This window comes from Poecilia mexicana, unplaced genomic scaffold (assembly GCF_051168715.1).
Source record: "Poecilia mexicana isolate PSO_F unplaced genomic scaffold, ASM5116871v1 scaffold_17, whole genome shotgun sequence".
Taxonomy (NCBI): Eukaryota; Metazoa; Chordata; class Actinopteri; order Cyprinodontiformes; family Poeciliidae; genus Poecilia; species Poecilia mexicana.
Window position 1 is genome coordinate 1,003,786 of NW_028263386.1, and position 144,179 is coordinate 1,147,964.

The 144,179-nt window shown below is 45.5% G+C and overlaps 3 protein-coding genes and 1 pseudogene across 14 annotated transcripts in view; all 4 read right to left on the minus strand.

Moving 5' to 3' along the window:
- Window positions 1–18,072: 18,072 nt before the first annotated feature.
- LOC106921416 (disks large homolog 1) lies at window positions 18,073–79,206 on the minus strand. Of its 11 annotated transcripts, XM_088014994.1 has the most exons (26): window positions 78,406–79,206; window positions 74,980–75,111; window positions 69,354–69,517; window positions 66,327–66,398; window positions 45,460–45,624; window positions 42,187–42,336; window positions 35,288–35,383; window positions 34,839–34,892; window positions 33,388–33,438; window positions 32,970–33,094; window positions 31,448–31,754; window positions 31,213–31,357; window positions 30,076–30,205; window positions 29,341–29,497; window positions 29,165–29,267; window positions 28,977–29,091; window positions 28,724–28,900; window positions 28,445–28,511; window positions 26,259–26,358; window positions 24,170–24,211; window positions 22,367–22,417; window positions 21,436–21,537; window positions 21,177–21,349; window positions 20,999–21,108; window positions 20,834–20,925; window positions 18,073–20,144 (listed from the first exon to the last, which is right to left on the minus strand). In XM_088014994.1, exons 1-26 carry the CDS (start codon window positions 78,422–78,424, stop codon window positions 20,038–20,040), a joined length of 3,006 nt encoding a protein of 1,001 aa, XP_087871120.1. In that variant the 5' UTR covers window positions 78,425–79,206; the 3' UTR covers window positions 18,073–20,037. The 11 variants fall into 11 exon arrangements, with proteins under 11 accessions (XP_087871120.1, XP_014848593.2, XP_014848592.2 ...); XM_014993107.2 differs by lacking the exon at window positions 42,187–42,336 and having other exon boundaries at window positions 35,288–35,380; window positions 78,406–79,204; XM_014993106.2 differs by lacking the exon at window positions 42,187–42,336 and having other exon boundaries at window positions 26,259–26,355; window positions 78,406–79,204.
- A 7,382-nt stretch (window positions 79,207–86,588) lies between these two features.
- On the minus strand, window positions 86,589–93,796 carry LOC106921408 (uncharacterized; annotated as a pseudogene). Its single transcript, XR_015765794.1, has 3 exons — window positions 93,716–93,796; window positions 90,162–91,441; window positions 86,589–87,383 (listed from the first exon to the last, which is right to left on the minus strand). The product of XR_015765794.1 is annotated as an uncharacterized LOC106921408 (transcript).
- A 16,393-nt stretch (window positions 93,797–110,189) lies between these two features.
- LOC106921415 (uncharacterized) lies at window positions 110,190–113,488 on the minus strand. Its single transcript, XM_014993103.2, has 5 exons — window positions 113,325–113,488; window positions 111,357–111,422; window positions 111,207–111,291; window positions 111,035–111,120; window positions 110,190–110,957 (listed from the first exon to the last, which is right to left on the minus strand). Exons 1-5 carry the CDS (start codon window positions 113,367–113,369, stop codon window positions 110,919–110,921), a joined length of 321 nt encoding a protein of 106 aa, XP_014848589.1. The 5' UTR covers window positions 113,370–113,488; the 3' UTR covers window positions 110,190–110,918.
- A 28,323-nt stretch (window positions 113,489–141,811) lies between these two features.
- LOC106921412 (prohibitin-2-like) overlaps window positions 141,812–144,179 on the minus strand; it is an 11,695-nt gene continuing 9,327 nt past the window's right edge. Inside the window, exons 8-10 of the mRNA XM_014993100.2 lie at window positions 143,930–144,007; window positions 142,876–142,952; window positions 141,812–142,801 (exon numbers count right to left, since the gene is read on the minus strand). Of these exons, the coding sequence (XP_014848586.2) occupies window positions 142,780–142,801; window positions 142,876–142,952; window positions 143,930–144,007 (177 nt within the window). The 3' untranslated portion in view covers window positions 141,812–142,779. The remainder of the gene's footprint in view (window positions 142,802–142,875; window positions 142,953–143,929; window positions 144,008–144,179) is intronic.

The window sequence follows — 144,179 nt, forward strand, 5'->3', positions numbered from 1 at the left end:
TGCTGCTGCTATTCTTACTTCACTTTCTGCCTTTAAATGCTGCAGTTTGATTTTTTCCTGCTCAAGCTTTGCCTTTGTTTCCACTTCTTCTTGTTTTAACTTAGCCAGTGCTTCATTTTCCTTTAACTTCCATTCATTCTCCATTTGGTTGACTTTAGTTTGCTGTGCAAGTATTTCATGCGTAGCCTTTGCTTGTTCAATTTTAGCTGCAAATTCAGCTTCTGCTTCACGACTGCTTGAAGAATCTGTCTTTGAGTGTGCAACTGAACCGTCTGGGAACGATGTTTCAGTTTTTGTGTCTCCAAACACAGAGCCATAGTCATTTTTGTTTAGCACCAACCTTACTCTTTCCTTCTCAAGATGATCATTGAAGGGCTGATCAATATTTTCTTGTCATTTAGCAATAATCTCACAAATGTCTGTGGTAAGCACAGTACAGGCATCCATTCTTTTTACTATGTTTGGAGTCATGTTTTGGTTGCGGCGAATGGGTTCATAATGTTGTTGTACAGCCGCATGCTTGTCTTTTATGTCACGACTGGCACTGTTTAAATCTCCAGGTGAGCAGAAGGCCTTCAGTTTTGTTCTAATTTCTTTAGCCGACTCCTTCCAAGAATTATATGCTCTGTCAAATGCTCGTTCATGTTTCTTTGCATCCTGTTCATGCATTTCTTTGCCCTTTTCGGTTAGGTGTCTTTCACGATTGCTGGATCTCACCTCTTGCTGTTCTAAGTTGTTGGGTTCTTCAGCAGGGTTCAACATTTTGTTCCTTTACTGTGCGTGTTTACTCTTTGTAGAGATGTCTGGACTTAAATTTGAATAAGTGTTGCCTTAACTTTAAGACTATATGGGAAACAACACTCAGATCAGACATTTAAACCACATAGCTGTACAATTTAGCATCCACATGTATAACAAATGTGACTGTAAATACTGCTGATATACCACAAATTAATGAAGCTAATAGAGGAAATTCAACCTGGAAGACTCCATCCCCTCCGTTCGTCCATCGGCGTCATGCTCATCTCAGTCCTCAGCGCTGGACCTCACCTGGCGTGTCCAATCATCAATCAAGCTCAGCATAAAGGATCCACACCCAAGTCGTCGGCCGCTTCCCAGCTGCGTTCAACCCACCACCTCCCCTTCTCCACCCACATCCTTCAGCTCTCCAGGATGGCACCCTTTCCAGACCTCCACCACCAGTGTCGGGCCCCGGGGGAGAGCATCCCTAATCGGTTATCGGGATGTTCATCGAGTTCACATCAAATCTCTGCTCAGATCAGCTGCCGGGGCCCGAGCGCCAAAGAACTGTTATTCATTGCTGTCATTAAACCTTTTAATTGTTCCCTTTTCTTCGTCTGAGTCTTTCCAGATTGAATTTAGAGGATAAGCCACCCATACAACTTAAGAGATAGCATTTACTTAATGCAAACAAACTGTAGCTTTAAGGCAATAAAACAACGACTGCATTTAAGGCTTTGAACTCTTAATTACTGTGCAGGTAATTTGGTCTTTTCATCAGTAAAGTCCCTTTTGAGTAAAATACCTGAACCTTTATGAATAACCGAGACAGAGTCCAATATGAAGAGTCGTGAGGAAGTGGCAATGATTCTTGACAGGAGTTGAGTCTCTCTCGGCTGGCGCAGGCCTCGCTCGACTGACACGTGGGTTGCACTCTATGGGACCGTCTTTCACTCAGCGACGAGTTTTCACTGTAACAGTCCCTCAGACCCAAGAAAACACGGAGAGCTTCGACGGGTGCAGTAACTTCGTATTTACTTCTTTCCAAACCACGTTTTTGAAGTGCACTGAACGTACCGTGCTTCGAATACACCGTGAAAACTCGCTCCGCTGTCCAAGGGCTGCAAAGTTTATGGCGGTAAAGTCCGTGCGGTGCTGCCTTTAGCCTTTAGCCTTTAGCCTGTTCTTAAGAATGTGCGCTACAGTCCAGAGTCATTAAGATGAAGAATATCCTCCTCTTCCTCTTGTCCGTGGGATATTTCAGCCCAAAGCGCTGACTGACAGGAGGCTAGCAACACTTCCTCTCATTTTACAGTTTTAAATGAAGGCACTAACTCAACATGAACCAAACTGCAGCGCCCCTACTGGGTACTATGGGTAACAACTTAGAATCAGCATATAAAACATTGAACCGGCATTTACAGCTCTGAAAACATTTCCCTGTTTATGGTCCCCCAATAATGAGATGGGATTGTGGCCCTTGAACAGAACCTTCTTTGGGAGTCAAACCACAGGAAAAGATCCATACTTCCCATCTCTAAACGCAGCAAAGGACTCAGTGCAGAGAGATAAGATTAAACACTGAGGGAGAGGTGGAAGATAATCTGAGATTTATGTAATGAGTCAAAGGAACCGGAAGAGCAAATCAGAGCAGAGTGGAAACAGCTGAGGAAAAACAGCTGCGAGATGAGATGGAGAACAGCTGCACTGAGAAGAAGGTTGAGGGAAGAAGGAGAAGGAGGTAAAACAAGCAAACAAAGGAAACAGCCTGAAACTAACCTGAACAAAAATATTTAAAAAGAATCTAAGTCCAAATACACAGTAAATAACAAACCAAGAAGTAAACACAGGTAAATGAACTAAACAAAGATCTAAGAAAATGAACCAAGATCAAAACAAAGCATGAATCAAACTTAAAACACCTTCACATCAGTGAGCTTGTCTCAGATAATTGTAGAATAAAACGATTTGTGTCTGAAAGATGCATTCAGTGGTTAATCAGTATAACTGGATGCCATTACAGCATAAAGACAGAAAAATACTCAAAGTAAGTCAGAGAAAATGTTCCTGAAGCGTCTCGTCTGTTAGAGGATGGAAGTGATGGTTCTGTCAGTAAAGCTGCTTCTGGTCGGCGTGTCTTCAACCGGATCTTCCACCGTCAGATTCAGCCTCATTCATCTGCATTTGCAGATCAAGAGTCAAATTACACTCCAGAAAACAAGACACTGGTGAACAACACGCAACGTCAAGCTGAGAAACATGGCAGAAAGAAAAATGCTTCTAATAAAGCACAATGTTGAAGCTGAACTGAAAACTGTCAAATTGTATGTTTAACAACACGTTAAAACTTGAAAATAAAAACTAAGAGAAAGTGTCTTGTATCAGCAGATCGACCTGAGTTCATCCAAACTCCAGGATGACTCCTCATGCATGAACTGTTCCTAAAGACGTTTTCCTGTCACACTGGTCGAACTGAACGAAGGGCTGGCATGTGCTGCCCCGTCCAGGTGACCCCGCCTCTCACCTGTTGACCTCTGGAGAGGAACCACCATGATGAATAACCATGTTAGATGGATGGAGGGAGGCTGGCATGGTGTAAACATTTAAAGTGGAGGAATTATGTCTGACCAAACAATGCAACATTGTCTTATTGTCTGTGGAGAGGCTTTGAAAGTTTCAAGTAGAGAATAGCAACAAAGTCTTGTTTACTGCTGATTAGGTCTAAATATCCCAATGTCACTTGCAGGAATCACAGCAGCACACTGATGTGCTCCTCTAATCTTACTTTGTAGGGTCATTATTTTATTTTGTGTATATCATATTTGGTTTGTAGCAGGACCAAGATGTAGACAGACACCTGGAATTAGTTTGATGAGGTTTAGAAATAATAAAATCTCAGACAGGTGAACAGGTCTAGGAGCGTGATCAGAGGAACTGACAGTTTAACGGGCAGGGAAACAGATTCTGTCATGGAGGGATCAGCAAAGAATGGCGTTGATAGAGCTGATTAATAATCAATGTGATCATTGAGGCAGCTGGTTGATTCCAAACAGGGTGGAGCTGTGAGAGAAGCAAACCAGTAACTAAGTCTCTGTCCACCAAATATACGAATTTTATCTGCAAAGTTACAGGACAACCAGCCTAAAGATGCAGCAGAGATGGTTGGGATGGTTTAGACCAGGGGTCTCAAACTCCAGTCCTCAAGGGCCGGTGTCCTGCAACTTTTAGATGTGCCTCTGATGCGCCACACCTGAATAGAATAATTAGGTCATTAGCAAGGCTCTGGAGAACTGATCTACACAAGGAGGAGGTAATTAAGCCATTTCCTTCCAGTGTTTTGTACCTGTGCCACATCTAAAAACTGCAGGACAGCGGCCCTCGAGGACTGGAGTTTGAGACCCCTGGTTTAGACTAAAGCAGATTCATGGCTCAGAATGACCTAGTCAAAGCCCAGACCTAAATATTGCAAAATGTGAAAAATGATTACATATGTTCTCCAACAATTAGACGGTAAACATGTCTGTTTGATTCCATTTGGTGTGTTTAGTTGGGCTCTTGTGGCCTGAACTAGACCATAAAACAAGCAAAGTAAAACAATTCAGTTTAAGAAATTCACTTTCATCAGAAATGAGTTAGCTGATGGGACAAATATAAAAATACTAATATTTGAAGCTAAAAGAGTCATCATGTAGGCAGAGTGAATTTGAAACCAGTTCAAGAACTTCCAAATCTCTTCCCAGATTGCAATGAATGCCAAGATTGTTGAAGTGTTAAAAAATTCATAAGAAGTCGCCTCAATGGCTTCCCCAAAGCCTTGTGGAGGATTCTGCTAACATGGAACAAGCTGCTCTGTTTGGATAAAATCAGATCTGAATGTTTTGCCCTGTGATGGACTGGAAACACGACCAGGGTTCACCGGCCTCCCACCGGCTGGAGATCGGAGCCCCACAGGCAAAATGTAACATGTCTGCACTCTGAATACACCGTCACCATGGAAAGTCACCATGGGTGCAGGTATCTGTAGCAGTGGAGGGGAATCTGGTTGATGGGAATATTGCTGAAATTAAATAAAGAGCAATCCTGCATTTCCTTTCCTCAAAGAAAACTTGTTCCTAAATAAACTACAGAGTGACATGATATGACCTGATCTACGAAATCAGACTAAAGCTCCAGGCATAAACTGTTAGTGAAAATAAAAGCTGTTTCCTGTAAAATTGGCTCAACTACAAACGTCTCTCATGGTTTTATGGTTGCAATTTCGTGGGAAGATTAACTTGGACCCGCCCAGAACAGAACTGCTGGTTTACTGCTGAGGTTTCCCAGCTTGTTAAGGTCTCTTAGTGTCAGGACTGTTTCCAGGAAGCCACTGTAGTTATTAACATTGGTGGGTAGCAGATAATTGCAATAACTGAGCATTTCTGTGGGAGGTTTCTGGTATCCTTTTCCTTGATAACTGGGTAATGATCAGATTTACTGATCAATCTCAAGTCAAAAACTAGCTGCAGTTCTATTGCACTTAGTTTCCTCAGAAATTTAAAACCAAATTCTTCTTCTGTTGTTTTGAATCGTCCATCAGGCCCTTACTCTCAATGTTTAGCTCATTTCTTAAATTCATACCTGATTAATGTCAAATACTGTTAAGGTCATGATAGTGGGGGTTTTAAGATGCATGTGGACACTGAGCGCTAAACGTTACCTTTAATGCATTCTTAGATTAAATTATTTAAAAACATTCCTGTCTTCATTCTTCTCTGAAACATTTGTTCACATTAAGTAGATAAAAAAGAAATTACTAATAAAATATCTTACATATGTATAGTTGTATGCTCTGTAGAGATTTTCCTTAGCTTTGATTGTATATCTCACAATTTTGTAATGTATCATTGTTTATTAAACTCTGAAAACTGAGAGGCTTTAATATTCTGTCCTAGAAGGAGGTTAGATGGGCCCTTTGAGCACCTGCCCCTTAGTGGCCTCTGCACGGCCCTGCACAAAACTATCACTGCACCTGACCTGCAAGAGCACAACCACCTGTCTAACGCAAAACCAGCACAAACCCAAACCACAAAGGCAGCGGACTTTTTTTTTAACAACAGATGCTAAATAATAAAGACATGGAAGTGAAGCCGACCCTTTGATCCACGGAAAGAGGAGGATGCCGATCCCAGGTTCAGGGGTCAGACGTCCAGAGGAAGAGAAGGTGATGCAACATTGTTTGTTTAATTTCAACTGGATTAAACTGTTTAACCTGCAGGCTGAGTCGCTCAGTAGGAGCGGCAGATCTCAGCCATCTGGACCCGCCAGAACCACACGGTAAAAAGCTCAGCCGGATCCAAACGACCGCAGTTAGAACTACGAGTGGGATCAAACTCCACTCATTCAGTTTTAGCTTACAGAAAAGGCGCCAAGTCGGCAAATAAAAGTAAACTGACCAATAACATTATGACTGCTGGGCTGCTGTCCTCTGATAACATCCTGCATAATTCTGAACTTTAACCCCAGAAAAGACTTGTATGCTTACAGCAAATTATTTTAAACATTTTTATAATTCACTTTTTCTTTAAATTATGTAAAAATAAACAAATGTTATTATTTGAAGGTAAAAAGATTTAATTGAATATTTTCTTGGCAGTGCTCCCTAATGACAATGGCTATTTTTAGAACTTGCTCCGCGGGCCCCAGGTCCCTTGGAGCGACCGGGGGCCTCCAGGGGACCGTGTTGGTGACCCCTGCTTTATATGGAGCTAAAACAATTTTATAGGTCTTTCACATGGAGATTTGTTTTGGAATAGTTTTATTTTGGATTTTTCAGTAACAATACTACAATTATTATTAACTGATGAGACGAAATCAGCTAATGAACAAGAACAATATCAACTGAGTATTAATGCATATGTAACATAGTACCATAGTAACAGTAACATAGAACCACATAGCCACACATACCAAAAAATAACATTTAGTGACATAACAAAAAAAAAATATGGGAAGGGGAACCTTTAAGGACCATAACAATAGTCTTTACAGTCTTTGATGATTTGTTTAGGTGGACATAAACCTTCTTCATTTTAACAGAAAAATGTTTTTGCTATCTGTCATTGAAATGCCTGAGATTTGACGTGTCAGCCCCGCCTCCCCCTTAATTCAAATACTTAACAGTAAGATAAAATATCAAAGTAGTTAATTAAATATTCAGCTGTTTTGTTGTGAAAATGGCCCAGAGATTATGATGATGAGACTTTGAGGAAGATGGAGTCTCCTATCTGCATACTTTGGGGAAGTGTGTGTGTGTGTGTGTGTGTGTGTGTGTGTGACCTAAGATCAAATATTCTCATCACTTTTATAAATTAAATAATATTTATTTATCCTTCTCAGTGAATAATCAGACATTTTGATTCTTTACTGATTAATGTAGAATGTAATGATTTTAACAGTCAGTGAGTTTCTTCTTGAAGGTAAGAAGAGCATTGTGAGGATGTGGAGAGATTTCATGTAACCCCAACATGGGACAAGTGTAAGAAATAAGTATTTTGGGAAATAAGGTCAATATGATGGTTTTAGTATAACTTAAGGGTTTTATGATTTTTGTTGGTATGAAATAAATGTTCCAGGAACATCCAGTTTATTCTGTGCTGCTAAGATTTCAAGGCTTAATAGTGAAAGAGTGAAGTTTGCAGATGAAGAGGCAGGTTACTGTCATCAAAGGCTATATAATTACATCGATTCTACAATATATATCGATTTTCCATCCTCGGAATGTATTGATTTTTCATCCGTGAGTATCGATACGTTAGACCAGAGGGGTCCATAACCTTATAGCGTCTTTTTAACATATCTGGTTTGTTACGGCGTAGCAGCCAGACTCCGCCTCCCTCAGTCTAACTTTCAACTCAAGCTTAAAGTGCACATTATAAACTACACACCAGTTTTTAAATTGTGTTAATAGGCCAACTATAACCGGAGTTTGCTAAAATTAGTAAACCGTATTTTTCCGAATGTCAGAGAAATGTCAAAAGCGCCGCCATTCTCCGGCTTTTCCGATTATGTGAGAGGGAATGAGCTTCCAAACGTACAAAACAAAACGAAACTTTAGATTCCTGTTTTTGGAAATATAAAATCTTCAATAAATAACGATGGGCTGCATTTTGTTGCTGAGGAACGAAGTAAAGTAGCATAAGTAACCATGAAAGAGAAGCAGAGCGGAGCAGCTGCAAAAGCAGAGAGATCATGAAATTAATTCAAAGTTCGACTGCTGCCATCCACTTCGTAATTAGTTTTTAGCTTAATGGTTTCTGTTCTGCATATAAAGGATTACCTGAAGAATCAACGCGTAGCAGGCAGTGGCGCTCTGTTTGGAGCTGAAAGATGAAGATGTCACCAAAATCACTCTGTCCCTCTAAAATCTTTCAGAAAATCCTAAAACTGTACCGAATCGTATTGTTGCCGAATATCTCATATATCGTATCATGAGATTGTTGTATCACTAAACTCCTACTGTCATTTCAGTTCATATGCAGTGATGAGACATGAAGCTGATGGACTTTAAAGAGACAGTCATCTCTAGGCTGGTGTGTAGAACCAGATATGATTAGACTTTAAGAATCAACCTAACACAGGGGGGTCCAAAGTGGGTCCTGAAGGCAGCCTGCATGTTTTATTCTCTCCCTGCTGGTAGACACAACATTTTCAGCTTGTCAGTGTTGTTCTTAGGCCTCTAATGATCCATCATTGGATCCAGGTGCTTTAAACCAGGGAGAGACTGAAACATGCAGGATGCCGGGCCTCCAGGACCCACTTTGGACCCCCTGGTCTAAAACTTGTAATACAATGAATCATCTAAAACCAACAGGATAAAACTTTAGTACAAACCATGAGGCTGCCAGGCTGTTCTGTCTTATTATTTCTATGTCTAATCATTAGAAGCTGTAAACATGAAAAAGTTACAATGATGAAAAGTTAATCTAAGCTTTATGGGTTATAAAATGTTGTTGCACAACACCTCCCCCCCCCCCTTCTCTCTCTCTACTTCCTCTTCTGAGAGGAGGGAGATGTTGCTCCCAGCTCTCCGTCTAATGGGTGAATTGAGTTTCCTAAATCTGCCGAGATTTACCCTACCCAGAACTGAAGTAAACTCTGTTTAAGCTGGGTGCGAGAAAGACTAGCCTGGTTTCTAACGACCTCCATCCAGATGTCCCACCCTTTTTCACCCTGTGAATTAGCCAGATAAAGCAGCCCGGAATCAGCTAGTTTCACAGAGCACACCTGTTAACGGTCGCTCTTTCTCTTATTACAACTTGCACTTGTTATTGAACCAGGTTGGTTTTAGTGACTCGGGCGAGTCCCAAGGGTGTTGTTTTAGTTTTGGGCCAAAAGCAACCTATAAAACATTTTCCACTTTCTCCTCCCAGAATCAAACTTCATAGTTATTTTACAACCATCAAAGAACTTTAAGGTGACTCATTAACTGAATGTCCACAACATCTTTTAGATTTTCTTGATGCTAATTATTTTATTAGTAAGGCAGTTTTGCAAGGGTCAGTACAGCTTAAATCAGTAGCAGAAATAATCAAATAAGTAAAATCAATAATCTAGCCTATCTTTCCCTAATGCTGACACTGTGAACTAAAAAAGAAAAACTTTGAGAGAGACGGACGGAGTTTGGCATTTTGAACCCCAGAACTGGCCTGATGATGAAGAAGGTGTTGCAGCAGCAGGAGGCTCCCAGTACAGGAAGAGTACTGAGTCAGAGCGGCAGGTCTCGGGCCTCAGGGTGACTTCCTCATGCTCGTAGCGGTCCTCTCCTTCTTGTCTTGCAGCTCTGTAGCTCCTTTCTCTTCGTCTCACGATCTTTCTGGTCTCTCGAGATGTAGAAGGGCTGATCTCATGGAAGGAACACACCAGTTCTTCCTCTTTGCCTTTGTTCTTTATCTTTGTCTTTATCTTCATCTTTGCCTTGGTCTTTGTCTTTGGCTTTGTCTTTGGGGTCTCGAACCCAGCTGCTGAGAAAAGTGCGATTTGAAGCCACATGTTGCGGGGCTAACGGGTTGGTCCCCATGTGCAGAACAGTCTTCGGTTCTGTGGCTCCGGCTCTTCTTCAGCTGCAGAGTTCTTTGTCCATCTCGATCTTGGCTCGAAGCTGCCTGAAGGATCCAACCAAAGATTCCTCTTTTGCACTCACCTTATATAGGGTTTATCCACCCTTTTGGTGCATTTGCATTGGCTAGCTTTGTTGCTGTGCCTGTTTCATTGGCTGACTGCTTGGACCGATAATCTCATATCCATCACCATCTTTGGACATGACCTGATGTCTGTTCTAATGTCCCCGAGTTGCTCAACAGCCCTCTTGTGTCTAACCTTTTCTTAGGAAAGTTGAAGTTTAGCAATAAGGCGTTGGACACCTCCGCTCTCCCATCAGTTCCTCTTTCCACCTGACCTTTCACCTACCATCTACCTCCAACACATCAGTGACCTTTAGTTACAGTTACACATTTTACACCATTTCCAGTTCAATGTCAAAATCACATTTATAACCTTTTAGTTTCTCTGATTTAGCATTCACTTATAATATTATAATAACCATTACTTATTAGTTACTCTTATAATCATAATGTGAGTTATTACAGACATTTCTGAAAAGAAACCAATAATAATTCATTATTCTAATCATTTGACACCATGTTACAGTTACTTCTTTCTCCTTTAAATACTTCCATAAGTGTAAGAGTAAATATTCTTATAATCAAACCAACATCAACCACCGGTTAAACCAATATTAATTATCGGCTAAATCATAAGTTATCATTATTAATTTAAGTATTTTACTCTGGGTTTTATCCAATTACTCAAAACGTCTAGTTTTTATTCCTTAAACCTTTAGTGCTCAAAATGAGCAGTCTGAACTATTTTTAATCACTGCAGGCTGGAAACTTCCTCTTTTTCCAGGAAACCTGCTTTTCCTGTTTCATAACTTTCCTTCTGTCAGACTATGATTTTTTATGATTATATAGAAAAAAGTAGAATTAAAGCAAAGTTTGCAGGACACAATAACACACACACAACCAGATTAATTTTATTACCATCTGACTCTACTGTTGGGTCTTGATGTCACCTGTGTAATCAGTTTTAAAGATAACTTTATTTATTGTTATTATTAAACTAAAATCTCCAGCATGGGGAAGTGGGATGAGCTCGACTTTTCTCGACACCCCCTCCTCGAGGTCGGACCTTTCACATGCTGGGAACCCAACACCCTCCTGCAGGTCTGCGTCGTCATCCTCTGGAAAGAGAAGATGGTCCTCTGGGATGTGAAGATGCAGATCCTCAGTCGTCACCAAGGCCACAGCAGCTTGTGATGTGAAGATGCAGAGTCTCAAAACTCCACTGCTCTTTGACACCCCCTCCTTGGAGTTTTGATGCCTCCCAGGAAGTGATGAATGTCGAAGAGAACCCAGGTCGCTCTGATCCTCAGCTGGATGAACTGTCGATTCTTCAGGATGTGGAAATTCCTTAGGGACAGGTTGATGAGCTGACGGGCTGAGGCAGAAAGCCTCCAAAAAAAAAAAATCTGGAAGTTCAGCAGAACAAAGCAAAAAGCCTAAGCAGCATGACGCTTTATCCATCATCGTAATCCTTTTCCGTCGCTGGAGGTCATTAAGGGGTACTGGAGTTGTCGGAGGCATCAGAAGTTGTTCAGGTCCTGGGAGGAAACTGTTGACCCTTCCCCTTCCAGGTGTTCAATGCTTTGTTGCAGGATGATCTTTGTGGTTCTCTATGATGCCACTCCTTCCTCACGACTTCAGTCCCTTTTCCAGTTTAATCCATCCGTTTGTGACAGGAGTTCTGCTTTAGCATAATCCAATTTCTTCAGGGCCCTCCCAGTCAAAGCCTTGAAGTTGTTCTTTGAATGGCAATCATCCTGTAATAGTGGAAAATCTAACACGTGATGGCATGTTGCTTGATTCTTGCAATGTTCTGGTTCGCTTTAGCTAAGAACTGGCTTGAGCACTGACCTTGTGGACCCCTTTCTTCATTAGTAGTACTGTTTTGCAGTGCAGTACTTGCTTCACACAATCCTTTCCATTGAATTTCAGCTTGATCACCATTGTTGCAGGCCGATCTTGAGCTTTAATCCAAACTTTCTGCCCTGTTTTCAATGACACTGCAAACCGCAACTTCCCCTTTCCCTCTCTGGGCCAAAAGGAGAAGCGCCTCCGCCCTCCTGCTTTCCGTGACGTGAACGGAGTTTCTCTGCAGGGGAAGACCTACTCTTCTACAGCTGTCACTGTTACACCATGTCCATCAGCACCAAGAGGTACTCCTGACCTCTCTTTTCTGTTATCCATGGGGTCTGCTACATCCATGCAGACTAAAGCCCTGGGTAATGTGCTCTTTGATGAACACCCTTCCAACCGTTGCCCTCGGCGACCTGCGTTGTATTTTCCACACACTTCACAGTCCCTCAGCACGCGTTGGACTTGTTTCAGTGGGATCCAAAGTTCATGCTCTTCCAGCTCCTTACGGGTGGGTCGTACGCCTGCATGTCCTAGGGCCCCATGCACGCTCCGCACGACCTCGTCCCCGTACTCTTCTGGGACCTCCCTTCCTCTGGGAGAACTGTCCCACTTCTCGATTCCAACAAAGACAACCTTCCTTTGATTCACTCGAGTCCATGTCTCAAATCCCTCTCCATACAGAATCACTCTCACTGGGGCTGACTGGAACAGGGATCTAGACAGGGATCAATCTTCATCTTCTCTCCTGCTTGTCTTTGTGTTCGAGTCGCCTTTCCCCCAAAGCCTCTCTTTAGCCTTCAAGCAGGGATGGGTTTAGGCTATTGGCTACTGGCTTCTCATCCGGATATTCGAATCTATCCTCAGCAGAAGCTCTCCCTCACCTGCATGCCATACAGTTACTGCGAGGGTTGTGACTGACAGCCGGATCAGTCACCACTAACTCTATTCCTTAAGAGCTAGCCTCCAAGTGAGCTATTCAGATACTCGCCTCTCTGTTTTTACTGACTTGGTTAACGTAGGTCCTTCCTACTCAATTGAAATGGGCCCACCTCTTCTCAAGGGGCGGTGCCCCACCTCTTCTCAAGGGGCGTGGCCCCACGTTGGGCGCCACCTTGTTGTTGCACAACACCTCCCCCCCCCCCTTCTCTCTCTCTACTTCCTCTTCTGAGAGGAGGGAGATGTTGCTCCCAGCTCTCCGTCTAATGGGTGAATTGAGTTTCCTAAATCTGCCGAGATTTACCCTACCCAGAACTGAAGTAAACTCTGTTTAAGCTGGGTGCGAGAAAGACTAGCCTGGTTTCTAACGACCTCCATCCAGATGTCCCACCCTTTTTCACTCTGTGAATTAGCCAGATAAAGCAGCCCGGAATCAGCTAGTTTCACAGAGCACACCTGTTAACGGTCGCTCTTTCTCTTATTACAACTTGCACTTGTTATTGAACCAGGTTGGTTTTAGTGACTCGGGCGAGTCCCAAGGGTGTTGTTTTAGTTTTGGCTAAAAGCAACCTATAAAACATTTTCCACCTTCTCCTCCCAGAATCAAACTTCATAACTATTTTACAACCATCAAAGAACTTTAAGGTGACTCATTAACTGAATGTCCACAACATCTTTTAGATTTTCTTAATGCTAATTATTTTATTAGTAAGGCAGTTTTGCAAGGGTCAGTACAGCTTAAATCAGTAGCAGAAATAATCAAATAAGTAAAATCAATAATCTAGCCTATCTTTCCCTAATGCTGACACTGTGAACTAAAAAAGATAAACTTTGAGAGAGACGGACGGAGTTTGGCATTTTGAACCCCAGAACTGGCCTGATGATGAAGAAGGTGTTGCAGCAGCAGGAGGCTCCCAGTACAGGAAGAGTACTGAGTCAGAGCGGCAGGTCTCGGGCCTCAGGGTGACTTCCTCATGCTCGTAGCGGTCCTCTCTTTCTTGACTTGCAGCTCTGTAGCTCCTTTCTCTTCGTCTCACGATCTTTCTGGTCTCTCGAGATGTAGAAGGGCTGATCTCATGGAAGGAACACACCAGTTCTTCCTCTTTGCCTTTGTTCTTTATCTTTGTCTTTATCTTCATCTTTGCCTTGGTCTTTGTCTTTGGCTTTGTCTTTGGGGTCTCGAACCCAGCTGAGAAAAGTGCGATTTGAAGCCACATGTTGCGGGGCTAACGGGTTGGTCCCCATGTGCAGAACAGTCTTCGGTTCTGTGGCCCCGGCTCTTCTTCAGCTGCAGAGTTCTTTGTCCATCTCGATCTTGGCTCGAAGCTGCCTGAAGGATCCAACCAAAGATTCCTCTTTTGCACTCACCTTATATAGGGTTTATCCACCCTTTTGGTGCATTTGCATTGGCTAGCTTTGTTGCTGTGCCTGTTTCATTGGCTGACTGCTTGGACCGATAATCTCATATCCATCACCATCTTTGGACATGACCTGATGTCTGTTCTAATGTCCCCGAGTTGCTCAACAGCCCTCTTGTGTCTAACCTTTTCTTAGGAAAGTTGAAGTTTAGCAATAAGGCGTTGGACACCTCCGCTCTCCCATCAGTTCCTCTTTCCACCTGACCTTTCACCTACCATCTACCTCTAACACAACATCAGTGACCTTTAGTTACAGTTACACATTTTACACCATTTCCAGTTCAATGTCAAAATCACATTTATAACATTTTAGTTTCTCTGATTTAGCATTCACTTATAATATTATAATAACCATTACTTATTAGTTACTCTTATAATCATAATGTGAGTTATTACAGACATTTCTGAAAAGAAACCAATAATAATTCATCATTCTAATTATTTGACACCATGTTACAGTTACTTCTTTCTCCTTTAAATACTTCCATAAGTGTAAGAGTAAATATTCTTATAATCAAACCAACATCAACCACCGGTTAAACCAATATTAATTATCGGCTAAATCATAAGTTATCATTATTAATTTAAGTATTTTACTCTGGGTTTTATCCAATTACTCAAAACGTCTAGTTTTTATTCCTTAAACCTTTAGTGCTCAAAATGAGCAGTCTGAACTATTTTTAATCACTGCAGGCTGGAAACTTCCTCTTTTTCCAGGAAACCTGCTTTTCCTGTTTCATAACTTTCCTTCTGTCAGACTATGATTTTTTATGATTATATAGAAAAAAGTAGAATTAAAGCAAAGTTTGCAGGACACAATAACACACACACAACCAGATTAATTTTATTACCATCTGACTCTACTGTTGGGTCTTGATGTCACCTGTGTAATTAGTTTTAAAGATAACTTTATTTATTGTTATTATTAAACTAAAATCTCTAGCATGGGGAAGTGGGATGAGCTCGACTTTTCTCGACAAAAACTGACAAGTTAAAATTATAATGATTTTGTTAAGTCTTGAGAATTGAATGCTACAAATATTCATAGTGAATTAATATTGAACAATGATGCAGGAAGTGAAAAGAGACCCAAGAATCAATACATCATCACAGCAGGGTGGAGGATACCAGCAGGAAAACCTGGAACGCTGCAACCCAGTGGCTGGTGCAGAGAGCAGAAACATCTGTGGAGTTTGACCTGGAGACCCAGAGGTCAGAGTGGGAGCCAAAACCCAAGACTGGCTGAGCGAAGGACCTGTGGGACATAATGTCAACCAGGCGGACGCCGTGATCCTTGGTCAGCAACAGAGGAACGATGTGATGGACGTGACCTTCCAGATGATGGAAACACCAGGGAAAAGAGCAGGAGGCTCCAACACAAACATCTGACATCCAGAACAGAGCAGGAACATCTACAGGGCAGTGAAAACAGCCATCAGCTCTCAGGCCTCTGGTAGAGGAACCAGCTGGACAAGAGGAGCCACTGCAGCATTATCCAAGTTATCTAAGCTACGAAACCGTCTAATCCTTCAGTTTCACTAAAGATAAAAACTGTTTCCTGATCAATTGGTTGAACCACAAACTGTTCTCACAAAAATGAATAAAAGTTGGAAAAGTTTCAGCGTCAAAAGTATCAAACCATTACAGGAAGTGTTTCATTGTTGCATTGGTTATGCAAAGAATGTACCTAAAGTACACGACCCTCCATGTTGTTTCCTGCTAATAAGGATTTAAATACATATAAAACTATAATCCACAGAACAGATTTCCATTACACATGAGGTTTGAGCAAAACTTTTCTGACTTTCTACCAGGTTAATTAATATTTAATTATAAAGATAAACACCATCATTCTCCAGCTTAAATAATCTTTGAGAAAAAAAACGTGGAATTTTAAGACGTTATTTTTACGCTGCAGGTTTATGTTAATATTTCTACATCTTAGATGATTCAGATTCCAGAAAGACTGAAGGTCACTCTGACTCTGAATGTTTGTTTCAGTCCATCAGGTGTTTATGATCTAAATATAAAAAAGGTCAGAGTTTCATACATGCCACCAATTAATGAAGCAGATTTTATACAGACTCAGGGAACACATCCCAAACTAAAATGGCCGACGCCTCAGATCAGACTAGCTGACAGGTTGGCAGAATAATAATAAAATCCATTATATTTGTTTTTCCCCTGTTTTAATTTTTACTTTTTAAAAGGACAATTATAACATTTTAAAGAGGTCATGAGGCATATTTGCTTTTAACAGTGTTAGTTTAGTTTTTGCTGAATCCGTTCAAAGTTTGTGAAACCATATCCAGGGTTACAGCTCCCTCTAGTGGCCACAAACCACTTATCATTTAAAATGTTCTGATATACGTTTATGCTAATGGAGAACCTACAAAGTGTTTTTCTTAACAAAAGATAAACATTATTTTGATGAGATCTGAAGACAGTGGGAGGTGTAACTGCTGTCATGGTAAATGTATCTGGATGAGGGAACAAAACAAAGAGCTTTTTAAAGGAACAATGAGGAAACTTTGTTTTACCACCTGCCATATTTATTTACTTCCACCCAGTAACAAATGTAATATTTTTATTAACCCCTTCCAGTCATTGAACAGGATTTACTGAACTGGATGCATCTGATTGAACTGAATAAGTTTTTAGATCTGAACATTAATGGATCTGAAAGTTTCTGTTTGGGTTTGATAACAGCTGAAGGTTCTGCTGAATCTCTGGAGAATTAAAAGATCTGCAAAAATCAGAGCAACGATTATAAAAGCAGCTTAAAGCAAAAAATTCACTGACTGGTTTAGTTCAAAGATAAACATCAGATTTAGTCGCTACTCCTCAGGTTTGGTGTCAGAAACTGGATCAATCAGATTTCTGAAGATCAGGCTGCAGCTTCACAGCTTTTCTTCAGAAAGTTTTTCTTTAACTGAGACCGAAACACCAGACTGAAAACTTCGCCATCCAGTTTTTGATAGAAAGAGAAAAATGATAAATGGAAATGATTGAGCTCATTTTATCAGGTGATTAATTGATTTACTGATTACTGTGACAGGACTAATGAATCTAAGGTTTATATTTATCTGTTCAAAGCTCTGACAGTTATATAATGTCATGAAAAACAACCTAAAGACATTTTATATTTTAAATTTACTTATTCCTGTTACTTTAAGTTTCATAAGGGCACCTGGATAATAAACCTCATGGGGTTCATCCTGGAAGCAGATAAAGATATGCATTTATGTTTCACCATATTATTAATTTACTGCGTTAAGCCTGTGATGTGAATGAAGTCTGACCCGTCTTCATGGATCCAACAGAGTAGAAAGGTCAGAGGTCGATCCTCCCTGAAGTGCTGGTCAGTTCTTCATTAACAAATGGCTGCAGTGAAACACAGCTAACACAACCCAGGGTGTCCATCACGTTTTCTCCCGTTTGCTGCATTTAATGTTGACCTGAATAAAACTCCCATCGAGCCGCCATGAGCAGAACGAAGGAAACATGAGAGCTGCAGATACCCGTCATGAAAATTATACATCATTCTCCAATATGTGTTTACACACTTTACCATGCAGTCCGTCTGAAGTATTCTTCTGTTATTCTTTTTTTCCTTACAGGATATTATTTTTAAAGCAGAGTGTAAAAATAATTAAAAGCTAACGTAATACCATCCAGCATTTTGTACTAAAGCATATTAATAATTTATTAAGTTTTGTTTAAACAGCTGAGATAAGATAAATTAATGATGGTTTAAACTGAATGAAGCTTTAATCACTGACAGGTTTAACCAGATTATTTTGTTCTCCTGTGCAGCTGGAGAGTCTCTGGTTCTTTCTAGATTTCTCCATACAAGTGTATAAAATATATATTTTGTAATTATCTGTGACCTCTGACCTGTAGAACCACTGCAGATTGTTTCCAGACAGAACCGACATGAAAGACGAGTCCAGGTCCACTTCTGGTTTTCTTGTTAACTTTTTATTATGCTTAAAAAAGAAAATTAAAAGACAAAGGAGGTGGTGATCAAAGAAAAAGAAAAATATATATATTCATATTCAAATCTCTTTATACGTCTCTATTCATATGATTACCAAAGCAAAGAATCCCGTAGTAGTGCCGAAGTTCAATATAGACTTTCATTATAACAAAATAGGCAGTTTACCGAAGGTTAAATATCTGTCAAAATCTCTGATTCACCTGCGAGCGCCTGCAGGGGGCGCTGCAGCTCCAGGCGCAGCCACAACAACACGTGGTAAGACACTGACGCTGCTGACGGACGTCGCCATAGCAACTGCCGGGGTCACGCTTCGGCCACAGAGGGCGCCACTGAGCACGACTGGCTCTGGTGTCGCCATGGTAACGAGGAGAAAACCAGAGGAAGAGAAAAAACTAAGATTTAACTTAATGCAGTTTGGAGGATTTTATGTCAGAATGAGGTAAACTGGTTTTAAAAGTAAATATACTGATTTTACTGTAAACTTTGTAAATATTTATATTTTTAAGTTATCTGTAGCAGGTATGATTCAATTCTGATAATTTCTTGAAACATTTTTTAAAAACTCATGATGTGCAACTAAGCTTGTAAAAATAATGTTTTTTATATTTATGATTTTTTTATCCTAAGGCAAAAAAATGTTTTCTTCATTCCTGAGTTTTTGGTTTTAATTATATAATTTTATTTCTAACTGAAAATAAACATGAAAATAAAAACATTGTTTAAGGTTTTAAACATTTAAATTCAGAATCATGGAGAATTTCTCAGTAGAATGAAAACAAAATATTTTTATATGTGAATTTTTAAATTTCATCCAATTAATTTCATTCCTGTTTTATATTAAAAGTTTTATTATTAGTTTTAATTCAATCACTGAAATCTTTTGACATAAATTGTGCATATTTATGTTTTTATTTATTTATTTTTTGGTTACATGAAACATTTCCAAAACAGGTTTTGGCACAATTTTAACAAAACTAAAAGAAAAATATAATAATTTTTAATATTTTGTCATTAAAAAATAGGATAATTCTTTATTCTAAAAACAAAATCATTAAAATTTTGTTTCTAATTTTTTTTTACTAAAATGGGAAAATATTTAACATTTTCTTTTAATTTCTCACTTTCTAAAGCTGAATTTTATAGTATTATAAAATGTTCTATTATTAAAATAAACAGGCTTTCCTACAATTTTACTTTTTATGATAAAATGTGTTTGATTTTTGGCACCAAAGTTCATTTAGAACGTTTTTCTGTGTATTTAGTCTTAAATTTCCCAAATGAAGCCGTTAGTTTAAATCAATGTGAATTTGACTCAGCCTAATAAATCGCTAATCATTTCTGTTTATTTTAAAATCAGCTTGTTTTTCAGGATGGGTTTGTTTGGCGCCCTCTGGTGGCAGAGCGGTGACCCTGCAGCTTCCTGACAGACGTCCTGCAGCAGAGGAGCGAAAATGTTAAAAACTAAACATGAATCAATAACAAAAAAGAAAAGCTGTGACAGAAGCTGTGATGTCAGACGCTGAGGTGAAGGGGCTGATGGGAAATCAACGGGTTTAAACCGACATGCTGTTAAAGCTCAAACGTGCAAAGTTTTGCTTTTTGTGTCTCTGATTCCTCCGACCCGACAAACGGAGCCGGCTGGAAAAAACCCACAAAAAAAAACAAGAAAAAGGAAGAAAATCTGCTTCGTACGTTTCCGAACTCTTCTCCTCCGAAGTTCTCCGTCCTTAAACATTAAGGAGCTGTACCGTGCTGAGTGTGATGTCACTTCCTGTGAGCTTCCAAATCAGGTGGAACAACATGAAGCCGTCTGCTGATCACTGAGGGAAGGATGGATGGATGGTTGGATGGATGATGGAGGGTGAGGCTGCCTCTGCAGCTGGACTCTTCTTCCAGAATAACGTAAGTGATGAAGAGGAGCGGCGGCGCCTCATAGCTTCTCCTTGGACAGAACCCAGATGAACGGACCCGACTGATCCTCGATGATCTGCTTCACCTGATCGTAGATCTCCTCCAGCGTGTCGCCCTGGACGACGGCTGCAGGAGGACAGAGGAGGTGGGTTCAACACAGCAGAACCAATCAGAACCTTAAAGGGCCAGTATCATGTAAAATCAACTTCCATGCATGTTGGAGAAATCCTTCAATCTCCATGGCAACCATTCAGCTGTGAAAACGCCTGGGTGGACCTAGCCCCTCCTTCGAGGCTCAGCTCCTTCAGACTAGCCAGCAGCAATTAGCAAACAGCTGAGCTCGTTACAGGAGCTGCTGCTCAGAGCAACGCTGGTTGAAATGTTAAAGGGTTAATAGAGGAGCCATGTTGGGACGACTTCCTGGAGGCGGAGCTTCAGAATCAGCAGGAGTTTCTTACAGAAACAGAGGCCCAATTTCAAAGTGTGAAATTACAAAATCAAATTTCTTTTGAGTCATTTTTGATTTATGGATAATTTTTATAGCAACTGACGGAAACAGAGTAACTTGATTATGTTATGAAGTGGCTCCATGTGCCTGGAAAACACGACACTGTCCCTTTAAACAGAATCCTCCAATTAAAACCTGGGAATCGTTTCCTCCGTCTTCAGAAACTAAAAGTTCTGGTTTCATCTGGATTTATAATGTTACCAAGAACTGGACCAAAAGGACGGGTCAGAACCAACAAACAGGTTAAACAGACCTGGTTCTGACCCGGTTCCAACCTGATCTGACCCGATTCAGACCCGGTTCTGACCTGTGAAGTGCTCGGTGAACTCCTGCTCCAGCTTGGCGGCGCGGTCGAAGGTTTTCCTTCCCTGTTCGTCCGTCAGACGTTTGTTCATCTCCCTGCATGAAGAGCAGAACCGGGTCAGGGCTGGAGAGAACTCCGGATTGGATCGGATCAGACCGGGTCACTCACATGATGTTCTCCACAGATTTGGGTTTGATGAAGATGGCGATGGGGTGCAGCAGCGCCAGCTGCAGCCTCTTGATGGCGTTGCCGGACACGTCCAGGATGCAGTGCTTCCCCTGAACAGAACCAGAACTCAGGCTCCGCTCCGGGCCGAGCCGCGGCCCGAAGCGGGGCGGTTCCGTACCTTCTCGGCCACCTGGCGGACGGACTGCACGCTGGTTCCGTACAGGTGGTTGTTGTACTGGCCCGCCTCGATGAAGCGGTGCTCCTGGATGTCCTTCTCCATCTGCTCCCGCGACGCCACGAAGTGGTAGTCCCGCCCGTCCACCTCGTAGTCCCGTTTGGGCCGGGTCGTATCTGCACACAGGGACAGCCGTTACCCGGGTCCGATAGGGTCTGAACCGGTCCGGTCGGGTCAGAGGAGCGGCGCCGGCTGGACGTACGCGGGACGCAGGAGCCAAATTTATCTGGGAATTCAGAGATCAGGTCGTCGTTGATCCGGTCCTTCATCGGGCCGAGGATGATGACGGGTCGGGTGTAGTTCACTGCCAGAGAAGAAAACCCGTTTCTGAGCAGAATGGTTCTGGTTCTAATCAAAATATTTAGATTTTTAACAATTTATGCTTTTATTAAAAGATAAAACATTAAAAGATTTTCATCTAATTGTTTTATTTCTACCAGATGTTTTCACCAGTTTGTCCAGCAGGTGGCAGCATCACCGTCTGTACAGCTCTAATCTACACATATTTTATTTTTGCTTTAATCTGATTTATGACTCAAGTTCAATTAAGAACATCTTAAACTCGACACACATTTAATCCTGAAACTTAAAATAGAAAATTTTCAAAGATATTTTTAATCCTCAGTTTCTTAATTTGATGAAAATATTTGTACTTTCCCATTTAGCCAATGGATTATTTATTTATATTAAAATATAGATTCGTCCAACCTGTATTTAAAAAATACTATCATCATAAACCTATATTTAAATTTCATGAATTTATTTAAACATCAATGAAATAGATTTTCATTTCTCCGTTATGTAGTTTATCAAGTCCTACATTACACATATTGGTAAAATTTTTACTTGTTTTAATATTGAGTATCCAGTAATAATAATAATTTCATGTCTAAACTGAGTTGATGAATCCAAAATGTTTCAAGTTTGTTTTTTTAAATAATTTTCTGAATTCTTAAGTTATTCGGATCCAGATCAGAATTATTTCATTATTCCAGAGAATCTGGAGGTTCTGGAACCCAGGAGAACCGCTGAGGTTCTGATCGGTTCTGAGTTAAATCTGTGATTCTTTCAGCTGCTGAAGCTTCGATCTGAATCAGCAGCCTGCCGGATCGGGTCGGTTCTGGAGAACTCACCTTCCTGCTGAACGACGGGTTCATACGACAGAACGTACTCATCCTGCCCACCTGAGGAGAAACAGAGACGTTACACAGAGGAGGAGGAGTGGTGGTGAGGGACGGAAGGTCAGCAGGAGAAACAGGAAAACGGACAGACGGACCGGCGCCTCGATTTCAGGAAGAAACGCTGAAATCAGGGGGGTCCAAAGTGGGTCCTGGAGGCCCAAAGTGGGTCCTGGAGGCCCAAAGTGGGTCCTGGAGGCCCAAAGTGGGTCCTGGAGGCCCGGCAGCCTGCAGGTCGGTGATCCTCTGAGGCTCTAATGATCCATCACTGGATCCAGGTGCGTTAAACCAGGGAGAGACTGAAACATGCAGGATGCCGGGAACCAGGACCCAGTTTGGACCCACTGGGTTAAATCAACGACCAGAAACAAAAACATGTTTAAAACTTTACAAAGTCAGCAGAGCTCAGGTTAAAACGAGGAACCGGACCCAGAACAGGAACCGGACCCAGAACAGGAACCGGACCCGACTCCATCAGGTTAAAGGTTCTGGTTCAGATTCAGGTTCTGTCTGTGGCCTTCAGCTCAAGATATGATCCAGAATCATCACATCAGAACCACTGGGTCGGTTCTGGAGCTGCCTGAAGCTCTGACCTCAGTAGAACCAAACAGAACCAGAACCAGTTCAGACTGGGACTGGTTGGATTCATAAACCAGTTTAATTTATTCACCAGTGATAAACATGAAAACTGTTCAAATGAAACAATAAATAATCCAGATGTTTGTCAGAAACATGATGATCAATGAATGGATCAATAATCTCAATTTGAGGAGGAATTAAATATTTAAAGCTCCACAGACAGAAAACAGAAATTATAAATTTTAAAGGTCCAGAAACTATCTGGTCCAAAACCCCAGAACCAGAACAGAACCAGAACAGAACCAGCCTGAAGAAACTTTGATTAAACAGCAGAGATGAGCTGTGATGTCACGCTTTATCTGTCCAATCAGCAGTCAGAGTTTGTGAAACTAATTACTGGATTAGCCGTTATGAACCAATCAGGAGTTAGCATTTGTTAAGCTAATGGGTTAGCTGTTATAACCCAATCAGCAGTTAGCATTCGTTAAGCTAATGGGTTAGCCGTTATAAACCAATCAGCAGTTAGCATTCGTTAAGCTAATGGGTTAGCCGTTATGAACCAATCAGCAGTTAGCATTCGTTAAGCTAATGGGTTAGCCGTTATGAACCAATCAGGAGTTAGCATTCGTTAAGCTAATGGGTTAGCCGTTATAAACCAATCAGCAGTTAGCATTCGTTAAGCTAATGGGTTAGCCGTTATGAACCAATCAGCAGTTAGCATTCGTTAAGCTAATGGGTTAGCCGTTATGAACCAATCAGGAGTTAGCATTCGTTAAGCTAATGGGTTAGCCGTTATAAACCAATCAGCAGTTAGCATTCGTTAAGCTAATGGGTTAGCCGTTATAAAGCAATCAGCAGTTAGCATTCGTTAAGCAAATGGGTTAGCCGTTATAAACCAATCAGCAGTTAGCATTCGTTAAGCTAATGGGTTAGCCGTTATGAACCAATCAGCAGTTAGCATTCGTTAAGCTAATGGGTTAGCCGTTATGAACCAATCAGGAGTTAGCATTCGTTAAGCTAATGGGTTAGCCGTTATAAACCAATCAGCAGTTAGCATTCGTTAAGCTAATGGGTTAGCCGTTATAAACCAATCAGAAGTTAGCATTCGTTAAGCTAATGGGTTAGCCGTCAGACTTCAGATCGTTAGTGAACCGTCGGCAGAACGGCGGGAAAACTTACGGTAGCTACTTTCACTATCGCTGGCGTTAGACGTCACATGTTCTGAAATCACAGGAAACAGCCAATCAGAAGCCAGCGTTCCCACAATGCTTTGCTCCGAGCCGGCCTCGACAGCAGAGTTTTATGAGTCCACAGAAATATAATGACGCACAGATGGGTACAGAGTCTGCTGCCTCACATTTAAACACACAACCGACCAATCAGGAGCCTCCAAACTGAACCTTTCACAATAAAAGCCTTGATTAAAATTCAGGTAATTTTTCTAAAACACAAAACATCGGCCATCGATTCAGTTTAACACGTCCAGCAGCTCAGAGACCCGATGGCCCGGTCCATGAAGTCGGGGCAGAACCGGGTCAGACTGTAGGTCCAGATCACAGCAGGAACCAGGATGGTCCGGTTCTGTAACGTCCAGCTGGACAGAACCAGGACTCTGATCCAGCTCTCTGATTGGTCCATCACTCAGCGGTCCAACACACTCTGGTTCTGGTTCCACTCTGCTGGAAAGCAGCAGAACTGATCAGAACCCAGATGTAACTTCCGGGTCAGAATCTGGTGGAACCAGGAAGTTTCTGCTCCGTCTGGGAACCGTCAGAACATTTCTGTGGTTCTGGTTGGTTCTGGTTCCAGACTGTTATTCCCTCTGGTTCTGGATGCTGTGCAGCTAGAAGGATTTCTGCTCTGAGTGGTTACTGTAATGCGTAACTACAGTCGTTACTGTAGTTATGGTGTGTAACCATGGCAACAAGATGCTGTTTTTACACCTGGAGCAGCTGATTAGAATCTCAAAAGCTCAAATAATACCTGAACTTTGACCCCAAAGCCCAGAGGAGTGAAAAGCTTCATGGAGCAGAGAGGAGGAGGAGGTTCAGAGCATCGCTAAGAGTTTTACATTTATTCAGAGGAACATGGCTGAAGGATCTTATCCCCAACTCCAGCACCGAATCCTAGCAAAAGCAAAGGAGGCGGATTAGCAGAGCTGCTAACAGCTGGTGGAGTCATCCAGCCTGTTACTGTGGAACATCGTCTCTGCTGGCTGGATACTGAGCTGTTAGCATGTTAGCATGAGGCTGCCATCCAGTCTTCAGTCAGAGGACTCTTCAGAGTCACTGTGAGACTGACTGCTACAGGAGCTCCTTCCAGCCCGCAGCATCACCGTCCACAATGACTCTGAGGATTCTTAAACTATCTGAGTTACACCAACATTTAATGTCCCTTTGGGATAAATAAAGTATTTTTTAATTATTGAACTTTGAGAAGGTCCAGGATGTTGGACCGACTGCAGAGCAACGAAATGAAACGAAACGAAACGCTGATGAGAAACAAACGAACCAATGAAGGTCTGAGGAGGAGGATGAAGGTCTCAGCCTGCGTCTCCACCAGGATAAAAACGCTTTGAAAACATTTTACTTTTCAGAATCAGTTCTGAACTGCAGCTAAAAAACCCCTGAAATTTTACCAAAAAACTATAAAATATTACATTAATATCAACATTTTCTACTTTTTATTTATTAATAGTTAATTATTTAATTGTTTTGGGGTCTCAGCTATAATTCAGGAAAAAACCTAAATTCACAGAATTAATCCAGATTAATAAAGAAATGATGAATCCATAGTTTCTAGTTTGTTTTTTTAGCTGAAACCCGACAGTAGCCGGTCGTCCCTCAGTGGGACGGCAGGACGTCCCCATAGAGGGACAGTGGGACAGCAGGACGGCCGTCCTCCTGGTGGAGACGCTCGGCCCGCCGCCTGCAGCGTTTCTACTCACTGTGGCTTTTGTTGGTCGGGTCGTCGTTGTTGTCCTGCGGTCGGCAGAAACAGAAACAACCAGAGAAACACAGAGTTACTGAGATCCGGCGGCAGACGAGAGAGCAGAGGGAGCGCAGCGGGTCGGCAGGGCGGCCATGTTGGCTCCCCGCAGGAACAGGAAGGAGGGACTTCCTGTCTGGGGTTCTGGATCGGTTTTAGCCGTTAGCCCAATCTGAGAGGTTGTTGGGAGCCCAGGGCTGTTGCCATGACGACCGCTGTGCGTGCCGCCGCCAGCTGATCTCTCTTCCTGCCGCGGAGCAACGGGCCGGCGGGGACTTACGGTCGGCGTCGCTGGTCTCCTGCTCGCTCGGCTCTTTGCTCTTGTAGAAAGGAAACTTTCGGGTAAAGAGGTTCTTTTTACGCTTGTCATTGATGGACTGCTGAGGAAGAGGAAGGTGGAGGGCGTGAAAACAAAACGGGAGAGGAAGAGGGCTGGATGACGACATCTCTGCAGCTAACGGCACAGACAGCTCAGAGGTCAAAGGTCAGGTCAGGCCCTGGCCCACATCTGGGTCCCGGAGCCAGAGGTTCTGGTCCCGGCCCGGTCTGGTAACTGTGGTTCTGTTAGAGCTGGGATTTCCTCAGAATCAGTGAAGGCAGCACAGCGGTGAGGAAGAGGAGGGAGGGGGCATGCCGAAGACGAGCAGGAAGTTAAAGGCAGCAGGCAGGAAGCTGTGGACCCGTCCTGGCCCGGCCCAGCCCGGTTCTGGGTCCACAGCTTGGTTTGGACAAACGGCTCCCCTCCTCCGCCTGTTGCTGTCAGTCAGCTGCTGAGGCAGCATTTACTCCCCATCAGTGTCCAGACCCGTTAATTCACATCCAATCTGGATTTAATCCATTAAATTAATTCTTGTAGATTAAACTGAGGTGGAGGTTAATCTGAAACATCGACCAGGAGGATTCGCACTAACCAATCACATCTCAGCTAAAATGACGCTGAGCAACATAATCAATCATAGAATAAAACAAGTTAAATATGTTTGAATTAAAAACGAGATCATGGAAACAGAACTTTGGAAATATTTAGTTAGAAATTAAATCATGGTTTGGCCGCCAGAGGGCAGCACTGTAATTTAATGATCCTTACTTAATTTGGGATAATTTAATACAAAGCTGCTATTTCTACATGTAACTAAATGACAATAATTTATTATTTTGGTTACAGTTTAGTTTTTTATTCTCCAGAAGTTTGAATCTGAAGCTGACAGACGTTCGAGCTGCTGGAGCGACAGATGGGATCAGAGAGAGGAAGAGGAGGGAGGGACGAAGCAGGCAGTCAGACATCAATGTCAAGCGTTTCTTTGTGAGGGGGTCAGAGGTCATGCAGGTTCTGTGGGCGACGCATGTTAAAGTAGCACATGTTCTAAAGGGAGAGCTGCTGCTGAGTCTCAGGTGGGCAGGCTGCTAATGGGCGGGACGCTGCTAACGGCTAACGGGCCGGACGCTGCTAACGGCTAATGGACCAGACGCTGCTAATGGCTAATGGGCCAGACGCTGCTAACGGCTAATGGACCAGACGCTGCTAACGGCTAATGGGCCAGACGCTGCTGACGGGTAATGGGCCAGAGGCAGTTAATGGACAAGAAACTGCTAACGGACAGGAAGTTGCTAACCTCCTGTCCGTTGGTACGGATCAGAGGCCGGGCCAAAAGTTAACAAGCCTGAGACGATTAAAGGTTGCTAACTGTTAACGCTCCAGAAGTTAACGGACTATAAAATACAAAAAGTTATCTGGCCTGATGTTGCTAATTGTTAAACAAAAATCTGTTAACGGTTAACGGGCTAGCGGTGGCTAACAGTCTGTTAACGGTTAACGGGCTAGCGGTGGCTAACAGTCTGTTAACGGTTAACGGGCTAGCGGTGGCTAACTGTATGTTAACGGTTAACGGGCTAGCGGTGGCTAACAGTCTGTTAACGGTTAACGGGCTAGCGGTGGCTAACTGTCTGTTAACGGTTAACGGGCTAGCGGTGGCTAACTGTCTGTTAACGGTTAACGGGCTAGCGGTGGCTAACTGTCTGTTAACAGTTAACGGGCTAGTGGTGGCTAACTGTCTGTTAACAGTTAACGGGCTAGCGGTGGCTAACTGTCTGTTAACGGTTAACGGGCTAGCGGTGGCTAACTGTCTGTTAACGGTTAACGGGCTAGCGGTGGCTAACTGTCTGTTAACGGTTAACGGGCTAGCGGTGGCTAACTGTCTGTTAACGGTTAACGGGCTAGCGGTGGCTAACTGTCTGTTAACGGTTAACGGGCTAGCGGTGGCTAACAGCCAGAGGTTGCAGACATTAGTCATTAGTAGGTGGAGAGATCAGGTGGCAGCAGCTCAAACACTTTAAATCCACATGGCTGGAGGCAGAGAGTCAAAGGTCATGCAGCAGATAAAATGCTTCCATGTTTCAAACATTTGATCAGTTCTACCTTAAAACCAGAGACATTAGCATCTTCTGGTTTCTTTCAGAAGGACTCACCCCTCGGTCTCTCGACTTGGCGTTGAACTTCACCGTCTTTAATCTCGCTCGCTCCTTCTTCTCCACTCTGCAGAAACCACAGAAGAAGAAACAGAGTTGAGCAGAAAGCGTCCGGCTGCTGTCATCAACAGGAGGATCAAACCAAGCGGAGGATCGTTCTGGTCCCATCAGCAGGTCCCACTGGGTCTCCATGAGGAGTCTACATGTTCACCTGTCCTGTCTCTGAGCTATCACCTGGACAGTTTGCCCTCTGACCCCAGCAGCTCCGGTGGGACTGACCTCCTCTTGCTGGGGATCACTCCCACCTCCTCCTGCTCCCCCTGAGGCGTCAGGTGCCGGGCCTGCCACCACTCGTCGTCCGAGGCGTTCACCACATGCAGGATGTCCCCGAACTTGAAGTTGAGGCCCTGGCTGGGCAGACCCGAGTCCCGCGTCTTGTCGTACTCAAACAGAGCTCTGAGGCGAGACACAAACAGTGAATGAACCAGGTTGGTCTCTGCTGACCTCCAGGTGAATCGCCTCACCGTCTCACCTGACGTAGAGAGACCTCTTCTGACTGGTCCGCAGCGACCCGGAGCCCGAGCTGATGCTGCTGTTCATCATCTGCTCCCGCAGGTCGTGGATCTTGGCCTCGAACCGGCTGTACTCTGAGCAGAGAACACGGCGGGTCAGTGATGCCCAGGTGAGTCCTGGAGCCCATCCTCCCTCAGGTAGCCTCACCTTCTGGCCTGTAGTGGGCGACGATGGTCACCGTCTGGCCGGCGTTCTTCAGGGCGGCGGCGGCCTGCTCGTGCGTGGCGTTCCGGAGGTCCACGCCGTTTACCTGGAGGCGGGAACATCACCTGTTGGTCTGAACCAATCAGAGCGTGGGACGGATTAGTGGGCGGAGCTCCTACCGACACCAGGCGGTCTCCTTTCCTCAGCTCCCCGCTCAGGTCGGCCGGACCGCCGGCCAGGATGAAGGAGATGAAGATGCCCTCTCCGTCCTCGCCGCCCACGATGTTGAAGCCCAGACCCGTCGCCCCGCGGTGCAGAACCACCTTCCTCGGCTCCCTGCGGTCACACAGCCGCTCGTCATCCTCAGGTCACCTGACCTCAGGTTAGCAAAGCAGCCAATCCAGGAGCTCCAGCCATTTGTTTCTATTAGCTTCTGTGGTTGTGCTAAAACGATTCCCACTGTGTGTTGATGTATAATGACCTGCTAAAGTCTGCAGTTATTGGAGGGAGAGTCAGGTTTTGGTTACGGCCTGTGAACTTTGACCCCGATGGATACCAGGGCTCACAGTAAACAGCTGAAGCCTGCAGAACCTCAGCAGTTTGTTCCATTTATCAAAGGTGGAGAACTGTAACGTGGCTGATCGTTTCATTATTTTCCATTTATCTCATTCTGTTGCTGCTCAGGTTCTGATAAAAGTGAAAAGTTCGGTTGAAACTGAAACCTGAAGCGTTTTGTCCCAGCACCAGCCGGAGTTTAAACACCTGAACCTTCATCATTCATGCATGTTTTAATATGGAAACCAGCAGCAGTCAGATCTGGTTACAGAACTACACCTCACTGGTTCTGATCCGGAAAACACAAAGACTGGCTGCTGGAAGCAACAAGCGTCAGGAAACCTAAACGATGTCCTCACCGTGTGACGTCATCTTCTCCCAGAATGCCCTTTGGCGTCGGCGAGTATCGCCCCGACGACGCCGGCGGGGGGAGGGTCTGGCCCAGGAAGTTGGGGGGACTGATATGGTTCTCCATGTGCTGCGTGTAGGCTGGAACAGAACCGGAGAGAGGAGCAGGTGAATACTGGACCCACCTGGCCCCTCCCCCACCTGTTGGTTCCGGTTACCACCTGATGGAGACCGGAGCCATCGGGAGGAGGGGGGAGCCAATCAGCTCGCTTTGCCTCAAATAAACTCCTCTGAAATCACTGGAAGGTTTCCCAAAGATTTTCCAGATTAAACATTTAAAGGATCATCAGGAATTAACAAGAAAAAATCCAAACAGAGAAAATCTCAGTAAATCCAGCATCTCTCCACCTTTCATTAAAAACTCACCGAGACAAACTCAGTTTAAGAACTTAGTGAGTTTAAGTTTGACAGTTAACTTTCATATAACTGTCAAAGCTTAGCCCCGCCCCCAAATCTTAGAAACAAACTCATCAAAAGGGGCGGAGCCAAGACAGACTGATGGGCGTGGCCAAATGTGACGGGATGAGTGGAGGGCAGAGGTCAGGATGAGAGAAGCACCGATACCAGCTCAGCAGCTTTGTCTCTACATGTAGCAGCTTTTCAGTCACAAATTCAGCAACTTTTTTTGTTGTTTTTTAAAGAAATAGACCTGCAACAAATCTGAGGAAAAAAAAAAACAACTAATGACGAATAACTTTTTTCTGTTAGTGGAAACATTTATGGCGACATGTGAAACTGCTGCTGATTCCAGAGGGAAAGTTTGGTGATCTGCTGGATATGAATCATTTAAGGAACTTGTTTGTGTGACTCAGGATGACGGCAGCTGGCTGTTCAGCCCTCCATCAGCTGAGATGGTTTCCAGAACCAGAGGAAGGTTCTGGTTTCCAGAACCAGAGGACGGTTCTGGTTTCCAGAACCAGAGGAAGGTTCTGGCTTCCAGAACCAGAGGACGGTTCTGGTTTCCAGAACCAGAGGAAGGTTCTGGCTTCCAGAACCAGAGGACGGTTCTGGTTTCCAGAACCAGAGGACGGTTCTGGTTTCCAGAACCGGACGAAGGTTCTGGCGGCTGCAGCAGCAGCTGGACTCACAGTTGGTGAGGTCTGGCGGGGCGAAGCTGTCGTTCATGAAGACACTGTTGGGTTTTGCCACTTTCAAGTAGACAACATCAGGAGTGTTTTTCAAGGCAGTGACGGCGTGTTCATGGGTCACCTCCTCCAGACAGACGCTGTTCACCTGGAAGCACAGAGAGGAACGTCAGAGGGCGGCCATGATGGACACCAGAGCCCCCGGCGGCCATGTTGGCTCTGCGGTTCAGGGACTCACAGCCAGCAGCTTGTCTCCGATCTGCAGCCTGCCGTCCTTCTGCGCGGCGCCGCCTTCGATGATCTTGGTGACGTAGATGCTGTTGTCTCCGGGGATGTGCTGGTTCCCGACGCCGCCCGCGATGCTGAAGCCCAGACCTTTGGGTCCTTTCACCAGCTTGATCTCCATCACCTTCTCCGACAGCGGTTTCCTCCGCCGGATGTAGAGGCGCACCAGAGACCCCGCCTCCTTCAGCGCCTCCACGGCCCGGCTGTGGGTCACGTCCCGGACGTCCACCTCGTTCACCCGCAGGATGACGTCGTTCACCCTGAGGCGCAACACAAACACAGCAGGTATCAAAGGTAACCTGAGCTCATCATCATCTCTGGATCAGGACCGGCCTTCCCTGATGCTGAAGCAGAACCAAACAGTTTATTAACATCATTTATTGTCGTCTCCTAAAATCCTGTCCCACTTTATTCCCCCTTTCAAATATTTTAATGAATTTCTTCATTATTAATTAAAGACGTGTAACCTGGGAGAAACGTTAAACCTTCATCAGAACTCAGTTTGATTTGGATCACGTGTTTAACTGAGTCAATATTTAATAAATACACATCAGTGATGAACTGACAGCAGAGGAAAATAAAACATCCAAACTGATTCAGTAAAAACAAGATGGAGGCTTTAAGCTAACGGCTCCATGCTAACAGTTCATCTTTACTGAAATTTACAGTTTTACTCATGTCAGATTTTATGCTAACAGTAACACCAGAGTGTTATTTATGCTGACATGCTAACCGTTATCTATGATATTTTCCATGTTAGTGTAGCATCTTAACTGTCTAATCTAGAAATAATAAAATGATCTTAACACAACAATTTCACATAAAACTAAAGACTTATTATTATTATTATCAGCTGTTGGCTGTTAAAATAGTTTCTGTAGGCAGTAGCTAACCTTCCACCTCTACAGTTGGACTGATGTCATGCTAGCAGCTAGTTAGCGATAGCCTCAACCCCTTTGAGTCACAAAACGTTTTGAAGATTCAAGATGCCTCAGACTTTACCTGATAGAAAAGTCCCACAAAATAAAAAACAGTGCTACACAGAATATACAAGATTAAACCCAACATATGTACATATTTAATGAACTTAATGTGTGTTTAGAAGCATGAATTTGCTTCATGAGCCTTATTCAGGGTGCGGACACCCTGAATAAGGCTCCGTGTCGTCATGTTCTCCGTTTCCTTCATGTGTCTGGTGTCTTACCCACAATGCTCTTTGGTTAATGCTGGGATCTTAACCTCAGATAAACACTAGCTATTGTTGCCATTGTTCTACAGTAGCTGCAGTTAGCTTAGCCGCCAACATGGCACTGCAGTGCAGCGATGCTGTTCCCTGATTATCTGTTTACTTAAACTTTTAATCAGGAAGATATTAATCTGGTTGGACAGATCTGAGCGTTGCCATGGTTACAGGCATCTTTTTAAGCATCAAGGTTAAACCATAAAGAGAAGATCCTCATGAACTGCGCTGCTACCTGAGCCGTCCATCCTGAGCAGCTGCTCCTCCAGGGATGACTTTGGTGATGAAGATGCTGGGGTCTTCACCGATGTGGGGGTTATCGGTCCCTCCGGCGATGCTGAAGCCCAGCCCAGAGTTTCCCTGCATCAAAGCCACAAAACATGCTCAGCTTCCATGTTTTTATGATAATTAAAATATTTTATCATTTGAGTTTCTAACCTCGTTAAACAACAAAACGAGTCACACCGTCTCTATCTGGTTTGGGACGGACATACAGAAACCTGCTGCTTCCATGTTGTAGTTTTTACTAAACGTTTTAGGACTTTTCTGAGATTAAGCGAGTTTTAAACCTAAATTTCAGGCCGATGTGAGACTGAAGCCCTGCAGAGTTCCTGATGAAGCAGAGGTTTAAACCTGAAGCCGCCGGTCCTTACCCTCTCCAGCGTGATTTCCTCGTACTCATATTCAGCCTCTGTCCCGTTCACCTGCAGACACAAACAGCAGGAAGGTGATGGGGAGGAAACGGAGCAACAGCAGCAGATTCACATGGAGCTCAAAATGTCCGAATATTCCTGACATTATTTCAATCTGCAACACTGATTTATTTTTATTTTTTACAAAATCTGACACTAAAAGTCTACAAGTCTGAATATCTATAACTGTAGTTCACAGCAGGTGTGATCAACTGAGTCACTGACTGTGGATATTAGCATTAGTAGAGGTGTGCCGATCGATGGCCACCGATCATAATCGGCTGATTTCCGTGAAAAAGTGTATGATCGCAGATCACAGTCTGTTGTTGCCGATCACACAAACCGATCATCACCTGCTTCTCATTTCCAGCCTGCCTGTGCAGCTGGTCTCCTCTTTCCTTCACTGCCCAAACGCGCAGCAACAAATCCTAAGCGATGTGGAACTATAACCACTGAGTGAAAGGGGAAGTTTGCTGCGTGTTGCAGCGGAAAATTGAAGCAGGTCAAAATGCATCAACACAACGAAGCTAATACGACATAAAAACAATGAGATACTTGACGGAGTTTGGCTACATCGAGGCTCACTGCAGTAAAAAAGACATACGGAGGATCAGAGAGCAGGTAAAGCAGCGCACAGCTACAAACACTCACCCGGATTAGCATGACGGTCAGAAAGCTAAACAAATAACCTGGAAAATTATTTAAGTCTTCGAGCTGCGATGTCAGACGCTGGTTCTGCTCTCCTGTTGAACCGCTGCTACGCTACAGGTAGTAATATCTGACAGACGGAGCTTCGCGTCTGCTCCACCTGGTAGTGACTCTCACACCGAACCTGCTTAAAGCTGCAGCATCTAACTAAAAAATACATTTTACATACGTATTAAAACTTTCGCTGTCCTAACATGAGACAGATAATCTCTGAAAAAATAATCGATCTCCTCCCTGATCGGCACATCTCTAAGCATTAGCATGCTAAATGTAGCAGTAGCATACACTGTAAGCCAGAGTAAACTGTCAAACACGTTAAGAAAATCAGAAAAACAATTTTCTATTTTCAAAATAAGTAATAAACAGAGTTAGCATGCTAACACTGGTGCTGGCATGCATCTTGATAAACCAACACAGAACACAAGTTCAGTTCACTAAATTCACTGGTGATAAATTTTAGTTGGACACAAACTGAGCCAAAGGACAAAACGGGTCAATTATTCAAATCTGCGTCTCAATTTCAGTTTCAAACAATCAGAAAAACTTTTAGCATTGAAGTGATTTGGCTCACTGCTGCATTTGGAAGTCTGCAATAAATATGAAAACCAGTTGGTGATATTAGCATCAGTGAGCAAACATTAGCATTAGCAGGCTAATATTAACGAAGGCTGCGTTCCGGTTGGTTGGAGCTGATGGAGACTCACGTATGGCGGCGTGTCCAGGCTGTCGGTGTTGACCACCATGGGCGGAGGATTGGCCTGAGGAGAGAACAGACATCAGCATCCAGCAGAAACCCTGAGCTCCACCCCCAACGCCAGGCAGACGCGGCGCTGCAGAAGCACGAAGGCTGGAATTAACCAGACGCTGCGAGGCGAGCCGATGGCTCCTGCTTCAAACCTCTCCTGATTGGCCGAAACCAGACGAGTTGCTGCAGCGGCAGCCGACTCTAATCTGCTCCGTCCATCAGCTGGACGGCAGAAACGGAGCTGAACTCAACAAAACGGGGAGCCAAACAAACCAAGGGATCACTGTACAGATGATGGATGGATGGATGGGTGGATGGAGGGATGGATGGAGGCATGGATGGATGGATGGATGGATAGAGTGATGGAGCAGAGAGAGAAAGAAAAGTGAAGGAAATAAAAAATGAAACCTGTGATGCTGCGGGGATGGCGGAGGTCTCGGCTGGGATTGGAGCGATGGGGATCACAGGGATTATAGGAGAGCAGGGCGGGGCAGCCTCGGCCTGCTGAACAATAGCATGGTGAGGGTCAAAGGTCAGACAAACACAGATGAACAGCAGGAGGATGGAGCAGAACTGGACTGAAAACGGCTGGAAGTGTCAGAGAAATCGACCAATCAGAGGAGGGATTTCAGATGTGTCTGCTGCTCTGAGGATCACCGCCATGCTGCTGGCTTCCTGTGTGTGTGTGTGTGTGTGTGTGTGTGTGTGTGTGTGTGTGGGTGGGAGGGGGGTAAAACCCCAGTCCTGCAGGAACTGCCACAGCAGGGGGTGGATGTCCTTTAGTTACCACAGAAAACCAAATCTAGACGCTCACAAGGTCAAAGGTCAAAAGAAGACCAGAAACTGTAAGAACTGGACCAGAACCAGAATCTGAGCCGGTTTGGTTCTAGGACCTGATCAGTCGGGTCAGAACCAGTGAAACTGAACGACATCATGAATATGAGCTGAACATTAATATAAATATGGATCGTCCTCAGGCCACTGTGAAATAAGCTTCATTCACCTAATTCCACTTTTTCTGTTTTAATCTTATTAAACTAAACATTAAATGATGTGAATCAGAAGCCAAAGGTCCAAATTTACTGTTAATCAGGTTCAACACGAAGATTCAGAACATAAATTAGTTTAAAAGCTGTGGTGGCACAGGGGCAAAGCACAACCCACGTACTGAGCCTTGGTCCTCATGCCGATGGTCGCAGGTTCGATTCCCGGCCTGGTGACATTTGCTGCATGTCTTCCCCTCCTTCCTGTCAAACTCAAATAAAGGCCACCAGAGCCTAAAACAATCGTTTCTTCATAAACTCAGATTATGTGCAAAACAAAGAGTCTCATGTTTTCACATTTTATAAAAGATTTTTTTTAAAACCATCTTAAACCCAACTTTAAAATACTGACATAAAATCCTTGTAAACAGTAAAAGTTTCTTTAATGAATGTTTGTTTAGTTTTATTTCCATCCTTAACATGTTTCTGTTTTCAGCTTCATGAAAAATAAAGGGAAACCATAAACTCACCGCTCATCTGATTCAATTATTTCATTAAACGCATCAAGCTCCGCCTCCCAACCAGGTAACAGGTACGGGAAGCTGCAGCGGCCAAAACTCTACAGACCCGACTGCACAGCCAGAAATCACTGAATCATCACTGAAATTCTGCATTTTGTTTGTTAAATTACACAATAATTTAAGCTAAAATAAATGGATAAAATACTAAGAAAAAGAAACAATATTGCTTTAAAAAATGACAAAAATAGAGATTCATGAGTTGTGGGACTTTTTATGTTTTATATTTTTCTGTTGTTGCCATGGAAACCCACAGGAGGAGGAGAAGGTCCTCCTTCCTTCCAGCTCTAAACGGACAGACACCGATTTAGGAAACTGAAAAACTAAATCCTAATTTTCCCTCCAGGACGTTAAACTTCCTGCTGATCTTCCAGACGTCAGGACGCAGCGAGCCGCACGCCGCCTCCATCGTTACGCAACAGTAAAACCTGACGCAGCAGCTGATGGAAAACCAGCCGCCGCTAAATTTAGCCAGGAACATCGACGGCATTGATCCGCAGCCCTACTTCTGGAACGCCACAGAGCGACAGCGCTCCCACCGCAGCGCCACGGCCAGCAGAGTGAGCCCTCCTGAAACAGAGAGGATCTCTGTGCTGCAGGGACGACGGGGAAAGTTTGAGTAAAAACACTAAAAAAAAAAAAAAAAATAAAAACACTACAACCACTGAATGAAGCAGTTTGATGTGAGAATAACTAAAGTTGGGAAAGCAACCGGTGACTGTAGAGAGGAAAACATCTCACTGCTCTGAACCGTCCGACCCGACCGCAGCGCTAATCCAACAGAACCGGGTCAGTCCGGTCCAGACCTACTGGGACTGAGGCCCGGCTGCGGTACCTTGCTGAAGGCGAAGGGCGTCCAGCGGACCTCCCTGCGGCTGTCGGCCATCTTGGCCGTGCTCTTGGCCGGGTTCTTCTTCACGCTGTCGCGCAGGTTCAGGAAGCGGCTGCGGGCGCGGCAGGAAGCCGGGACGGTGCAGGAGGTGAAGGTGGACAGCGACGCTTGGACCGGCAGGCGGTTCTGGAGCAGCAGGCGGTTCTGGTTCTGCCTGTGCAGCTCGATAGCCTGCTGGCGCTGCAGCGGGTGCAGGTGAGCGAGGGACTCCTGGAGAGCCAGGTCCAGCGGGCGCCGCTCCGGCCTGCAGGGCAGCGGCTGCCGCAGGTGATGCGCCGTCATCCTCCGCAGCAGGTTCCTTCAGAACCGGGCCGGAGCGTCTGGTCCGGGCCGTCCAGAACCCGTCCTGCCCTCCCTCTGAGCCGACCTCGTCTCTCTGCAGCCGGTTAATCAGCAGCGGGTGTGGGAGGGGAGCATGAATAATCGATGCGACCCCCCAGGGTCAACAGCAGGATGACGCAGACAGGAAGCTGCAGCCGCTGAGAGCTGGGCCCGGTTCTGGTTCTGATCCACACGGGTCGAGTTCCAGGTTCAGAACCTTTCCAAGACAAAAAAAAAAAAAAAAAAAAAAAAAAAAACAAACTGCTGTCTGGTACCATCAGAACTTTCTGGACTGGAGGAAATCTGTCCTGGCATCAGAACCAGGTCATTGGGTCAAACTGAACCCGGTTCCTGAACGCTTCATCCACCGTGGTTCTGAAAGTCCACATAAACCGGGTCAAACTGAACCTTTGCGGTTCCTGAACGCCTGTCTGGTGAGGCTGCAGCGCCGCCTGCTGGTCGGCCCGCCTCACTGAGCCCAGAACCAGAACCCAGCTCAACAGGTCCGGCTGTGGGTGGTACCACAGCGGCCGGTTCTGGAAGCTCCAGATTCTGATGCATCTTGAGAAACACGGTCCGGTTCTAACCCAGAAGAACCGGCTCCGGAACTGTCCGAAGGTGAACCGGGCATCAGAACCTGAGTCAAAACCATGGTCCTGCAGATCCAGTAAGAACCAGAACCAGAGAACAGAACACGACCTGGTTCTGACACAGCGTCTGACCCAAACTCCAAACCGTAAGTTCTGATTTCTCAGAACTGGACCCGCAGATGATGGATCAGACTTCAGAACCGGCTGATGGTTCTGAGAGCATCGACCAGGCAGCAGCAGAACCTCTCTGCTCTGACCCGGTTCTGACCCAGCCGGGTTCTGTCGGGCTGCGTGTTCTGATGTTGACGTGTTTGAGGCGCCGCAGTATCCGGGACACCACGGGTTGCTAGGCAACGGCAGAAAGACACGTGCGAGAGGCCGGATCCCATCAGAACCCGGATCAGCTCTGGACCGACCAGAACCCGATAAGGCGCTCCCATGATCCGAGAGCAGCCAACGATCCGGAACGTTCTGCAGCGGACAGAACCGGATCGGATCCGGACTCAGACCCGGACCGGAGCGGGTTCCAGTTCCTGACCGGAGCGTGACGCAGCAGGGGGGGGGAACCTACCAGCAGGCGGCGGTGCAGCCTCTTCGTCCTCCTCAGGGTGCCCATGATGCGGCGGCCCACCTTCTTGGCGTACCACACCGAGTTCAGCATGCTGCGGCGGCGCGGCGCGGCGCGGCGCCTCCTGCTGCTGCGGGCTGCGGGGCGGCAGCTGCTGCTGCTGGCTGGAGAGCAGACGATGGGAGGGGGCCTTCGCTCCACCCGGCGCCCCCCTCCTTCCTCCTCGCCGACACAAACAGGGAGGCTGAGGAGGCGAGCGGACGCTAAAGCGGCGGCTTCAGGAGGCGCGGCGGAGCGGCAGAGGCGTCCTCCCCCCGGCGGCGGTCATGGCTCTGCAGCGGCAGCTCCGTCTGTCTGAGGCGCAACAACAGACTGCAGGGCTGACGGAGGACGTGCAGCGAGCGCGGCGCCTCTGATCCCTCTGCAGTCTGACAACATCACGCTCCTCTTCCTCCTCCTCCTCCTCCTCCTCAGCTCAGAGGGAGGCCCAATCAGCTGACCTTTGTCCCACTTCGCTCGTTTTCCCAAGGAATGAAAAAATGAAAACGGCTCGACGGGGAAATCTGGGTCCGGAGAATCGCTGAGTCATCAGATGTGCGACCCGTCACGACGGAACCGGACCGGCTCTGAATTTACACCAGCTGTTTCAGCTTCATGCTGTTCACAGGGGAGCTGCTGGTCTCAACAAGTTAAGACAGAAAACCCGCGGGATGGTTGGAGGATCAGCTGTGTAACCCGGTAGCATCAAACGGGTTAGCAACAGAAACGAGCCAGTATCAGCGCAGAAAAGCTGAGTTAGCCAGGCTGAAGTATTTTTATTTAACTTTTATTTTACCAGAATAAAAACGCCGTTGATATCAAAACCTACTTTAAGTAAGTCTTGGCCAGAAGCAGCAACAAATACAATAAATAAATAAAAGAAAATGTCAAGTTACAAAAAACATGTTAGCAGTAGCCTGAACCACCGAGTCACTGAACGCGATGAAGATGTCCGCTGCAGCTGGTTTACCACTCTGGGTCAGAACCAGGTATGGAGAATATACCATCATCACAGTTTAGATTAGAGCAGAGGTTCCCAAACTGTGGGGCGCGCCCCCAAGTGGGGGCGGCGTGCCATTGCAGGGGGGTCGCGGAAAGCCGTCTGGATGAAAAAAAAAAAACAACAAAAAAACATGAACGCTGTATGCGCTGGGTTTTTACCTTAGAATGGCCAACTCTCTGTTATTCCTGTCAGTTTGATACAGTAGAGGCTTCCACACTTCCCATATCTGTGTCCTCTGTCACTTTTATCAGCAGTTAAAACTGTTTAATCTGTTGTTAACATGTTGTAACCTGTTTTTCCGAGCCGCCTCTAAACGCAACATGAGCGCTACGACGCTCGCGCTGGGTTTCCACCTGTGAAGGAGACCTGCTGCTGCTGGGTGGAGCTACGTAGGTTTGAGTTAGAATCACGGCAGCAAACCAGCAAAACGCAAAGAACTTTTCACAGTTTTTCCCTCCAAACTAACCGACTGAGTTGAGTAAAGCTGCTGGATGCAGGTAATGTTAGCTAAAAGATGACTAGCTAATGTTAGCTAAAAGATGACTAGCTAATGTTAGCTAAAAGATGACTAGCTAATGTTAGCTAAAAGATGACTAGCTAATATCAATACAGCACATTAAGCTTAACAAGTAGCCTGTAGGCTACTGGTGGTGTCTGTGTTCAGCTATGATTCATTTTGCCCCCCCAAAAAGTTGACCCCCCCCCTGTAGGTCTGGAGCCGGGCTGAGTAGAACAGGGAGTCTCTGAGAATCCACCACCCCTTCGCTCACACACATCGCTCAGCCAGACAGCTATTTGTAATCCATAGGGGGGCAGAAATAGTTTGGGAACCGCTGGATTAGGAAGTAATAGTTGTTGGCTAATGCTATTTTTCAAAGTGGTAGGGGGGTCACAGTCCAGGAGGGCCACCAGGGGGAGCTATGAGGACCTCAGGATGCTGGAGAGAAGATGAAGAAAAAAAATGCCAAAAAAAAAGGGTGATTTTTTTCAATCAAATTTTTGACTATTTTTTAAAATTATGATATCTGATCTATCAATCAATATTATAAATAAGTTTTTTAAAAAGTCTTCTTACTCGGTTGCACATTCCTTGGATTGATGATGATCTGATAACTGAACAGTATTTTGATGTTATAATATTGAACAGTGTTTTATTAAATCTTAAGTTTTCTTCTGTACACCTCTTTCATAGAGGCATGTTTTCCCTTTTCAAAGTTTCTTGGAAAAACAGAGAGGAAACAAGCTGCTTTGTAAACAGGCGTGTTCCACTTCAGAATAAGAGCATGAATATAAACATCTAACTACTTGAAGAATTAAAGCAGTTAGCCCGGAAGTTCAACACAGATTTTAAACTTCATTCAACTGAAACAGCCAAATAAATCTGCACTTTAACAGGAGAAATGTATGTAAGGGAAGCTAAATGTTTTCAAAGTTAGCAAAATCGCTAAGATTAGCTCTGCTATTAGCACATTAGCAGAACAATTCCCAGCGCGGATGATAAGAAAAAGTTTGATAGTTAAAGATTCAGAATAAAGGTTCTGAGATAATCAGATTAAATTATTTCTACATGATTCCAAACTTTTCCAAACTACTTCCTGACATTCCAGCTCACATCATTTCCTGTCCAGTCTGAGGTCAACACCCCATCCAGAACCGTTGGTTCCGGTCCGGGTCAGAGCCATGCTCCAATGAAAGAGCTTTCAGGAAAACCGGATTTTAAATCAACCCAGTGAGAAAACGTGAAGGAAAACGATTCCGGATCCGACTGAAGGAACGTTCCAGGAACAGAACCGGGTCCAGTTGGACCCGGTTCTGTTTCTAAACCTGTTCTGCTTGGATTTCAGGTTAACAGGGCATCATATGGGGAGAGGGGGGTGTTACCTGTATAAGTGGGGGGGGGTTACCTGTATGGAGGGGTTACCTGTATAAGTGGGGGGTTACCTGTATGGGAGGGGTTACCTCTATGGGGGGGAGAAAGGGGTTACCTGTATGGAGGGGTTACCTGTATGGGGGGAGGGAGGGGTTACCCTTAGGGGGAGGGGTTACCTGTATGGGGGGATTACCTGTATAAGTGTGGGGTGGGGGGTTAGCCTTAGGGGGAGGGGTTACCTGTATGGGGGGGTTACCTGTATGGGGGGGGTTACCTGTATGGGGGGAGGGAGGGGTTACCCTTAGGGGGAGGGGTTACCTGTATGGGGGGGGGTTACCTGTATGGGGGGGTTACCTGTATGGGGGGGGTTACCTGTATGGGGGGGAGGGAGGGGTTGCTTATATGGGGGGTTACCTGTAGGGGGGTTTACCTGTATAGGGGGGTTACCTGTATGGGGGGTTACCTGAATGGGGGGGTAGGGGTTGGACGAGCAGGAGGGGAGGGGGCTGTCCTCTCCGTGGGGGTACAGGGTGGAGGGCGTGGGGGAGGGGAGCTCCGGGGGGAAGAGTCCTAACGATGAGGAGCCGTCCAGGAGGAACTCCAGAGACGCTACCTGGAGGACAACAGGGGGGGAGGGGCAACAGCTGAGATTGGACCGGTTCTGGACTTCCTCCAGAACCTGACAGATTCTGACACTTCCCACTTCTCTGCCTGCTGAGTTTCCTCATGCACAGACCCAAGTCCTCGGTTCTGGAGCAGCAGGGTCCACTAAGGAGAACATCCTGGTTCTGGACCGGGTTCTGGACCTGGGGGAGACAGTCTGGGAATGTTTCAGGAACCTCTGAGGTTCTGGGTCCTGAACACGGCCAGAACAGGAGGTCTGATTTGTCCCAAGGACATGATGAACCCAGCATGGAGGCTTCAGCTAGTGCAGGGGTCCACTGGGGGGCGCCAGAGGACCAGCTGGTGAGCAGAACCAGGATCAGAACCAGGACCTGGTTTGGGTCTGTGCACAGAAACCTCAGAAGAAGAAAGCGGGTCGCCATCGGGAGGAACAGGAAGTTCAGAAACAGAAACCACAGAAGAAGAGTGAGACAGATGGAGGGACAGAGAGCAGCTGACAGAGACTCTGACCGGACCGGACCGGACCACTGAGCAATGAAGTTCTGAAACGGGTCACATCATAAGAACAGCAGCATGCTGGCGGTTCTGGTCCAATCCAGAGGATGGACCGGTACCAGCCAGGTTGGTTTTTAATGATGTGACGATGCAGACGGGACTGGAGACACTGAGCAGACGAGACATGGATCAGAACCCAAGACAGCAAACAGAACCATCGGAACCGTCTCAGCTGGGTCTCATTCTGAGTCCGATCAAACAGAACAAACCCAGACGGATCAGAGCTTCAGAACCAGAAACACATCGGGGTCCAGCAGAACCAGCCATCAGAACCGGACCACCCTTCAGTGAAGAACCGGCTACTGAGAGAAGACAGAAGCTTCTCCAGGACATACTGTCCAACTCCCGTCCTCAGAGACAGACGTCCTGCATGTGTCCAACAGGGGGGGGACCTGACGGACCTCCAGCTGGTTCTGCTTCCTACCGACCCGACCACTGGGTCCAGGTGTTCTGATCCGGGAGCAGATCTAAAACATGCAGGACACCGCTGCTCTGGGGACACAGACTGATGTTTTAGCAATGCTAACCATGCTAACAAATAATGCTAACTATGCTAGTAGCTAATGCTAACTATGCTAGTAGCTAATGCTAACACTGACAAATATATGTTGCCTGCCATGCTAGTAGCTGCGAACCATGGCTAATATCTACTGCTAATCATGCTAATAGATAATGCTAACCATGCTAATATCTGATGATATCTAAAGTTTTCACCTTTAGTGGATTCTGATCATTTGCAGAAAAGATGCATCTGCAAAAACCTTCCGTCAACATGTGAAAAGGGTTCAATAGTTATTATTGTTGTTATTATCATTTCAGAATTGGATGAATTGGGTCGAATAGAGTTACAGTAAACTGTTCACTGGTTTCATCATGTCAGCAAAACTTAAAAAAGGAAAACAAAATCATTAAAAATACTATAAAAAGGGCCATGAGGATAATCAATAACAGCTACAAAGGTCATACAAATTCACTATTTTTAAAATAAAAATGATTATAATTTCCTGACCTGGTTAAGTTTTAAACATCACTAAACGAGCTCCTGCCTGAGAATATCCAGGAACGGTTTTTCAATAGAGGAAAAAAATCTAAATCTAAAATGTCTTCATCTCCTTTAAAACGTTTGGAGTGAAACTGTGGGATCTTTGATTACTGAGCCATTAGACAGTTATTTCAATCATCAACTCATGTGATGAATCCACTCAGCCGGGCGGCACCGAAGGTCCAACCGGACCAGATTAAACCAGAACATGGAGGTTCGCTTTCCTCTGAGTCACCACTGGGGGGCAGCACCGCACCGTCCTGACCCTGAACAGGAAGTGACCCTGAGTCCTGTCTAAACTCCCCAGACTGAAACATGAAGGAGCAGAACATTATGACCAGGTCAGATCCCAGCAGAACATCATGACGAGGTCAGAGGTCAGAGGTCAGAGCTGCAGTATTCCAGCTTCCCAGCAGGAAGAAACGACTCGACTCACCAGATCCTAAAGATGAACCGTTTTCTGATGCCTGCTCTGGTTCCTATAGGTATATTTCACTCCAGTGGGTGTTTCATTTACAGATATTAAACCAAAGTGACTCTGGGGTTGCCATGACAACCAAACATTACAGACATCCAGAGTAGGATGAATGAGCATCCAACCAGAACCCACCAGAACCGGTCCCAGCTGGTGGCCATGAGGTACTACTACTTCATCATCTTCCTCCAGCGCTAGCAGCTAGCTCGCTAACATCTGCTCCAGGTGAGAGCAGGACACATGCTACTGGCCAGATGCATTATGGGTAGGAAGGATCCATGAAGTCATTAATTTGAGTCTGTGATGATGATGATGATTATGATGATGATGAAGAGCAGCACGGACCATAATATTAAAATCATCCTGAGTTTATCCTGAGGTCATAACCCCCCAGTGGACATCAAGTGATACTGCAGCTCCTGCAGGACGCGACACGCTGAGGTAAAAACCATGACCTGGACTACACCTGGATGACCTGGACTACACCTGGATGACCTGGACTACACCTGGATGACCTGGATTACACCTGGATGACCTGGACTACACCTGGATGACCTGGATTACACCTGGATGACCTGGATTACACCTGGATGACCTGGATTACACCTGGATGACCTCAGAGCAGCTTCAGAGCCTGATGAATCACATGAAGGCAGCAGAGACAGAAACATCCTCCATCCTCCCTCTGATTGGCTGATGGCTAAGCCCTCAGCTGCAGCCAGGAGGTCAGAGGTCACAGGAGGCCATCCTGACTGGAGGAGCTCCAGCTGATGCGGGTTGGGGGCAACAGGAACATGAACAGGTAAACACATCCAGCATGATCAACAGATGGACAGAGACAGGAAGAGGAGAAACTCCAGATCTGAACCACCAGTCCTCAGGGTTAACTGGATCCGGATCCAGACCGGATCTGAATCCAGATCCAGTCTGAACTGCATCTCAGAGAGCTGCTGCCCTGTAGACCTGAGGATCAGATCCAGATCAGGATCCGGATCCGGATCAGCTGTAGCACGGAGGAAGTGTTAGGCTCCGCCCCCTACCTTCATAGGTGAGATGTGGGCGTGGGTGACGTATCCGTGGACGTTCTCGATCTGGTTCAGGTTCTTCTCGGCGACCTGGACCAGCTCTGGCCCCGCCCCCTCCTCTGTGAGGGGGGGGGAGCTCTGGTCCTGGGGGGACGAGTCCTCATCGTGGTGCCGGTACTTCTGGGGAGGACAGGAAGGAAAGCGGGTCAGCGAGCCCCGAGTTCTGACTGACAGGCTTCCGCAGAACCTGCAGCAACCAGAACCCGGCCAAGATCAAGATGAACTGAGCCCAAAATGCTCGGTTCTGACCCGTTTCAGGACCAAAAGATGGGATGAATGGAAGCATGAGGAGAAAATCCAGAACCATTTAACCTGATCGGTTCTGATCCGGATCGGTTCTCTACAGAACCGATCCATTTAAAGTTTGTAGAGTCATTCAATCAGGAGGCACCGGTCCGACCCGGAGAACGGTCAGGGGAATGTCTCAGATGTTCTAACTCTGGCTGGTTCTGACAGAACCCAACAGAACCAACAGAACCGGGAACACGGTGACGGGCTGAACCAGCATCCATCAGACTGGTTAAACTGGACCAGTTATTGATTTATGATCGATATCTTTACAGATCAATAATCCTCAGAGGGAGATGAAGCAGCTGGAGCATCAGGAACCTGAAACATTCAGTTTAAATGAGATTTAAGAGAAAAATAATTTAGATTTTTGCTCCTAAACGATTCTCTCCTAAAATAACCAAATGATCCAGAGAAGAAGAAGTTAAAAATGAGCTGATGCAGGTCAAAGGTCAGCCAACATCTCTGCAGACCCCACACATCCTGGACACATCCTGGTCAGACTTTAGCCTCCAGGTGGCGCCACAGAGACAGTCTATCTCAGATGAGCCAATAGCAGCCTGGTTATCCGGCTGCTCTGCTGTTACTCCGTTAGTTTCATATTTCACCTTTAATATGTGAAAAATATTGGATGCACTTATTAAAATATGGATATATCGCTTTACTTTTCTGAATATTCATTAATATGTATCAGTAACAGTGGCAGCCATCTTACCGCTGAAGCTAATTATGGTTTTCCTCGTCTCCACGAGGTTCAGCCAATCAGCTCCTGGACTGGTTGCCATGCAACCAACAGCCAATGGTGTGTCTAGCAGCAGACTTCCCAACATGCATTTCCTTAAAATATTTCAGGATATTTCACATCTGGTTTGCTTTAACGGGACAGTTTGTTTCCCAGTCGGTCCAGATTTGGACCAGACTGACCAGAACAGAACTACAGACAGCAGGATCATCTGGGTTTACTTCCTGGTTCTGGTTCCGCCCCGCCTCCATCGATTCTGTCATCAAACATCATTTCTGAGTGAAGATCTTTGTTTACAGATTATCGACCCAATATGAGAGCAAACCACCAAATAAAGAAATGAAAGTCTGGTTCTGGTCCGACAGACTTTCCTGCTGTCAACAAATCCTGAAGTTACAGAACAGAAACCCCGACAGTCAGCAGGTCAGTGAACGCCTCACAGAAACCCCGACAGTCAGCAGGTCAGTGAACGCCTCACAGAAACCCCGACAGTCAGCAGGTCAGTGAACGCCTCACAGAAACCCCGACAGTCAGCAGGTCAGTGAACGCCTCACAGAAACCCCGACGGTCAGCAGGTCAGTGAACGCCTCACAGAAACCCCGACGGTCAGCAGGTCAGTGAACGCCTCACAGAAACTCCGACGGTCAGCAGGTCAGTGAACGCCTCACAGAAACCCCGACGGTCAGCAGGTCAGTGAACGCCTCACAGAAACCCCGAAGGTCAGCAGGTCAGCGAACGCCTCACAGAAACCCCGAAGGTCAGCAGGTCAGAGAATGCCTCACAGAAACCCCGAAGGTCAGCAGGTCAGCGAACGCCTCACAGAAACCCCGAAGGTCAGCAGGTCAGCGAACGCCTCACAGAAACCCCGACAGTCAGCAGGTCAGCGAACGCCTCACAGAAACCCTGACAGTCAGCAGGTCAGCGAACGCCTCACAGAAACCCTGACAGTCAGCAGGTCAGCGAACGCCTCACAGAAACCCTGACAGTCAGCAGGTCAGCGAACGCCTCACAGAAACCCCGACAGTCAGTGAAAGCAGCGCAGGGAGAACCGGGTTCTCAGTGGAACCAGAGCAGAACTAATGGAGGAGTGGCAGATCCACGGCTCTCACACACCTCCTCTTCCTCCTCCTCCTCCTCCTCTTCCTCCTCTCTGAGCTGTGAGGAAGAGGAGGGGGAGGGGTCCCGGCCGTCTCGCTGCTATAAATAGGAGCAGCAGAGAAACAAGGAAGATGAAGCAGACCGGACCAGAACCAGCAGAACCTTCTGGTATCTGGGTTCAGTTCTGCTGCTCTGAGCCGGAGCAGAACCTCCATGTTGGTACCAACCAGAACCAGCAGAACTCCACATCCCAGACAAGGTTCTGGTTCTGCTCTCAGTGAAACAAAGCCCAGAACCTGGTTGACAAGCAGCCAATCAGAACCATGGTTCTGGACTTTGACTAGGCCACTGCAGAACTGCAGCTCTGGTTCTTCTCTTTTCTAGTCAGTCTGTTCTGGATCTGCTGTTGTGTTTGGACCCTGGTTCTGCTGATGACCCGGTGTGGACCCAGCTTCAGCTGGACTCATCCTGGATCTTTGGTCTACAGGTGGAACCCAAACATCCCGGCCCACAGCATGACCCCTCCACCACTGTGCTGGACAGTCAGGGAACTTCAGCTGAACTGGGTTCTGGTTCTGTCCGGCATGGTCCCATCGGTCCCAGAGTCTGGAGCTTCATCCAGCCTGGCGGCCATCTTGTTTGTAGAGAACAGGTTTTGTCCTTCAACCCTTCCAGGCAGCCATGCTGGCTCAGAATCCTGACCTTTGACCCCTGGCAGTAGGAGATGGAGCTCAGGTCTCTGCCCTGCAGCGTGGAGCGCCCGCCCCAGTCGATCCGGCCGATCAATCGGGTTAATTAAGAGGAAGAGGAGCGGAGCCTTCATCACCGATCTGCAGTCAGAACCAAGCTGAGAGCCATCGGGTCGGTTCTGCTGCAGAACAGAACCAGGTCCAACCAGGTGCTCTGGTTGAGAGAGGTTCACTGCCCCTCTGATAAACACAGGATTTACCATTTTATTCCTTGGTGACCTCTGACCTCTTGAAGAAGTTTTAAAGGCCACCTGTTTCCTTTCAACAGGTTAGCATAGATCTGTGGGCTACAGAATGTGTTCATTACATCTTTTGTACAAAATAATTCTCAGTTAATCAGATTTTTTCCTGCTCAGTTCTGATAGTTGATCTTTCAGAATGACGTTTTAGAGTCTCTGTCTCTTTAAATCCAAATGAGCTTCTGCTGCTGGCCACGCCTCCCAACTCAATGTTTACACTCACGTGAAAATGGCTGCAAACAGATGTGCAACGATGCAACTGTGCATCTTTGAAAAGCAGAATTGGAGCCTGCTACACAACCAACCAGAATGCAGCAAGTGGTTTCTGGATGGTAAGTCAACAACAGAGCTCCTGTCTTTTCCAGCAGCCATTGTACAGCACGTACAGCTCTGCTGTTGCTAGGTGACGGGCTGGGCTTCGCTGAAACGGCCGATGTTCTTCAGAACTTGTCAGGTTGCTTATTGTCTCAATCTGGAACAGAAACTAAAACCACTAAACACGCCGAGGGCTGCAGATCAGCTGTTACGGTATCGATTTGTTTAGATGACGATACGATATGTTGATATCACAATACAAATTTATTTAAGTTTAATTCATTAATCTGATCAATATGATGAAATATCAACTCACATTAAAACAAAAGGATGCAACTTTACTGATTTACAGGAATGAAATGAAAAGTAAAAAATTTCAAACTAAAGATATGATCTGGATATTTACATTTTGTATGAATGTAATCGGGTCGTTGATCATTTAATCCATGGATTTATTGATCCTCACCTACAGCTGACCTGAGGTCACCAGGTCATCCAATCTCCAACAGAACCAGAAGATCATCCTGATTATTTCATGGTTTTTGTTTTCTCCCTGAGAGTCAGATCGTTCACAAAGCATCATGGGTAATTGGCGTCAGGAAGCTCCTCCAGGACTCTGTTGTTGTTTCCTGTGGAGCACATGGACCTCACACATGCAGCGCCACGCCTGCCGCCTTTGGCCAATCACAACTCGGCCCTGCAACTCAGCCGGCCTCCGATTGGTCAGCTCACAGAGGGAGAAGCAACAGGCAGCTCCAGCAGCCAATCAGGAGACGGCAGGTTTAGTGGCTATAATACGAGGTTTTAATCCCTGAGCTGGGTCTGACAGGTGCAGGACAGGAAGCAGGTCGGGAATCTGCATGATGTTCCGGGTCGGAGGTTCCGCTGAGGCCCGGAACGCCATGGCACCGCCGCTCCGTTACATAACCACAGCAGAACCGGGTCAGAACATGCTGTTCTGAAGGAGGAGCGTCTCCAGAAAACCAGCATCAACCCCGGCAAAGGTCAAAGGTCACCGGCCCAGTTAAGGTCCAGTTCACTGACCTTAGAATGTGGATTTATTCCAGCTGTTCCCAAAACCAACCGACTGGATGGAGGACGTTCCCCTGCAGATCCGTCAGAACCGGGCCCTGGTCCAGAACCACCAGCAGAACCGGTCCGATTCTGGCTCTGGATGTCCTCCAAGCAGAGCGGACCACCACAAGGTCCGACTGACAGAACAGAACCCAACCGGACAGCAGCTGGATGCCCGGTCCAGATCCAGGAACAACAGAACCAGAACCTTTACTGGACCAGTGGAATGATCCCGGAGTCTGAGGAGTGCAAAATTCTCCAGAACCGGACCTGCTGGGCCCTCTGGACTGAGACCCGGCTTATAACTGTGATGCATCAACAGAACCAGGACAGAACCAAAACTGACTGTGGCCCGGACCCAAACCGCACCCAGAACCAAACGGGATTCTGGCCCAGAATCAGACTGGACCAGAACCAAATGGGATTCTGACCTGGAACCAAACAGGACGCGGATCCAGAACAAAGCAGGACTCTAACCTGGACCCAATGACCTGAAGGCAAACAGGACTCTGATCCAGAACCAACCATGACCCGGCCCGCGTCCTGACCCACCTTGCAGCCGAACATGAGGGAGATGGTGCTGCTGCTGCAGGCCACCTTGCAGTGGCAGAGCATCGGGGAGAAGCATTCCCCCCTGCCGGATCCGGGGGACTCGGCGCCGGGACACCGGGCCGCCAGCCGGCTCCTCCGGGAGCGCCGCCGGCTCCTCGCGCGCCGCCGCCCGCTGCCATTGCTGCTGCCGCTGGCCGAGCTGCCCCCGCCTCCTCTTCCTCCTGCCTCTCCTCCTCCTCCTCCTCCGCTGCTGCTGCTGCTGCTGCTGCTCCCTGCTCTCACCATCCGCCCTCATTCCTGGCGTCGCTGCATGGCGGCGGGGAGGAAACGACCCCCAGAGCTCTTCCTGCATCCAGGGAGGACCCCCCCAGGATGAGCGGCGTGTTCTCTGCTCTCAGGCTGCGGCTCGGCTCCCTCCGTCTCCGCTCCGTCCTCCTCTCTGAGCGATGAAGAGCGCTCCGGCGTCTGCGTGAAGCTCCGCTCTGTGGGGGCGTGAGCGGGGGGGGCGGGGGCGACAGAGGCTGGTCACATGACGCATCGGAAACGAGGCGCGAGGGGGGGGGGTGTCCTGAGGCAAGGTAGAGCGATGTAGGACAGAGGAAGAGGAGGAGAGGAAGAAACAACGATGAAGAGGAGGGATGAAGGCTGGAGGTGAGGAAGAGGAGGAACTCAGGAACTTTTGTCTCTTGGTGTTCGGTCCGGTCCACTGAAGAGACGGATTCTAGAGGTTCCAGAACCTCACCAACACCAACGGTTCTGATTTCCTGCCAAGTTCTGACCCGGCAACGCTACAGGAAGTGAGCCTCCGGTTCTGTTGGACTGATCAACTGGGCCGGGTTCTGAGCTCCTCCAGGTTCTGGATGAATTCAGTTCAAGGTGTTTTTCTGTTTCTCTGTCAGATCAGAACCGGTACAGGACCGGCCCAAACTGGACCGGCTATTACTGGACACCACATTCAGAACCACAGCAGAACTTTCTGAAGACGCAGGTTCTGTCTATCAGGGTCATTTGGACCCACAAGCTTTTTACTCCGTGCGCGGTCTGGTGGGTCGAACTGACCCCATGTGAGCTTTTAAAAGTTTCGGGAACTGACGGTCTGACGGGACGACCCTTCGCTGTCCGACTCCAAACCACAGGAAGGTTAAAACACAACGAGCTGCAAGCGTATTGGACAGGCTGGAAAATCACATGAACCAATCACACGTTCACACATCAACAGGCTGACCAATCAGCATTCAGGGGGCGGGGCTTCCGCTTCAGATTTAAAGAAGAAACATCTAGAAGTGGCAGATTCCCAGGGGAGGGGTTAAGTGTGGGAAGGGGCGGGGCTGAATGTGGAAGGGGCGGGGCTGAATGTGGCAAGGGGCGGGGCTACATGTGGCAAGGGGCGGAGCTACATGTCTCCAGTTACGAAAAGCATCAATTATTTCAACTAGAAAACAAACTGGGCCTCAAGAGGACAACAAGATCCAAACTGGGATCGAATTAAACCCAAACTGGGCCCTTCAGTGGGCTGCAAATGGAGTCGGTCTGAACTGGCACCTGGTGCCCAGAATTGGACCCCTAGAGGAGTTCTACTGGGCTATACTGGTTACCAACAGGAAGACAATTGGGGTCCAAAATGGGCTCCAAACAGACACTTAGTGGTCCATAAATGGACTTCTCAGTAGCACTTCAGCATCTAGGGGGCGATAAAGTGCTGCTTTATACACTTTCTACTCAGAGAAGAAGCTTTTATTTCAGCAGGAAATAAAAGTAGTTTCTGTTTCTTTGCTGTTCCACTCCTCACTTCAAACCAAACCTCATCATCTCTCTTCTTCTGCTCTTGATGTGTTGCTCTGTCTGGTCTGCTCTGTGTGGCGCCACCTTCTGACCGGAGGTGTTACTGTTCCTGCACACCCAGAGGCCGGCTCCATTGTTTACTATGCAGGTAGAGAGGAGGGGAAGAGCGGACCGGATCCCTGATGGACCGGATCTGGAGCGGACCGGATCCCTGATGGACCGGATCTGGAGCGGACCGGATCCCTGATGGACCGGATCCCTGATGGACTAGATCTGGAGCGGACCGGATCCCTGATGGACTGGATCTGGAGCGGACCGGATCCCTGATGGACTGGATCTGGAGCGGACCGGATCCCTGATGTAGCGGGTCTGGAGCGAACCGGATCCCTGATGGACTGGATCTTTGGCGGACCGGATCCCTGATGGACTGGATCTGGAGCGGACCGGATCCCTGATGGACTGGATCTGGAGCGGACCGGATCCCTGATGGACTGGATCTGGAGCGGACCGGATCCCTGATGGACTGGGTCTGGAGCGGACCGGATCCCTGATGTAGCGGGTCTGGAGCGAACCGGATCCCTGATGGACTGGATCTTTGGCGGACCGGATCCCTGATGGACTGGATCTGGAGCGGACCGGATCCCTGATGTAGCGGGTCTGGAGCGAACCGGATCCCTGATGGACTGGATCTTTGGCGGACCGGATCCCTGATGGACTGGATCTGGAGCGGACCGGATTCCTGATGGACTGGATCTGGAGCGGACTGGATCCCTGATGGACTGGATCTGGAGCGGACTGGATCCCTGATGGACTGGATCTGGAGCGGACTGGATCCCTGATGGACTGGATCTGGAGCGGACCGGATTCCTGATGGACTGGATCTGGAGCGGACTGGATCCCTGATGGACTGGATCTGGAGCGGACTGGATCCCTGATGGACTGGATCTGGAGCGGACTGGATCCCTGATGGACTGGATCTGGAGCGGACTGGATCCCTGATGGACTGGATCTGGAGCGAACCGGATCCCTGATGGAGCGGGTCTGGAGCGAACCGGACCCCGGATCCAGTCTGGAGACGGCAGGAAGCAGAGTTTCCTCCTCAGGCTGACAGCAGCAGCAGCCTGGCAGTGAATCGTTGGGTTTGTTGGACCGGGCCGTTTCTCTGCACGTCCGCCCACCGTCTGTCGCTGTCCTCCGCAGAGCGTTAGTCATCCAGAGAGGGGGAGGGTCGGAGCGGGTCGGCAGGAGACGGGACGAAATGTGAGAACGGAAAAACGGGCTCCGCGTTGCCTTTAGATATCCGTCACATTTTAATGTCTGACTGAAATCAGGCTGTAGAAGAACCGGCTGGACGGACCGATGAAGATGAGGAGGAGGAAGGTCTCAGATGCTACTGATGAATTATAGATTTAATCCAGAACTCTGCTGCAGCAAACAGAGATTGTTGTTTCCTGAACCAGAACCGCTTCTGGGTCAGATTCATTCAACAGAACCAGGAAAGTTACTTGGAGAATAATTCAGTTCTGACCAGTTAACTGCTCAGAAACGGAAACGGGTCAGGAAAACGGTTCTGGTTCCATGAAAAGCTTCAGGATGTTAATGTTAAAAAAATGAAAGCACAAAAGATTAAAGTTGTTCCAAAATCCATTTTAACAAATAAAACAAATCTGCTGGCCTCCATTTTGTGACGTTCGCTAACAGGAAGCTATTAAAGTGAAACAGAGGTTCAACGGCCCGATCCTCCTTGAAGAAAACATCTGGACAAAATTCCCTTCAAGTCCCAGCTGAACATGAACGCCACTGAGAGCAAAACGAAAACTGGAGCGCCGCAAACACAGAGAGCCGGAAACAGAGCTGAAGACCGGCGGGACCGACCGCCGTGGTGGTGCCATGTTGGATGCAGACACGTTGGATGAAGCCATGTTGGATGCAGCCATGTTGGATGCAGCCACGTTGGATGCAGCCACGCTGGATGCAGCCATGTTGGATGCAGTCATGTTGGATGCAGCCATGTTGGATGCAGCCACGCTGGATGCAGCCACGTTGGATGCAGCCACGCTGGATGCAGCCATGCTGGATGCAGTCATGTTGGATGCAGCCATGTTGGATGCAGCCATGTTGGATGCAGCCACGCTGGATGCAGCCACGTTGGATGCAGCCACGCTGGATGCAGCCATGCTGGATGCAGTCATGTTGGATGCAGCCATGTTGGATGCAGCCATGTTGGATGCAGCCATGTTGGATGCAGCCATGCTGGATGCAGACACGTTGGATGCAGCCATGTTGGATGCAGACACGTTGGATGCAGCCACGCTGGATGCAGCCATGTTGGATGCAGCCATGTTGGATGCAGACAGGTTGGATGCAGACAGGTTGGATGCAGCCATGTTGGATGCAGCCATGTTGGATGCAGCCACGTTGGATGCAGCCATGTTGGATGCAGCCACGTTGGATGCAGCCACGTTGGATGCAGCCATGTTGGATGCAGCCACGCTGGATGCAGCCATGTTGGATGCAGCCATGTTGGATGCAGCCATGCTGGATGCAGACACGTTGGATGCAGCCATGCTGGATGCAGACACGTTGGATGCAGCTATGTTGGATGCAGCCATGTTGGATGCAGCCATGTTGGATGCAGCCATGTTGGATGCAGCCATGTTGGATGCAGCCATGTTGGATGCAGACACGTTGGATGCAGACACGTTGGATGCAGCCATGCTGGATGCAGCCATGTTGGATGCAGCCATGTTGGATGCAGCCATGTTGGATGCAGCCATGCTGGATGCAGCCATGTTGGATGCAGCCATGTTGGATGCAGCCATGTTGGATGCAGCCATGCTGGATGCAGCCATGTTGGATGCAGCCATGTTGGATGCAGCCATGTTGGATGCAGCCATGCTGGATGCAGCCATGCTGGATGCAGCCATGTTGGATGCAGCCATGCTGCCTTCTCGCTCCGTCTCGTCATCTGGGACCATCTGCTTGTTTTTATCTGCAGGGTCATGAATCCTTTAAAGGAATCGCACGTTTTTTATAATTCTTCACTGAATATCTAAAACTGCTGGGTGGAAATTTGACCGTCGTCATTAATGGAGGAAGTTCTCTGCAGATAGGTGGCGCTCTCTCTTCATTACAACAAAGCAGAGGGATCCCATCTGAGCGTGGATTCATGTTTAAATGTGAAAAAGACATTTCAACATGTCCATCCGAAAATCATCAGGATCCTTCACTTACAGATTAAAACTGAAATTATGAATAATCTGAGTCAAATCAACAGTGAAAGTTTCTGACCAACATCCCATAATAATCTAAACCCACCAGCTGTAAAGACATCACAGCAGGACACCATGTTATTGCTGAATATTGCCATGACAACAGTTTCCTCATCTTCATTTTAAATACACCTGGATTTAACTAGGCCAACAGTCGGAGCCCCCTGCTGGAGGATTACTGAACTGCAGGCACGAAGCAGAAGGTCCAGAGCTCCAGGAATCCTGGAGAACCGTCCAGACCACCTGACCGGGTCACCGGGAGGATCAAGATCTGGACCGGAACCACAGCTGCCTGAAGCAAAACCGGATGAAGGTTTTACTTCCTGCTGTTTCCACCAATCAGCCGCCATCTGAGCGCCGCTGCCTGAGTGCCTCATTATCAAAGCCTGAGTCAGGCTGCGCGCGCACACACACACACACACACACACACACACACACACACACACTGACAGTGATGGCAGCTGACAGGTTGAGACGTGACGGCCTTCTAATTTTATCTCACCGCTGTTTAAAGCAGACCTGCTGCACTGAGGTGCTGCAGCAACCCACCAGAACCTCCCCCCCTCACACACACACACACACACACACACACACACACACACACACACACACACACACACACACACACACACACACGCTCAGCCAGCCACAATCCACATGATGGGAAACCCTGGAAACCAGAACTAGAGGTTCTAGAAGCTGCTGGGTGATTGGAGGATCTAGCTCTGTGGAGGTGGCGCCCCCTGCTGGACAACAACATCCCAGCCCTGTGGATCCAAGCTGAGTCCTGAGCTGCTGCTGAAGCTTCTTCTGCCAGATCAAACATCCTGGATAAAAGCCAACAGAACCCCAAAGAACCCGACCCGGATCTTCACAAGCTCACTCCGCTTCACATCCCGACCCGTTTGGACCCGGAACCAGGAATGATCGATCAACATCTGGAGATAAAACTCTGCTTAATCGGCTCAGTGCAGAGAAACTTGTACGGTGAGACGGTCAGTCTGAGGTCAGCCAATGTTTCTCTGAACAAAGAGGCGTTTCCATCTCAACACGGTCGGTCCGAGTTCTGGCAGCGTTTGGTTCTGTCTGCGCTAAAAGACACAATAAATACATTTGAACAGTAACTAAATCTTATTAGTGAAAATTACTTTTTTGGGGGAAAATGTTGATTTTTTTCCACCAATCAGGTTGTTTCTGTAGTTCAGTGATGTCAGCGCGTCCATGGCCGCCATCTTGTTTTTTAGCTGGTTTTCATGTCGACTGAATTCAGATCAGCTCCCAGAAAGATGATTGAAAACATGTTTTTGAGAATATTTTCTGTCATTTGTTTTAAATAAAATCTAATTGGTCACATCCTTCAGCTCAACCACCAGCCAATCACATTCAGACCTGATCCAGCCAATCACAGGATTCCTTGTAAACGCTGCATTCGCTTGGATAAAAGCAACCAATCACCACCAGCGAATAAAACTGACTAAAAACATTCAGATTTACAAAATCTAATGTGAAACATACTTTAACTTTTGCACCCTGATTATATTTAGTAAAGCATAGAAATATGCTGACTCATCATTGTCCACTTTAATTAACGTCACTTTTAAACGTGACATAGAAATTGTTACATAGATCATTTTGAGATCTACTGGCTGATTAATTAATTAGGATTTAACTGGAGAAATTTAGATTTATTTTAAATGCATTTCTATGTAGTTATATAATTCCTGTCAGCCTTTAACATCTGAACACAGAACCGCTGGTGGACCGCTGGTGGACCGCTGGTGGACCGGGTCCAGCAGAACCGTCAGGCTTCAGCAGCTTGTTCTGAAAGCGTCTGAAACAATCTGGTCTGGTTTCTGACCCCCCAGCAGGGGGCAGCACAGCATCAGACATGCTGCAGGTCCGTTTTCCTCCCTGGACGAACTTCTCTCTCTGACTGGGTCGGTCTGCCGACCAGAACCTTCATCACAGCCTGAGGATGAAGAGCAGCTCCTTCCTCTTCCTCCAGATGTTTATGATTAAAGACGGTTTTAGACGTGAAGCTGAGATACAAAATGTTTTATTCCTGAACGGTTCGGCTGGTTCTGCAGACTCAGGCCCGGTAAGTTCAGAGCAGGAGATCCGTTTGGATGCGACCCGGATCAGCGGCCCGCCTCTGGAGCTTTCAGAGGAAACTCACAGGAAGCTGCAGATGTTTGATCCGCCCGACCCGGCCCGGTACTGCTGCTGACGGCCCGACCCGGCCCGGTAGGCTGCTGACGGCCCGACCCGGCCCGGTAGGCTGCTGACGGCCCGACCCGGCCCAGTAGGCTGCTGACGGCCCGACCCGGCCCGGTACTGCTGCTGACGGCCCGACCCGGCCCGGTAGGCTGCTGACGGCCCGACCCGGCCCGGTAGGCTGCTGACGGCCCGACCCGGCCCGGTAGGCTGCTGACGGCCCGACCCGGCCCGGTAGGCTGCTGACGGCCCGGTCCGGCCCGGTAGGCTGCTGACGGCCCGACCCGGCCCGGTAGGCTGCTGACGGCCCGGTCCGGCCCGGTAGGCTGCTGACGGCCCGACCCGGCCCGGTAGGCTGCTGACGGCCCGGTCCGGCCCGGTAGGCTGCTGACGGCCCGACCCGGCCCAGTAGGCTGCTGACGGCCCGACCCGGCCCGGTAGGCTGCTGACGGCCCGGTCCGGCCCGGTAGGCTGCTGACGGCCCGACCCGGCCCAGTAGGCTGCTGACGGCCCGACCCAGCCCGGTACTGCTGCTGACGGCCCGACCCGGCCCGGTAGGCTGCTGACGGCCCGGTCCGGCCCGGTAGGCTGCTGACGGCCCGACCCGGCCCAGTAGGCTGCTGACGGCCCGACCCGGCCCGGTACTGCTGCTGACGGCCCGACCCGGCCCGGTAGGCTGCTGACGGCCCGGTCCGGCCCGGTAGGCTGCTGACGGCCCGACCCGGCCCGGTAGGCTGCTGACGGCCCGACCCGGCCCAGTAGGCTGCTGACGGCCCGACCCGGCCCGGTAGGCTGCTGATGGCCCGACCCGGCCCGGTAGGCTGCTGACGGCCCGGTCCGGTAGGCTGCTGACGGCCCGACCCGGCCCAGTAGGCTGCTGACGGCCCGACCCGGCCCGGTAGGCTGCAGGTCCGAACAGGTTCTGAGACCTCATGATGAAGACCACCAGACCTTCATCGCGCTCCACTTCCTGCTGACACTGCAACTTCTTAACCTCAGAAAACAAAAACTCAGATCCTGATCTTCACCGTCATCCCTCCATCATCCCTCCATCATCCCATCATCCCTCCATCCTCCATCATCCCTCCATCCTCCATCATCCCTCCATCATCCCTCCATCATCCCATCATCCCTCCATCCTCCATCATCCCTCCATCATCCCTCCATCATCCCATCATCCCTCCATCCTCCATCATCCCTCCATCCTCCATCATCCCTCCATCATCCCTCCATCCTCCATCCTCCCTCCATCCTCCCATCATCCCTCCATCCTCCATCATCCCTCCATCCTCCCATCATCCCTCCATCCTCCATCCTCCCTCCATCCTCCCATCATCCCTCCATCCTCCATCCTCCCATCATCCCTCCATCCTCCCATCATCCCTCCATCCTCCATCCTCCCTCCATCCTCCCATCATCCCTCCATCCTCCATCATCCCTCCATCCTCCCATCATCCCTCCATCCTCCATCATCCCTCCATCCTCCCTCCATCCTCCCATCATCCCTCCATCCTCCATCATCCCTCCATCCTCCCATCCTCCCTCCATCCTCCCATCATCCCTCCATCCTCCATCATCCCTCCATCCTCCCATCATCCCTCCATCCTCCCTCCATCCTCCATCCTCCCTCCATCCTCCCTCCATCCTCCCTCCCTCCATCCTCCTTTCATCCCTCCATCCTCCCTTCATCCCTCCATCATCCCTCCATCCTTCCAGTAAAACGTGGAGCGGATCACAGACGGATCAATAATTCATGCTGCTGCTGCAGTCGAGGTTTAAAGATGCAGGAAAACCTGCAGAGGTCGACCGCCTGGCGCCTCCTGCAGGTCAAAGGTCGCAGCATTCCCCCTCTCTGCTGCGGCAGCCGGACCAGAAACTGAAGCCATGTGAGTCCATCTGACCCTCAGACTGGGTCAGAACCGGGTCATCAGCAGAACCATGATCCAAACAGCACCTGACCTACAACATAACAGCCAAAGTCCAGACTGAACGCTGCAGTTCAGAACCTTCCTCAGTAAATCTGAGGAAGGTTCTGGTTCTGCTGGACAGAACCAACCGTCCAACATCTAGTCTGGGTTTCCAGGATCTGAAACCCAGATGAATCCCCACCGGATCGGATCCTGCCGAAAGCGGCTAGCTAAACAGAACCGAGCAGAACCAGGGGTCCAAAAACATGGAGGAAACCCAGAGAGGTGATCTGATGTTACACTGACAGAACCTTTAAAGTTCTGTTCACCAGAACCGTCTGGAGAACCCAGAAATGCTGCTGACCGTCTGTCTGAGGTGGTTCCAGAAACCCGCCTGGAACCAGAACCATTAACCACTGAAACCATGGAGGGTCCAGTTCTGATCAAACCGGAACCAGAACCAGCCGACAGAGAACCTGAGTTACTTTTGGATCATATATTTGAGCTAAAAACAGATCGTCTAGATTCTGATCTTCATCACATGAAAAACAAAACAAAAAAACTGAAAAATAAATAAAGTAAAAAATATAATCAGACAAATAATGTAATAAAACGTAATAAAACTCAAATCATCAATAATTTGTCTTTAACTCATAATTAGTTTTCATTCATCTTTAAAACTTGAGAGATAAAGCCAAAGTCCATTCAGAAAAATTGATAAATGAAAATTGTTCCCCATTTTCAAAGAAATAAAAACTTTTGAAATCTAAAACGATCCATATTTTAGATTTTCAGTACCGTACTTTTAATTCGGCGGTAGTTTTTCTTTTTGTTTTTTAAAGTATTCTAGTTAATCGTCTTTTTTCTCATTTGATGCCGAACTCTTAATAAGCCGCTGTGGGAGACAAGCAGCTGAGACACTGGAGCGGACCGATAAAAAAGTACATTTTGTACCAAAAGAAGCCGGTTTGGCGGTTCATAAACCCGCCGAATTAATTACCGACTCCTGCTGAATTAAACCCCCGGATGCAGCGCGTGTGCGGCGGCGTTTCCTCCGGTTTTTACCTTGGTTGTGACGATACAAATGCAGTCCATCGTTCCGAGGCAGCGGGAGGAGTACAGCCCGGCAGCATCAGCATCTCATCCCGCCGCTTCCCTCCACAGACTCCGCTACATCCACAGGTACCGGCCGGCTGCTGCGGTCTACCCGAGTCTGAGCGCGTTCTCAGCGGACAGCCAGCTCCACCCTCCCCGGCCCGCCTTCATACCGGACCGGAGCGCAGCGGGACCAGAACCCCTCTGACTTTTCCGCTGCTCAAGAGCCAGAACGCGTTCAAGTGCTGCCACACAGCTCGGAATTTTCATCACTTACACACCGTTTTTAAAGGGCTAGTATCATGTAAAATCATCTTTGTGCTTTCCATCACGTTATAATGTTTTCCCCTCAAGAACACATCTGGGGTGTTACCTTGATTTTTTTTTTCATGTTTAAGAAATCCTTTAATCTCCATGGCAACCACTCAGCTGAGTTAAACACCTGGGTGGATCTAGCCCCACCTTCAGGACACAGCTCCTCCTCTGAGTTGCAGTTTCTACTTCACACAGCACCCTTCCCCACTCAGCTCCTGCAGACTAGCCAGCAGCAATTAGCAAACAGGTGGTGGAGCTGCTGAGCTCATAGGAGCTGCTGCTCAGAGCAATGCTGGTAAAAATGTTAAAGGGTTAATAGAGGAGCCATGTTGGGATGACTTCCTGGAGGCGGAGCTAGAAAGAGCAGGAGCTTCTTAAAGAGACAGAGACCCAATTTCAAGGCCGTAAGTCACAAAGTCAAATTTCTTCTAAGTCATGTCTGATATATTCAGCATTTTTATAACGAATGAAGATTACAGTGACTTGTTTGTGCTATAAAATGTCTCTATGAATCTGGGAAACATAATCCTGCCCCTTTAAGGACAGCAGGAACAAATATCTCCCTAATTTGTTAAAAGTAAATAAAAATAATTTTAAAACAGGCAGTTAATGAAATAGCTGAAGCTGGAAATTTTAACTGATAAAATATGTTAAAAATTATGAAGCTTACTGAAGACGACTCAAAGAAACTTTAAAAAAATAAATAAGACGCCACAAACAGGCGTCATTCTTTAGTAAAAACCTATAACTGAATTATCAAATTAAAGATCATTTCTCTCCAGAAAGCAGTTAAACCTCTTTAGAAAACTTAAATTTGGGTTCTGGAGGCCGGCCCACTCTGGGGAGGACCCGGACCTCCGTGGGTCGGTTCTGACCCGGCGCCGCCTCAGGCTCTGATGCCACCGCTCAGCCTTTGTTCTTCAGCGTTAAACACACCAACTGCCTGGAACCAACATGTATGATGACTCAACGCCAAATGGCTCAGGAGGAAGAGGAGGAGGAGGAAGAGGAGGAGGAGGAAGAGCGTGTGCTGCAGCACCAGGCTGAGTGGGCGCACCACACAAGTACCAATCATTCACACTTCCATGAATCCGTCATGCGGCTGCGTCGCTGTGTGTGTATGTGTGCATCATCATCATCATCATCATATGCCGTGTTACATGGCTGGTTATGCAACAGTCCACAGGAAGTGATGTCAGCAGCCTCAGATGTACCTGTCCTTTGTTTCTCCTGTTTATCGTCAGTTTGGCTCCAATAACATCATTTCTATGATTCTGAATCAGATCAATAGATGAATTATTGGCATCCATAAAGGAATCGAACGATCTTCCTCTTTGGTTCTGAGAAGTCAAACTGGACCCGATCGGTTCCGGTTCCACCTGGTGGGATTTGCTCGGTCCGCACCGTTTCTTCAAGTATTGATTGAATATCTGCAGTAAGCCTGTCAATAACTAATGTTATAAATTATAAATGATGTTTTGAATCATTTCCCAGAAATATAACGGAAATAAGGCAGAATAATTTAAGATCAAAGATCAATAAACTTTATATTCTAATGAACATTTAACACCGGAAAACATTTAAAATATCCAAAATAAATCAAAACAAAAACTAATGAATGAATAAAGCAGACTTTAAAAACAGACCCAAACACCAAACTGAAGAGTTTTATCATTTAGTTTTTGGTAGAAAGAGAAAAATGATGAATTATACAAATGGAAATTATTGAGTTAGTTTTAATTTATGATGCATTTAGTTGGTTTATTGCTATTATTATATTCAAGTTTTACAAGTTAATTTCATACAAGAGTTGACAGAAAAAATGTTTAATGAATTCATATTCATATAGCGACATATTAGTATTTTAGTACTAATATAAATGTAGTACTAAAATCGAGTTATTTTTAAAGGACTATTGTTTGTGTCACTTTCTTCAAGAACATCATGATCTGTACATCAGTAATCAGCTGGTAAGCCTGTTCTGTTCTGTAGAGGCTCCATCCTCCACTAGGGGGCGTTGGCCTGTAGAGAAGAACAGAAAACCACTGGCAGGTAAAACCTGGTATCGATTTTAGCCACAAACTGAACATAGTGACGGATTTAGAATCGTAAATCTGCCTCCTCCCTCCGTTGCTGCTTCTGGTCTCCACCTGACATGTTTCCACTGAGAAAAATGACAAACAGTGACGCAGCGACTGGGATCAGGAATGCTTTAGTTAGTGAGGAAAGGGTTGGGATGAGCTGCTGACATCACTGCTAATTAACATAAAGAGTTTGTTTTAAGGTTATGATTACTGAATATGAAAAGCAATACATCCGTCTGTACATGCATTTCATTTAACACACTTCTGTATTTTTTACTTGTTTTCAGAAGCGTATTTTCTGCAGTGTAAATAAACTGAACAGATTTTGCTTTGGAAAAACAAACATTTTGATTTATTTTCTATAAACCAAAACAGCACAGTGAGTTTAAGTTGTGACTGTTCAGATCCTGGTTGTGTTCCTGCTCAGACATCACCGTCTGCAGAGTTCAGCTCATGTTTTATTCTCTGCTGCTGCAGTGAAACTCCTGATCTCTGCTGAACAGCAGCAGCCTGGCAGCGCGGCGCCCCAACACGGCACCACATATTTAATAAACTGAACTTTCTCTGGAATGTGACTCAGAATTATTCAGGAAAAATTTGCTTATTCACAGATTTTTCCTTAGAGAACATCTAAAATATTCCAAAGAAAATGCAGTTCAGGAGCAGCAGCGCCACTGAGGGTCACATGACTACTGAAGGCGGCAGAGTTATCAAAAATAATCAATATTTTGATATAATTGATGCTATAAAATCAGAATTCACACAAATCAAGCCATTTTATTTCCCACAGCTTCACACATCAGCACTGCAGACGCTAAGTCCCGCCCCCTTCACCTGGCCAATCAAACTCCTGCAGCTTAAGAGCTGACATCAGAAGTCTGATAGTTTTATAACTTACTATAATTTGCTCTATAAGTTCATATTGAAACAGAAACAATCTCAGGAAATAGACTTAATTTGAAATGCATCGCGATCAAAACAAAAGCCCAGCTCCACCAGACATCATCATCATCGTCATCATCATCATCCTGCTCCTCCTGGGCCGAGGCGCCGTCACTCCAAACCAGACTAGAGTTTACAAATCACTCATGTCAGACGTTTTCCTCTGGTCTGAGGAAACTAAACCATAAACATCATTTTTATATTCAGAAGAAAATGAAAGCAGCTTCACACCATCAACAGGTTACAGAACCTTCAACACGGGCCCATCAGAACCGCTCGGCTTATCAGAACCGCTCGGCTTAAATACGTTAAAACATGAAGCAGATGAGAAAATGGCCGATGTTTCCGCAGCCAGAACTGAAACCACACAAACCAGACCACCACCATGACTCCGGGTCCACCAGTACAGCTCCAGTCTGACCAGGGGACGACCAGGGGACGACCAGGGGACGACCAGGGGACGACCAGGGGACGACCAGGGGACGACCAGAGGACGACCAGGGGACGACCAGAGGACGACCAGGGGACGACCAGGGGACGACCAGGGGACGACCAGAGGACGACCAGGGGACGACCAGAGGACGACCAGGGGACGACCAGAGGACGACCAGGGGACGACCAGAGGACGACCAGGGGACGACCAGGGGACGACCAGGGGACGACCAGAGGACGGCTCCTGGAAGTCGGGGTCATCCTGAAGGAGGGTCATCCTGAAGGAGGATCGTCCTGAAGGAGGATCGTCCTGAAGGAGGATCGTCCTGAAGGAGGATCGTCCTGAAGGAGGATCATCCTGAAGGAGGGTCATCCTGAAGGAGGGTCATCCTGAAGGAGGGTCATCCTGAAGGAGGGTCATCCTGAAGGAGGATCATCCTGAAGGAGGATCATCCTGAAGGAGGGTCATCCTGAAGGAGGGTCATCCTGAAGGAGGGTCATCCTGAAGGAGGATCGTCCTGAAGGAGGATCGTCCTGAAGGAGGATCGTCCTGAAGGAGGATCATCCTGAAGGAGGGTCATCCTGAAGGAGGGTCATCCTGAAGGAGGATCATCCTGAAGGAGGGTCATCCTGAAGGAGGATCATCCTGAAGGAGGATCATCCTGACGGAGGATCATCCTGAAGGAGGATCATCCTGACGGAGGATCATCCTGAAGGAGGGTCATCCTGACCGGGTTTTCTGCAGAAGTGCCCCCCATGAGGTTTGGGACGAGCTGATGACCGCTGTTTGTTCTGAGGCACCGCCCCTTTCAGGATGTCAGCCAATCAGCTGTGAGGATCTCGTGTTTGGGTCGTCACCTCGGCCGTCTGAAACATGGCAGCCATACTGGCCCACAGCATTTTGGTTTTATGATTCTCATGCTTGTTCCTTTGTCCTTGTCCATATTCGTGACCGTTGGCCTTGTGGCCATCTTCTTGGCGACATTGTCATTGTGGTCTTTGTCTTCAGGACCATGTTGTCCTTATGACGTCCATCTTTCCGACTCGAGTCATCACAACCTTCATCTTCATGATGTTTATCTTTACGGCTTTCATTCTTATTCCTTCTCTTGATGGTCTCATGTCCACATTGCAGAGGTAGGCAGGAAGTTGGAGTGACGTCTCGAACTGAACGGACTTTGAGTCAGAGACGCTGAGACTAGAGGTCGTCTGTCCCAGACATTACGGAGGAACTGCTTCGGTAAACCGTCTTTAGCTTATTTGGGGAAAGTTTTCAAACAAACCAAACCTCCCAACATGTTTCACATCCATGATCATATATTTGGTCTTCAGGATGGGTCTCTCTGCAGGTTTTGTCCTCTTCAGAACCAGGAGCGCCCCCCTGTGGACCGGAGCTGTACTGTTCAGACCCAACAACATGAACCAGAATGAATGAAGCACAATGACCCCTGAACGCCTCACAGACCGCCTCAACGAGTCGCTGACGGTTTGACGCCACAACATCCAGAACTTTCTGTGAAACCAGAGGAGGTTCTGATCCGCTCGGACCTGGTTTCATGCCGGTCCAAACGCTGCTGTGATCAAACTACAGCGACGCACTGAGAGCCCAGAACCCTCCTCCCCCCGTCTGATGGTCCAAAGCACACGAGGACTGATGGGACATGCGGCGGAGGTGGACGACACCAACAGCCCCTCCCACCAACAGCAGAGTCCGGTTCTTACCTGGCCGTCATGGCGGGGGGACAGCTTGGCCTGCGCCAAGGTGTGCAGGATTTCGTTAAGGAGGGGGGACTCCTACGGAGGTCAGAGGTCGTTAACAGTCAGAGGAAACAGGAGACAGAGAGAGAGAGAGCATTCAATGACAACAACAAGAGCAGAGTGGGTCAGAACCTCCAGCCAGAACTCGGGCTGAAACGATTCCTGGAGTGATTCGAGTCCCTCGAAGCTTCGTTAATTTATGTTTAATCATTTAGCGCGCCGTGTTCCGGCCGGGACATTATTTGCGTTGCGCGTCGCTCTCACTTCCGCCTCTGAGTTGTTGGTGAAAGCTAAGTGTTAGCGGCATAATGTCCAATCTTCCAGTTCGGCCCGCGGGGATTTTACTGATTGGTGGTAATTTCGGGTTTTCATCGTTTTTGGGAACCAACAAACATCCTTAAATGACCGGAGCGATCCGGGAGTCCGGCAGCCTTTCTGCTCCGGAGCTGCTGGTTCAGAGCTGAGGAGGATTTCTACAGGTAGAGGCTGAACACGGCGGGCGGCTGATGCTGACCGTGGAAGAGCAGCTTTAGGACGAACCGACATTAAATTTACATCATCCCGGTCTGAACCAATGGGAGGCGGAACGTGGCTGGTAGGAGGAGCCGTAAATATCTGGTATTGGTTCCCTGGTCTACATCCTCCCCTCCACCCCAAACCCCCCAATCCAGGCCACATTTCCCGTATTGTCGGGTTTGGGGCAAGGTCAGAGTTCATCTGTGAAACTCACTGAAGATGAAGCATAGACATTTTTCATAAGAGCATTTGTGAGCCTGGTTCTTTATTATTATAATTTCAGATTTTTGTACAACTTTTTTTCAGGTTAACTTGGAGCTGTTATTTTTACCGGTTATGGTAACACTTTATTTGAAGGGGTTTGCATAAGACTGACATGACACTGATATAACACCTGTCATAAACATAAACAAGTCTTTATGAATGTTTATGACAGTTGTCATGAAGTCTCATTCAGTAAATAATGACACTTTAATGCAAAGTTGCTCTAAAATTCCATTAAAAGTGCCAATTTTGCATGATTTTGTAAATTATGACAATTTAATGCAAAGTTGGCATTTTAATGGACTTTTAAAGCAACTTTGTGTTAAAAGTGTCATTATTTACCAAATCAGACTTCGTTATGTTCTGACAGTGTCTTCAGATAAAGTGATACCCAGGTTCATTTTCTAAACTACTAAAAAGGAACTGTTAGGGAAACTCAAATACAAAAAAAGGACTGATATTGATATCTGATAGTAACACTGCTGTTATGCAACATTTACCAATATTTTATTTAATAATTTTTTTATCCAATTACTCGATTAATCGTAAGAATAATCTATAGGTTACTCGGCTACTAAAATACTCGTTTACAACAGCCGGGCCAGAACCTCCAGGCTGGACCTGAGGAGACGGACATCAGATCAGCTTTACCTTCGTCCTTCTTCTCAACCATCACCTCCATTTCATTCAACAAACCCAGACTGGTTCTGTTCTGAGTCAGTTAGCGTCCAGAACCTTCCAGAACCGAATTGGAGGAGGCGGAAACAGCAGCAGAACCGCCATCAGGTCCAGACTTACATCTCCTCCTACTTTCACCTCTGAGCTGTTCCTGTTCTAAACTGTTTTACTGTCGGCCCGTTTACAGCCGGGTCACACTGATACCGGTTCACAGGTTCTGGTTCCCCGGGTTCCCACCGACCCGCCGGGTACTGTGGAGAACCCAGCGGTTCTCCACGGTACCATAAGGAGATCTGAGACTGATCCTGAATTTCCCCTTTGTGGGACAAAATGTTCAGAGTCAGTAATCTGTTCAAAATAAAGAATCTGTTCGGATTCGTAACTATGATCAAAATGAAGAGTCTGTTCAGAGTTGATCAAAAGGAATCAGTTCAGAGTCGGGAATCTGTTCAAAATAAAAAAAATCTGTCAAAAACAAAAAATGTGTTCAAGAATAAATTGTTCAGAGTCAGGATTCTAATCAATTTGAATCTGTTCAGTCAGGAATCTGTTCAAAATTAAGAATCTGTTCAGTTCATAAATATTTCAGAAATGGGAATGTGTTCAAATGAACGATTCTGCTGCGGGTTGGGAATCAGTTCAGATTCAGAAAACTGACTGATCTGAATGTTCAGGTGGAAGAACTGAACGGAACTGAAGAAGCGAATCTCTGAATTACTTCCAGAACCCTAAAGAACTGTTCACCAGATCACCAAAAGACCCGGATCGGAACATCGGCCAGATGAATCAGAACCTCCAGCTGTGACGATTCAGATTCTCAGTGAGAAGAAAAACCTCCAGTCAAAAATCTCACCAGTGTCTTTAAATAACTCCCAGTTTTCCCAGTTTTCCCAATACTCCCAGAACTCCCAGGCCTGCTGTACACGCAGGACCAGAACAGTTTCCCTCAGAACCAGACTGGACCGGTTCTGAGGCATCAATCTGAGCCTCCTCCTGCAGACAGCAGCTGTCGGTTCTGCTGCGTTCCGACCCAACAGAACCACAGAGACCCGGTCGCATGGCGTCCTCTGCCAGATTACCCATAATCCCAGAAAATCATGTAAACATGGGATTATGTGACTGGAAGAACCCGGCCAGCCGCTTCACTGGTTCTGATGGTCGGGTTCCAGTCGGACCGCCTGTTTACAGACAGGAGCTGCTGCCACTCATCCTGTTCACCAGAACCAGAACCACAGCAGGTCCGATCTGCTCAAATCAACAGGAAGTGACCCGGTTCTGAGCCTCAGAACCAGCAGATGGAGGGGAACCGGGCCGGACCCGGTGGTTCTGTGTGTTCCTGTCACTTTAAACAGAACCAGGAGCATCAAACATGGACCCGGCTCCCCGCGGAGCGGCCGCTCGGCGCCGGTCCAGTTCTATTTAAACTCCTCTGATCTATTTTTACTGCAGCTATTTTTGCGGCGGCAGGACGGGTCCGTTCGGCTCCCAGCAAAAGACGAGCGGCGGCGGCGCCGGTTCTGGCCCGGTTCCTACCTCGATGCTGGTGCTAAGGCTGGGCAGCGTCTCGGAGGTTCCGGTCGGGCTCTGCAGGCTGGACAGGTCCCACAGGTGGAGCGGCACGCCCGGCTCCGCCCCCCGGGAAGACTCCGCCCACCGCTGGCTGTCCAGTAAGGTCACTTCGTAAAATTCCTGGATATCTGTGAGGACAGGAGAGTCCATCAGAACCGGAACCGGGTCAGAGGTTCTGCTGAACCCAGATTGTTTTAATGATGTTAACAGGAAAGGTTTATCACAAACGACAGAAACCCGAGAGGAACGAAACCGAAGAACTAAACGTTCAACAGGAAACCGCCGAGGAACTAAAGTAATAATTAATAATAATAACAATAAAATGATCATCTGGAGCAGCTTCATGTTTATAAGCCTGAAATAAATCATACAATTTTATGCAGTTTATTAGTTTATCAGCGTTTAACATGGTATTTTTCTCTGCTCCTGACAGTTTCCATGGTAACATTCCTTGGTTTTCCAGACTCAACTTCCCAGAGTTCCTGGCTTTTATGTTCAGCTTGAAATATTATCAAAACTAAAACATATTTATGGAGAATATTTCTACTGGAAACAGAGATCCACTAGAGATCCACTAGAGATCCACTGTCATTCTGACAGAAAGAAACATTTTGATTTTAACACGTTTATTTTTAATATGCCTTATGGCATCAGAGTATTAAACCGAAGAATCATTCACATTTACAGAGTAAAAACTAACCACAGAACAAAACATGATAAAAACAAACAGAGAAAAACTCAGCCAGGTTATCAGTCAATGAAAACAAAAAACTTTTATTCTATATTTAACCACCAAAGTGAACATTCATGCCTCAACTTTTCCCCTGAAATATTATTTATCTCATTTCTTCTACTAATATAAACAGAAACAAGAACTGGGAGAGTAAAGACAGAAGGAACAGGAAGGTCGACCTGAAACTTTACACAAGTTTGATTTTTCATCTTCAGGATTAGAAACATTTAATGGCCTCCAGGGGGCGGCGGTGAGCCGAGAGCGGCCTGAACATCTGAAACTTTTACCTCCTGAAGAGCTTCAGGCTTTAAGCTGACATGAATCTGACTCCATGTCTGAACCTTTAGCCCCGCCCACTCTGCAGTGCTAACGAGCCTCAACTAACGAGCCTCAACTAACGAGCTTCAACTAACGAGCTTCAACTAACGAGCACCAGCTAACGAGCTTCAACTAACGAGCTTCAACTAACGAGCACCAGCTAACGAGCTCCTGCCAACCTGCTGTCACATCCATCTGCTAATTAGAAATATGATGAAGATGATGAAGATGATGATGATGATCTTCAACCACTTTCTTCAACAACACAGACCGGTTCTGACCCACTGGAGCAGAACCTTCCTACTGGACCTCCCAACAGAACCAAGGTATCTGGAGAATCCTGGAAACCTGATTCTTCTTCATCACTGCCATGCATGATGAAGAGGACAGAACCGGGCCTGCACCAGCTGGAGGAGGCCCGGTTTGACCCGCTCCGGTATTTTTGGAGCAGCTGAGGGAAGCCCGGACCGCTGCAGATGTTTCCTCAGATCACCACTTCTGCAGCTCCTCACCGGAACCGCTGGGCCTGAACACGCCCTCTGACCAGAACCACGGCGTTTTCAGCCCGGAAACCACGGAGCGGATCTATTCCGGGCCGGAGCGGCGTGACGAAGCCAGAATTTATCACCAGCTGCTGCGTTCCTGAGGGCTTTTACGGCCCGCCGTGTTCCAGAGCGGTTCTGTTCTATCAATAGAACCGGCACCGGCTCCGTTTTACTGCCTGAGGATCAGCGTTACTCACATCCTCCAAACCCGACCCACCAGTCAGAACCGGACCAGCAGAGTCAGCAGAGCACCTCCAGAACCAAGGCCCGGCCGATCTCAGGGAAGTTCTGCAGAACGCCTGAACTTTGACCTTTAGGTTCTGAGCAGCTCCTCGTAACCACCAGGGTTCTGGTTCCGGATGGAACTGTGTGAAACTCCTGAGCAGTTTCATCTTTCAGGAGCTTCAGTCGGACGTCAGCGGAGACGATTCCCCTGGAGACCCGATTTATCTCCTCCACAAAGACCAGGAGGTTCTGCCCGACCCGGGTCACGGTGTCACGGTGGGTCTGCCCGACCCGGGTTCCAGCAGCAGGGAGACAGAACCATGCAGTTCTCCACAGCGCCACCTTCAGGGACCCGACAGTAACGGCTGGAATGAGATGAACGAGTTGCAGGCTGAGGAGAACATGGAGGGTAGACCCGGTTCCCTCAGAGGAACCGGGCCTTAAGCAGAACCGGGTCACTGTTCAGGTCTGGGTCACTGAGTAATGAGGAACCGAACCTGAAGCGGAACCGGGTCGGGAGGAACTGAGACTCGGATCAGGAAGTGAAACCGACTCAATGTTGGGAAACCAGAGAACAGATGAACCAACGTCTCCGAGTTCAACTGAACGGATCAGCACCAGAACACCGGCTGCCGGGTCGGAACCGGCCGAAGGGTCAGAACCAGCCGCTGGGTCAGAACCGGCCGAAGGGTCAGAACCTGGACCTGGTGAAACTGCAGGGTCTTTGGGTCGGACTCCTGACGGCATTAGTTCTCCCACAGCGACCCGGTCTCAGGGCATCTCTGCCGTTCTACTGGACTGAAAGGTTCCGACCCAGTAGAACCGCCACCACCTGGAGCCGTTCTGGGCCAAACTGTGGAAATGTTGAGAAACATGAGTGTTTCTGTTTGGACCATCTGTTACCAGGAACCGGGCCAGCGGAGCTGCTGGTGGGGGATTACTGGCTGGAGGTAATCATCATGTCCACAGAGGGATTACACCGGGCCCAGCCCGGCCCGGCCCGGCCCGGCCCGCCGCAGGCAGCGGGGGGATTGGACACCGAAGCAGAAAATTAATTTTCAATAAACAGGCCTGGAAGACGGGTCGGGGCAGAACCAGGAGGTTCCTGAAGGAACCAATCAGAGATGGGCTGAGTGGTCCAGTCTGGGTGGTTCTGGTTGGTTCTGGTGTGAGACCAGCAGAACCACCCACATTACAGGTTGCCTTTATGCAGTTGATGTGGTTCTGTTGGTGTTGGTTCAGGGTCTGCTGGAGGAATCCGGACCAGGTGTGGCTCGGTCTCCAGGCCAACAGAACCAGAACAGAACCGGGTCCAAGCAGAAGGTTCTGGCTTAAAACCAGGTGAGCAGGTCCAATCATCCAGGAGAAGCTCCGTATCTGACGGGAGGTCCCGACCCGTCACCGTGGTAACCGTGGTAACCTCATAGGAAGGCGCCGTCCAGACGGGTCAGGATCAGGTTCTTCATCCCGTCCAATAATCACATTAGTAAATTAATTTGATTAAAGTTCAGCGGATTGAAGCTCCAGAGTTTAATCTGACAAACGGACCTGATGAGTTCAGAGAACTGAGCTCATTAGAATCAGAACCACCACGGATCGGCCCGGTTGGGTCCGACACAGAACCTCCAGGATTCTGGGATTTTTAACTCAATTCGTTCTGTCAGGGAGGAGAGAGAGAGAGAGGGGCGAGAGAGAGAGAGGTGGGAGAGAGGGAGGGGGAGAGACAGAGAGAGAGGGGCGAGAGAGAGAGAGAGGTGGGAGAGAGAGAGGGGCGAGAGAGAGAGGGGGAGAGAGAGAGAGGGGCGCGAGAGAGAGAGGGGAGAGAGAGGGGCGCGAGAGAGAGAGGGAGAGAGAGGGGAGAGAGAGAGGGGGGAGAGAGAGAGAGAGAGGGGCAAGAGAGAGAGGTGGGAGAGAGGGAGGGGGAGAGACAGAGAGAGAGGGGCGAGAGAGAGAGAGAGGTGGGAGAGAGAGAGGGGCGAGAGAGAGAGGGGGAGAGAGAGAGAGGGGCGCGAGAGAGAGGGGAGAGAGAGAGGGGGGAGAGAGAGAGGGGCAGAGAGAGAGGGGCAAGAGAGAGAGGGGGAGAGAGAGAGAGAGAGAGAGGGGCGAGAGAGAGAGAGGGGCGAGAGAGAGAGAGGGGCGAGAGAGAGAGGGGAGAGAGAGACGGGAGAGAGAGAGGGGAAAGAGAGAGGGGAGAGAGAGAGAGGGGGGAGAGAGAGAGAATGGCGAGAGAGAGAGGTGGGAGAGAGAGAGGGGAAGAGAGAGAGAGGGGCGAGAGAGAGAGGGGCAAGAGAGAGAGAGAGGGGCGAGAGAGAGAGAGAGAGGGCGAGAGAGAGAGGGGCGAGAGAGAGAGAGAGGGGGGAGAAAGAGATGGATGGATGGATGTTCTAGAACTGACTGCTTGATGCAGAATCTGGATCAGAACCAGAACCAGGATCCCAGAACACACGTTACAGATCCAGAACCGGTCCTTCGTATCGCTGCCATGGTTTAAAGTTCAGTGAGAATTCCAGAGAAAGTCCTGCTGCACACTGCCAGCCAGCTGGCCCAAAGCAGGCTCCAGAACCGTCCTCTCCCTTAGCAGAACCAAGCAGCAGCTTCCCGGGTCGGAACCGGAGGTCCAGAGGGTCAGGAAACAGTTTAGCTGTCCTAACTGGAGCTGCTGGACTCTGAGCTGCCGGCCCAACAGAACCTGAGCAGAACCCGACTCGGTTCTTCAGAGGTTTTATGATTTTTGACCCGGTAACGGCCTGAACCGGGTCAGAGGAAACGGTTTGGTCACCGTGTTTCCTCTCATCTTCTGCAGGATGGGCGGGCAGAGGTCCAAACGGGCCGGTTCTGCTGGCTCGGCCCGGATCGGTACACCAAAATGATCCGACGGTTCTGTTAATGTCAGTTCTGGTTCATCAGCAGAACCCTGCAGATCGGATCAGAACCTTCCGGGTACCAGTGACAGTCCAAACTCAGCAGAACCTCCCAGGTTCTACTGGTCCTCCAGCTCTGGTTCTGGTTCTGCTTCACTCTCCTGCAGGAACAGAACCGGTTCTGGAACCGACCCGTCCTGGTTCTGAGACAGAAACGGACCCGACCCACAGAACCAGAGTCAGAACAAATGTACTAAACTCCAGGAACCCGGTGTGGTTCCGGCCCGGTTCAGAGTTTCCCTCCAACCGGGTTCATTAAAAACACACAGGAGGGGTCCGGAGTTCTGAATGAGGTTCTGTCAGCTGCTCGGTTCCGGTCGGCATGCGGGTCACATCCAGCCTTTCAACCCGGCCGAGGGATCAGAACCGGGACAGAGCTCAGAGCCCGGCCCGGTTCGTGTTCTGACTGACAAAACCGACCCGATCAGAACAAAAGGTCCGACTCGGACAGGCCAAGAAAGAACCTGGCACCGGACCGGACCGTTACAACCCGGTTCAGGTTCTCAAGGTTCATTCTGTCTGGAAAACCCTGTGACCCGATCAGAACCGATCAGAACTGATCAGAACCGATCAGAACTGGGTCAGAACGGATCAGAACCGGATCAGAACGGACCAGAGTAGGGTCAGAACCGGATCAGAACGGATCAGAACCGGATCAGAACGGACCAGAGTAGGGTCAGAACCGGATCAGAACGGATCAGAACCGGATCAGAACGGATCAGAATTGGATCAGAACCGATCAGAGCCGGGTCAGAACGGATCAGAACCCATCAGAGCCGGGTCAGAACCCATCAGAACGGATCAGAACCGATCAGAGCAGGGTCAGAACCAATCAGAACCGGGTTTACCTATGAGAGCCTGGAACAGGTTGCTCTGGAAGATGTCGATGACTCTCTGGATGGAGAGCCGGAGCTGCCGGTCCTCCGTGTGGTTCAGCTTGTTCCGGTACTCCTCCAGGAGCAGCAGGGCCCGCTGGGCGTCTGGGGGGGTTCGGATCAGAACCGGGGGGAGGAGGGGAGGAAGAGGAAGGACAGTTAAACTCTTCATCACATCAGCTGCAGCCTGATGCTGCAGATGCCAGCAGCTCCTCTGCAGCATCAGGAAACTCACTGAGACACAAACCGACAGAACGGATCAGAACCGGACTGGAACCGGATCAGAACCAGATCAGAACCGGACTGGAACTGGATCAGAACCACCTCTGGTGTTTTGATCGAAACTAAACCTTTTGGAAGGAGAATTTTGTTTATAATTTATTTGTTGTTTTGTTTATTTTTTGGATATTTAAAATGTTTTCCAGTTCCAGAGTTAAATGTTGGAATTTAAAGTTTATTGATCTTTACTATGTGTATATATTATATTATTACCGTTATATTACTGGAAAATGGTCTCAAAACATCCGTATTGTCTCTTATCACAATAACTTCAGATTTAGTTATCAGTTCTCCTCCGATGGATCTTGACGTGATTCTGACTGAAACCCGGAAGACGAGCTGGACTTAACGATTCGGATCGATGCGATGTTCGGAAAACTAAACCTTCATGAGATCCAGCTGGTTTATTCAGGGTCTAAATCTGCTGCAGAAATCCATCAAGTGATTCCCTGAAACGTTCCGGATCAGAACCGATGATTCGTCCAGATGGATTCTAATCTAAAACCAAACTGGTTTATCATGTCCTGGTCTTCATTCCAGACTCTAAACTGGAGTGTTTTTTCAAATCCAGATAAAATCTTCGACCTGATCTGGTTCTGGAAGCCGGTTGAACAGAACCAGGCCCGGCTCAGGATGATCTGGAGCTGATCCAGAGGTTCAACCCAATCCAACCCAGATTCATCACTTCAGGAAAAAATAATCCAGGAAGCAAAAAAATGCCAGGAATCTGCCCGAAGAGCAAACCCACCCGGTTTGGAAAACCTCAGGGTCCGAGCGGAACCAGAAGTTCTGGATCTGAACGTTCAGACCAAGAAAGAGGTTCATCCCAGAAAATCTGATCATTGCATTATTACTGAAAGATGCATTCAACTCATTTTACTTCATTTTTATCACAGCCTGGATTTTCTATCAAGCTTTTTAATGGAACGAGGTTGAGTTTGGGGCCAAAGTAACTTTTATAATGATTGTGTTAATAAATATTTTACATTTCCAGTAACCAAGGCTGGTCTCCCACCCTGCGCTGAGCTCTAACAGCCCATAATTTCCTGTTAGCTGGAAAATCTGCAGCACTTTAGATTTTGAGCCTAAACTATCTTTACTTTCTGATTTTCTCTCCAATAACGGATGAAAACAGCGGAGCTGCTGACCAGCCTGCGGCGTCACTGGCCGCCGCTCCTGGAAACATTCCGGGTTTTTCAATTAATAAACTAAAACTACGAGGAACCATTACAGCTTATATTGCGAAAGAATGTTTTAAAGAGTTTTTCGGTAAAGATACCTCAAGTTAAAGGAGCTTTATGAGGACGCGGTAAATATTTTATTGATATTCCGGTTTATTTTTAGTTCCCACAAGGTGCCCCATTTAGAAGTTGGTTAGCAGCTGAAGCTAAGAGGCTAGCTGGGTTTTAACTTCACCTGGCGCGGTTCGGCTGGGCTCAGCAGGGCCGAACTGAGCCGTGTTTAGCACCTTTAGCCCAGGTTCCACCCGGGTTCGTGTAGCTCTGCATTTCTGGGTGTTTTATGTGTTTCTACTCAGCTGCAGTTGGAGTTTTTCCTCCTCGGCAGGTTAGCGCACACCGCGCTGAAGTTGGCCTCTGACTGAGAGCACCTGTAAAGGGCTAGTCCATAGTTTTTAAAGGCGATCAGCTCTGGTTCGCAGACGGCTCCTATCTGGAGTAAATTATTACAGACTACAGAGAGATTCAGAAAGCACAGTTTAGTTATCAGAAAATTTATTTTAATTCTGGTTGTAAAAGTTTTTATACAATTATGATTAGACTGGATGGAGCTTAAGAACTGGACACGGATTAGATTAATGTATATGATTATTTGTTGCGTGACAGATTATATATATATAGAGAGAGAGTCATGGAGATTATGGAAGCAGAAAACATTATTGTATCACAAAATATAAAGAGTACTTTAAGAGCCTGGAGTCAGATTAGAATCACTTGAATTTAAAACTGATTTCAGTTCAAAGTAAACCTGACTTTATTTTACACACAGTTTTGCCTATTTTTGCTTTTGTGTGGAAAAAAGAAAATCAGAAAATGTAATTTTTAACTTTTTGTTTTGTTTAATTAGAGCAGAAAATTTCAGTCTAACCTAAAGGTTGAACTGTTGGACCCTGGTGGAAACAGAAAGAAAAACTGAGATGAGAATAAACTAAAAGTAAACATTTTTAAACAAATTTGCCTTTAAGTTGTTAAAATATGAAAGGAGCCCAAATCAAACCATCTCAGAGATTCGACTGTAATTTTCTAACTTTCAGGGTCAATTCTGATGTTTAGCAGCAGTTATTAGTTATTATTATTGATGAGATTCAATCACAGAAAAACTCCAAAAAGCTTCTTTAATCAGCTGATCTGGTGCCACCTAGGATGCATTCCCAAACCCAGAACCTCTCTGACCGTTCCCCACCACCGCTTCACATCTACTCCCCAATTCGACTGGAGCCCCTTCCCACAAAGATGAGTTCCTGCCAACACCTGAGGACATTACAGAAATCCCACCAAGAGAGCAGGAAGGTGCTTTTTATATTTACTGGGAAAAGTACTACATCTATGGAGGGCCAGAAGGGACAAAACTAAACTCCACTATTTAGAAAATCATGGTGGTCATTGCAAATGGAAGATTTTTATGAGCTTTCCCATAATGACAATTCTAAGTTACAGTTAGCAGACAAATCGTAGAACTCATTGTAAAACTAGAGGAAATCAACAAATCTGTATAAGCTCCGCCCCATGATTTTGATGGGCGATTTTTACAGGTAAAATAATAAATTAAGTATTTAATTATTTTATGTTACATTTAGTTAATGGTTTAAATTTGTGTTTTCTTTGTTGTTTTTTCATTTCGGCCCTCCGTATGTTTCAATATGAAAAATGTTCACATTAAGATGCATTAAAATAATCAATAAAAAGGCTAAATAAACTCTATGACGCTGTTTCCACACTTAAACACTACAGATTCATATTTTACAGTGTAGACCTCAGAAGTTCAGAGTTCTTAAAACCTGCGGAACAGCCCTTTATTCCAGCTGCGATTGTGACACCAACTTCAGCCCCTTTTAGCCGTTAGCTTTCAGTCTGTTAGTCTGAAGAAGTGAAAGCGGCTTACCTTTCTTTCTAACGGGCATGTTCTGACTCGGCTCGGTTCAGTTAGGAGCTCAGAACCACACACACACTTCCCGCACAGAGCAGCTTTCCAGTGGTTTTCCCCCCGTAAAATCCAAGAAAATCCAATTAAAATCCCTCCACGACGACACCAAGTTCCACACCGAGCAAACTTCCTGACCCGTCCAAGAAACACCCCAGAACTGAACCGGTCCTGAACCGGGACAGAACCACGCAGAAAACTTAGAATCCAGAGGGGGGGAGGGGAGCTCCGGGGAGTACCCGACTCTCCGAGCTACACTTCCCCGCCTCAGAGGCTCCTCCGGCCGGCCAGCAGCGCTCAGGCTGGCCGCTGCTCGGCTCTGGACTGGAAGTAAAGTGGAAATCTGTTTTCCAGCAGCTGGGATCCGGGATCTGCTCTGCGGCAAAGTCCGCGTTAAACACACCCAGTTTGAGGGCAGGCAGGGAGCCAGGCAGGAGGAGCTGCCCGCCGCTGCAGCTGCTGCTCCGGCTGCAGAGGAGGAGACCGAGCCGCTCCGGAGCTCCGCACCTCCTTCCAGAAAACCCGGGACAAACTTCCAGCCTAGAGGAGGCACTCCTAACTCTGTCCCACCGCCTAATCCCGCACCGGCCCGCACACTTCAGAGCCCTGGAAGCCGCAGCCTGAGAGCTGCATGCGTGTCCCACTCCCCGAGTGGACGAGTCCTCCTGGTTGCTCCTTCCCACTCCTCCTGCTCCTCTCCCTGCAGCCTTCCAGGTCTCACAAATCCCAAACTTTCCTCCAAAATGGCGTCTGACAGAGCTGCAAACGTAAACCATGTGATTCCTGAATCCCTCCCTCCAACCTGGCGCCCAATCATGCAGCTCACCTACAGGAGCAGGAGGAAGAGGAGGAGGAAGAGCAGCAGCAAGAGGAGGAGGAGGAAAAGTTTGGATGAGGAGAAACAGGAGAAACAAAACAGGAGGAAAAAAGGAAAACCGGAAAACTGAACAAGAATCAGGAGATAAAACCAGAACCGGTTGTTCAGTCAACCAGAACCCAGACTTCCTGGTTCTGATCATTTTTAAAGCAACCAGTCTGGTCCAGAATCCTGGTCCTCCTGATCCAGCAGAACCTGGACGGGTCCGGCTCTAGTCCAGGTTCTGTCGTTTGATGAGAATGAATTAGAATAAAAAGGATGGATGGATGGATGGATGGATGGATGGATGGATGGATGGATGGATGGATGGATGGATGGATGGATGAACAAATGGATGGATGGATGGATGGATGGATGAACAGATGAATGAATGAACAGATGGATGGATGAACAGATGGATGGATGGACGGATGGATGGATGGATGGATGGATGGATGGATGGATGGATGGATGGATGGATGGATGGATGGATGGATGGATGGATGGATGAACAGATGGATGGATGGATGAACAGATGGATGGATGGATGGATGGATGGATGGATGGATGGATGGATGGATGGATGAACAGATGAATGAATGAACAGATGGATGGATGAACAGATGGATGGATGGACGGATGGATGGATGGATGGATGGATGGATGGATGGATGGATGGATGGATGGATGGATGGATGGATGGATGGATGGATGAACAGATGGATGGATGGATGGATGGATGGATGGATGGATGGATGGATGAACAGATGGATGGATGGATGGATGGATGGATGAACAGATGGATGGATGGATGGATGGATGGATGGATGGATGGATGGATGGATGGATGGATGGATGAACAGATGAATGAATGAACAGATGGATGGATGAACAGATGGATGGATGGACGGATGGATGGATGGATGGATGGATGGATGGATGGATGGATGGATGGATGGATGGATGGATGGATGGATGGATGAACAGATGGATGGATGGATGGATGGATGGATGGATGGATGGACGGATTGCTCTGATGGTTCTGCTTGGTTCTGTTCTGGCTCTGCCCAATGAGACAGTCCTGGCTCCACCGTCTCCATGGTAACAGTTTTTTATTGGCTGTTGCAGCTTGGAGACTTCCTGCTGTTTTCATTCCTGAAGTTCTGGCCCAACAGAACCACCTTTGAGTCACCTTTAAACAGATCCGGTTCTGCCAGAACCCAGCTGGTGCGGTCCATCAGAGCCTTCCTGATTTCAATTCTTCTTCTGTGGTTCTGTTTTTACTCTGATGTCTAACAGGAACCACTGGACCAACTGGATACGACCGGTACCGCTCAGCTTATTGTCTTCTATTCTAATTAAAATCATTCATCACTGATAGTTTGTTGCTGGTTTTGGGTCAGAACTTTTCCCGGGTTTCTGTATAAATTGAAGAATCAGTGACATGATGGTTCTGGTCAGAACTCGGACCGTTCATGAGCTTTTCAGGCTTTATGGGAGATTCTCCCTCAGATGTGACCGTCAGGCGCCGAAGGACCTGAACCACTGGAGCCAGTGACCCGGTTCTGGACTGGAGCCAGTGACCCGGTTCTGGACTGGAGCCAGTGACCCGGTTCTGGACTGGAGCCAGTGACCCGGTTCTGGACCGAAGCTGAGTGGAGAAGGTCCAGAGAAGAACCTGGAGGAGTTTCAGAAAGTCTCCATAGCAACGAGACAATATGGATGAATTTGTGTTTCCGTGTTCAGAACTTCAGGTCCAACCTGATCATGTGACCTGTTGACTGACGGGTCAAAAGGTTAAAGGTCACTCTGCCGCATCAGGCTTGAGCTCCTAAACGGTGAGGTCAGAGGTCGAGCTGTTCAATGACAGATGAAGCTGCCTCCTCTTCCTCTCTCTGTAGCTCCGTGTCTCTGATGTGAGGCACTCGGTGAACTCGGAGCTCCGGCCCGATGAGGTGAGGACAGGAGGCCTCCTTTATTTTTAGACCTTCATGTTTAATGGATGGACCCGCCTCCTCCTCGGCGCCGCCTCGTCGCCGTGGAAACCTGCAGGAAGTAGAGAGGAGCTGTCACGCCATCCGGCTGCTGATGGAGGCGAGTCAGACCTGGAGGGGAGGATCCGAGTCACCAAAGCACCTGAGGAAGGGATGATCTGAGTGGGCCTGGAGTCCCAGTCGGTTCTGAACTGAACCAGCCTAGTCAGACCTGAATAGGATGGAAAAAATGAAACGACTCAGACCAAGACATGGACAGATTATCCAAGTCAGACCTTGATGACATAAACAGAATCGTCCACGTCTGACTTGGATGGGAAGGAAGGATGAAACCAGTCAGATCTGGATGTGAGTCCGGACCTGGAGTCCGAGTCAGACCTGGATGGGATCATCCAAGTCATCTTAGACGGAGGGTGAAACGAGTCGGACCTCGATGGCATGGGCAGAATCATCCACGTCGGACCGGTACAGGATGAAAAACTGATCCAAGCATCCGCTGGAAACTTTTATTTGATTTAGATTTTTTGCTTTAGTCCTGATTGTTTTTACAGTGTCTTATGGTTCTGGGTGAAAAGTTCCTCCGAGTCCAGCAGGTCCGGTCTGGACCAGCAGCTTCTCAGCTTCTTCTTTGTGGCTTTTTGAAATTCTGCAGGTCTCAGTAGAACTTTGGGCTGATTTCTGCTGATGATTGTTCCCAAACTGTTCAGGTTTATTTCGGGTTTGTTCGGATGGTTTTGACCTTCTTGTATTTTTGTTTATCTGAATTGTATCCCAGTTTTTTCTGGATTCTGTTTATTCGACATCCTGGCCTCACGGTTTAACGGCGTGAAATCAGGTCAGATTCTCCTCTTCACTCGTTCATGTTTCTGTTTACAAGTCAACACAAACCGGTGCTGAGAAAAGTGTTGATCCATTTTAGACTCGTTAGACACAAAAACGAAACTTCAGGTGATTTGACCAGGACTTTATGTGAGAGGAGGAGAAAATCCTTCCTGTTTTTCCTGAAAAATAAATCAATCAGTTCAGTTTAAATCAGAGGAAATAAAATTCAAGTTGAGAAATTTGGATTTAAAACTGTATTTATGAACAGGTGGAGAAATAAAAATCTGTTATTAAGACTCAGATGAGCAGAGATGAAAGGACCATTTCCTGCTCAGTTCATCAGAACCAGCTGATCAGAACCGGGTCAGAACTCTGAAGCTCCTCCTGCAGTCATGATGCAGCTGCCTGAATATTAAATGGACCTGAAGCTCAGCTGCAGCAGAACCGGGCCGGTTCTGCTGCAGCTCGCTCTGAGCAGCTCGGGTTTATCCGCCCCTCTGCTGCGGTTCTGGCCCGGCTGGATGTGATTACTGCTCATGTCAGATTTCATCGGATCGGGACAACATGCTCATCATTAATCTACAGCTCAAATCTGGTTCTTGGCAGCCGGAACCAGAAACACACACGGGCCGGGATAAACGGACAGGCGCCCAGCTCTGGCTCCAGCATCACGTCTGCATCGCCTCGCTGGCCGTCGCCATGGTTACAGGCAGGCCTGCAGCCCCGGAGCATGCAGGTTACAGCTTCAGCTCAACACACCGGATGACCGTCATGTCGAATGGTTCCGGTCCAAACGGGTCGGACCACAATATCTAAATGTTCTGATTGTTGCAGATTTTCATGAAGTTGGTTCAGGAAAGAAACTCTGAAGTTTCCAGTCGTGAAGACGAGCCGAACAGGAAGGTTTCCTCCATGTTTGTTGATATTTCAGTATTTATTTGTGGAATTTGTAGTTTTTCTTGATTTCCTGTTTGGCGGCTGTGTGAAAAGCTCAGCCTGTGGTTGTTAACTGGGATGAAGCTGCTGTGGGTAAAGATGCTGCCTTCAGTGAGAAGGTTCTGGGTTTGATCCCTGCGTCTCTTCCTGGGTACTCCAGCTTCCTCCCACAGCTCAAAAACATGACAAGTCTTTGATTCCTGTGGAACCAGCCTCATAGTTTTTATATTTATTTATTTGACTTTTATTATCTATAAAGCTGTAATTCCCGACAGATGTTTGAAATCCTCTTCAGTAAAACCTGCTGCTGAAGTCGTGTTCATGAAGTTTTGTTCAGCTTGTTAAAGGTGTGCGAACAGCCGACTGCAGCCTCCCTCCTCCGGACCAAGCATGTGGCGACAGTACACAGGAAAAGCTCCGTTTTCACAGGCAGAACCAGAACCCGGCCCGGTCACCGTTTCAGCCATGCTGTTTTTGTCGCTCATTTTGAGGTGAAGTGACTCAGAGTCCAGCGGGTCGGTTCTGTACGGAAAGTTTTTATGGATAAAGTTGATTCAAGCTGACAGAAACGGGTCTCCAGCTGCAGCTTTGGTTCTGCTGGTTCTGGAGGACATTGGGCTCGTTGAGCTGGAGAAGCTGCAGGAATGGTTCTGGTTCACATTGTCACTGTATCAGTTTTAACAATCCGGTCCAATCTGACCCGGAGAACTACGATCCGATCCGGTTGAATGGACTACAGAGGGATCCGGATCAGCGGTTCTGGACAGAACTGGGTCTCAGATGGAGCAGCAGTCTGAACATACGATCAGCTGTTTCTGCTCCAGTGGGTTAACAATGCAGCATGTGAAGCGCAGCGGTACCAGAGCGGTACCAGAGTGTGACGGGTCCGACCTCCCAACAGAGGTTCCAGTTTCTGTGAAACAATCGGATCCTCTGTCATTCCGCCCTGCTGCAGCTTCAGCAGCACAATGTTTCTGGGTCCTTCCAGAACCTGAAAGAGTTCACCTGAAGGCTCGGGTTCTGGAGGTCCGCTTTAGAGAAGCTGGTTCTGGAACAATGAGGCTGAGGGAGCAGCAGCTGCGTGCCGAGGATTTCCAGGCTGATTGTGATCCGTCAGCGCAGGATAAGGAGGATTAACACTTCTTATGTCATCCTCTGTTCATTCCTCCATGTGTGCTGGAGGTCAGAGGTCACCAACCAGTCTGGGTGAAGGCGTTACGTAACTGGGGAGGTTCGGAACAACATTGTGTTTTTATGTTTTACATCATAATACATGTAGAAAACCCAACCGATGGCTCCTCTTCTTTAGATCATGACTTGTTATTGCCAGAGATCATTAATGGCTGATGGTTAATTAATTCACATTAATTCATATAAACCTGTTATACAAACTGCAGCTACGCACCTGAACCAGCAGAGGGAGCCAAACACCAGAAAACGTTATGCACTGTTTTCAAAGCTGAACATGAATGAAATGTTAAGAATAACCTTAATAAATATTCACTTTGTTTAAGAATAAAAAATTAACATATCAATAAATTAATATTTTGCCCAGATGTTTGATATTTTTCTGGTAAAAGCTCCTAAAACACGTTGAGCTCCTCGACTGTCAGTGATTTATCCAGAGGAAGTCCAAACATTACTGAACCACCAGTTCAAATGTGGATTTATTATAATAAACTCAGATCAGACCACAGATCAGTGAACACCCATCTAGATTAATGAACAAATGAATTCATCCCATAAAAAAAACAAATTAAAAAATTAATTTCTGTTGCAGAAATGATCTGTGATGTGTGCAGCGTACAGCATAACACAGTGGTTTTACTTTTAGCTACAGAAGAACCATGAACTTTGACCTCCTGGCAGATGTCATCATCAAGAGAAGTAGTCTCATCCTATGAAGACTTAAACTGATGGCGCCCTCTGCTGGACATCATAGCAAAATACAACAAACACAAATAATTCCCTCCAATCTGCTGTCCTCTTTAAGTTCAAAGTTTTTGTCTATCCATTGTGCCACAAGGCTAAGCTAACGGGGCTCCACTTCACATCCAAACGTCTGTGGTAAAACTCAGCCAAGGGTTTCATCGTCTCAGTGGCGTCTGAAGTGACGGCTGCAGCTCTGGTAGGGCCACGTTAGAAAAATATCTCCCATTTCAGACCCAAATTTCTTGTGTGTAAAATGGAAAATGTAACTTTTCACTTTGTATTTACTTATTATGCACTTAATAGATGATCACTAGGTAAAATAAAACACAGGGTCTGCTAGACGACAACAAAGTGCTGCGACTTGGAGCCTTGCACCGAGTGAAGGTCATCTTGAGGAGTGGGCAGCAGGAAGGGTAGCTTCAATATAGAGTCCTAGTTTTGAGTCTGCAGCTCTGAGAAATGCTGCTGATATGACGAGATCTAATAAAACTAAAAGTCAAAGAAAATCTTTGAAGGGTTATTTTCCAGTTTCTTCAAGACTTGATGCAGATTAGGGGTCCACCGATTGCAGTTTACCAATTTTTTAAAAAGCTTAACCTACCGATTCCAATTTTAGCCAATACCAATTTTTTTTTTGCATGAAATGTTGCTCAATATAACAAGAAAGTTGTTGAGTTGGCAATAGTTAATTTACAGTTAACTTCTGATAAACCATTCTCACCGGAGAGCAAAGAGGACAGTGGGTTTATTTTTACACATTTGCCAAGCTAGATGAGATCGGTGGATCAAATCGGTGGATCAAATCGGTTTCATATGTAAAAATCAGCCAATCACCAATCTCCCAAAATTAAGGAAATTGGCACTGATAAATCGGTGCATTCGAATACAGATACTATAAAAATAAAAAGCCTGGAAAGATCAGAACTGTTTTTAATACTGAAAAATATTTGGTGCCTTAAAAGGTGTCAGGACGTCTTCCTGACTTTAGGACTTTGCTGCCTGTCATCAGGAACTTCCCGGTGCCATGATGAACTCTAAAGCCTGAGTCAAACTCTCCAAGCCGATTACTGTTCAGATGCTCACACGCTTGATTAGAAACTATTTTTCCAAGTGTTTCAGATCTGAAGGAAGACTAAACATCAGTCTGTAATTTAAGTCACTGAAGAGATGAAGAGGAGGAGCCATTTTTACTTCCCTCCAGAACCAGGAGCGTTTCATGACGTGTTTGTGTTGGATTTATATGACCTACTGAGGACCTGTTCTGACGTGTGACCAGAAAACTTTCTGCCCCAAGAGACAAGCTAAGCAACATGATCAAACACTACATTTGCACAAATCGGTTCATGCTGTGTGGTTGGAGCCATGTGTGTACAATACGCCACATGTTACGGGAACCGGTTCTGATTCCCTTCCTGCCTTTCTCCTTAATTAAACAACATTTTAGATAATCTCAAATAAAGGCAGCACAGTTTTACATTTTTATTTCTGTAAACGCAAAAGGAAGGTTTTATGGTTTTTTGTTTTCTCCAGAGCCACACAGGAAAGTTGGTAATGAAAGAGGGGAAGACATGCGGCGGCCAAAGGTCCTCAGGCTGGGACTCGAACCTGTGACGACCATGTTGAGGACGAAGGCCTCTTTATGTGGGCTGTGCTCTATCTATCTGATCCAAAGCTGAAAAGAAGTAACTGCAGCAAATAATCCAGCTGTCAACTGAACTGCTGACTTCCTGCTGAGGACGTTTCCAAGCTCATTTCTCCACCAGCAGGACTTCAACCACAGTCATGCAAATTTATTCTTCATCATTTCATCAGATCAACGACCAACAGGACAGATGATCAGAGGAGCAGAGTTTTTACCTCCATCGTTAAGGCCAGGACCGAAGTACGGGTAGAGTTTCTCCTTGAAGCAGCAGCCAGTAAAGGAGTAGATCAGAGCTGCAGCATCTACATCATAGAAGGAGACCAGACCCTGATCATAATCCACAAACACCCCGACCTTCTGAGGACCAGGATGGAGATGGAGACGGACTGGAGGTCCAGCTAGAGCTAAATACTCATTTCCATTTCTCAACCAAATAGTCCAGAAACCGTTATTAGGACTCAGGTTGATGGTTCCCTTCCTGTCTACAGACTCTCTGGCCACTCCTAAAGTCCATTCAGTCTTTCCTTTAACCTGAACCTCAAAGTAAAATCTGCCTGAAGAGAAACTCTGTCGTCCTAAAACACAGAGAAAATCTCTCTGGATTGTCTGGGAGATTCTTCCTCACATCTCCAAGTTCCACCTGTTTCCCATCATCAGACAGGATGAGGTTAGGATGAGCCGCATCAGGATCCAGAGTCACATCCACTGCAAACTGCTGGACCCTCTTCAGCTCAGCCTCCATCATCTTCTTCATCTTCTCATTGATCTTCTCCTCAATCTGAACCACAGGTGGTAAAGACTATTATTTATATTCTTTCACTCTGTCAAAGTAAGATACATCCTAAATCTTCCGTTTTTGTTTTGAAAGTTTCCTAAAGACACGATGTGAGGAAGAAGAGGGAGAAATCTATAAAGAGAGACGGATTCACTGCAGGATGAATCTCACCGGATTTTGGACTCGTGTGTATTATATATATATATATATATATATATATATAATTCAATATTAGTCATTATTTATTTGTGCCATTATTAATCTTTACTTATTAGTGTTTGTATAGTTATATAAAATATGTATTGATATTACTAAATAATGTATTAAATAAATTATGAACGGCTGTGTGCTTTGTAATATGCTCTTCATACATCGATATCAGAATATCCCATTCCTATTCTATTGTTATAGCCACTAAGCATATTTAAATATGATGAACTATGTATTAAAAACATACTTAAAAAATACAATTGTTTATAAATGTTGCTTTGATAGATGTTTGAATATGGTTTCCACTAACAAAAAGTGTGTTATGATGGATTAAATGCGCTGATACGTCATTGTGCTGCTAAACACATAACGCTGAGTGGAGTGGTGGACCGCTCCAAGATGGCCGACCTAAATCTCGTCAGCGACAATAGGCGAGAGCGGTGCATGATGGTCTATCCTTATATTATGTCAATGCTGAATTCAGACACAGCTCCTTTACTTTCTTTCAAATTTCTTCCTCTGAATGTTGCGTCTGGTCCCATAGAGATGAAGACTATTTTCTTCGACTCCCCCTAGTGGTCTGGAGCACTTCCGTTTTCAACACCTTTTGTTTGCTGCATTTCATTTGTGCGCGGGTCTTTTTTTTGTTCGCATCTTTTCTCTGTTGCTGCGCATTTGCACCTGTCGGCCACCATAGGAAAAACAGGTTACAACATGTTAACAACGGATTAAACAGTTTTAACTGCTGATAAAAGTGACAGAGGACACAGATATGGGAAGTGTGGAAGCCTCTACTGTATCAAACTGACAGGAATAACAGAGAGTTGGCCATTCTAAGGTAAAAACCCAGCGCATACAGCGATCATGTTATTTATTATTTTTTTCATCCAGACGGCTTCCTGGGCCCCCCTGCAATGACACGGTGCCCCCCCTAGGGGGCGCGCCCCACAGTTTGGGAACCTCTGTGTTAGTGTCCTTGAGTGAGCTGAACTTTAGCACAGCTGCAATGCAGGCTGAAGCCTTGGGCATTAACTGTTAACGATAAAAACATTCTTCCTGTTCCACTGGTTGAGCTGCACCTCAGTGTCCTGAGGACGCTCAACAAAAGACATTTAATATTTTAACTACTGTCCACGAATGGGAGTGTTTTCACTCCTCATAGTCTGGTAGACTCGGTTTGCTTAGGGACCAAAATTCCAACCTTTGTTACTATGGATGCTATGGATTCAGGTTTTTTATTGCTGATTCCGATACTGATCACCCATGAGGGCCAATCACTGCCGATTACCTGAATTGGCTGTTAAATTTTCACTTTAAGTATAAATGCTCCTAAGTTGTCTGGCAAAATTAAAAAGTTATCTGGTAATAAATTCACCTGATTTAGACATAAACATGCAAAATACTTGCAGTGACGTTACAGCAGCTATTCAGTCAAAAGGAAAACTGAAAAACCTGCAATCAGGAAAATGATATTTAACAGTCAGGTTATCAGTACCCTAAATTATACGAGTCAAATAAATCTTACAACCTTGCCGATATCAAAAATGTCAAGCCAAAAAGGAAACATTCATCCAAAGTGAAATGCATCCACTCAGAGCGTTAAAGTTCCTCATCGCTTACGATTTACCGCCGCGTGTTTTCTCAGTGTGAAGGAAAGAGGAGATCAGTTACAACAACCAATCATACACTTTCTGATGGAAATCAACCGATTGTGATTGGTGGCTGATTGATCACCACAGCTCTGTATGCTACATTTTCAGCAGGTGTGATTCACTTTCAAACTGCACAGTAAATGATCCAAACTAAACCTGTTCCCCTCCTCGCCACTGGGGGCGCTGCACCAAGAACTACTGAGGGAAACAACATGAATACCTCAGAGGAAAACAAGTCCAAATTCCTTCTTCACAAAATGTAAACAAAAATGTAGTAGTGTCAAATTTTAGTGGTTCAAGTTCAAGTGTACATGTGTAGCACATTTCATCACAAAGCAGTTCAAGGTGCTTTACATCATAAAAACACAAAAATACAAGTTCATAGAACCACAGTCAGCGATTGAAGCGTTACATTTTATCAGGCGTTATCGTTACAAATCAGAATGTTGATTAATGTATAATTTATAATGTTTCAAAAGCAATTCTAAACAAGGAAGTCTGTGTTTTGGCTGTCTGCTCATTTTCTGGAAGTTTGTTACAGATTTGTGGTGCATAGAAGCTGAATGCTCGTTTGGTTCTGGTTCTGATGCAGAGCAGAACCAGAACCTGACGGGTCTGGAAGGTTGTTTCAAGAGCAGCAGATCTTTAATGTATTGTGGTGCTAAACCGTTTAGTGATTTATAAACTAACAGTATTTATAATAACTCAGATTAAGCTGAACATGTGCAGAAACAGAAGAAGGAGTTGCAGTAAATAATCCAGATGTGAACTGAGTCATTTACTTCCACCTGAGGGCTAATGATGTCCTCAGGTGAGCTAAGACCGTTTCCCAGCTAGCACTTCACCTACAGTGACACAGGACCAATCCTCGTGGAGTTTCATCAGATCAACGACCAACAGGACAGATGATCAGAGGATCAGAGTTTTTACCTCCATCGTTAAGACCAGGACCAAAGTACGGGTAGAGTTTCTCCTTGAAGCAGCAGCCAGTAAAGGAGTAGATCAGAGCTGCAGCATCTACATCATAGAAGGAGACCAGACCCTGATCATAATCCACAAACACCCCGACCTTCTGAGGACCAGGATGGAGATGGAGACGGACTGGAGGTCCAGCTAGAGCTAAATACTCATTTCCATTTCTCAATATAACAATCCAGTAACCTTTCTGAGGACTCAGTGGTTTAAATTCTTTCCTCTTGATGGACTCTCTGGCCACTCCTAAATCCCATTTAGTCTTTCCTTTAACCTGAACCTCAAAGTAAAATCTGCCTGAGGAGAAACTCTGTCGTCCTAAAACATTCACACACTTAGAGAATCTCTCTGGATTGTCTGGAAGTTTCTTCCTCACATCTCCATGTTTCACCCGTTTCCCATCATCAGACAGGATGAGCCAAGGGTAAGCTGTATCAGGATCCAGAGTCACATCCACTGCAAACCGCTGGACCCTCTTCATCTCCAATATCTTCTTCTTATTCTGCTCAAACAGAACCACAGCTTTCGCCATAGTCTCCTCAGATGATAGTGGATGAACTCTGACCTCTGTCCAGGTCTTGGTGGGTGGAGCATCTTTCAGGGAGGAGCAGCTTTGGAGGAGGTGGAGGGGATCTTCATCCTGTGAGAGCTGCTTCACCTCAGAGCTCCTCTTCTTCAGCTCAGAGATCTCCTGCTCCAGATCTCTGATGAAGTCTTCAGCCTGTTTCTCTGTAGCTTCCTGTTTGTCTTGGATCTCCTTGAGGAGCTCCTTCAGGCCTCTCTCAGCAGACTCCATCAGAGCTGTGAAGACCTGAACACCTTCTGCTTTCTCTCTGTCTGCAGCATCTCTACTGATCTTCACCGACTCTCTGATCTCCTGGATCTTCAGTCGTCTCTCCTGGATCATCTCCTGAACTTCAGCCTCCGTCTCTCCCATCCAATCTTCTAACCATTTGTTCCGCAGGTCATTTCTTTTTATTTTCTCTAAGAGCATGCAGATCACCTCCCTGGATCGATCATGTGTGTAAGTCTGCACAATCAAGTCCACAACGCCCAGAATATTTGCTCCTTCCAGGTCTTGTTTACTGATTGCTGGGAGTTCAGGAAGAGTCTCAGGTTGCTCCAGAAACCACTTGAATTCCTCAAACTCTTTCTGACCTAATTCTTTCAAAGTGTTCAAGACGTCTTCTTTCTTCATTGCAGCTCCTAATAAAGTCAGTGTTTCATTAGTATGGAATGGGTCTCCTACAGAACTAAATATGTCTCAAAAAGATTCACAAAGATCACAATAAGATTTGAAAGTGTACAACAAAATTCACAAATGTGTACAATCCATAAAAGCGTATCTCAACATTCACAAATGTGTAAATTCGCTCAAATTTACACGTCTCAAACTGCACAGTTGGGCAAATGCATGTGCACTAATTACCATGGACCAGTCAATAAAACTGCACAGATCAACTTGCCTGTGCTTTTGACTTTTGAGACCATCTACCTGCCTGGGATTCGTAACTCAGATGATGTGTTCAAGGCTGGTGAAAAGCTGGGATATCTTAGAATTAGAGTTGTAAGAACAAAAGATCAGATATCTGAGCTTTACCAGATAGAAATACCAAATTTCTGACTTGGCCAAGAAACCCAAGAACACTATGCTACAAGTGGCATGAATTTACATTAAAGTTTCTGGACTCTAGAAATATTAACTCTGTAAGCTGCACTACTGAAATGTGCTAATTTAAAGGGAAGGTTCTTCTTTTCCAGGAAAAATAAAAATTCCCTGAAAAAGCAGTGGGATTTTGTGGGAGCGAATCAGAATCCATCATGGATCAGAGTTCACACGAGAACACAACACCAACTGTTTGCTGTTACATTTATCAAACATTTATTAGTACTTCAGATCATTAACCCAACATTATATTGTTATAGATTGTTGTGATTCTTATTTAAAGTGATCTCTTCCTTCTGTGTGCATAAACTGACCTGAGGCCCCATCTGCCTGTTCTCCTCGTGTGAAACAGTTAACTGAGTTTCCCAGACATTAAATTATGTTTCCACAGGAGCCTCTTATCAACCAGAAAACTTAGAAACTGCCTGTGTGCAGGAGGAGTTTGTTTTCCTATCTTCCCTCTTTTCCTTGATAATAAAAGACGAGCTCAAACAGGAAGTCATCAGTTTTTAAAATGACAGGAAGTCATTTTAAAAACTCTTGCCTTGAACGCATCGTTTCATTTGTGAATCCTGCACGGCAAAGTCTCAAAACTTGAAAGCATAGCTGCTCATTCGCTTCATGCTGTCCAGCCTCGCCCTTTAATCGATTGAACACTGCAGATAGCTCCATGCTACTCTGTGCAGGCCTTCTGCCACTATAAAGAATGGATCATTTATTATCTATAGTTGCCATAAAAAACAAAAGAATTATTCAAAATGTACTATGAATTTCAGTGACTAATCTTTCTACCAAGATAATCTAATCAAGCTTCATGAAACTTGCAGTGCTAGTGCAGCTCGCTGAAACGCTGTAAATGTCAGGATTCGTACACTCTAAAAAGAAAAAAGTTGAACCAACTTAATTGAATTGCTTCTGTAGGTAACAAGCAATTCAATTAAGTTTATCCAACTAAATTTATTAAGTTTAACCAATTCAATATATTATAATCACCCAACTCAATTTGTTAAGTCAGTCTTACTCAAATCATTTAGTTTACTTCAAAAATGGTAAATAAACTTAAATAACACTTTTGACCACTGAAAGCACATATTAACACATGTATTTAATGCTCAGATTGGTTGGCAGCTTGAGATTAAGTACCCAGGGGACACATTAACATACAGCAGGAGGAAGCTGGAGTCGAACCGTCAACCTTCCGATTACAAGGCGACTGCTCTATCCACAGAGCCACGGTCGCTTACTGGGAATGTGTCCCTGTAAGCTTGAGTCATTGTGTCAGACATGGGACACAAACTGAATTATTTCAAGTAAAGTCAAAGTGAAAAAGGTTATTTAAGGAAAAGATTTGTGTATTTAGATGACACTGTAAAAAGATTATTTAAATTTAGTTTGGAACTTCTTAAAAGTTTGAGTTGACTTTCTGTAGAATTAAATCAAAGAGATTTTAAATGTTTATTAGAACAAAATAAATGATTTGAGTAAGAATGACTTAAATTTGTCATGTTAAACCCCCTTATGAATTAAGTTATAAAAACTTAGCAAATTGAGTTGGAAGAACTTAGTAAATTGAGTTGGATGATCATAATAAATTGAGTTGGTCAGACTTAGGATACAAAACTGGCGTTGAACTCAATTGTTTTAAGTAAAGTCAAAGTGAAAAGTTCCTTCAGGTTAAAGATTTGTAAGTTTTGAGTTGAATGAACACAAAAAAGTAAGTTGTCATAGCAAAAGCAAAAGAATTAAGTTAAATTAATGTAAATAAGTCCATAAGATGAACTACAGCCCAAAAACACTTTTTAGAGTGTACTCACCACTATTTGATTCAGTGGCTGAGAAGGTTTGTCTGCTGTGCAACTCTGCTGATGCTCTGAAAATGTCTCACTTTGTGAGTCAATCCAATCCTCTTCCCCTGGTGTTGCCACACCTCGAACTTCCAGTATTTTTCTAGATTCGTTTCCTCCTTCATGTTTAGTTTTAAGCACAGTCATAAAATGAAATGTCAGTATTTCAAGCCAGTGTGCATTTTGGCTGAATCAGGTTCACTTCAAGATTTTGTTTCATGATCTGAAAGTTAACTTGGTGCCATTTACTGCCCTATCAGTGTGATCATTCCTTATTACATCTCAGTCTGATACTCAAACCTACATTTCAGAACTGAAGGAGCCTTTCAAACATGAGGGGAAATGTCTCCAAACGTCTCCAAGATGAGAGAAATTCAGCTTCCTTCACACATAAGTCTCAAGATAACAATGTCCAGGATTACTGAGAATCTACAGCAGAGGCGGCAAACTCATTTTCGTTTTGGGCTAAATCAAGATTAATGTAGTTCAAACTCATTTAGATAAAGTAAGGTGATTTTATTTCTATAGCACATTTTCAGCAACAAGGCAAAGTGCTTTATATGAATTAAAAGGAAATACAAACAAAATAACAAACCAGGAAAGGACACATTAGGGCAAATGGCAACATTCAGACAAAACGAAGGGCAAAACAAAGACACGAGTGAAGGCAGTGATGTCAAAGGACCATGAAACCTCGTTGCTCAGCCTCCCGGCAAAAGACCGATAAAGGTGTTGTTTATCCAGGAATGTCCTTGGGAGCGCTCCTGTTATCCAGCTGCATGGCTAACAGCAGGGGGTGAGGTGGGAAGGAGCGTTATGTTTACATATCTTCAAGGAGATTAGAAATATGCAGCCCTTCCAAGGCCACACGGGGAAAGCCAATTCAGAAACAGAATGTCTGAGGTCGGGTAGATTATAAATTTCAATCTTCCCTAAAGTCTCTCCGATACGTCTCAGTTCCCAATCATCCAAATTAGTTTGGTCGTTCCACTGAACCGAAACCAGCAACTTCTCCAAGATCGATTCCATCCCGTTGGTGAGTTTTAGAGTCTTCGTCTCTGTCCACACCAACAGTCTGAGTGTTCGCTAGTTCGGCCAAGTCCATGACAAATTTGTCAATAAGCCAGGAATCCACAAACTCCAAACAGCAGAAATCCTGTTATCATGAATAAATCCAGGGTGAATCCCGCCGGGTGTGTCCCTGCAGGACAAGAGGCTCTGCTGTGCCCAGATTTCTCGTCGAGAAAATTTGATTCATTGCATTGAGAGATCGGTTGACCAGATCCATAATTTGAAGATTTGGAGGATGTGCAAAGAAAGTCTCCAAAAATATAGAAAAAGAGAAAAAGACAGGACAAAAGCAGGGCAGGGAGGGAGCAGAGGTAAAAAGCTTCCGCCTTCGCTTAGAGCTGGTTTTGCATGTGCATAAGATGAAAGCTATGGTTTTCTCTCACTCATGAAAACTATCATAGATCCCTCTATCACCACTGCTTTATGTGCAGAAATTGAGTTTGTCAGTAATTATAAATATCTTGGTTTTATTTTAGATAAACTTATTTCTTTTAAAAAGCACAGAAAATTTATTACAAACACTGAAAACGAGGATTTAGTTTTATTATCGTAATGGATCCTGTTTCTCTCTCAAAGGTATCAGCAACGTTCTTATCACTCCGGGATTTTGGAGATGTTTTGTATGAATGCAAACAGTTTGCAAGATATGTTTTATTTGTACAACATGCTTTATTCATATGGCATAAAATGACATAATTTTGGATTGATCACATTTAAATTTAGCAATATTGATTTGTAGGACATGAGACTGATTGTGTGACAGCAGGTTAAAGTTGAAGGACCTAGCTGCCGCTTGTGCATACAGGAAATGATGCTGCGCTGAGCAAGTCACCCCAACTAAGACCTGACATCAGCAACCATTTTGGATTTAAAACAAGAAATGACAAACAGCTGGAAAATCCAACGTGAATTGAAAGATTTACTTCGCAGAGGTCAGTTATTGTAGAAACCACATGAAACGGTATCACGCTATGCTAATGTCAACACCCAACAACAACCTTTCAGGGCAAAGCAGAAGAAACTCTGGGACTCACTAAGATTATCGGCCGATTCTCCCAGGGAATTAAGGCAACGGAGGCAACTGCAACTTTTGTTGAAAGATTTTCCTCTGCACCCTGCTGTGGAAAACGACGGCTTCAAGCAACCATGTTCTTGAACCAAACTACGTTTCATATTTCGCTTAAGATGAAGAGATAAAATAAAGTATGTTAGTATTTTGTAACAGTTCAGTAATTTTCATTCTTTAAGAACAAACTGAACTGAATCAGTTAAGAAAATTGGCCACCATATGCAGGCCTACCCTCAGCACATAAACTCATACAGTTTGTCCTCAGACCTGCTTTACAGTGGAAGATTTGACACATACGTGTTGTGAGTATTAATATCACACCCTGAATCGCTCGAGGAGCCTGAGATGGACCAGCAGGACTTACCTGAAGGCCCCAGGTGAGGCGGCGTCGCCACAGTTACCTACTCAGGTGGGACTTTGGTCCTCATGTGAGGAAAACAAAGCAGCTCCTCTTAGATGGAGCGTTAAGGGAGGCTTTGGACTTTCACAACATGCAACAGAACCAACCACAAAATGCACCGGTTCTGCTTATGACTACAGGCCTAAACAGGCTGCGTTGCTCTTCCTGACCCACTCTGCTGGCTGTTTAGAGATTCTCTTTGGAACCAGAACCAGACCTGAGGTCATCACAGTACTCTCTTATATTCTCCCAGGCAGGGAGGAAATAAACTGTTTACCAGCCACAATTTTCTATTCTGAGTGCAAATGGTTACAAACCCCACCTGCAGTCAAATTATATAAATCATATGATTTATTCTTATGTCTGTCAGAAAAACATCGACTATTGTGAGGAGCACAATAACTTTTTTTAAACTGATAACATAATAACCAATAGCTGATAGGATACCTGGAAATGACAGATTAGTGAACAAAATGAAAACCTGTAACATCAATAACCTAAAGACCAAAACTAGTTGACTCTTTAAAAGAAGCTATACAATCTGAAATATCAAATATATGAACAGAAAGTCTCAAATTAACATATTTAAACATGGATCGTTGATTACTGATGTAAACAAACAAGGTCTCTTGAGGTATTTAAAATAAATACGATTGAAAAATGCATTCCATGAGTCAGAACATGCTGAGACAAGTTGGATATTTTGGCTCTAATTGTTATGATCCGTGGTTTTGGTACTGTTATGATCCGTGGTTTTGAGTGTTTGTTTTTGACATTTTCTGTGTTTCTGTCCTGTTTCCTCTGAGTCTCTGTCCTGTCCTCCCCGTTGATTGTCCCCCAGGTGTGTCTACTTACCTGATTACCCTCCATGTGTATTTAAACCCACCTGTGTCTGTGTTCTTCGTCGGGTCCTTGTCGTTTGTCTCACGTCTCAGTGTGTTCTCACTCGCCAGTGGAACTGTTAAGTCCTGGTTTGTGTCTGTTCCGTCTAGTCCGTTTTTGACAGTTGCTACCGGTATCTAGCTGCGTGCTTGTTCCTGCCGTGCTGCCTGCCTTGGACTGTGTTGAGCATCTTTATTATTAAATACATCTTATTCATCACCATAACCTGGGTCTCAGCGTCTCTCCTCACCACCAACAACCCCACTATACGACAGAAGGACCCGACCAGACCAGTGAGGATCGCTATTTACATCATCATGGACCCTACTCGGTGGAGAGAGTTGCAGGATACGATAGAGGACTTTAAAGAGGTTACAGCAAACTCCTCTTTCCTTTTCCGACGCCTAGGGGTAGCCGTAAGACTCCTTTGGGTGCTGGAGGGCTGGTCTCCGCACCTACGTTCGCTGGGTTTGGTGGAGTTGAAGCAGGAGGCAGAGCGGGAACAACAAACAGCGTTGGCGATCATGGCTGGCGATCCTCTGCCTCCTAAGCCGGTCTTCTACTCCACCGCCCCATCTCCGGCACCTCCTGTACCAGCCCCGCCTCCCGAGCTCCCCGAGCCCGCTGCCGGAGCGCAGCTTGTTCCTGAGTTCCCCGAGCCCGCTGCTGACGAGCAGCCGCCCGTTCCTGAGTTCCTCGAGCCCGCTGCTGACGAGCAGCCGCCCGTCCCTGAGTTTCCCGAGTCTGCTGCTGACGAGCAGCCGCCCGTCCCTGAGTTTGAGTCTGCTGCTGACGAGCAGCCCGTCCCCGAGCTTCCCGAGTCTGCTGCCGGAGCGCAGCCCGTCCCCGAGCTTCCCGAGTCTGCTGCCGGAGCGCAGCCCGTCCCCGAGCTTCCCGAGTCTGCTGCCAGAGCGCAGCCCCCCGAGCTTCCCGAGTCTGCTGCCGGAGCGCAGCCCCCCGAGCTTCCCGAGTCTGCTGCCGGAGCGCAGCCCCCCGAGCTTCCCGAGTCTGCTGCCGGAGCGCAGCCCCCCGAGCTTCCCGAGTCTGCTGCCGGAGCGCAGCCCCCCGAGCTTCCCGAGTCTGCTGCCGGAGCGCAGCCCCCCGAGCTTCCCGAGTCTGCTGCCGGAGCGCAGCCCCCCGAGCTTCCCGAGTCTGCTGCCGGAGCGCAGCTTCCCGAGTCTGCTGCCGGAGCGCAGCCCCCCGAGCTTCCCGAGTCTGCTGCGTCCGAGCCTCCTGCCGGCCGGCCCCTCTGCCGGCTTTCTAGGGCCTCCAGCCGGTCCCACGGGCCCGAGGGCCTCCTGCTGCGGTGGCGGGAACCACCGCACCCGCCTCCATGTCTCTGGTTCCCGCGCCGGCGGAAGAGACCGCCGGACCCGCCTCCACGTCTCTGGTTCCCGCGCCGGCGGAAGAGACCGCCGGACCCGCCTCCACGTCTCTGGTTCCCGCGCCGGCGGAAGAGACCGCCGGACCCGCCTCCACGTCTCTGGTTCCCGCGCCGGCGGAAGAGACCGCCGGACCCGCCTCCACGTCTCTGGTTCCCGCGCCGGCGGAAGAGACCGCCGGACCCGCCTCCACGTCTCTGGTTCCCGCGCCGGCGGAAGAGACCGCCGGACCCGCCTCTACGTCTCGGCTTCCCGCGCCGGAGACGCCGCCCGCCGGACCCGCCTCCACGTCTCTGGTTCCTGCGCCGGCGGAAGAGACCGCCGGACCGGCCTCTACGTCTCGGCTTCCCGCGCCGGAGACGCCGCCCGCCGGACCCGCCTCCGGGACTCCGGTTTCTGCGCCGGCGACGCCCGCCGGATTCGCTCCTCCGCCCACCTGTTGGGTTGTTTTTCTTTGTTGTTCTGGACACTTGCCCTCCGGCCATCGCCCCTCCGCCCACCCAGTTGGGTTGTTTTTCTTTGTTTTCTGGACTCTTGCCCTCCTACCGTCGCCCCTCCACCCACCCTGTTGGGTTGTTTTGTGTTTATTTGGACTTTTCTGTTGGGCGTCTGGTAGCCGCCCCTTAAGGGGGGGGTACTGTTATGATCCGTGGTTTTGGTACTGTTATGATCCGTGGTTTTGAGTGTTTGTTTTTGACATTTTCTGTGTTTCTGTCCTGTTTCCTCTGAGTCTCTGTCCTGTCCTCCCCGTTGATTGTCCCCCAGGTGTGTCTACTTACCTGATTACCCTCCATGTGTATTTAAACCCACCTGTGTCTGTGTTCTTCGTCGGGTCCTTGTCGTTTGTCTCACGTCTCAGTGTGTTCTCACTCGCCAGTGGAACTGTTAAGTCCTGGTTTGTGTCTGTTCCGTCTAGTCCGTTTTTGACAGTTGCTACCGGTATCTAGCTGCGTGCTTGTTCCTGCCGTGCTGCCTGCCTTGGACTGTGTTGAGCATCTTTATTATTAAATACATCTTATTCATCACCATAACCTGGGTCTCAGCGTCTCTCCTCACCACCAACAACCCCACTATATGACACTAATGGCCTTTATTTGATAGTTCATTGACAGGAAAGTGGATAATGAGAGAAGGGGGAAGACATGCAGCCAAGGTCAGGAATCGAACCTGCGACAGCTGGACTGAGGCCTCCATATGTGGGTTGTGCTTAATCCCTGCACCACCACAGCACAACCCGAGTCAAGTGAGATTTAAAGAACACACATTTATGTTACTAATGTATAATTATAGATATTTACAACATTTATAACTTATATCCTTGAAGCTAAGACCAGTGGAGGCACAATTACACTAAACCAGCCTAAAACCTGCCCGAAATTATTAGCAGAAGAAGCTTTTATCATTAATATTGCTGTCAATCAAAGCCTTTAGATCAAATCATATTTATCTGGTAGAAGTGCATCAGAAAAGCGGCGGTGGCTCGGCATGATAAAACGCGTCGCCACGGGGCGAAAGACAGATCCGTCTTCCTGGAGCGAAGCGCCGTCATGAGATCTTTAATCGCTCCATCCCTTGTTTCTTCACAGGCAAATTTTCTTGTTTCATCAAAAGCGTCGCAAACAGATTTGAGTCCCGACGGTTTTGCGAAGGCTGGCTTGTTGCTACCGTCTTCCGCATCGCGGCGTCCTAACATGCTTTGAATGCTCCGTCAAAACGATAGCTGTGTTTAAGGCGACTGATCAAACTGAACATGCTGTGCTGTTTTTCTAATCAAAGGTTTATTTCAACATCTGTTACACAAAGCCAGCGGGTTGTCTTCCTCTGAAACCTTAAACTTCCCTTTCAAACTTCCATGTTCTCCATTTCCTGACAAGCTGGGCTGCATTCACAAGGTGTTGGAAGCTTTCAGTCGCTCTGACCTCATGTTTACGTTTCTGTTGTTTGAACAATTGATGTCATTTTTGAACTAGCATTAAAAATATCAGCCGTTTTCTGATGAGGGAATTTTGAAATTATTTATTTCCTCTCATTGTTTTCTCCCATCATACCAAGACCATTTGAACTGTGTGCAGGTGGGGCCACTTGAGTAAAAACACAACACTGAACATGTTATCAGTGCTGTTCATACTGACATCCGAATGAGAAGAATGGCATCATCATTTCTTGATATTGGGGGCGATAATTATCATGCTCCCTTATAAATAAGTTTACCATAAATATGTACTTACACAAACCACTTTAACATAACAGCATGGACACCTGAACAGCTGTGTGGTGCAATAAGTTATTTTTAACTAAATACTAACTTCAAACTTTAACAAGCTGCACAACCCCAACGTTCAACAGTCTCTTCATTACTAGTTTATAAATATGTAGTTATACTTCATAAACATCCAATGTGAAAATTATCTTAATGTTGAAAAATATTATGACAAAGTATTTACCTTCACAAAGTTTCAGGCCAAGAATTCAGATCCACCAACTTGGTTGCATGAAGAACAGTGGAGTTCATGTCTGCAAATCAGTTCTGCCAGATTTCTGCTTTCCCACTGAGTTTAAGGCCTTCTCGTTTAAGGCCTTCTCGTTTAAAGCAGTCTCGTTTAAGGCCTTCTCGTTTAAGGCAGTCTCGTTTAAGGCCTTCTCGTTTAAGGCCGTCTCATTTAAGGCAGTCTCGTTTAAGGCCTTCTCGTTTAAGGCCGTCTCGTTTAAGGCCTTCTCGTTTAAGGCCGTCTCGTTTAAGGCCTTCTCGTTTAAGGCCTTCTCGTTTAAGGCCTTCTCGTTTAAGGCAGTCTCGTTTAAGGCCTTCTCGTTTAAGGCCGTCTCGTTTAAGGCAGTCTCGTTTAAGGCCTTCTCGTTTAAGGCCGTCTCGTTTAAGGCAGTCTCGTTTAAGGCCTTCTCGTTTAAGGCCGTCTCGTTTAAGGCAGTCTCGTTTAAGGCCTTCTCGTTTAAGGCCTTCTCGTTTAAGGCCGTCTCGTTTAAGGCAGTCTCGTTTAAGGCCTTCTCGTTTAAGGCCTTCTCGTTTAAGGCCTTCTCGTTTAAGGCCTTCTCGTTTAAGGCCGTCTCGTTTAAGGCCTTCTCGTTTAAGGCCTTCTCGTTTAAGGCCGTCTCGTTTAAGGCCTTCTCGTTGCATGGCGCTGGTCCATGCAGGCTGCCAGATTAGTACACTTCATTCATTATAGAAAATTCTTAACGACTTTGCAATTTGCACACACTGGCTGGATTTCTCAGCTTGTTTTGGATTTTCCATGAACTTCAGCCTCTTGCTTTGTTTCCATTGACTAAACAATTAAGCAAATTGGAAATACGAAAATAAATTCCCTTCATGGAAATATGCCAATTTCAGGGAAAACAAACATGTTTTTCACTAAGTTTTAGCACTAAGGTGAGATGGATCTTTGGCTGTAACAAAATGTCTTTATTTTGAAAAACTGCAATGGAAACACTTTCTTCACATCACATGATCAATAACTGGATGTTACTACAGGCGGAAAAGAGGAAGAAGACGACAGGAAGCAGGAGGATGGCGTCATGTGAACAAACTGATTCCTGTCCTAAATTACGTTTTGTCAACATTACAGGTATATCTACACACTTTGTAACGGAAACGCAGCAGCTGCTGAGGCCTGAATCTGAGGGAGACGTTGCTCAGGTGGCTCATGCGTGAAGTTTGACTCCATCCACACAGCAGGATCTCTGCAGGCTTTGAGGAAGTGGTTCGCACTTCTGCAGTGTTCACAGCAACTGTATCTGGTAACAGACTACAAATCAATCTGATAATAAAATAACCATTACTAACAACAAACTTTATTTTAGCTTACCTGTTCTAGACGCTGAGTAAAAACCTGATGGCCTCATAAAAAGGGACCGATGGCTGTCAGCATATGAAAGATTCACCTACTGAGAGAGCCATCTGACTGAGAAGAATAAAACCTCTGAGTTGATCTATTCAAACCTCTTTTGTGATAAAATTCATGCCAGCTTGATGACAATCTTCTACCTGGTTTGCCAAGGCGCAGCTCCTTCCTGAAGCTGTGAATGTCGGCTCCAGGCGATGGGACATGCAGTGGTGGACATGATGGATGTTCTTTGGTCTGCTGACCTCACCTCTTCTCTCCCCCTCATCACTGATGCCCCATCAGCAGCGACCAGCTTTGAGTTTGTTGACCAATCTGACATGGTGGAGAATAAACTGGCTTGATCTCTTTCTGCCCTGAGGGACTTTTCTAAACTTCAGCTTTGTGCTTCATACCCACTGTGGCCTCCTCACTGTCTTCATCCACTTCTTTTCTTATAATCTACAATGAAGGAGGAGAAATATTTTATAGCATCGTCTGATTTCCACATAAACTGATAACTTTAACACCAAAACAACTCGGTTAATATTCAGTCTATAAAGTGGAGTAATACACAGCATGGTGTGTTACTAGACGACAAACTTAGCTAACATTATGATAATGTTTAATCTTAAATGGATTACTTACTGACTTGTAGATTTGTAATCGCTGAAGTGTTTTCCTTTTCTACGATGAACTTCTACATTCAGCTTTTCATGGCGGGGGGTTTTCAGGCTCATTAACAGTTTTCTCCACAGTCTTAATTCCTTGAAAGATGCATTTAGACGATATGACGTCCTTGATGTTCTCTAATTTACATTTTTTTATGTCTTTAATAAAGCTACTTACCGTACTGCTGGAGGACGTGTGCTGAAGGCAGCTGGAACCAAACACTGACTGGCTGCTCTCATCAAACATGAGCCAGTCAAACTCACCTGTCAGTTCATCCAATGCTTTGCAGCTGCATTCTGTTAATTGCATGAAGGAGCAGAAGAGGGATAATTTAGGGGGAAAGTGGTAGCATACCTGTAACTTAAATGCAGCATACCTGTAGCTTAAATGTAGCATACCTGTAGCTTAAATGTAGCATACCTGTAGCTTAAATGTAGCATACCTGTAGCATACCTGTAGCTTAAATGTAGCATACCTGTAGCATACCTGTAGCTTAAATGTAGCATACCTGTAGCATACCTGTAGCTTAAATGTAGCATACCTGTAGCATACCTGTAGCTTAAATGTAGCATACCTGTAGCTTAAATGTAGCATACCTGTAGCATACCTGTAGCTTAAATGTAGCATACCTGTAGCTTAAATGTAGCATACCTGTAGCTTAAATGCAGCATACCTGTAGCTTACCTGTAGCTTAAATGTAGCATACCTGTAGCTTAAATGTAGCATACCTGTAGCTTAAATGTAGCATACCTGTAGCTTAAATGTAGCATACCTGTAGCATACCTGTAGCTTAAATGTAGCATACCTGTAGCATACCTGTAGCTTAAATGTAGCATACCTGTAGCATACCTGTAGCTTAAATGTAGCATACCTGTAGCATACCTGTAGCTTAAATGTAGCATACCTGTAGCTTAAATGTAGCATACCTGTAGCTTAAATGTAGCATACCTGTAGCTTAAATGCAGCATACCTGTAGCTTACCTGTAGCTTAAATGTAGCATACCTGTAGCTTAAATGTAGCATACCTGTAGCTTAAATGTAGCATACCTGTAGCTTAAATGTAGCATACCTGTAGCATACCTGTAGCTTAAATGTAGCATACCTGTAGCTTAAATGTAGCATACCTGTAGCTTACCTGTAGCTTAAATGCAGCATACCTGTAGCATACCTGTAGCTTAAATGTAGCATACCTGTAGCTTAAATGTAGCATACCTGTAGCTTAAATGTAGCATACCTGTAGCATACCTGTAGCTTAAATGTAGCATACCTGTAGCTTAGATGTAGCATACCTGTAGCATACCCGTAGCTTAAATGTAGCATACCTGCAGCTTAAATGTAGCATACCTGTAGCATACCTGTAGCTTAAATGTAGCATACCTGTAGCTTAAATGTAGCATACCTGTAGCTTAAATGCAGCATACCTGTAGCTTACCTGTAGCTTAAATGTAGCATACCTGTAGCTTAAATGTAGCATACCTGTAGCTTAAATGTAGCATACCTGTAGCATACCTGTAGCTTAAATGTAGCATACCTGTAGCATACCTGTAGCTTAAATGTAGCATACCTGTAGCTTAAATGTAGCATACCTGTAGCTTACCTGTAGCTTAAATGCAGCATACCTGTAGCATACCTGTAGCTTAAATGTAGCATACCTGTAGCTTAAATGTAGCATACCTGTAGCTTAAATGTAGCATACCTGTAGCATACCTGTAGCTTAAATGTAGCATACCTGTAGCTTAGATGTAGCATACCTGTAGCATACCTGTAGCTTAAATGTAGCATACCTGTAGCTTAGATGTAGCATACCTGTAGCTTAAATGTAGCATACCTGTAGCTTAAATGTAGCATACCTGTAGCTTAAATGTAGCATATCTGTAGCTTAAATGTAGCATACCTGTAGCTTAAATGTAGCATAATGTAGCATACCTGTAGCTTAAATGTAGCATACCTGTAGCATACCTGCAGCTTAAATGCAAACCGCCAAGCCTCCAGTCCAGACAGGAGACAGTTTTCATTATTACTATTTTTAATGGTCGTTTGAATTTTATAGCTATAAATATTTCAGTTTTGTTGTGCACTAGTAAAAAGAGCAAAGCGAGGTAGATTTCCTAAAATGATGATAACTAGCCTAGCATGTCATTGAACAGTATTTCTCATGTTTTCACTTTGAGGCGGAGCTGAGCTGATCTGGGGAGTCGGAGCTGCTGCCTACTCTAACTTATCGGTTTTAAATGTGGCACAAAAATACAGAAACAAGCTAAACATATTTTACTTGACAATTTCCTTCACAGATGAAATGTGGATAAAACGGAGGCGAGCGTTAGCCTATAGCTAGGCTAGCTGAGCTAACAGACTGATAATCACAAGACAGTTTACTCACCTCTCTGAGAAAACCTGTGTGGCAAATTGACATCTTTGCTTTGTGTTTCTTCTTTTTTTGTCTTCCCTCTTTTGAAATTCTGTTTTGTCATATTTCTATTGGCCGCATCGTTAGTTATCATTTTCAGTCTCTCTTTTCTTCTGACTGCTAACAAACCAAACGGTTCGGTAAATATGAACGCCTCCTTTTTACTCTGGAAGTGCTAACGCTTAACTTTAAACTCCCAGAAGCAAATAAAAACAACTATTTTATTTATTTTACTATTGACAATGTCCTGTAATATGTTTTATATTTATAAAAATATGAATATGTTAACAGTTCTGAAGTTCAGCCAGATGTTTGACACCAGCATGAAGGTGTTGGTAAATCCACCACACAGGAACCCTATGAAGAGGCGGTCTAGTTAAAGTAAAGACAGCAAAGAGTTTTTTAAAGCATGAAAATAAACCTCCAAAGTTTGTGCTGACATCAGGGAACTGAAGTGCAGCTAAACACCTTATTGTCATCATCACTGCTTTAAACATGCAGCAGCCATGTTGGTTGTACGGCATAGAAACTTCGATGTTACCCTTAATTTTTCCCAAAAAAAGGAACTTGGAAAACGAGTTTTGGGAAATAATGGAGGAGAAAATAAATCCAGATGCTTCTGCTAAATACATAGCAATGTGCTGGTTGAAGGTTGAAGTCCAGTTAGAACTGATCAGTCAGGTGGGAATCAAAGTCGTTGCTGGAGGGAAGCTCTGGTCTGCTGTTCTTACTGAGCCTGGTTCTGGTTCTGATGGAGGTTTCTTCAGCTTGATGCTCTGATTGATTTTTAGGATTATATTGGAATGGATTAACTTTATCTGTTTGACTGTATTGAATTAACTTTTCTGTGAAACGCATTGAGACATTTGCAGGCTGTAATTTGGTGCTGAACAGAGGAAACAGGCTGCAACTCTGAGTTTGGACACCAGATGGCAGCACCGCACTGAGGAAGAACTGACGTTCCATGAGGAAGATGTAGGTCTGCTGCAGGCCTCATGTTCTCCCTGTGCCTTTAAATAATCTGTTTTCCTCTCTGAAGGATTAGATTATTAATAAGTGAAGCATGTTGCTGCTGCTGTGGGAACGTTTGCACAGAAACTAAACGTTTATTTGCAGCTTTTCGCGTCACCAACAGAGCGCAGGATCAATGAAGGTCCACTGAACTAATGTTCATCACAGGAAACAGCAGATAATTACACCAACTGTTTACTGCTACAGTTAAAAACACACTGTACCTGTTTATCCTGCTCAGCTGTGCAGGAGCTCAGATCGCCCCCTGGAGGGCAGGTGTAGCACTGCACCCTCTGAACCTTCAGGTTGTTTCCACTCAGCTTCAGTCTGATCTGATCGTCTCCTCACTGAGGCAGAAAAAGGTTCCTAGTTTCAGCTCAGGACAGGGAAGTCAGCAGAGACCCGGATTTACATGCTGCTTTCTGATTGGCTGGCCGCTGAAAACAACACCTGTGGGTTTGAATTCTAGACCTGGGCTCCTGATTGGTGAGTTCATGTTCAGAGAGCCAATCAGCAGGCAGCAAAGGTGAGTCGTGTGTTTTCTACCTGGAGCAGGTCTGGCTTGATGCTTGCAGCCGATGAGTTCATGTCAAGTCTGAACTCATCAGAGTGAAGGAAGCAGCTGCTGGCTGCACACCTGGCTCCGACCCTGAACCTGAGGAGGAAGGAGGGAAGGAGAGGAGACTCAGGAAGGAGAGGAGACTCAGGAAGAGGAGAGGAAACTCAGGAAGGAGAGGAAACTCAGGAAGAGGAGAGGAAACTCAGGAAGAGGAGAGGAGACTCAGGAAGGAGAGGAAACTCAGGAAGGAGAGGAAACTCAACCTGGACAGGATTCAGGTCTTCATCCACGTCCCATCGATCAGGTGCTTCACAGCTTCACAGCTTCACAGCTAATCACCAAAACAAAACAAGGAGGGAAAAGAGAAACTGAAGGAAATTCAGAATTATTGTAAATCTAGAAAGAAACAGAAAAGGATTGAAGTAAAAATAATAAATAAATGCATGTAACTAATCCACATTTATGGTGATAATAACTGAGTTGAGTGTCTTCAGGGACCTGAAAAGGTTCGACTACCTGATAAAGTGAATGAAATAAATAAATATTTATTTTATAGTTCTTTAATTTATTCTTAACCATATTGTATAGAATATTATTAAACTTGGCGTCTGACTCTAGTCGGCCTGGATTCTGGATTCAGAACCGGTGGAACCGGGTCAGGCTTGCAGGACTCTTTCCGGCTCCGCCCTCAGATTTCCTCTGGGTTAGAGGTCAGAGGTCACAGCTGAGGTGGATGCTCCATCCTTTAACCTCCGCCAGGTGTTGCTCCAGAAGCCGACAGCGATGATGTCATCACCTGCGTAAAAGCAAAGCCACCTGTGGGTGTAAACTTCTGGTCCCAGCTGTGCCTCATTCTTCCAGAAAGTTCTGGTTCTGGATCCGATCCAGGTTTGTATAAAGTATTCACACCCTGGGATGTTTTAGCTCTTATTACAAATCAAACAAAAAACATGAAATAAAATATTTTTTAACGTTTTAAATGTTTAACTGAAGGTTTGAAATCTGTCCAATTAAATCATCAATTTTTTAACATTCACACCTTTTTTTACCAGTTCTATGATTTCCACCTGTATCATTTAACCAATCAGAACACAGTCTGTCGTTGAATCATGAATGAAAACTCAACACTTTTCTGCACATTTTTCATTAGTTTTACCATTTTCCTCCTTTATTGTCCACATTTTTCTGTCTTGTTTCTTCACATGATTCTAGTTTGTTTCCATAAATCTGAACAGAAAGAGGTGGAAATAACATGATTGTTTTAACTTCCAGGAGGCCTTTGGGTTAAAGGTCAAAGTTTTGACATGCATTAATAAAATATTTTCTTGTTTCTTCCAAATGTTTGATGAAGAAGAATAAGTTTAGATATTTAGACAGAATTGAATCTGTAAAATGATCAGTGGTGATTTAACCTGTCCAGCCGACATGGAGACCAGTTTGACCAGCGGCTGCTGGTTTAACTGGTTGTGAAGCTGATCCCAGTCTGGTCTGCTCCAACCTCTGAACCTGAACAAATCAACTCATCAATGTGACTGAAAGTATTTCACCCTGAATGGAGGGACTGGTGTCCAGATGGGGGCGCTACAACGAGCAGGATGGAATTAATGTTTAAATTACTGGAGAAAAATCTCCACTAATTAATGCATGAATAAAAAATGCATGAATACTAAATACAAGCATAAACAACAACAAAACATTTAGAAAGTTATTTAGAAAAAAAGTCAGACTATTGAAAAACATAAAATCCAATTAAAGATCTAAATTAAATGATTGAAAAAATTAAATATATGAAGAAATAATTTAAAGAACTGCATTAAATTGTTCCAATAAAATTCCAATGAAATCAAGGAAAAAAATTGTCATAAAAATTATTTTAAATTTTATTATAAAATGTACTATTAAAATGATGTAGTAATTATTAAAATTATTTAATTGAATGCATAAAAGTAGACAACTGTAACAACAGGGAAAAATAGGATAAATACTTTAAAAATGAACTAAATAAAATTTACTTTGTAATCAAAGTTAAAGATCAAAAGATAGAAAAAACTAAAGTAACCATATTTTAGTTAATAATTACTTTATTTTAGGGTGAATAAATCAGACTAACAGTTTCTTCAACCCACATGAAGAAACACAGCAGAGATTCAATCAGTGACCGGATCAGGTTCTGTGGGCCAGGTCGGACCAGGATCATCTGGACTCAACTTCCCAGAATTCCCTGCATCAGCTGGCTCTGAGTGAGGCTGTCTAGCCGGCCTGACCCTGTTAGATGTGTGAAGCTGCTGAACTGCAGTGACAGGCGGCTGCATCCGCAGCGCATTGAGCAGCGTTAACACAGATCCTTCCTTCCAGCGGCTGCTAACTGCTCCTGATGAAACCAGGAAGTATTCACACCTGCTTCTCGTTTTAAATTACACCTGTACTGTTTTTATTTTTCATATATTGTAATAAATGCACATTATGGACATTTAAAAGAATTAATTCTACTCAAATATACTCACTTGTTTGAGTATATTTTTGTTATAACTTGATTTGTTATCTTTGCAATGTTTTAAACTTTTTAAATATATACAATAATACTTCTGGATGTTGCTGTGTGAATCTACATACCTCAGATATGCTGAATTTCCACAGTGGGACAATAAAGATTTATATTCAGTAAATTAAAATATACATCCTGATGAGACTCATTTGTCAGTTTTACCTTTTTAAAACTGACGACTAAGAAATTAATTTATCAAAATGTTTTTCATTGATGTGATGTAATCACACCAATAGAAACAAAGACGGCAAAACATCAAATAAGTCGACTCTTAAAGTCCATTTACTTCAGGAATTTTATCACAAAGTAAAGCATTGTGATAAAATTTCTGAACTAAATTGACTTTTCAAAAACATTTGAATTTAAAGGTAGTAAAGCTCTAAAATTAACTTGAGACATTTTTGGAGGAAAAAACTGGTTTAATTTTCAACAATTTTAACTTTCATAAAAAAGCTCATCCAGATTAGATGTTTTTTCAGACCAAATCTAAAAATCTGCGTTTTGTAGGTCATGCATGTCGTAAATCAACATTTCCGGAGCGACTTCCTGACTCACCTTGAGCGGGTTTTCCCGCCGCCAGGAAGAGGAAATGAAACCAGGCAGAGATGTGAAGTACAACTCACAAAATAAAAGTCCGGTTTATTGTCAAACAACAAACTTCGCACATACATCAAAACAGGCCGTCATAAAACAAAATGTCGCTGACAAAGAAAAAAAAGAACAAAAGGAAACAGAGGCTCTTCTCTTTGGCCTTTCCCTCCCATACAAACAAACTAGTTATGGTACAGCTAAAGTACATACATTAAATTTACTGGAATGCTCTGAGTTCAGCGGCGTTAACAGGTTGCCTTTCAGCTTTTATTCTTTTTTTTAGCTTTTTTTACAGGTTTTCTAGTATCTGAGATATTGTAACATGGTCAACCAAGTAAAATCTTTTCGTTACAGAAGAAGCACCGATTTGGTCTGACGAGATCGCTGCCGAGAGAGAAGCTGCCCCCCCCCTCTCCTAACAATATGTACAAAAATATAAAATGTAAATAAAAATACAAACAAATTCTCCGTTGGGGTTGTTGTTGCTGAAGAGAAGCCGGATTTCTGCGTCGGGCAAGGCGAGGCGGCGGGTCCTCTAGTCTTGCAGCCTGGAGGTCAGAGGTCAGGGAGATGGGGGGGGTTGTGGACGTGGGGATGCTTGTTGAACTCTACTTGCTAATGACCATGTTGGTTTTTTATTATTTTTTTCCTTTAGATCAGTCCTCCCGCCCCTCCACCTGTGACGTGTCAGAGAGGTCAGAGGTGAAGAACCAGGAAGTGGTTCAGCAGGTCGGCGCCGCGCGGAAACGCATCAATCGTCGGTTTTCTGCTTCTTGGGTTCGACGTCGTCCTGAAAGAGGGGACAGCGTTAGGATGGGGCGGTGTTGGCATGGGGTCAGGACGGGGTCAGGGCTGCCGGCGGCTCACCTCGTCGTCCTCGTCGTCGTCCTCAGCTGCCCGTTTTGTGCCGCCCTCGATCTCGTCTTCATCATCTTCCTCGTCCTCCTCATCTCCTGCAGGAAGCAGAAAGAGGTCAAAGGTCTGGAGGTTTTAGAAACACCCATCCCTTCCGTTCCCATGGTGACGGATAGCGTCCCACCTTCTCCGTCGTCCTCCTCTTCTTCCTCTTCCTCCTCATCCACCTCCTCCTCGTCTACCTCAGGCTCGCCGTTCTCCTCATTCTCCTGAAGGAAGAGCAGCTGTCAGCTAAAGTTTTCATCCCTTTACAGCTAAAGTTTTCGGCCCCTACCTTCCCGTTGGTGGCAGCATCCTTGCCGTTCTCCTTCTCCTCTGCCAGCTTCTTCTCCTTCAGGTCCTGCAGCAGAAGCAGCATTAGCGTTAGCGTAGCGGTTAGCGCTGCCCTTCTACCCACTGGCCTACTTACAGCTGCACATTGTTCAGCCCGGTTAGCCAGCAGATCCTCTGCAGATCCTCCCCTGCCTCCTCCCCCTCCATCCGCTCTAATGTGTTGTAATCTGATACTTTGATGTGGCCCCAGGGGAACTCTGGGTATTGTAGTCCTCAGCCCGGCTGCCATTGCTGCCATGTCACGAGACACGCCCGGGAGAAGCACTGCGATACCCAGGATGCATTGCTCGATTTAAAATAACACAGGAGGGCGCAGAAGGAGGAGGAGGGTGATGAAGAGGAGGCGGAGGAGAGCGACGCACGCTGCTGCTGCTGGCCGCTTGTTGTAACGGAGGACAATAGAAGACGACACATGGCAAAGGCTGCGGGTCCGAACGGAACCGAAACGCGCCGTTAAACCGCGTCCACACAAACACTTTCACCGGAAACACGCTCCTCCCCCCCGCGCGTCCCGCAACACGCGCGCCCACGCACACACTGCATATACAGTTATTGATTAATTGCTTAATATAATCTCATTGGTTGGAATCCATTAAGCTGTTTAGAAGCGCCGGAGAGCGCGTGCTGCGCGCCGCGCGTAAAAAGACGCGTGTGCGTAAAAATGCTCCAGAACTAAAAATAGAGGCAGCAGGCGCCCCCCGGATTATAACGCCTAAAACCGGGCCGAACTTTCCCCTTTTTGCCTCCCTCCGGATGTTCATTCATCAACAGCCGGAGCTGCGCTGCCGTTTCCCCGCTGCGCGCCCCGCCGTCGCTGCCGCTGCTGCGGAAACACGGCATGCACCCCCGCCTCGACCAGAACCGGTTAAAGTTTCACCAAACCAGAACCAAAGTCCGGCTGAAGCCAAAACAAGTGGGCTCAGAGTCGGAACGGCGGGGGGAAAACCACAAAGAGGGGAAAACCAGCGCCGTCACATCACACCTCCACGGCGCGCCCGCGCACACGCACGCAGGCGCACACAATGAAGAAGGTTACAAAATGAGACAGAAAAAGTTTCCCCCCGGAGATACAATCGAAACACGCTGCAAGAGAAAAAAAACGCTGAAGAAGAAGCGGAAGCCGCGCGGCTCCCAGGCGGCGACCCGAGCCAGTCCGTAAACAAACCGGGTCGGACTGCGGCGGCCGGCAGGTGCCTACTGGGTCACACACAGAACCAGAGACGGACCAACAAGAACCAACAAGCTGGAGGAGGTGAAAGTTGACAGCGTGAATTCCGCACCTCCTGCCGCTCCGCGCTCCATTCAAACGCATCAACTTCACTCCACATCCGAACCGGAGCGCCGCCGGAGCCCCGGCAGCTCCGCCGACACACACATCCGGGAGGAGACTGGACCCCCCAGAAAGTCCGAACCCGATTCTCCTCTTAATGTAAATCACTTCCAGCATCTCCCAGGACGCGAAGGAGGGGAAAAAAATGTGAGAATCGGCGCCTCGATCGGCGATAAGAGTAGCGGAAAAACGCGATAAGTGCGCGTTGGAGAGCGCGCCGTGCGTAACGCACCGGTTCGGGCTGGACGGCAGAACCGAGCCGCTTGTATAAACAAAGAACCCCGCGCAGACTCTTCCTCTCCGGACAATGAGACGCGGCGCTGGAGGCGCAGATCCCCATGATGCGGAGCTCCGACTCCCAGCTTTATTCTAGGGGTCCATTTACTGGCCCCCCTCTCCCTCCTCATCAGTACCGGGACCACCGGCTGGTTCGATCCTGTTACTGGATCACTGGTTCCTATGATCCTTTGGGCTTGAATGAGCGCGAGAAAGGTTTGGTGAAAATCTAGGTTACAGCCTGGAGACGCGTAAAGCTGGAGAGGGGCTTAGGGAGGAAGGGGAAGGTGAGCGGCGGCTTACCTTGGCAGAGATATCCGAGCCAGAGTCCACCTGCGTGTCCGCCATTGTTTTAGTTCAATAAAATAAAGGACGGCTGAAAGGAAAGCTGGAATAAAGTAAATCCCCTCTGCTCGGCTGCGGATCTAGCAGGATTAGATTGTGCCAGTGGCCGACGGTGCTCACGGCCGAGCCTTTAATATAGGCTTATGGGCGGGGCCTCGCGGAGGTCGCCGGCCGCCGATTGGCTGCTGGCCGCACAGAGGTGTTTTCTTCGCGCGCCGGAGTGGAACAATGGGTAGAATTTCTATCCGTTTAGGCCACGCCCCCTACTGTTCTCCCCATGCAACCGTCCCTATTCCGCTAAAAACAAATAATCCGAACCGATTAAAGGCAGCGGAACGGACCACACCGTGACACACGCAGCCCGTCCGACACCGTGGAGACCAGAAAACCGGGTCCGAACCGAGCTGCGCAGTGAATTTATCGAATAAACGAGCGCTCCGTTTGACGTGGTGTCAGTTTGATTGATTGATGGCCGGTTGGGGGAATCAGGAGGCAAACCCGGACCGGTTCTCCCGCCCACCGCCGCGGAGAGGGATTATAAGCGCAGAAATGGAGAAAGCTGTGAGAAAACTGTCGGTTTTGGTGGATAAAAGTATTTTTTTTTTTGCTGCTGAGAGAGTTTGAGGGAGAAATGGAGTTTAATTGAAGCGTTGATCGGCCCCCGCTCGGCTGCTCGCCCCTCCCCCTTCATAACGTCCATTTTTGAAACTCCCTCTCAGCTCTGAATGTGCGCACTTCACACTCTACACGTTTTTTTCACACACACTTCACTCAAAACCCGTGCGGGAAGGTGGCCCCACGCACAAACACGCACTGTCCGTCGAGTAAATGCACCAGAGCGCAGTTTTAACGTGTAGTTTGGTGTGAACAAGCTGCTGGCCTCATTTCCTCCATTGTTGGAGCCCACAGAGAAAAGCCCCGCCGAGGAGGAGGAGGGACCAGAAGTGGAAAAAACCAAAAAACAGTGCGACATAACAAAAACATGCGATGACAAGAGTGCGGGAAACAGAAAATCATCGTAATAATTATGTGCTCATGAGGCGCGATCCTCTGTTTTCTTACCCACTTATGAACTCATGTCTGTTACAGGCTGACTGAGAGCGGGACAAAGCGGCACTCAGAAAAAAAGCGGCCGCCATTACTCCTTGTTGCTGTGGGGGGATGGGAACAGAGCAGCGCGTGCCCACATTCACATTCTGCTCTGGTGACGCACTCCGACACAGCGCCGCTCTGATTGGTCGTTGGAGTGAAATAAACAAGGCTTAGGCGCACAGCGGCCACTGATTGGCTCCCGTGACCGTCTGTTAGTTTAAACCGGTGTGAGTTGGTTGTTTGTAATCAGCGGCTCCGGATCGCGGATCTGGAGTCGGTGTGGAGTTTCTTCCCAGTCTGTGGCCATGTTATGTTTTCTGATTACTGCCGAGTAAAATCGCCTCTTTTTCACTCTGGTTCCTCTAATAATCTCTGCGATAAACATGAGTTCTACGGAACAGCCCGGGCGAACAGAACCTGGCCTGTTCCCTGTTGCTGTTGCTGCCATGAAATATTAATGTGGTTATCAGAGAGAACAGATGGAGAAAGTGATCCTTCAGCAGAACCAAATCTTTTCCCTCTGACCGTGTTTTGCTGAGAAAATTCAACTATTTCAACCTAACAGCTTCAGTTCACCTTGAATTTTCTGCAGTTCATTACAACTGACTGAAATTAAGTAGAAATAATAATTTCAAAATCCCACAAAAGTTTTTACTTCCCCAAAGCTGCCAAACTGAGCTGCGTGGGTTTTATACCCCTGAAGGTTCAGTTTTAGTGTAAAGAAAATATAGCCATAGTGTGGGAAATGATGAATAACTTTCCTCACATGAGATAAACAGAAATCTCATATTTCCTTCATGGTTTCTACTTTCACACTCACGGTTTCACTGTTTGAGCTTTAAATGATGTCATCTTCTGCTGAAACGCTTTGCTGGCGTTTTATTTCATTTCTGCTACTGAATCTCCTAAAAATATTTTACACTTCCTTTATATGTTGGAATAATAAAATTAGCACAGACCATTTTCACTTTCTGTATAGTTTTTAATAAATACATAATTACTTTATATAAAGATTCATCTCAGTTACTGATTATTTACCACCAAATAAGGCTCTTCTCACCCAAACATCATCGTTTAGTGTTGATTTCTCAGACTCCCAAAGCATCACTGCCTCATTACTAAAGCCACACGTTAAATGCAAATATCATATTTTCCTACAGCAGTCTGTGTGGCCGTGGTTCCAAAAACAAACCTGATAACAGAAAATTCAACCTGGAGAAACAAACAGAGGAAAAGTAAAAGACTTCAGCTTTAAAAAAGTCATAAAATGACTTTTAAAATCTGTTTGCACTTTATTTCTACATGGAAACAGCAGAAATAAGTTTCAGAACGAAAGATCCTGTGAAAACATATTAGCCCAAATGCTAACCTGATCTATAACCCCAAATGCATAACAAGAGTCATGGTTTACATGTTTATCTTATATTTTATTAGCTATATAATCTAACATGATGCTCAACTTCATCATTGCTCCACAAAAGTCTCCACACGCGCTGCATTGTTGGAGGTTCTTGCTCTTGTCTGCTAACATCATGTCGCATGTTGAATGGTGGCTGATGGATCCAAAAACCAGCAAACAGTAAAACAAGTTGCAAAGCATGAAGGATCCCAACTCCAAACACAAAACACTCATCCAAACAAAAAATGCTGCAATCATAGGAAATGCAATCAAAATGCCACAAATAGCAAAAACAACAGCAATTCTGACATGTTGCAAACACAAAGTGGAAGTCCTCCAGACCACTAGGGGGAGTCTGGAGTAGGAAATGTAAATATACTCCTGTTTTATAATGTAAAAGACATGAAGTATAACGCACCATTTTGTCCTTCGTCCAACTTTCTTCGTGACGTTCCGTCTTTACTGAGATTCTTGTTCTGTACAGTTTTTTAGTCGACTCCCTCTAAAGGTCTGGAGGATTTCTTTTTTTGGAGTGAGTTTGCAACATTTCATACATGCATTTATTTTACCTATAAATGCAACATTTTCCTCCATTTTTCTCCTATTTCCTGTTGCAGCAGGAATTTCTTTATTGATCACAGCAATTTTTCTGCATTCGCAGGTTTTTCATTTGCATTTGTTCAGTTGATTGTTGGTTTTTGCTTTTTGTATTTGTGTCTTTTGGAGTTTCCATCATTTGTGTGTTTGCAGCTTGTCTGACGACAGTATCCGTATTTCTAAAGACGTTTTTTTAACGTGAATTTTGAAATATTGCATTCAAACAGCTGAAGGAAACAAAAAGTTTCTTGTGTGTGGTCAATGCTCCTCTCATTCCAGCCATGTTCTGATGAACTCATGCTCTGCGTAGCCTGAAGATTGAAAAACAAGTTATTCACATTTTCTTTTCTGCAACTTTTGAAAAGTTCTCTCAGAATTCACGACAATTTTATCGAAACACAGCTGCTGACATCTTTCACCATGAGCTGAAAGGTGTCAGCAGTCTTTTACTAGTAATATTAGATAATAATACAGGAATTATTATCCAAACATGGCTTAAATATCTAATAGTTTCTGTTCTAAGCAGAAAACTCCATGACTGTCTCACAAACAGACATAAAACCAGAAGATGAGGCTCATTGCAGGAGAATCAGGCCAGGTGTTCATAACCCAGGCATGTTTCAGCTCTGGATTCCCTGATTTGTGCCGACATGAGTAACGAATCGTATCCATCAATCTCATCTGCTTCTGCAAAGCTCTGAAAATCAACCACTGTCTCCTTCTTTGTCACCCCACTGTTGCCAACTGAAGTGACGTTTTAAACAAAAAACTGGTATTGGCTAAAATCTGAATTTTTAAAAATTGGTCATCAGCCAGAAAGCTGTGATCGGTGCACTTCTAGTTTTTACTGCTTCTAGCTGTCTGAAAACATCCAGTGAAGAAGGAAACTGGTGGTGGGCATTAATTATCTGCCATACAGGAGGTGGAGGGTTTACCAGATGATAGTTTTCCTCCTTGGGATTAGGATTAGGTGGATCAGGAAGCTTGTTGGCTCCAGTTTGGAGGTTTTCCAGGAGAGCCTGACTCAGACCACAGGGTGTCTGGAGGGACAGAAGCTGGATGCAGGTTCCTTCATCAGCTCCTCCCACTCCAGCACAGATCAGTTCCTCCAGACCACACATGACTCAAACAGCAGTTGGGTCCGTCTTGTTCCGGTTTTTCCTGCTCCGTCCCACACAGCCTGATATAACAGCGGTGCATGGAGCACACTCGGAGATAAGGACGGAGGAGCGCAGCGGCATGTCTGAACCTGCTGGACAGGGATGGATGCTTCAGGAGCGCCAACTTCAGCTCAGCTGCTTATACTGTGTTTTCACACCTGATAGTCCGGTGGACTCGGTTCCACTGGGAACCAAAATGGCAACAGTTGCTCCATCTCCAGCTGCTGTGGTTCTCTTTCACACTGCACTGAGCCAAAAGACCAAACTAATTGAGCAACGTGTTCCTTTCCTCACCTGCGGGGGCGCTGCACCAAGACGCCCTGAAGGAAACAGCATGAAAACCTCAGAAGAAGACCCTGAACACAACTTCCTTCTTTACCAAATGGGAACAAAATTTGACTGGCATCAGATTTGATCAATTGTAGGATTTCTCTTTTGTCTTTGGTAAAAGACGAAGAACCATTTCTCCCTCTAACATTGGACTCTTGCATTTGTTTTGGTTGTATTTACCCAGAATGCCCTGCATTGTAGTCCACTTCCTGCTTTTAGAGCGGTATCTGGTCCTCTTGGTGTTCATATTCGTTCAAACCGGATCATAGTTCACTTCAACCAGACCGAGAGCAGAACCCAAAGTAGCAGAGCTGTTGGCCTGGAGGAAGTGCAGCTGGCTCCTCTGATTGAACTTCCTGTTACGGTGAACTTCCTCTGAGCAGCTCTGAACGAGCCGTTTAAACCCAAAGAGGTCGACTGGGTGCCGCCTGTCCAGAACCGGTCCGATTCATTTGGTCCACACTGAACGGGTCGTCCAGGTCCAGAAACCTGAACTGAGGGAAGGAAACCCGGAACCACTTCACAGAATCTCTGCTGGAAAAACGACTGGACAAACCAGGACCGGTTGGATCCGGTCAGAACTTCCTGACCTGGTCAATAGCATCTCCAGTATTTCATATAAATCTATTAATTATTCTTTTTTTTTCTTTTTTTCTTCTGTTAAAATGTTTCTAAGTTTGGTTTGTAGATAAAAAAATTCAGACGTTTTTAGAATCGGCTCACTTATCGATCAGCTTTTAAACCTAAATGAAATAAATCTGTGTATCTCAGAGAGATGAAGGCATAAAACAACCACAGAACATTTTGTAGATTTTATTAGCTTCACAGCCTCAGGACCGATACGCCTGCATGCTGATAATATTTGGAGGTTAAAGGTCATCCTCGTAATCTAAAGAGCATTTAGAGTAGAATCCAGGAGGAGGTGAGAAGAGAAGATGGAGCTTCAGCTGTGGAAGACTTCCTGTCTGGTACCGGCACCAAACACCGACCCAAAAGAACCTGAGCCGCTTCGCCTCCTCCACAGGTGGAGTCCAGGCTGCCGGTGGAGGCAGGATGTGAATAGTTATGAATACAACATGTTTTCAGAAGGGCTGAGATTTTAACTGGTTAATTTCAAATAACTAATTCTTTTAAAAACATTTTTTACTTACAGAGGTGAATTAAATCTGACGCACAAGCAACAGCCGCTAACAACGATGGACGACCAAGCTGCTTCCCTCGGCTCACCGGGGGTTAAGTTTTACTTTGAAATGATCTGATGGGTCGTTGGAAAAGACTATTGTTGTGTTCAAGTTGTGCTTAAAGGAATTAGCCTATCAGTGAAGCTATTCAAGCCTAAAATAGCATCTCAATGCCAGACATGTTGCTAATGCTAATGTCACATTTCTGAAGAAGCTCCATGGATGATCAGGGCTTCCTGAAAGCTGAATGGGTGGAATAACACTCCTCCACCATCAGATGGTTGAAGAACCTGAAGAACAGATAAAAACGATATCGTCGTTGAGCTCATATGTCTATTAAATCAGCAGAAATCATTCTTGAATTGAAAATGTTGATTCTTTTGTCAATATATGCAGTTAACTTGATTAAAATTTAAATCCAGTCCCACCACAATCATTATCATGACCAACACGATTAGAGAACCGAACGCTCATCCCTGAGGAACTCCTTTCTTCATTTTATCAGGAGGTTGATGTTTCTGCCAACACATGATGCTGGTTGTTCAACATTTGATGTTTTACTATATCTAAAATCTGAAATAATTGTATATATTTATGATGATTAAGGAGAGTATTTTTATATCCTGACTTGCATGTAGACTTATTCCTATGTTCAATAATAGATGGATTGATCCAGATCAGCTCCAGCCAATCACAGCCTCCCCTCAGAGTCACATGACTCCAGCATCCGGCCTGCCTCTCTATCTCCTCTGGATCTGTGTGGATCTATCGATCAGGCAGCAAGGACGCGATGCTGATGATGTCGTTGACTGGAGGACGGAGGATCAGAGGCGTCCTGCAGACCACCAGCGTCTCAGTCTGGAAATATTAGTCATGCACTCTGGGAATGTGCATCTATTTAGTGTTTTCTACGTGTTTTTAGTTTTCTACTGATAATCTCAGAGCAGGATTCAGAAATATTAATCATCTTTACAGCTTTTAGATAACATTTTGTGACCTTTTGTTAGTTTTATGTGAAAAGGAAGAAAATGGGGAAAAAATTCTGAAAAGTGTGGCATGCATTTGTTAACATCATTTAGTCTAATAATATACAACATATATGATGTACCACATATTTGTGATTTTGATGATGCCACTCGACAAAATGTTCTCAAATTGCTGCTGTACGACGTTTTGGTTCCTTTTTGATTTTGTTTTTATGACGTAAAACTTTTTATCTGCCTTGTGGCTGAAATGTGCTGCGTGATTTATAATACATCTAAATAAAATTCCAGGTCAATCAACCACCAACCAATCCAGGCCTGCAGTCGATTCATGAACTTTGTGGCCTTCGTTTATCAACCTGAACACAACATGGTCATGATAACAGACGGTGGTGGCTGCATCATGCTGTGGGATGTGTTTTTCTGATAAAAGCAGCTCATGAGGGATTTTACTGGAGCTTCAGTTCAGTTTCAGATTGTTTTCATCCAACTATTGAATCCTTCTGGCAGAATCTGCTTCTGAACTCGAGTGATGAAAAACATTTTAATATTTTCTATTTGATCGTATTTTTAGAGTTCAGTCTGAAAGTTTGATGGATGGAAAACAAGCAGGATTTAGATTCTGAGGCAGATGAGCAGAAAACCGTCTGTAGGTTGAGATTTAAATGAACCGGAACCGAATTTAACAAAAACTGGAAGGAAAGAAAAGACTTTTACACAGAAGTTCAGTAGCTGGTGGGGTTCTGGAGTCGGTCGGGTTCTGGAGCCGGTCGGGTTCTGGAGCCGGTCGGGTTCTGGAGCCGGTGGAGTTCTGGAGCCGGTCGGGTTCTGGAGCCGGTGGAGTTCTGGAGCCGGTGAGGTTCTGGAGCCGGTGAGGTTCTGGAGCCGGTGGGGTGCTGAAGCCGGTGGGGTGCTGAAGCCGGTGAGGTTCTGGAGCCGGTCGGGTTCTGGAGCCGGTGGGGTTCTGGTGCCGGTGGAGATCTGGAGCCAGTGGGGTTCTGGAGCCGGTGGGGTTCTGGAGCCGGTCGGGTTCTGGTGCCGGTCGGGTTCTGGTGCCGGTCGGGTTCTGGAGCCGGTCGGGTTCTGGTGCCGGTGGGGTCCTGGAGCCGGTGGGGTGCTGAAGCCGGTGGGGTGCTGAAGCCGGTGAGGTTCTGGAGCCGGTCGGGTTCTGGAGTTGGTGGGGTTCTGGAGCCGGTGGGGTTCTGGTGCCGGTGGAGATCTGGAGCCAGTGGGGTTCTGGAGCCGGTGGGGTTCTGGAGCCGGTCGGGTTCTGGTGCCGGTCGGGTTCTGGTGCCGGTCGGGTTCTGGAGCCGGTCGGGTTCTGGTGCCGGTGGGGTCCTGGAGCCGGTGGGGTTCTGGTGCCAGTCGGGTTCTGGAGCCGGTCGGGTCCAGTAGCTGGTCGGGTTCTGGAGCTGGTCGGGTTCTGGAGCTGGTCGGGTTCTGGAGCTGGTCGGGTTCTGGAGCCGGTCGGGTCCAGTCGGTAATAAACAGAACGTTGAATATCAGATGAAATGATCCCGTCTGGGTCAAAGTGGGTTTTCTCTTTCCAATCCGACGGCTGGTTAATATTTAACCGGCTGCTGGCGGCCAGATAAACGAGCGGATCAGCCTGATGGATCTGGTTCTGGTCGGTCCAAACACTTCATGGACCTGATCCGCAGGAGGAGGCAGAGAGCGGCGCCGATTTCTGGAGCAATAAAAAAAAAAACATCAAGTAAAAACTCAATATTTTCATTATTTTAACTCTAAATCTGGAAAGTTGGACAAAATCTGTCAGAAACATTGAAACTAGTCAAAGCTGATCATTACAGCTGAATTGATTAATCACGATTAATCGATTTAGCTGAAATACTTGATTGATTAATCATTTCGGACAACAGAGACTAAAAAACTTGTTTGCTGAGAGAAAAATTCACTCAGAACTGAACAAATTCTAAACATTTTCATTTAAGATGAAAACAACATAAATCAGTTTCGCTGCGGCAGCGTGATGTCACATCCTGTTAAATAAACCTCACTTTAAGCATCTTTTCTACCCAATAATTCATCCATTAATCAAAAAAATATCTTTATTGATGTATTGATGTTCAGTCCAGCAGGAAAGTTTAACGCTAAAAATGATGAATCGTTCACTAAAGGAAAACTGTTCTTGACTTTTAGTCAATAAAATGTTTATTTTCATATTTAAAATAAACATTTTTACAAGAAACAAGCAAACATTTAAAGATCCACGTAAACAAAATTAAGCAATTTAATCTATTAATGTATTTCTAATACAGTTCATGAAAAATAAGCAGAATGTGCCAATTTATTTTATCCAAATAATTGTTTAATTATTAGAATAATGGCCTATAACAGTAATAACTCTTCAGTAGGAACTAATTTAAAGTCAATAATTCTTGAATATTGATCAAACGCTCCAGTCCCATTAATTAAAAAAGTTCTTGTTTTCTGTATTTTGTGTTTTTGAGACGTTTCCTCAGTTCAGCTGAAATTTGTTAAATTTGGTTATTAAAATGTTTCTTCCTCTGGTTTTTGGGCTGCAAATCAGATTTTTGTATCAAAACATTTTTGCCAAAAGATAAAAAAAAAAACTTAATGTTGAATAATCTGAATTACAACCAGGTGAGGATCTGATCTGGGATCAGCTGTTTCTAAATGTCTTTGATCTTTGGAGGTAAAACGTCAGAGGAACCAAGAATCTGGTTTTGGACGCAGGACAGAAACGGTTCAGAGACGATCAGCGAAACGTCCCCCGACCTGCTGAGTGTCGCTCACATCCAGGTGAGAAGAGGCCTGGAGGGGGGCCGGTGGGGGCCGGTGGGGGCCGGTGGGGGCCGGTGGGGGCTGGTGGGGGCCGGTGGGGGCCGGTGGGGGCCGGTGGGGGCCGGTGGGGGGAGGGGCCCAGCTCGGCTCGTTCTGGTGCAACTGGAGCCAAACTGGGAGGAAAACCAGCCTTCAAAGAGCTTCAGGAAGGAACGTCTGTTAATCCAGAATAAATGAACAGATTAGCATGTTACTGAAACAACTCTCTGGTCCAGAACTCAACTGGTTCCAGTCTAACATGAAAAACTGGGATTTCTTTGTTTCAACAGGAAGCTTCTCACTGAAGAGGTCAGAGGTCACATGTGGGGTTCCCCAAGGTTCAGTCCTAGGATCCGTCTGATTCAATATCTATATGCTCCTACTGGCTCAGGCTATAACAGGAAATAAGATCAGTTACCATGACGATGCAGATGATACACAGCTCTACATTATGATGTCACCAGGTGACCTTTGAACCCATCCAGTCTCTGAAATGTGTGGATGAGACAAAACCTTCTCCAGTTGAACAGAAACAAAACTGAAGTTATGTTTGGATCTCAAGAGGAGCGATCTAGAGTTATAGATCTATAGTTATAGATCTATAGTTATAGATCTATAGTTATAGATCTAGAGTTATAGATCTATAGTTATAGATCTATAGTTATAGATCTATAGTTATAGATCTATAGTTATAGATCTAGAGTTATAGATCTATAGTTATAGATCTATAGTTATAGATCTAGAGTTATAGATCTAGAGTTATAGATCTAGAGTTATAGATCTAGAGTTATAGATCTAGAGTTATAGATGTAGAGTTATAGATCTAGAGTTATAGATCTAGAGTTATAGATCTATAGTTATAGATGTAGAGTTATAGATCTAGAGTTATAGATCTATAGTTATAGATGTAGAGTTATAGATCTAGAGTTATAGATCTAGAGTTATAGATGTAGAGTTATAGATCTATAGTAATAGATCTATAGTTATAGATGTAGAGTTATAGATCTAGAGTTATAGATCTAGAGTTATAGATCTAGAGTTATAGATGTAGAGTTATAGATCTATAGTAATAGATCTAGAGTTATAGATCTATAGTTATAGATGTAGAGTTATAGATGTAGAGTTATAGATCTAGAGTTATAGATCTAGAGTTATAGATCTAGAGTTATAGATCTATAGTTATAGATCTAGAGTTATAGATCTAGAGTTATAGATCTATAGTTATAGATCTAGAGTTATAGATCTATAGTTATAGATCTAGAGTCAATGCACAGCTTGAGTAATTCCAGCTGGAAACTAGAGATCAGGCTGACCTCTGACCTGAACCTTAAACTACTGCTGGTAGTTTAGAAATCACCAAACGGATCAAAGATCTGCTGCTGGATCAACCTGCTGGTCCTGGTTCTAGTTCTGGTTCTGCTCTGCATCCCCAGAACTAGAACCAAACATGGTGAAGCAGCATTCAGCTTCTATGCACCACAAATCTGGAACAAACTTCCAGAAAACTGAAAAACAGCCGAAACCCTGAGTGTCTTTAAGTCTAGACTATAATCCCAGCTGGTTAGAGTTGCTATGGAAACATTAAATGAAACACTGATAAACATATTTGATGTAACGATGATGTTGGTGAAGACAATCATCAAAATGTTTGTTACTGTTTCTCAATTGTTGACTGTTTGATGTTTCTTTATTGTTTTGTGATGTAAAACACCTTGAACTGAAATGTGCTTTACAAATAAACTTGATTGATTGATTGATTGATTGATTGATTAGAGAAGGCTTGGATCTCTGGAGGGAGAACTGCTGACCTGAGGAGGCCCAAACACCTGGAAGCCCCTGGTGGCCGCTAGAGGAACTGCAGCAGCCTCAGAGGTTTAAATGTGTTTCTTTCTCATTTTCAAGTCCCTTAATTTAGTTCGACGTTATAATCTAGATAAATCAGATTGTTCTCTTTATGTCTGAATTTAAAGGAACCTGAACTTTGGGTTAAACGACTCATTTCTGAATCTGGATGTCTGACTGTAGTTTATAGAAACAATCAGCTTCAGTCATAAAATGTCAGTAAACCACATTTCCCATCAGGCTTCTAAAGCTAAAAGACACATTTTATTCCTGGAAAACAGACGATGGTGTTCTGTTGCTAGACTGGTTTCCTGACCAGATAACTGGTCAAACTGGTTGAACAGGGTGGGATGGAACATCCCAGTCGTTGAGACAACAAGCCTTTATCTCCCAGTGAAAGGCCCAGTTACTCACTGGGAATGATGGGAGAACATAATGGTCCGTTCTCTGCAGCGCCGCAGCCGATCGGAGCCGCAGCGTCTCCTCCAGGCGCGGGAGCCGACTCCAGTCTGGGGTTACTCCCAACCTGGCAACCCACAGGAAACCGTTTCCATCAGGGCAGATTTTACTGCAACAGGTTTGTGATGATGGACTCTCAGCTCCTCTGGTTCTGGTTCTGGACCAGAAGGAGCTGGACCTCTCAGTGGGTTCTTCATCACCGATGGGACCCGGATGGACCGGCCCGGTCTTCATCTGCGGCGCTGCTTTGGTTTGTAGAGGTGAAGAACGCGCTGAGCTGAAACAGAGCTGCTGGGGTTCTGGTCCGTCTCCCTTCAGTTCGTCACGTTTCAAAACAAAACTTTTCTCACAAAAACAGAGAACAGAAGTAAAGAGCAGCAGCAAAAGCAAAGGAGGTGGATTAGCAGAGCTAACTAACGACTGATGATGTCATCAGGACATCATCTCTGCTGTTATCACATCATCACCGCCATCAGAGCGTCACACAGCAACGGCCTTCAGTCAGAGGCCTCTGCAGTCGTTTATAGACTGACTGCTACTGGAGCTCCTTCCAGCCCGCAGCATCACCGTCCACAACGACCGTCTGAAGAAACGTGGAGGATCATAAACAGTCATAACCTGTAGATTAAATGTGAGCATAAAGGTGTAAAATAAAGCTGTTGGTTCTCTGACAGTCAGACATCCAGATGATCGGTTCCTGCAGAAAGCAGCTCAGTTATCAGACATCACAACCTTTCAGCTCAGATGAAGATGAAGATGATGATTGTGGAGGTCAGTGGGTCAGTCTGAGGCTGTGACCTCACTCAGCTGCACTGAGCATGCTCAGTGCGTCCTGCTCACAGCAGCTCACATCCATTAGACGTGTTTAATTATTGATCTGCAGAGTCCTGCTGGACACACACACACACACACACACACACACACACACACACACAAACATGTTGTGATATAATCTGAGACGATGTGTGTAGAGAGAATCAGATCAGGAATCCAACCAGCAACCTTCCAGAGCTTCAGGACCTGAAGAGACTTCTCTCCAGGTGTCTCCAGGTGTCTCCATGTCTCCAGGTGTCTCCAGGTGTCTCTAGGTGTCTCCATGTCTCCAGGTGTCTCCAGGTGTCTCCATGTCTCCAGGTGTCTCCAGGTGTCTCCAGGTGTCTCCATGTCTCCAGGTGTCTCCAGGTGTCTCCAGGTGTCTCCATGTCTCCAGGTGTCTCCAGGTGTCTCTAGGTGTCTCCATGTCTCCAGGTGTCTCCAGGTGTCTCCAGGTGTCTCCATGTCTCCAGGTGTCTCCAGGTGTCTCCATGTCTCCAGGTGTCTCCAGGTGTCTCCATGTCTCCAGGTGTCTCCAGGTGTCTCCATGTCTCCAGGTGTCTCCATGTCTCCAGGTGTCTCCAGGTGTCTCCATGTCTCCAGGTGTCTCCATGTCTCCAGGTGTCTCCAGGTGTCTCCATGTCTCCAGGTGTCTCCATGTCTCCAGGTGTCCCAGCAGCTGATTGATTGATGCTCCAGTCTCTGTCGCCCCCTGCTGGCCGCTGGCAGCCACAGCTCCTCTCAGTCTGGTTGTGTCTCCCAGGTTTCCAGCTGCTGCAGAGCCGAAGTCATGATGGTTCATGGAGACACGTTGTTTCTGCTCTGGGCTAAAAGCCTGGAAAGTGTGGCATGCATTTGTCTTCAGTCGTCCTGACACAGAACCAGGAGACTCAGAGTTTAACACCAAGAAACATTTTAAACTCAGATTTCTGAACCGGGTCGGCCTGGTTCTGGTTCTTCCAAAACAAACTGTTAAGTTTGGCCTCACAGAAAAATTCATCTGTTTTTCTTTTGTTAAATGTTTAGCAGATCATTCTGACTTTTTATGCATTTATGATCTTTTGATTTGTTTCTTTTTTTCACATCTGTTTAATTTTTAGTGCATTCTTGTATTATTATTATTATTATTATTATTATTATTATTATTATTATTATTAAAGGGTTGTCTTGTGAGTATAAATGTTGGATCTTAATGTTTTTAATTTATAAATTCATCTGATATTTCTGCTCATTTAGATCAAAGTTCTTCAACATTAATAATCCTAGGAGCCATATTTGCACATTTTCAGGACCTTTAACATCTTAAAATGTTTCATAAATGTTTAGTTTAGGAAATTTGTTATAATTTTTACATTATATTTATATTTCCTGAACGTAGAAATGTATGTAAAATCAAAATGGAAAGAAAACGACATCATTTCCAACTTAATGATAAAATATGATGCAAAGCAACATGGTGTCCTGGGAAACCAGCTTATTATGACAAAAGAATCTTTTTAAACCAGTAATTATTAAATTTAGTTTAGACTGTTTATCATGTTAAGCCGGTTATTAAGAGCCACTTGTGGCCCCGGAGCCGCAGGTTGAAAACCGCTGATTATTATTTCAAACAGAAACTCAAATGAAACTCAGAAACACGATTCATTTTAATTTCATTTAATTTAATTTTCAGTTTTTTCTCCAACCAAAATGTCATTTTTATTCACAATTTTATGCTTTTTAACCCTTTAATTAATTTAAGTACATTATTGTGACATTACTTTAATTTCCCCGGATTTTTTTCTCTACATTTGTTTGTATTTTAAACAGAAAACAATTAAATGATGAATAACTGAGTCAGTCTGCTGCCACCTGGTGGCCATCAGGAGACCAGCAGGCGGCAGCAGAGACAGTTTGGTCCAACATGACAACTAACTAACTAACTAACTAACTAACTAACTAACTAACTAACTAACTAACTAACTAACTAACTAACTAACCCAACATGTTAAAATTATTAGTTTTTTTTTCCTGTTTTTGTCATTAAAGATGAAATAACTGAAATAAAACTGACGTGTTTCCACCATGACGCTGGAAGCGGCTGAGATCAGAGAGATGTTTCACCAGAACCAGAACAGGTCCGGACCCGTCCTGGTTACCGGGCCCCAGGTGTGACAGCAGAACCTCCGTCTTCAAGTCCGGACCTGAACCCAGTTCAGTCAGTCCGCCTTAACTCAACCCGCGGCTCAGTAGCAGCTCCGTTTTAAGGTGGAAGTGTTGGATAACAGGTCCGAACACGAGGAGGTCCGACCCAAACACCCACCGAACCTCCATCCCGTCCTGGATCAGAACTCCACTGAGCTAACAGGCCCTCAGCATGATGCCACCTCCACCGAGCCTGCTGCTTCTCAGCCCGTCCATCTGGACTTCGCAGGTTCCTGCAGGGCCGGTCCAAACCTGCACAGGGCCGTGGGCCCGGTTTGGGATCCTGATGATAATATTGATTATTGCAATCAGCAGTCAGATGATCAGATCAAAACGTCTCCAGCGTCACTAAGAGCAACAAAACAACCAGGAAGAAATTAAAGACAAAATGTTCTGCAAGAAGTTTTGTCTGGTTTATTAACTTTGGTTACAAAGAGTTAAAAAATAATAAAGCTGATACATAAATAATTTAAAAAATGGTTAAGAACCAGGCAAAAATGGCTTAAAAACAAATTTAAAGATGAATAATTATTAAAATCATGTAAACAGTGGAAATACTGTCCATAAATTCAACATATCTCAGGATAATTATAAATCCAACATTTACATCAACATTAAATCTTTTCACATCAAAGAAAATATTCTGCATTGAAAAAAATCTCCAGATTTTCAGGTTTTTGTTTTATTTATTTCTATCTGTAGATCATTTTTATTATCTCCATGATGGGGAATATTTTTCTAATGTGCTGTGGGATTAATAAATGCTGTTCTGTTCTTTTATCATTTTTTGATCAATTTTATTTTTGAAGAGAAAAAAATCCTGCATTTTATTTCTAGTTTTATGTTTTAAAACATGTTTGAAAAAAAAAAAACTTTTACAAAAAGATAATTTTCTTCTGTGGCAAATGTTGAAATTGCAAAATGAAAAAAACCCTTATATTTACTGAAATCTACTGACTGTCTAATTTATAAAAATCAGATAATTTCCAACCTGATTACATAAAAATAGAAATAAATATTAATTTATAATAACTCTGAAAACCTTTAATCTGACTTAATAAGAGCAGAAGAAGAAGAAACAGCAAAGAAAGACCTTAATAATAAAGAGCAAATAATCCAAAAAGAACCAGAACCAGAACCATGTTAGTTGTTAATATGGAGATTACAGATTAGAGCTCAGAGGAATCTCTCTGGATTACCCAGCAGGTTAGTCGGTTCAGTTGTTGCAGACGAGTCCAGAACCGGTTAATCATTAACCCACAGAAACACGTTGCTCTGGTTCTGGACTCTAAACTTAAACCTGAAATATTCCAGCATTTAACATAAAAACTCAGTGATGTCGTTTAGAAAACATTCAGCCTGCAGGACGTTGTGACGTCACATTACTGATTTTGTGGCGCCTTTTTCAAAATGTTGCAACATTTTTGTCATAGACTTCAAAAACTTAAATTGCTGCACAAAGCCTTTCCAAAAAAAGACAGAATGTTAATATTATTAGTACTTAAAGTACAGATAACATGTTTAATGTTCCTGAAACAACATCGTTGATGTAAATAAAATAATGTCCTGGGGAATTATGGAAGAAAGACAATAATCCCATGTTGGTGTTTAGTTGATACGACTGGAAACACAGGAAGCAAATTCTACAGAAAAGCTCAAAATGTTTGTAGCGTCAGGCTTTCATCTTACAGGTTTGTCTTTGAAGAGACGACGTGAAACAGGAAGTTAAGTTAGAAAGTGATTGGTCAGAATGCAGCCGAGTTGCTGCGATTGGTCAGAAAAGAAGGAAAAACTGGAAACGTAAAGCTGATTGGTCAGGTTTGTGGAAAACTTGCAATGACTTTTGAAAATGGCAAGTTCATGGAAAATTTGTGAATGATGATTGAATAGTTGTGATCTGAACATCAGAACAACAAACTGTGAAACAGTAAAACTTCACCAACACCGTCTTATTCTCACTGGCGGTACGTTTGGCTTTTCTGAAAAATATGCCAAAGGGGACATAGAAACATGTTTGCCAAATAATTTCTGATGTGATTTCTGATCTGTGCCTTACCAGAGGCATGAAACATTTCAAACCTCTCTCCATTTCCTGAGGTGTGTGTCCATTCTAGTTATAAACTTCTACTTTCTGCAGCCATGCACAGCATCAAAATCTGATGAAAATAAGCTTCATCCTGGTTAAACCAAACTGACTGTCCTTCATTTTAAGGGTTCAATCAAAATGTTCCTGCCAGTTGGATGGAAACATCGAATGTCCCTGAAACGTCCTCTGTCCTTCTCCAGGTTCTGGTTGCTACATAGATTTTAAAGTGTTAGCATTTTAATGCATTTAATCACTTTATTGTTTTTTTTTACAAACATCGGTTCCACCCAGAATTTTTGCGTTTCTGGTACGCCTGAACATCTGACGCACAAGCTACATCCGCTAACAGCGATGGCCGACGAAGCCTCTTCATTTCTGCTTCTGATCGATCTGATGGGACGCTGAAAAAACTATTGTTGAGTTCAAGTTGTGCTAAAATGAGTTAGCATATCAATGCTAAACATGTAGCAGCTAATGCTAATGTCAGCATCCACAGTCCATTTTCCTGAAGAAGCTCCATGAATGATCAGGACTTCCTGAAACTCTGGAAAGACGAACTTTGAAGAACTGAAGAATTAAAAACTATAAATATCTTTGCTTTTCAGCTGTTTATGTCTGTTTATTCAATAATCTACCAGCAAAAAGAAGTTTTGAATTGAGAATGTTGCTGATTTTGTTGATTAACTGCGATTAATGAACTACAGAATGAGCATTTAACCTGATTTCTCCGTTTGATCAGGACTCTGATGCTTCACATGTTGGTTCCCCTAAGATTCAGCATCTGATTGACTTCTGTTCATTCAGTCATTGAGCAGGAAATTTGGGTTTTGAATTGAAAATGTTGTTTATCACATGTGGTTTGATTAAAATGAAATTAACTTGATTAATAATTTCCACCACTAGTTTTCATATGTTTGTTGTCAGTCAGCAACGGAGCAACAGTTCCTCTAAACTCAGAGAAAAACTCAATAAGTTGAATAAAATAATTGCATTTCAGTCAAATATTCAACCTGATGACTAAACTGTGTTGATGTTTCTGCACAGAAAGCCTTAAGGTGCAGTACCAGCTGCAGCCTGCAGGTGTCACCAACAGGACTGCGGTGTTCCTGTGTGGGTACAGTGTTTCCATTCAGACGGTGCAACAGTGTAGGTTTGGCATTCCTGCCCCCCATCCACTCCTTATCTGCCGTCTCAGTCTGTCCCCCTTCCGACGCGCCCCCGCCCCCCGCCGGCCCACACACACCCAGATCAAACACTCCTTTGATATGTGATGGCCTTTATTTGTGTGTGCATGTGAAGGGGGGTGAAGGCGTTTCCATACCGTAAAAGTACAGAGGCTTTCTTTTCCCTCCAAATTGTTTCTGGTGGATCCAGGTTGGAGGAAGTCGGGTTATAAATGAGGCCTGGAGGCTGTAAAACGGCCCAAAAGGACAATAAAGACAGGAAGGAGGAGCTGGCCTAAAGAATCAGCTTTTTAGAAATAAAAACATACCCGAAACATTTACAAACTGGACTTTAAGCTTTTCTGGGGTCAAAATGTGTCGTCCTTTAAAGGTCAGAGAAGAAACGACGTTTCTTCCTTTCATTTTTCAGAATAAAAGTCTCCTAAATGTGGCAGAGATGGAGTGTTGGCTGAAGGATGAGGGGTCAGTGTGTTTCCAGGTGACCTTTCGTCTCCTGCCTGGCCTTCGGGGTGTGAAGGCGGCGCTGCGCGTCTGCAGGTGTGAAGGTGGAAACATGGAGGCCGCAGACAAAGAGCTGCTTTTGTTTCTGCCATGATGCAGATGAAGGGCCTCTGAGCTGCTCCTGAAATGGCGCCTGCTGAGGGAAGCAGGCAGCGGGAGCAGCCAAAGCCCGGAGTGGAGTCCGGCTCAGCCTGGATCCGGAGTCAAACCTGGTTTCACGTGTTTCACCCAAATAAAAATCTACTTTCTCATCCTGACAACATCGTTTCCCTCTAAAACCGGAGCCAGGAGCTTCATTCATGCGGATAGACGCAGAGATCTCACATTAAACCTTAAAGTTTGTGGATTTGGAGAAGAAAATGAAAGCATGTCAGAGCTGCTGACTCACAGCAGACTGAATAAACAACAGTTAGAGTTCAGTCAAACAGGAAGATTATTTCAGATGGTCAACATGATAACCAGGAGCAACGGGGGCAATGTTGAAACATTTATTCAGAGAAGAAAGCTGAAGGTCATTAGTCCAGATCAACTGTTCCAGGAGAAAACTTTAACATTTATTCATTTAATGACTATTCAGTAATAAAGCTACACTAAGCAGATTAGCTGAGCATGACGGCTGATAACCGGTGAGTCAAACAGCAGCCAGTTTACTAAAAGTCAAAATAATCAAAGTCCCCAAAGATCAACATCAACATGTTACCTAATCTTTAGAAAACTTTAAGCTTTAGGGCGACAGTTAGCTCAACTGTCTTTATTAGAACCATTAAACTTCCTGCAAAGCTACGCTAGCTGTTCCCAAAGTTTTTAAGTTCAACAATTAAATTTGAACTTAATAAATACTTAGGAGCTAAAAAGAGATAAACGATTTGCAATTCTAAAATCTGCAGCTTAAATTAGCATGAGGACTGAGAGCAGGAAAACACAATAAGAGCCTGCAATATAAAAGTATCATAATTTCATTTAATGTCCCCAAACTTAAAAGCTTTGGAACAACTTTCAGCTCAGCTATGTTTTTACTAGGAAGCTAGCTTTTTCCACAAATAAAATGCAACTTGATAAATAAAAAAGAGGTAAAAACATAAATGAGCTGTAGTTTTAAAAATCCATGTAGTAGCTTAGCTTAGCATAAGAACTTATAACAGGTAAAACGTATTGTAAGATAGTTTAGCTGCACAGTAAAAGTCTAAAAACTTTGTTGACTAACATAATGTTTATTTAATCTAGATGATGAATTCTCTGTAAGACCAGTTTAAATCCAGTTAGTATGAAGGCATGTGTCTTTAGCCAGTGTTAGCTAAGCTAGGTAGTAAAATAAGCTAGCTGGTTAAAATTGAAAATGACAAACAGACGATGAAATGGGCAAAATAAAAGGAAAAGTAATAAAAGGTCAAACTATTTGACCTAAAACTAGAGAGGACTTCTTCAGTTACAGCTACAATTCTTAAAATAAGCATCTATTAGATTAATGTGGCTGAAGAACTGATAGCCGGGGAAACAGTATTAATAAGACTTCAATGTTTTATTTTCACCAGTTATGCATCCATTTTCTTACACCCAGATCCCTGTGGGGTCAGGTGCCACTCCAGAGGTCAACGGGTGGGAGGCGGAGTCACCTGGACGGGTCACCAGTCCATCGCAGGGCCACACAGAGACAGACGGGACAAACAACCAGGTACACTCAGACCAATCAACCTGGCAGTCATGTTTCTGGACTGTGAGGAAGCCGGAGAACCCGGACAGAACCCACCATGCAGAAAGACCCAGGCTGGGAATCGAACCCAGAACCTCCAGGCTGCAAAGCAACAGAGCTACCTGTGCAGCCTTCCACCAGGTTAGCTATGCTAAATTACACTAACAAGCTAAACTTTAACTTGGTGAATAAAAAACTTTTACTTTTGAATAAATGACCCTATGACCTAAAAATCGGTTTCAGAAATGTAAAGCTATAATGGTAAAATATTTATGGTGGATTTTGTTTTGTATCTAAAGTTTTTATTGGTGCATTTAGTGTTTATATTCCAGGGAGGAAATCTGATTTAATCTGATGCGTCTTTATGAATTAAACATGATAAGATGAAGATCAGCTCCTCATGACAGAGTAATGACCAGATGAATTAGTTTATAACAGGGGTGTCAAAACTTTTTAGATTGTGATCCAAGACTGTCAGCTGAAAGTTATATAATAAAGTCACAAGAACTACAATTAATCTTTTGCCATCAATTAAAAAACAAAAAAGAAAAACAAGATTCTATTCTCAGCAACTAGGATTTAGGTCACTGTTTCTTTAAGAAGCTTCATTTAGCCAGGCTTAATGATCTCATGTTCCAGTGGATGTAATCCTGAGATTAAAGCAAAAACAAAATGAAATACTTTATGTTGGACCTAATAATTTTTTTGCCAAAAGTATAAATAAAGTTTTCATTTGCATCAATTAATTCAATTTGATTCAGTTTGTTTATAAAGTTTCATTTCATAACAAACTTTACAGTTTAATCACATTCATTCAAACCCAACAGTTTATTATTATTATTTAAACTAGTTTATAAAGTTTCTATCTGAGGAAACCAAAGCTTTGTATCGTTCTTGAATTGTAGTTGGCGGCCGCACTGACTAAGTCTGTGGGCCACAAAGAGCCCCCGCCCCACACTTTGGACACCTTAGAACTTCCTCTGCTGCTGAGAAAAACAGAAGAATCGTTTATTCTGAAAGCAGAAGTTGGTGTGAAACGAGGATCAACGGTCCAGGTGGCAGAAAGAACAAATTAAAGCATTTTAAAACTCTGCAGTTCCTCATGAGGACCGACTGGCTTCCAGGCCTCACTTTAACACTGACAGCTTCCTGGCTGCAGAACCGGGTCGCCTGGTTCTGGATCAGAACCGGCCTCCTGCAACAACCAGAGGGAACTTCCTGTTAACTCTGCTGCTGGGCGGCTCAGAGGAAATGAAAGCTAAAGATGCAAAACAGGTTTCAGATCCACTTCTGTCAAAGGTCGACATGAACGAGTCCAGAACCGGAGAGGTTCTCCAGAACCGGAGAGGTTCTCCAGAACCGGAGAAGCTCTACAGAACCAGAGAGGTTTTGGACATGAGACAGAACCAAAACATTTCTCTGATGGTTTTTATCAGCTCCTCTAGAGCTGCTGCTCTCTGGGGACAAACCTTCACCTCCACCTGGGGGAAAATCCCACCGAGAGAGGAGGGAGAAGAAGAAGAAGAAGAAGAAGAAGAAGAAGAAGAAGAAGAAGAAGAAGAAGAAGAAGAAGAAGAAGAAGAAGAAGAAGAAGAAGAAGAAGCTGAGTAACTGCAGGTTGTTGTTAGAGTCGGTTTGAGTCGTTCTGCAGCTGATTCAGCAGAGCAGGAGGCCGACATGAAGAGACATGATGCTCCATCTGTCACTGTCAGCTTCTCCTCCCAGACACACACACACACACACACACACACACACACACACACACACACACACACACACACACACACACACACACACACACACACACACACGCCCTCTCTCAGCAGAGCCAGTAAGTCTGCCTCCCTAAAAATACGGGAGTCGCCCTCTGAGACCGGGAGGAAGCCGAGTCCCTCCCCGCTGGAGGATCAGAAGTTCCCTCTGACCAAACATGGAGGAAGAGGAGAAGGACGAGGAGGAGGAGGAGGAAGAGCAGGAGGAGGAGAATAAACAGCAATAATAATGAGAGCCGTTGCAGCAACATGGCGTCTGATCTCTGGGAGATTTTATTGATATGTGGAGATTTTTAATGAGTTTGTTTTTCATTTTTTCTTCCCTCCTTCTCCCGCCTCATTTCCTCTGAACTCCCTGCAGACCGCCGTCCGGCTGTCCCTCCGTCGGTCGGCCATCGGCTCCGGTAGCAGGTCCCCCAGGGCCGCAGAGAGGGGTGGGTCAGGGGGCCGGGCCCCCGGGGGGCGGCGTCTCATTAGAGCAGAGAGTCCTCCACCAGTCACACAATAAACCATCAATAACTCAACACAGAATGTTTATTTACATCTTAAATTATTATATATATGTTTAAATTAGTTTAAAAAAGTAAACTTTAAATATAAAATATGAATTAAATAAATACAACGCATTAAATTGTGATGGAAAATATATCATAAGAATATAAAAATATGAATAATATTTACAATTAAGAGTCAAATATTCATCAGTAATATTTATTAATTCAAAAATTAATTCATTAATTTATTTTTTACCATTTTAAATAACTATGATATTTATTTTTTTATATAAAACTTTTATAAAATTATTTCAGATTATTTTTTATTTCCATTTTCTGAATAATTTTCATTAAAATTTTGAAATTAATGTGGCTGTATTTTGCTCTTAATTATGTTTCTGTTTTTTTCTGCTCCTAAAGAAACACAAGTGAAGGTCAAAGGTCAAATTTATACAACGTCTGCAGAAGACGAAAACCACAAATTATTGTGAAAATAATTCATGAAAACAATAACAAAACATTACAATTAAAAAAATACATTTCAAAGAATTATGTTAAGAAATTTGTTGTTAAAATGAATTTAAAATGTAAAATATTCATTAAATCAGTTCTGTCTGCAGAATGTTTGGTCCTGGACAGCGACCCAGATTACTGGGCCAGGAAGCAGCAGAACTCTATGGTTCTGTTCAGTTTTATCAGTTTATTTCAACCTTGTTCAGTAAATATGAACAATAGCAGAACTGAGCGAACATTAGCTAATGTAGCAGATTTTACTGGAGGAGTTTTGGTGCTAAAATTAATCAAATTGTTACATTTATATTCATGCTCTTACTTTGAAGTTCAGTTTCCTCCGTTCAGACTGGAGCAGAAGGATCTGGAATCAGCAGCACGCTCTGCTGCCCCTAGAGGTGGATCACTGTAATAGCACCCTGGATGTTCTGATCTGGTTCTGGACGGTGAGGTCCAGGCCGGGCTACAGGGGGGTTTAGGGGCGATTGGGTTCTGGTTCTGCTGGAGGATTTGTTCCTCTCCACTGTCACCACATGCTTTCGCAGGAGGAAAGTGATGAGATCCGGTTGGATGAGCTTCTTCTGATCGATTGACACCAGAACCAGAAATGATCTGGACTTTATAGAAATGTAGATTTACATTTGAATCGTTTTAAGATCTAAAATTATCCTGAAATGTTTCACTAACTGAGATTTTTTTTACAGAATAAAACATTTTTTTCCAGAAAATCTTTCAGTTCTGGTTTTTATCAGAACTTTGTCAGATCCAGAGCAGCTGCTGCAGCGCCACCTGCAGGGCAGAGCAGGTCTGTGACACACACACACACACACACACACACACACACACCCCCCCCCCCACACACACACACACACACACCTGCAGGGACAGAAATAACCGGCTGTTCTGTGTTTTTCTCCATTTTAACTCGGGTTCCTGCAGCAGATCCAGTTCTGCTGGTTCTAGATGGAGAGCTGATGTCAGACGAGCCTTTTTGGGTCGGGTCGGGTCGGGTTCTGGGGGATGGGAATGAGGAAGTGTGTGTGAGCTGCAGGAGTCGGCCTGCAGGCCTGAAACTCGTCGGATCACTTCCTGTTTTTGTCTGCAGCAGAAAACAGGAAGTGAGGAACGGCAGAGAGGGAGTGGGTTCCCTCCAGGTTCTGGACGGTTCTGGACCCGGATCAGGTTTCTCAGTCAGCTGCAGCTCTTTGTTCTGCTGACAGAAGGTCAGATCTAAAATAAGAACAACCAGAACCGGACCGTTTTGGGTTCTGCAGACTGAGCGGGTCCAGAAACACTCTGGCTCGAAGCAGGAAGTGATCAGAGGTTTTCACTTCCTGGTTTCCTGTTTGTCTCGTTTCAGGTTCTGATCATTAAACCTAATTAATTATTAATAAAAACAAATAAACACAACATTCAGTTTTTATTTTATTATAAAATAATCCAAACCTTTTGAAGGCCATAGCATTGACTTTGACTAGGCCACTCCAGAGTCTTCATGTTGCCCTTCAGCCAGTCAGAGGAGGAGCTGCTGGTGTGTTTTGGATCAGAACCCGGTTGAAGACACCATGCTGCCACCACCGTGCTCTGCTGTGTGATCAGTCAGAATATTTTCCCAGAAGTCTTTGGGATTATCAGGATGTTGTGGATGTTTCCCTCCAGTCTCCTTCTGATGGTGGAGCGTGACCTCTGACCTCCAGGTTCCCTCTTAGCAGTTTCAGATCAAACAGATTTTAAAGTCAGATAATAAATCTATTCAAACCAACCTGCTGAATATTCACCCCCTAACTCACCTGGACACTAGTGTCACTGTGGATGACCTTTGACCTGCTCTGGTGTAACTCACTGGAGGGTTTTCCAGCGACAGTTTCCTGGTGAAGGTTTAGACTTTGACTAGGTCATTCCAATCCTTCCCTTTGTTTTTGTCAGACCCTCAGAAGTGGAGCAGGCCCACAGCATCATGCTGCCACCACCATGTCTGACTGCAGCAGTGATCTTCTGAAATGTTTCCCCTGAAGCATCATCAGGAGGTTCTTCTGGGTTCTTCTGGGTCAGCAGCGGTTCTGGTCTTGGTCCTCGACATGGAGGCCATTTTTGTTTCGTTGAATCATGACCTCTGACCTCTGCAGAGGTCATGATAAAAGTCACATCGTCTGCAGCAGCGTTGGTACCTGAAAAGTTGCTGGTTTGACTCCCAGCAGGTTCTGCAGCGTTGGACTCGGGTCTCTGAACTGGGCCACTGGGCCACCTGGTTCTGGTTCTGGTTGGTCCCAGGAGGTTCTGCAGCGTTAAGCAGGTTAATTATCTGGATCACAGGAAACTGAACAGAACTATTCTCCCAGAGACGGACGGGTCGAACAGAACTAGAACCTTTAACCTCATTAGAAACCTGCTCTCTGGTTCTGATCCAGGATCAGCTAATTAAAGCATCATTTTCATTACTCGATGTTGTCAGAAAACCTTAATGTGAAAAACCCGAAAAGAATAAAAGTTCTGCTCAGACCCGGTTAGTTTTGACTCCATGAGCCTATTTGGTCGGGTCGCTAAACACCTAAAGCTAATCATTTAAGGTACTGTGCCTTTAAGAAAGTTTGGCTCACTCTGATTGGTCAAAAAATGACTGGGACCTTCAGATTTGTTATAAAAAGTTTTTGGTGTTCTGATTGGTTAATAATAATATTACAAATGTAAATATGCTTCTTCTGTATAAAACTGAAAGAACATGAAGATAACGAGACTTTTCTTCCTTCCTCCACTTTGCTTCTGTTTATCCCCTTCTGTGCTGAGAGCCTTTGATTTGGTGGCAGACTCCCCCTAGTGGTCTGGAGGATTCTGTTTCCAGGAGTGACTTTGCAGAGTTTAATACTTGCTGTTATTTCTTGCAGCGTTTTTTGTTTGGGAGTTTTTTCGGGGTATTTTCTTTTTTTGGGAGGTTTTGAAGTTTGCATCATTCATATGTTTGAAGAAGCGCAGTTTACACCTGCTGACCTCCATAGTTCTATAAATTCATTTCAAATTAAACATTAAGTTAGATAAATCAGTAAATAAAATTATGAAGAACAGATCATATTTACAACTAAAAAAATTAGTTATATAATACAAATAACAAAATAGAAAATTTCTTTAATGGACTTCAAAGAAGAAATGCAACAAATATATCAACTAAAAATGTTATCTGCCCAATAAAGTAAATAAGTGATGCATGAAATATTAAATAAAAATGAAATATTTCTTAATGTATGAGCAGGTATTTAAACATAATGAAGGTGGTTGTGATAATAATCGACTGATGTTTCTGCTTCAGTGTAGCGCCCCCTGCTGGCCGCACACAAACAGCATCCTGCTGCGGCCGCTGACGACACTGCAGAGCTGCCCTGGCAACCGAACAGCAGCCCGTCGCCCTGGCAACCAGCCCAGATTGAGAGTCACCACCGGAGTGAGGTCAGTGTTTCCATGGCGACGGAGCAGATGAGCGGTAATCCGTCCTTGTTTGTGAACAGTGAAAACTGGATGGGAGGGGGCGGGGCCAGTCTGGTCACGTGACCCCGCCCCCTCTGAGCAGCAGCTGCAGCAGCACTGCAGATCCTGCAGGAACATGACGGAGGTCAGACCGCAGCTCCGCTTTTCACCTTCAGCTCCTCTCTGACGTTCAGCAGCTCCTTCACCTTCATTCATAGTTTTGTGTTTATTACAGAAACACAAACATCCAAGCGCTTTAATGGAAACATTAAAGCGGCGGCTGCAGTTCCTCCAGCCGCCACCAGATGCTGCTAAAGAGTCAGGATCTGTGACCAAAGCGGTAAATAAAGGTTAAAGCCAGAATAAGAGCAGCTGACCTTCCCTCCAGAACCAGCTGTGGTTCTGGTTCCGATCAGTAAGCTCTGCTGGTCATTTATCAGGAGGACCCAGAACCAGAACCGGGTCGTGTTCTAACAGACTGCAGCTGCTGCTCATGACTCCAGCGGGACATTCATCATCTCTGACTCCGGTTTTTTCCTCTCACCCCCCCATCAGCCCCTCTTACCCCTTCCTCCCCCGTTTCTTGCCCCCCTGCCTCTCTTTTCCTTCTGGCATCTTTCAAACCGCGTCCTGGCCTCTGATTGGTCGCTTCAACAGGCTTGGCGTGAGGGGGCGTGAAGCCGCAGCCAATCAAATGTCGTCTCCGTCTCCCAGCCCCCTCTTGCCTTTTTTCTGCCCCCCTCCATGAATATTACCCCCCCCTCCTCTCCCTTTGAATAAAAAAATCCTCTCTGAGCTGTAAATCTGCCCCCCACACCTTCCTCCTCCTCCTCCTCTTTCTCATGCAGAAGCGGAGCAGCTTCCCAACATGGCGGCTGCTTTGTGTCACTCACACAATGGAGGCCGCCCCTTCCCCTCTGCTCCCCCCTCCGCCCCCCGGCCCGGATGGGTGCAGGTTTCTGGTTGCAGCAGCAGCAGCTCGGCCTATAAATAACTCGGCAGCCATCTTGTGTTGTCTCTGCCCTGTAGAGGAAGGACGGAGGAAGAGGCACACCGGGGACAAAGACGGTGACGTCACGGCCCCGTCAGCATCTAGAGGTTCTGACCCCGTCCCGGTCCAGTTGGTCTGGGGTCTCAGAGGACATTTGGATTCATATGTGTGTGTGTGTGTGTGTGTGTGTGCGCGCGCAGCAGATGCTCTTCAGCTGAGAACATGTTCAGCTTTTCCTTCCATCTTGTTCTGTTCCAACCCAAACCTCACTTACAGAAATGAGTTTTTATTTTTAGAAATCTCTGAATAGTGTGGCATGCATTTGTTTTCTTCCCTCTCGAGTCAGAACTCTGGAACCTCCTTTAGGCAGGTTCAATACTTTGCCGTTAGCGAGTCTCACACTGTCATCATTTAATGGTTAGCATTAGCTTTCACCAATTTTAACGTGCTTAGCTTCCGACGTTTTTTAGTGGTTTAGAATTAGCATATTTTTTTGTGCATATTTTTTTGTGCATTTAGCGATTTAACTTCTAATTTTTTGTGATTAGCAGTTCAGCATTAGCTCCTGCACATGTTTTCTATTCTGGTAAATTAGAAGCTGCTACTGCAGCTAAGTTTTGGTTAGCTGTATTCTGTACATATAATTTCTATGGCTGTTTTACATAATGACTCAGACAAACTGAGCTGCTTGTGTCAGAGGCTGATGTCACTAGGAGCTTTTTTCTGATTCAATTAATATTTTATTGTGATTTTATGACATTTTTCTGGTGTCGTCTTTATTCTGATAACTGAAAACTCATAGCATAGCTCTGATACTCCGTCATATAACTCAGAAGACTGAAATAAACACTTTTTGGAAATATTTTCTGTCATTTGTAATTTTCTTTTTAGAAAAGACAGAAAAATAAAAATCTGATCTGGTGTAAAAAATTAGATTTTATTTTTAATCCAAACCAGGAAGAGAACTCTGGTTTCTACCAGCTCCAGGTGAATTATTGGTCTTCATAGGAACCGTTCTCCTCCAGCCGGACACCATGAATAATGAAAGGTCAGGAGCTGCTGCCCCACTGCATTCTGGGGTTTGTAGTTTTATCCCTCAGCCAGAACTACAACCAACCAGTGAATCAAAGTGATGTCAGCGGCTAAATGTGACACACAACCAAATATGGAAATCCTGTGTGAGGCTGAAATATGAGACATTATATTTAGAACCAGTTAAATCAACAGAACCACCGGCCCGGCCCGTCTGGTACCGACCAGAACCCGGTCCAAACCCAACATGGAGGATTCTGGTTCTGATTTAACTGATGATTTCATTTCAATTCTATAATCTTGAGTTAAGAACAAATCTGGACCCGACCAGAACCAGAACCAAATGGACCTGGTCTGTAGAGCATTTATCATTATTTGAGTGATTAGAACTGATCCAGTACCAGAATAACAACAGAACCGGGTCAAGAAAATGTCAGAACCGGTCCAGAACCCGGCACTGCTTTCAGGGTGGTTCTGTAGAACTTCTGGGTCAGGTTCAGAACCCCTTTCATGGGTCAGAGTAAACCAGGCCTTCAGTTCCAGTGCAGCCCAACAGAACCAGATTTGGACCCGGGTCCTGGCAGAACCAGGACAGATCGTCAGTCCAGGTGGAGTCCGTCCTGCTGCTGGAACCGGATCAGAACCGGCCTCTTGGTCCGGTCCGGTTCTGTAAAGAAGTCCGACTGAGATTCCTCTGTCTATGAACGGAACTTGCATCAATCTGGGTCGGGTTTATCTCAGTGGAACCAGCACACCGGGTTCTGAGGCCGAGTTTGGGTTCTGATCGGGACGGAGAGGGGGATGATGGGAAACGGGTGCTGAGGAAGAGGAAGATGATGAAGAGGAGACGTTTTACTTCTTGGACAGCGACAGCCTGAAACAGAGACAGGAGAAGAGGTTCTGGTTCTGATCAAGTAAGATGGGCCTGCTGGAGCGGACCGGACTCACGTGAAGCTGTCTCGGTCTTGCAGGTTGAGCACCAGGCTGTCTGCGTTCAGGTACACTCGGTTCTGGGACTGCGCCACCTGCAGGACGGACACAGACGGGTCAGAACCAGAGCCAGGTTCTGCAGAACCCTGCAGGTATCGGGTCAGGAGAATGGTTCACTTTTAATGAGAAAAGATCTGAATAGTGTGAAGTGTGCCTGTTCATCTGTCCTCAGCCTCCTTTAGAACCTGGATCTCCTCTGGTTCTGGTCTAAGGTTCTTGTGCAGAACCACCAGCGTCACCATGGAGACCAGAAACCCAGCAAAGAAGGTTCTGGTTCTGGAGGAGCAGCAGAGATGACAATCTGCTGAAACTTTTATTGTGCGGTTTGAAAACCTTGTGGTGGCAGCATCATGCTGTGGGGAGCCTGAACACTCAGCCAGAGATACTATGGGATGGCCTAGTCAAAGTAAGGAACCAAATCCAGCTGAGAATCATCAGTGGTAAAACTTTAAGAAGAATGTTCTCCATCCAGAGTCAATATTAATGCAAGCCACACTTTTCAGAATTTTACCCACGATAAAATATAAAACCCGTTTGGATTTTCTTCTTCTCTGGTTTGAGTCGACCTGCTGCTTCCTGTTTCTTATCCTCCATCTTTAAAAACTCCAGCTGTTGCCGGGCAGATTAACTCTGTGCTGCAGGTTCTAACCTGCTCTGATGGTGACAACCAGAGGTCAAAGGTCAGAGCACACAGCAACAGAAGCTGAAACGAGACCGATTCCTGGAGGTTTGTCGCCCTCTGGTGGCCGTCTGTCATCAGCTGCAGGATCAGAGCTGCTGGAGGGAGCAGAACGGACCTCCAGAACCTCCAGAGCCTCCAGAACCTCCAGAGACTCCAGAACCTCTCGAGTCTTCAGAACCGTTAGAACTGATAAAACCCTGGAGGTGATGCTGCTTAGTTTACCAAGCTGGTTGCCATGGTTACCTGCAGCTCCCCCCCACCCCCCCATCAGGTGAGTGTGTGGAGCCTGCAGCTGGTCTGGACCAACAGGAAGTTCTGCTGGGTTCTTACCGTCTTGGCGATGTTCTGGGCTGCCCGGATCTTCCGGAGCTTCAGGTAGCCGGGGTTCTTCGTCACTGCGATGCCCAGCTGGCACACACACACACACACACACACACACACACACACACACACACACACACACACACACACACACACACACACACACACACACACACACACACACACACAGAGTCAGGTGGGTCGGACAGTAAAGGTTTCTGCACGCGCTCAGATGGAGACAGGAAGTGTAAACAGTAAA

Coding starts and splice junctions, on each gene's coding strand:
- LOC106921415 (XM_014993103.2), bottom strand. CDS start 113,369: ATGGCGGACACGCAGGTGGACTCTGGCTCGGATATCTCTGCCAAG. Junction 111,292..111,356: donor ATGCTGCCACCAACGGGAAG/GTAGGGGCCGAA, acceptor CTCTTCCTTCAG/GAGAATGAGGAGAACGGCGA. Junction 111,121..111,206: donor AGAGGAGGACGACGGAGAAG/GTGGGACGCTAT, acceptor TGCTTCCTGCAG/GAGATGAGGAGGACGAGGAA.
- LOC106921416 (XM_088014994.1), bottom strand. Junction 28,901..28,976: donor AAGAGGTCTCTCTACGTCAG/GTGAGACGGTGA, acceptor GTCTCGCCTCAG/AGCTCTGTTTGAGTACGACA. Junction 20,145..20,833: donor GTTCACCGAGCACTTCACAG/GTCAGAACCGGG, acceptor GTCCTCCTGCAG/CCGTCGTCCAGGGCGACACG.